Here is a 144,179-nt window from a genome sequence, read left to right on the forward strand (position 1 = left end):
CAGTACCCTACACTGCTAGACCTGGGGTCATCTCATACTTTAGTATGCTTCTACCTGCAAGTGAAGATTTTCTCTTATTAAAGACAATCCATGAAGTCTGGAAGAGAAGACAACTTCTTCAAATGTAGAGACACCTACACAAAGCTACAGAGGTCATGGAGAAGCAGGGAAACATGGCATGATTCCACCAAAAGAACACAGCAAACCCCCAGAAACTGACCCAGAAGAAGTGGAGATAAAGGAATTGCTCAACAAAGAATTTTAAATAAGTCTCAAAGAGCTACAAAAGAACACATAAAACAATTTCAAAAAAATCAGGAAAACAATATAAAAAAAATGAGAAGTTCAACAAAAGAGAGAAAACATAGAAAAGAACCAAATTTTGCAGCTGAAGAATACACTGACTGCACTGAAGAATTCCTTATGGACCTTCAAAACCTGGCTGGAGCAAGCAGAAGAAAGAACAAACTCAAAGACAGAGAATTTGAAATTATCCAGTGAGAACAGCTAAAGAAAAAAGAATGAGAAAGAATGAAGAAAGCCTTCAGTACTTATGAGACATCATTACAAGAAACAATCTACACATCACTGAAGTCTCAGAAAGACAAGAGAAGAAAAGGCGGGGTAGAAAGCTTATTTAAAGAATAATGGCTAAGAACTCTCTAAATCTGGAGAGGGATTTGGGCGTCCAAGTTCATGATGTTAACAGGTTACTCCAAAATTTCAATCAAAAACAATCTTCTCCAAGGCACATTAAAATAAGACTTCCTAAAACAAAAAGAGGATTTTAAATGCAGCAATTTTTTTTAGTGTCCTTCATACAAGCAAACCTTCATAAGGCTATTAAGAGAAAAGACTGCCAACCAAGAATACTTTATCCAGCAAAGTTGTCCTCCATAAATGAAGGTGAGATAAAGAGTTTCCTATGTTGAAGAACAGTGATGAGAGTGGACATCCTTGTTGTGTTCCTGATCTCAAAGGGAAGGCTGTCAGCTATTCCCCATTTAGGATGATATTTGCTGTGGGTTTTTCATAGAGAGATTTCATGAAATTGAGGAATGTTCCCTCTATCCCTATACTTTGAATCGTTTTAATCAGGAACGGATGCTGTATCTTGTCAAAAGCTTTTTCTTCATCAATTGAGAGGATCATGTGGTTCTTCTCTCTTCTCTTATTGATTTGTTCTATCACATTGGTTGATTTGCAAATGTTGAACCACCTTGCATCCCATAGATAAATCCCACCTGGTCATGGTGTATAATCTTTTTTTTTTTTTAAGATTTTATTTATTTATTTGACAGACAGAGATCACAGGTAGGCAGAGAGGCAAGGCAGAGAGATGAAAGGAAGCAGGCTCCCTGCCGAGCAGAGAGCCCGATGTGGGGCTCGATCTCAGGACCCTGGGATCATGACCTGAGCTGAAGGCAGAGGCTTTAACCCACTGAGCCACCCAGGCACCCCGGTGGATAATCTTTTTAATGTACTGTTGGATCCTATTAGCTAGGATCTTGTTGAGAATCTTAGCATCCATATTCATCAGGGATATTGGTCTGAAATTCTCCTTTTTGATGGAATCTTTGCCTGGTTTGGGGATAAGGGTAATGCTGGCTTCCTGAAAAGAGTCTGGAAGTTTTCCTTCTGTTTCTATTTTTTGAAACAGCTTCAGGAGAATAGGTATTATTTCTTCTTTGATAGTACTAGAAGTCCTAGCAACAACAATCAGACAAAAAAATAAAAAATAGAAAGGTATACAAATTGGCAAAGAAGAAGTCAAACTCTCTCTCTTCACAGATGACATGAGACTTTATATGGAAAACCCAAAAGACTCCAACTCCAAACTACAAGAACTCATACAGCAATTCAGTAATGTGGCAGGGTACAAAATCAATATACAGAAATTAGTTGCTTTCTTATACACTAACAATAAAAATACAAAAAGAGAAATTAGAGAATCGATTCCATTTACTATAGCACCAAGAACCATAAGATACCTGGGAATAAACCTAACCAAAGAGGTAAAGGATCTGTACTCGAGGAACTACAGAAGACTCGTGAAAGAAATTGAGGAAGACACAAAAAGATGGAAGAGCATTCCATGCTCATGGATCACAAGAATAAACATTGTTAAAATATCTATAGTGCCTAGAGCCATCTATACTTTCAGTGCCATCCCAATCAAAATTCCACTGGCATTTTTCAAAGAGCTGGAACAAACAATCCTAAAATTTGTATGGAACCAGAAGAGACCCTGAATTGCTAAGGAAATGTTGAAAAAGAAAAACAAAACTGGGGGCATCATGTTGCCTTATTTCAAGCTTTACTACAAAGCTGAGACCACCAAGACAGCATGGTACTGGCATAAAAACGGACATATAGATCAATGGAACAGAGTAGAGAGCCCAGATATGGACCCTCAACTCTATGGTCAAATAATCTTTGACAAAGAAGGAAGAAAATAGTGGAAAAAAGACAGTCTCTTCAATAAATGGTGCTGGGAAAATTGGACAGCTACATGTAGAAGACTAAAACTTGACCATTCTCTTACACCGTACACAAAGATAGACTCAAAATGGATAAAAGACCTCAATGTGAGGCAGGAATCTATCAAAATCCTAGAGAAGAACATAGGCAGTAACCTCTTTGACATCGGCCACACCAGTTTCTTTCAAGACATGTCTCCAAAGGCAAAGGAAACAAAAGCGAAAATGAACTTTTGGGACTTTTTCAAGATCAAAAGCTTCTGCACAGCAAAGGAAACAGTCAACAAAACAAAGAGGCAACCCACAGAATAGGAGAAGATATTCACAATGACAGTACAGACAAAGGGCTGATATACAAGATCTATAAAGAACTCCTCAAACTCAACACACACAAAACAGATAATCATGTCAAAAAATAGGCAGAAGACATGAACAGACACCTCTCCAAAGAAGACATACAAATGGCTAACAGACACATGAAAAAAATGTTCATCAACATTAGCCATCAGGGAAATTCAAATCAAAACCACACTGAGATACCACCTTACACCAGTTAGAATGGCCAAAATTAACAAGACAGTAAGCAACAAGTGTTGGAGAGGATGTGGAGAAAAGGGAACCCTCTTACACTGTTGGTGGGGATGCAAGTTGGTGCAGCCACTTTGGAAACCAGTGTGGAGATTCCTTAAGAAATTAAAAATAGAGCTACCCTAAGACCCTGCAATTGCACTACTGGGTATTTACCCCAAAGATACAGATGTAGTGAAAAGAAGAGCCATCTGTACCCCAATGTTCATAACAGCAATGGCCACAGTTGCCAAACTTTGGAAAGAACCAAGATGCCCTTCAACAGACAAATGGATAAAGAAGATATGGTCCATATATACAATGGAGTATTATGCTTCCATCAGAAAGGATGAATACCCAACTTTTGCATCAACATGGACAGGATTGGAAGAGATTATGCTGAGTGAAATAATCAAGCAGAGAGAGTCAATTATCGTATGGTTTCACTTACTTGTAGAGCATAAGGAATAACGCGGACGACATTGGGAGATGGAGAGGAGAAGTGAGTTGGGGGAAATTGGAGGAGGAGACAAACCATGAGAGACTGTGGACCCTGAGAAACAAACTGAGGGTTTGGGAGGGGAGAGGGTTGGGTGTTGGGTGAGCCTGGTGGTGGATATTATGGAGGGCACGTATTGCATGGAGCACCGGGTGTGGTGCATAAACAAAGAATTTTGGAACGCTGAAAAAAAAGTAAATTAAATTAAAAAAAGAGTTTCCTAAAGAAGCAAAAATTGAATGAATTCCTCATCACTAAACAAAGAAAACAGTCCCATTTATAACGACTTTTAAAACAATAAAGTATATAGGAATTAACTTAACCAAGGAAATGAAAGATCTATCCACCGAAAATCTATACGATATTAAGGAAATAAATTGAAGCACATATAAATGGAAAGATATCCTGTAGTCAGGGATTGGAAAAATTTAATATTGTTAAAATGTCCATACTCCCCAAAGCCATCTACAGATTCAGTGAAATCCCTATCAAAATTCCAATGGAATGTTTTGTAGAAATAGAAAAACAATCCTAAAATACCCAAAGTAATCCAGAGAAAGAACAGAGCTGGAGGCATCACACTTCCCAATTTCAAGCTATACTAAAAAGCTGTATTTATCAAAACAGTATGGTATTGGAAGAAAAAGAGATACACAGCCCAATGAAACAAAATTAAGAGCTAAATATTTGACAAGAGAGCTAAGAATACTAATGGGGAAAGGATGGTCTCTTCAATAAATGGTGTTGGAAAAATTGGAAGAATAAAACTGACCTCCTATCTTACAACGCTCAAAAAAGTTAAGTCAAAATGAATGAGGGACTTAAAAGTAAGATCTGAAACCATGGAACTCCTAGAGGAAAACAGAGGAAAAGCTCCTTCACATCAGTGTGGGTAATGATTTTTTGCATATGACACCAAAAGTACAAGCAAAAAAAAAAGCAGAAAGCAATGAATGGGGCTGCATTAAACTTAAAAGCTTCTTCTGCAAAGCAAAAGAACAATCAACAAAGAGGAAAGGCAACGTATAGAATAGGAGAAAATATTTTCAAATTCTATATCTGAAAAGAGGTTCATATCCAAATTATGTAAGGAACTCCTACAACTCAATAGCAAAGAATTTAATTAGTTAATTAATTATAATCAGATTGAAAAATGGATGAAGAACCTACATAGACATTTTATTCCAAAAAACGGTGTATAAATAACCAGAAGGCATACAGAAAGGTGCTTAACATCACTAATCTTCAGGGAACTGCAAAACAAAACCACAATGAGATATCTCCTCACATCTGTTAGAAGGGCTATTATCAAAAAGAAGACAAGATGTAACAAATGTTGGGGGGATGTGGAGAAAAAGGAACCCTGTTGAACTGTTGGTGGGAATGTAAGTTGATACAGACACAGGGAAAATAGTATGGAGATTCTTTAAAAAATTAAAAATAGCACTACCATAGATCCAGCAAATCCACTCTTGTGACTACACACTCTTGTGTGTATCCAAAGAAGATGAAATCAGTATCAAGAATAGTTGTCTGCACTCTGTGTTCATTACAGCATTATACATGATAGTGAGGTCCCTGAAACAAACTAAATGTCTGTGGACAGATAAATGGGTGAAGAAAATGTGGTATACAAGTATCCCCAGCTTTCTGAAAGGTCTCATTATGCTCCCTTACTTTTATGAATGACCCAGATTAGCATGATAACAGATTTTCTTATAAAAGCAAAAATCCTCCTCAATTTGTTTTTTAGTTAGCGAAAATAGGCAGCAATGTAGGTCTTTCATAAAAGTGAAGTGGTATAATACAAATTTTCTGAAAGCTGGGAATGCTCTTCCCTTTATATCATTTCATCTTACTAAAGGAATGCTCCACTTTCAGATAACAAGGGAAATCTGTAGATGGATGACAGCGAGATAGATGATAGATAGATACAGATATACACATACACCTATATATGGGCTATGCATACATTAAATGGAATTATAGATATATATTTTAATGGAACATTACTCAGCCATGAAAAAGAAAGAAATTCCTATTTGCAGCAACAATGGGACAACCTTGAGAGCATTTTTACTAAGTGCAGTAAGTCAGAAAGGCAAAGATAAATATTGTATGATCTCACTCATATGTGGAATCTAAAATCAAGCTTATTGAAACAGAGAATAAAATGGTAGTTACCAAGGGCTGAGTTGTGGGGAAAATGGACAAAATGGAAAAATGTACAAACTTTCAGTCACAGAACGAACAAGTTCCTGGGTTCTGATGCACAGTATGTTAACTATATTAGTAACACTGTAATCGTATACTTGAAAGTTGCTATGAGAATAGAGCTTTAATGTTCTTGCCATACCAGGAGCAACAACAAAATGGTAATTATGTGATGCGAAGGGGATATTAACTAACTTTATTGTGATAAACATTTCACATGTATGTTTACCAAATCACCAAAGAACATCTTAAACTTACACAATGTTTTTTTGTTTTTTTTTTTAAGATTTTTATTTATTTATTTGACAGACAGATATCACAAGTAGGCAGAGAGGCAGGCAGAGAGAGAGAGAGGAGGAAGCAGGCTCCCTGCCAAGCAGAGAGCCCGACGTGGGGCTTGATCCCACGACCCTGGGATCATGACCTAGCCGAAAGTAGAGGCTTTAACCCACTGAGCCATGCAGGTGCCCCAAACTTACACTATGTTATATGTCAATTATATCTCACTATAGCTGAGGAAAATTACCTACACACCAGTCTGAACCAAGAGGTTTTCTATGACCAACTCAGTTTCTGCAATGGTTAATGAATTATTAATGTTTTTATTATTTTAATATAATTGCAGATGGGATAAGTCATATAAAGAAATCAAAAGAGAGGGGCGCCTGGGTGGCTCAGAGGGTTAAAGCCTCTACCTTCTGCTCAGGTCATGCTCTCAGGGTTCTGGGATCGAGCCCCGCATCAGGCTCTCTGCTCAGCAGAGAGCATGTTTCCCCTTCCCTCTCTCTCTGCCTGCCTCTCTGCCTACTTGTGATCTCTGTCTGTCAAGTAAATAAATAAAATCTTAAAAAAAAAAAAAAAAGAAACCCAAAAAGAGTAATAGGATGTTTATTTTTTGATAGACTATTCCAAAAACCCATCTCTGGAGTGTGATGTTTAGAAAGACAAGAATGTGCAAGCCCTTTTCAGAGAGAGGGGGTTATAAGACAAAGTTCTGAAGCCAAAAGAGCTTGGGGTGCAAGAGAAATCCAAGAGTTCACTACAGATAGGGAAGAGGGCCAGTGGTGGGAGAACTGGAAATGAAGGTGAGTAGAAAGGAAGATCGTGGAAGCTCTAGAAGCAATAAGAAGGTTAGTTCTTATTAAAAAGCCATGAAAAAGGATCTAAAGTCCTTATGTCTGCAAGTGACAAAGCCTAATTTCCCTTTTAAAACTTTCCCACTTCTCGGGGGTAGTAAGACTGTAGGAAGGCAAGAGTGAAAATATGAAGCCCAAGTGAAAGACACCTCTCTACTCTGAAGGGACATTGTCTACGATGCTGGGGAGAAGTGGGTATTTGCTGAAGAAAGTCTTGACAGAACTAACTTCAGGTACACTGGATGTGGGGGTGCACATTAAAAATACATGTTTATAATCTTCTAAAACCTCAGGCTATATGGAGATAAAGTGATGTACCATACCTAGACCTGACATAATTAGGGAGGAGAAAACTTGATTCCACATAGATAACCTAACAGGCTAAAAGATTATTTAGTATATTTTCTTAATTTATAGCTGAGAACTTTAGCTCAGGGGCTGGGCCTTGGAAGTTACTCATTTTACAAATTAGTGATGTCTAGAGATGCCTCGGCAGGATTCAAAATTCTCTTAGGTTCCCAGCTGTTGGGAGAGCCCACAGTGCGATCTGGCTCTTTCTTTTTTAAAATTCTCATTGGCGTAGAATCCGCACATCATCAGAGCAGGTACAACAACAGACTTGTATCCCATCTAGGTACCCTACCTAGGTTATTCTTCCCAGAGCTTCTGGGGAGGAAAAGATCATCTCAAAAAGTTGTCTAAAGGGACAAAGTGATTGCCCAACATAAAAACTTAGAAATAAGGCTACAGGTGAAAGCCATCATGAAACAGGTGATTTGGGGGGTAAGCATTTGGTGACCAAAGCTATCATTCCTGAAGCCTTCATATTGTACTTATTTCACTTATGACTTGTACTCACCATGGCAGCTCTATGAACTTGGTACAATTACCCCTGTTTACAACCAAAGAAACAGAAGCAGAGGAAAACTGAGTAGCCTACTTCAAGGCACACAGCTTGCAAGGGACATAAAAGAGGACCTGGACCCCGGTCTCCACAATGTCAAGGTCAATGTCATTAAAGGTCTCTGCCATGCCTCATATGCATCCTGTTTACAGTTCCACAATGAACAACAACAGGGCCATCAACCCATCAGAGAGCTCTCTCCACCCATTGCTGAATAAGAAACATATGTACTAATAAGATTGGTCTCCCAGCTTTTCTTGGGGCATAAAGACGAGACAGGGAGAGACCAAGTTTCCTGCTTTTAAATAGATATTTTTAAGAAAAACTTTTAATGAAGACGAGACACTTCCTACAGGTCTGTCTAGTTACCCGCCTCTCAACTTGCTAGGACTTAGTTCTAAGTTTTGCTTTAGTTTCTTGATTGGAAAAAAACATTCCCTTGGAATAAAGGTGGGTAGAGTTACAACAAGTTCAACAGGCACACACAGCCCCATGAAACACTGGGTCAAGATTTCTCTTTTGAGATTGTCTGTATCTGCTGAACTCTACTCCTCTATCCCACAGCAAATAGTTGCTAAATATCCCCCTTCTGCTGCAGCTCAAGAGAAGCCACAAACTATAGGCAGGTCTCTGTCCTCTCTGCCTGCTTACTCCTCTCACCAAATGTCCCCTGTAATCTAGGACTCTGCCCGTGAGCAATACTCCATGATTCAATATTTCTACTGTGTGTCTCTCTCTGACATGATTTTTTCCTGCCCACATAAAATGGAAGTAAATCATAATTAGCTTCAAATAAAACTATCAAAAAACAGGACACTGATTTTTACCTCCTACAGTAATAATCAGGTGGCCAGGGGCAGAATATGGCCTGCCACTTTCATTCTTCTACATACTATTATTAATCATCCACCTTGCAAAAGACACAATGGACCATAATGAGAAACTCCAGAAATCTTCGTGAACTCCACAGTTTTACCCAGATAGAAATAGCATTTAGCTCTAACAAGGTGCTGTTTATCAGTCCAATTCTGCTTCAAATTACAGTGCTTCTATCAGTATTTCAGTGAATATTTCAGAAGAAGGCTGCTCTTCTTCTGTTGGCTTCCCTTTGCCATGAGAAGAGGGGTTCAAATAAGAGATATCACACAGCCCACAACATTTGGCAACATTCTGAGATTTGATGCTATTCTTATTTTTAGAATGCTTAAAAAAATCAAATCCATTTGTTCCATATCAAGCTAGTGTCTATCATCACAATGATATCATTAGCAGAGTCCTAGATGAATGCTAAGAGTACTGAAAGTCCAACAGAGCTGTCTACTTATTACCTATGGATCTCAAGTAACACTAATATGATTAATAGGTACATTCAAGGAGTACAAAGAAAAAAGAGAAATTAAGAAATGTGGACTCGGGTTAAAACTCTCAGTGCCCAACATTCCTATGTATGCACGGACTTTAAAACATATAAACTCTTGGGGTGCCTGGGTGGCTCAGTCAGTTAAGTCTCTGCCTTCCATACAAGTCATCATCTCAGGGCCCTGGGATCAAACCCCATGTCAGGCTCCTTGCTCCTTGCTCTTCTTCCTTGCTCCAGGCTCCTTCTGCCCCTCCCCCTACTCATGGTCTCTCTCTTGCTTTCTCAAATAAATAAATTAAATCTTAAAAAATATGTACACTCTTCTCACAGTTGCATCCTGTGGCAAGGTTTTCTATTTTTCTATTTAGACTTTTTTTTTTTTTTTTTTTTTTTTTGCCCCTGCTAAAAGGAAAGGTATAATGGGTATTGTCAGGAGATCCGACTTCTAGACTCAGTTTTATCTAATACTAGTTGTTTCACTCTGGCCTTATAGGTTCATCTCTTGAACCCCCAGTTTCCCAAGAAATCTTAGGAGGTTATATGGCAGCAGTCATTCTCATACTATCATCAACAGAACTGTGCATATGGTGCTAGCCCTATCTCTCCAGGGTTGGCAAAAAGAAAGAAATAGGTCAAGGCAGAGCCTGAATAAGTGTGGGTTGAAAAATCCCTCATTGACCTTTTTTTTTTTTGGTCAAAAAACATTAGGCAAATATTTATTTTCTGGCCAAGGTCATGGCAGTGACAGTGTAATCCAAAAGCCTGAAGTTGTGATGATAGTTTTGTTTTGTTTTTTCAGTGCTCCAAAATTCATTGTTTATGCACCATACCCAGTATTCCGTGCAATACGTGCCCTCCTTAATACCCACCACCAGGCTCACCCAAACCCCCACCTCCCTCCCCTCCAAAGTTCGTTTCTCAGAGTCTTCAGTCTCTCATGGTTTGTCTCCCTCTCTGATTTCCCCCAAATCACTTCTCCTTTCCTTCTCCCAATGTCCTCTGTGTTATTCCTTATGCTCCACAAGTAAGTGAAACCATATGATAATTGACTCTCTCTGCTTGACTTATTTCACTCAGCATAATCTCTTCCAGTCTTTTATCAGCACTTATTTCAGGTTTCAGTGTCAGATTCCATTGGAAAATTGAATTCCAGCATTAAAAAATAATAATAATAATGTGTTATCATGACTTAGATGATAATTAAGGACAAAATCCCTATGGTCCCAGAATATGGGCACAAGTGGGTGTGTTCCTGTAGCTCCTATAAACACAATTATAGAAGATGAAACGCAGTCCTGTTCTTCAAGAACAAAGTCAATTAATCAAAAAGATCTGTGAAAAATAGGACCATGAGCATGAGGACCAAACAACAGAATTACCTTTTGGTGTTGATAGATCTTGACCTGAAATGGAAGAAACCAAGGAATAAACGATGTAAGATGGTGAAACTTTTTAAAGACTCTGGCTGTGAAGTAGGTGTTAAATATAATACCCTACAGGATATTTTTCCTTAGAATGACAATCATTACAGTATTCCAATGTTTTTATGAGGCTGTGTCCTTCTTCCCAATATCAGGATTCCTTTACAAGTCAAAATGGATTTCCCTACCCACTTCTCATTATGTCTAATGTTTCCCAAAAATGTCCTAAGGCCTACACTGAGGTTCTTAGAAAATCATTGGCTGTATCAGAGCTATGTAAATAGTCTAAGATAATAGCTCTATTTGAAAATAGTGTGGACTAACCATCTTATTTTGATCATACTTCTCAGTTGTTCCCAGTGAAATTTCAGTGATGTACTGGCTTCAACTCTGACTCTTCTTCAACTGACTGGTGTTAAAGTAACTCTGTTAACCGAGCTTCCCAACGTTAATACTTCTTGTTTATGTGTTTCAAGATTTTATTTAAATTCCAGTTAGTTAACCAACAGGGTAGTAATACTGGTTTTAGGAGTAGAATTTAGTGACTCATCACTTACATATAACAGCCAGTACTCATCACAAGTGCCCACCTTAATGTCTGTTACACAGTTAGCCCATCTACCCACCAATCTCTCCTTCAGCAATCCTGTTTGTTCTCTATAGTTGAGTCTCTTGTGGTTTGCTTCCCTCTCTTTTCCACCCCACCTTTTCTTTATGTTCATCTGTTTTGTTTCTTAAATTCCATGTATGAGTGAAATCATGTGGTATTTATCGTTCTCTGACTGACTTATTTTGCTTAACATAATACATTCTAGTCCATCCACATTATTGCCAATGGCATGATTTCAATCTTTTTGATGACTGAGTAATATTCCACTGAGTAAGTGGTGGACATTTGGGCTTTTTCCATAATTTGGCCATTGTTGATAATGCTGCTATAAACATCAGGGTGCATGTGCCCCTTAAAATCAGTATTTTTGTATCCTTTGTATAAATACCTAGTAGAGCAACTGCTCAGTTGTAGAGTAGTTCTACTTTTAACTTTTTAAAAAAGATTTTTATTTATTTATTTGACAGAGAGAGAGAACATAAGCAGGGGGAGTGGCAGGCAGAGGGAGAAGGAGAAGCAGACTTCCTGTTGGGCAGGGAGCCCAATGTGGGACTCAAACCCAAGATGATGGGATCATGACCTGAGCTGAAGGCAGACACTTAACTGACCGAGCCACCCAGGTGCCCCTATTTTTAACTTTTTGAGGAAGCTCCATGCTATTTTCCAGAATGGTTGCACCAGTTTGCATTCCCACCAAAAGTGTAAGAGGGTTCACCTTTCCTGACATCCTCACCTCACCAAATAACACCTGCTGTTTCCTAAATTGTTAATTGTAGTCATTCTTATAAGTGTGAAGTAGCATCTCATTGTGGTTTTGATTTGTATTTCTCTGATGATGATGCTGAACAACCTTTCACCAACATAAATACTTCCTAATAAAGGATTATTGAAAACTAATGAGAGTGTAGAACAAGAATTTAATATAGGGAGGAGTGTTATAGGAAATCTGTGTGGGCTAAGAGACCATCAGAAAGCTCAATTGGAATAAGAAGAAACTTTTCTAGAAAGGATAGGAAGACATAAAGAGAGAACAGAGTCCTAAAGGTAGTGGATAGTAAAGTGAATAAAGGTCTTCCTGACCAGAGAAAGAAAAGTGAGCTGCTAAAATGATTATGTCTTCGTTGGGAAAAGAGACTGGACAAGTTCCCACAACTATAAATGTAGAAACTATTCTTTGAGGACTGAGAATTGAGAACACTCAAGGGTATGCCTTTAGAACTGGCAGCAAGGGGCAGGGGCAGGGGAAAGTGGGGTTTGACCACAGTTCAGATGAAGAGTTTCCCCTCATCTCTGAGATTCAGTTTCATTTGAAGTCACATGAAAGCCTGGAAGACCTCATAGCTCTTGTCTCAGGTGGCCCCATGGCCAAAGGTGTGAAAATAATATCAGGTAAGGAAAAAGAGTTATGTAAACTGAGCTTGAAATTATTGATATAATTTTGCTATAAGAATGCATGCTCCATATTCCAGATATGCTTAGATTTGCTGGAAAAGAGAAATAATCCCCTCAATAATAGTCCATGAACATAATTACATAGTGGGATTTATGCAAGATTGCAAGGATTATGGTGCTACATGTAAATAAATATTTTAAATGCACAAGATGAACTCTTACTTATAAGAGGTCAGCAGTGAAGTGAATCCTGTTGTGCAATTGTTTGAAAATAATTGGGAGAATACATAATGATGTGGGAAATACTCAAAATATATTGTTACATGGGAAAAACAAATTCTGAAAAAGTATGTAGCATGACCCCAAATTTGCCAAAATGTAGGTTGTACACACACACACACACACACACATGCACAATTATATATAGTTACTGACATTTATTAGCTGTGGATTCATGATAGGATATCCTCACTCATGGTGGTTCTTTCTATATGGTGAGATTTTCTACCATGGACATGTACTATTATAATGTGACATTTATATTTTATGGATTCATTAGCTAGCTATCCTCAGAAAGAAGTGGTTTAAAAATAAAAACTCACTTCTTGGCAGATTTTTCTGGATATTTGAGGTTCATTTATTCAAATATTCCTTCAACCCTATCTTCCTTCCATATAGCACTGCAGATAGAAAAACAAAATAACCCACATAGACATTAAAAGCCCCCAAAACACACATCATCATTTATTAAGAGCTGTCTAAATAATATATATATATTATATATATATCAGAAATTGCCACAAAACTTACTTCCGAGTTTCCTAACAGCCACAACAAAGAAATGAGATGTGCCAGAAACTCTTGTGTCAAGAAACATACCGATTCAAAGAAACATGAACTGTTTCTTGTTTCTTGCCCTGACTTTATCATGGAACTGGTGGGGGTAGGGAGGTAAGACAGTGTGAAAATGTGAATTGAATATTTTCAATGAATGCAGGGTATAGAGAGGGAAGAAGATGTCAGGTGAACAGTTCTGGGAACATTATCTATTTGAATTGACCTCATGGCAATTCAACAATTTTCCTGATGATTCCCTGAATACATAGTTCTTTTTGCTAATCATCCACAATAAAAATTTACCTCTGTTTCCCTGACAGGGAGAGTATGGTATAGTGATTTAAGCATTTGTCTTTAGATCAGACTCCCTGGGTTTGAATCCCACCACCATGATTTACTCATTAGGTGACATTGGGTAAACTTATCCAATGTCTCCAACTTTTATGCCCTCGTTTATGAGATAGCAATAGTAATAGAATCAATCACAAGTGGTGGAGAGGATGAAACCTGTGATGGTTAATTTTATGTGTCAACTTGACTGACCATGGGGTGTCCAGATTAGACATTATTTTGGGGTATGTCTTAGAGAGCATTTTCAGATGAGATTAGCATTTGAATCAGTGGGCTCCAGAAGGTAGATTGCCCTCCCCGGTGTGGGTGGGCATCATCAAATCTATTGAGGGCTTGAATAGAACAAAAGGTAGAGGAAAGAGGGATTTGCCCCTTTTTGCTTCCTGCTGCATACTTGAGCTGGGACATCTCATCTCATCGTCTCTGACCCTTTGGACTTGTACTGAATTACACCACCAGCTGGGTCTTCAGTTTGCAGACGGTAAATCGTGGGACTCCTCAGCATCCATAATCACATGAGCCAATTCCTCATAATAAATCTCCTTTTATCTCCTACTGGTTCTGTTTCTCTAAAGAAGCCTGTCTAATACAAATAATAAAGGGCTCCAAACAGAACAAGCACTGTATAAATGCTATCGTCTTCACCACCACCATCATTACCACCATCACCAAGCAGACGTATGGAGAAACACCATAAGTAATATCAATATGTAAATTTGATTGCAAAATGATGACATTTCAGTGAAATCCATTTGTTTTTTGAACCATGGGGTCACCTAGCCTCCCAAAGCATCCCACACAGGCACAGAAGTTTTGGTCTTCCAATTGCTGTGGGACTACACAGGACTTGAACTCTATCCCAATTTCCCAGGTACTTTAACCATGACCACTACCTAAGATTAACCCTACACCAATTTAAGAAGTATGGTTAGCCCTTGAACACTGTGGGGGTTAGGTACATCAACCCCCTGGGCAGTTTCAAATTCATGTATAACTTTTGACTCCCCAGAGACTTAGCTGTTAGTAGCCAACCACTGATCCAAAGCCTTACAAATAACATCAATAGTTGATTGACACGTAGTTTGTATGTTATATGTATTTTTATGTTACAGTCTTACAAAAAAGTAAGCTAGAGGAAAGAAGCTGTTATTAAGGAAATCATAAGGAAGAGAAAATAGATGACAATACTGTGCTGTATTTATTGAAAAAGAAATCTGCATATCGGTGGACCCAGGGTGTTCAAACCTGTGTTGTTCAAGGGTCAAATTCATTTTAAAAAGCTCTATCAAACTATCCTACATCTCCTGCCATTATGTGTCACCTGCTTGCTGTCTCCTTTCTCAAGTGCCCAATATCCTTGCTAACCAGGCTCCTCTCCCAAAATACACTCACATTCTCTTGCATTTGCATGGACATGCATACACATCCATGCACACCACACACTCACATACACACACTGCCTGATTCTCTGGACAGATTCAACTATCTTGAGAATTCTCCAAGGACAGTCTTGTGTTACTACAATTTAGGAGTTGAGAGGGGAAATAGAGACTTTAATTTTTTCCCAAGTGTAGATTGACCCTTATGCCCCCAACTCTGGTCCCATTCAATGAATTTGGTAGAAGGATTTCTCTGAGAAAGAATCCATATGTGTGAGTTTGTGTGTGTGTGTGTGTGTTCATGAAGAGATGGCGGTCCTCACTGTCCCATAACTTTGCAAAGGTATGTACTCTAGGATAATCATTGCCATGGTTAACCTACATTCCCACTTTGTATTCCCTATCAGTGGATGAAAGACACAACCATTATCATAAATGATCTCACATCTGTTCTCTTGTTTTCTCCCCATGAATTCAATGATCTGTTAAAATTTTAAAGTCTTGTTTTTGATGCTAAGAAATAGAAGACAGTGTGCTCCTCTCCATTTTAGAGATGGTAAAAACCAAGTCTCAGAGGCAAACTTCCTTTGCTCACTGTAAGCCCTGTAATTGTGCAGCCACAGAAGCTGTCTCCAGCATGCTGTTGTGGGAACCAACCCAGTCTAGGAATCCAGACTTGGATCCTGGCCACTGATTTGATATCAAGTACCCATGAGAACTTGGGACCTCATTTTATCTTTCTGGATTTTAGCTTCCTACACTGTCAAAATTCTGGAGAAGATGCAATAGCATCACCCAGGTTTAGAACTTAAAATTTCTATGATTTCTTTTTTTTTTTTTTACTCTGGGAAATTCTACATTTTTTTATTTGTTCTCTGATATAGCATTTTGACCTCACTCTTAATTTTCATAAATGCTCATTTATATTAATACATGAACATTCTTTCTATTAATTAATTTAATTCATTATTTGAAATAATGTGACTAGGAGAAACATTTCATTTAGGCTAAAAATATCATGTTAATAAAAAATTAACATAGTCCAATATGCCACTGTCTAAAAGTGTCCACACAATTACATGAACCTATTTTTAAAGAAAAATGTATTAAGGGGAATTTGTGTTAAAAAAATGACTGGGTATTCAGCCAAGTTTAAAAGATAAAACCTGTTTTTTGTTTTCTGTTTTTTGTGTTTTTGCTGAGTGATCCTACACGGGAGGCCTGCAGATGCCATATTTCAAATCATAGGAAATTACAGCTTAGCCAGCACTCTCTCCCCATGGGCTCAAATAAAATTTCCTAAAGACTCTAGATTCACCACAGGCGGGAAAGGAATTATAAGTGCTCTGAAAAAGAGACCCCTCTGTTATACTAGGATGGTATCCATGATCCTTTCCTCCTCCCCAAATCTCCATTTTCATAATTGAGACTCTGGCCATGAAATTTACGCGGTCTGTCCAGTAGCCATGAATCCCATCTGCTTGAGAGCTAAGCAGAGTACCTACCCTCAGACTTCCAAACAAGCAAACTCCAACTTCACCAGTCCCTTCTGAACTCCCCCTTTCTATAGTAAATAAAGGATAGAGGGAAGGAACATTTCTAGTGGGAGGAAATAAAGCTCCTGCTTTCCTGAAATATTTTCAGTGTTCAACTTTTTGATATTTATCCACTGCCCTTCTTCTAGTTCAACTATTTTGGTCATTTTTTTTTTCCTCTTTTCCTGGGCCAAGTGGCTATCCAGGACTTTGTTTAATTTATTATTATCTTTTTAAGTTTTTCATACCTGTTCTGAAATTTCTTTTTAAGTATGATAATGCACACACAGAAAACTCCCTATTCAAACTCAAAGATCATGACCATATTTCATATTTAATGTAAAATAAAGCCATCTTTTTACTTCTGTCAAATATGATTTAGGCTCAATAAGCGCTCAGAATCTGTGTTGCCAATTAAACAACGGTACACTTTAAAATGCGAAAAAAAAATCACAGGGACAGATAGACACAACATAGAAAAGAATCTGGGAAATGAAAGAAACATAATTGATGCACCCTTCAGTCTTCAGCATTGATTTCTATTTATTATTACAAACTCTTCACAACACAAAGATTGGATGTCAACATGTTATCCTGGAAACGTACCATTGAAGGAAAAATTACCTGCATGACTTACTTCACAAAATTTGTTTACCAGAATTGGAGTTCCTCGTTCATTTCAAAGGACTTTGAAGTAAGAGGGATAAAGATGATTTAAGCTTTTTTTTTTTTTTCCCCTTAACATTTTACTTTTGAGATTTACCAGACTTCAGTTCCATAGATGCCTACTTGACAACCAGGAATCTCAGTAATATGAGTGAAGTGGTAAAATGGAGTTTGCCTAAACTTCCCTGTAGGGAGAGTGAAGCTCTGAGCCTTACTTTTATCAAGCACAGCCAGCTGACTTTGAAAATTCCTCCTGAGGAACAATGATCAGCGGACCCTTCTTACATTCATCTAATTTCCAAGCCTTGATGTGACATATGAAATAAGAAGAAAGTGACAACAAAAATCAATGTGTCTAAATAGTCTTGCTTCGAAACATACCTGTCACTGGCTTAACTCAGAAATTGGGTGGGATATTAGATCTGATATCTTTTTTTTTTTTTTTTTTAACTTCAGAATTTCTTTTAGTACCTGCAGGGAGAAGAAGGCAGAAAATCTCTCCTCAGCTTCCACAGAAAGGCATGTGCCTTATTAAAAAAAGAATTCAAAATTGCAAACATGTAAAAGGAGAGGTTCCTGTCCATTTTGCATTGGGTTTTTATTCTCTTTTATATCAACATGCTTCTGATTAAAATGAGCCAGACCACATTCTAGTGGGATTGTGGACTTTTAGAAATCTTAACTAAAAATAAATCTCTAGAAAGTTAACTTACACAATTAAAGTTAGAAAAGTATAACATTGGAGATTGTGTCTCTGTAACTCTGAGAGTTTTACCACTGGAATTTAGAAATTGGAGGAAACTAACATTAGACTAAATTTTGAACACATTTATCTTCTAGTAGATTCCTCACAGAGACATGGTATAAAATCACACATTTCTGTAAGCTGGCTATTGATTATGCCTCTATTTTGTATAAGATTTCTCTTGTCATTAAGTTTCTAGATAGAAAGACATTATGTAATGCAGTATTTCCTAGTCCTCAGAAAAGAAAATACCTTGCTTCAGACTGAAGAAAGAATTCAGGCTTAATGAGTGTATTATAGAGTTTAAACACTACTTAAATCCTTATCTGACTAAAAGATATCCTTTTAATAAAACAGCCACCACATCAAGAAAAATTAGGAATCTGAAATATAAACTTATCATGATCTTTTATGAGTCTTTTTTGAAAAACATACAACTCGCCAAAAAATTACAAAGATGATTGTCTACTTTTAAACAAAGCAGTGAGAGCCATTCAACCTCCCATTCACACATAAATGCATTTTCTTTTCAAAGGATATTTACCCTTTAAGGAGACATTTTTAACCTTGTGACACCATAAAATTCCGTGCATGCAAAGTTATTTGTTTTTATTTTTCTGACATTCATTCTTGATCAGATATTTTCCATGGGCTTTGTCATGTTATTCAACTTAAAGGCATAGTTTTAATAGTGCATTTTAGTACCTTGATGAATAGAAGACAATCTGTTTAAAAATATTAGTGTTGGCGCTTTGTAATGAATTACAGAAGCTGAGCAGACATGCTCTTTTGTGCCTTTTTGAATTTGCTTTCAAAACATCTTGAAATGCCCAGTATTTGTTCAAATCTACCAAGTTTTAACATTAAGCTAGGCAATAAATGAACTTTCAAATCTGAGAAGGGTGTTCGCTTACAATGTGGCGATATGGGAAAGAAGAGTTCAGGTCGAGAGCAGAGAATTTCAGCCCCCTTGATTATAGGTGCTGGTGAGCGAGAGCCAAAAGCCCGCTGTCGGGGAGGCACGGGGCACGGCTAGTGCTCCTAACCGTCTCCAACCAGCTGATTTTAAAAGACCAAAGCCTAGCCTCTTTCTCAAGTGGCAATAGTTACAGATTCGCTATCTAACAGTGGCATGAGCCCAATAAAGGAGCACTATTCTGACAACTGATGGTGAAATTTTCCGGTTATACCAGACCTGGAGGAGGACAACAGAATTGGCTGTTGAAGAGTTTTCCTCCAAAACTAATAACATAAATGGCTGACCTGTAAGAGAAAACGTTCCCTTGGAAGAGAAAAATAAACAAACCTACAAATACGCCATTTTCTAAAATACTCGGTGAACTTTTTTTTTTTTTTAATTTTCCAAGATGTTCAAAATTCACACAAACAAAATTCTAGAAGAACAAGATTAAGAGGGGAGGTTGATAGGAGATGCATAGGATTTGTGTTATCATTCCTTGCAAACAGCTTAAACCAGCTAGTCTCAGGGACCAGAGATAAAGAAGAAAAGGTGGGTAGATTGGGGGATGGGGAAGACGCAGACCCTAAAACAAGAACATATCAAGGGCCCCCCGAATCTTGAAAGAATACATTTCAACAACCATCAGCAATCAAGCAACAATTAATATTGGTGAAATATCGTCTTGAAAACAATTTCGCTCGCTGTTTATTCTGCGAGGCTGACGAGTACCATTCTAAATCATGCTCTAAGCGGTGCTTTAAAACACACTGGGACGCGGCCCTGTTTTTGACACATCGAGGGTCAATTGCGTGAAGAACCAAGGCAACAAGCCCATCGCACAGCAGTAAATGGAGGTCTTTGTCTTGAAGTTAGGAAGAACGCGGATGTATTTGATCCTGACGGCCAGAAGCCCTGCAGATTTCGGAGTATAAGACAGATGGCAGTGCAAGCAAGCTAGAATCCAGACCTTCCCTCTTTCCCTCTGGGTCTAACTCCTATTATCCACTTGTAAATTAACCTGTCAATTTATCAATCAACACCATCTTGATTCTCCCCTGTTCCGCAGCCCGGCCTTGCAGTGAATTTGCCTCGTAAATAACTGGGAGCCCCGTGTTTGTTAGTATTGTGAATGAGTTTATTATCACTTTGATGGCTGCTATGAATCACAAATGCTGCTGAAAGGCTGATAAGAAAAAAGTACATGCACACATTAACAGGGTTGAAACTATTTTAGAGATAAAAGATGGACTAAGTGTGATAGCAAATCATTTAAATGGAAAAAAATGACTAAAAATTGTATTCGTGTGTGTGCGCGCGCGCGCATGTGTGTGTTGGACACCCTCCGCACCCCCCCACCCCCAGCTTAAAGTAAAAATAAAAGAGAGAAATGAATCGACTTCCATTTGGACTGTTCAAAAAAGTATCTGCAAGAGGACACTGGGGGACAGGGTGTCCCTCAGGTCGTAGAAGACAACGGTTTTATTTTGTGGTCTAGGTGCAAAGTTCAGAAAATACCAGGCTCTATTCTCAATGACTAGTTGACCAGGTGTTTTCTTTTCTTTTTTTTTTTTTTTAATAGATACTGCATGGAAACTTTTAAAAGAAGACAAAAATCTAAAGTATGTGGGTGTGTGTTTATTTGTATTAGATTAAATTTTCTTTGAGCGCTCTACAAAACTACCTAGTAAGTAAAGGGGCCAGTTTGGAAAATTTAACATATTAATAAACAATTAACATCGAAGTGCTAATTATTTTGCTTTCCTGTGTTGCCACAGAAGTAGTTACTTACTTGATATGTAAAATTACCTTTAAGTCATTTTAACTTAGAAATTCTCCAACAAATGCTACACATATTAAAATATAAGTTTAATTACAAAATTGTATGTTGCCTACAATTTCTAACAGTTTTTCTAAACATGATTATTCTGTGTTGTAAAATATCCTATGACTATAAATCAATGTTTTTATAGACTATGCAGTATTGTATTTTGACAAGTAGGACCTATATTATTATGTTGACTCAGCTTGTACTTTGAAAGACTACACCAAATAACTAAACTATAAGTTTAATCATGTACATAACTTTTCTTTACAGCAATTTTCAGAGTTTGTAGCACATAAGTATGAACATAAGACTAAACTTGTTAAGTTCGTGCACATATGTGCTTTCTCTAAAAACTGCATTTGATATCTTAAGTGCATCTTTCATTTTAAAACCCAATTAGAATATTTCTTGTAATATTTCCAATTTGGTGCATGGCTTTTGTTGAAAAAGTTTCTATACATGAATCCTAAATACAAACAACAATGACATTATTTAAAAAAAATAAAGTTACATGCGATATAATTACTATGTTTTCCTCCTGCAGTATTTATATCATTTGCAGGTGATTTTAAAACAGAAAGATTTCCTGATAATGTTGTTGAAGCAGGGCATCGTGAAAAACAATGCGAGGCATGACATATGGTTCAAGTCCTCAAACTTGTAAGTCAGAAACAAACTATTAGTTGTCACATGGGGAATACTTTGGCCCAATTAAGGCACTGCATAAAAACGGAATATTCCCTGAACGTTATTATACCCAATATGTCATCGGTAGAAATGTGATAAAAAATGAAACTATTTGTTCGAATGCAATTTAGAGAACCTGATAAGTTGTCCATTTTATTCAGTTTATAATTAAGATAGTGTTTAAATCTGAAATGAATTCTATATATGCATGTTCAATAGGCTATAGCACAACAATAAGAATGGAATCACATCTCATTTTATCGTAAATTGTGTAATAAGCGATAAGGTAAAAACTAGGGCTAAAATCCTTCCAGCAAAAAATGAAACAGAGCGACCTCAATTGCCCTAATTCATTCTGCTTTTTTCCTTTTTTTTTTTTTAAGTCTCTTCATTTTCCCTCTGTTCACATTATTAGCTTACACATGAGTGCATTATTAGAAAATAACAAAGCGAAACAGGGAGACTTCGAAGGAGAGGGAGATAGTTTCCTTCGACAGCTGAAAGGTATTCTCATTTCATTTGTTAGGAGTTGCAAAAATAGTTTTATAGCCAGGGAGGGACAATGACCTCTCTTTTTCAACAAGCTTGGTGGTTGGTCTTTTGATGGAAAAACTCGGGGATACAACATCTGGTAATTTGTGTTACTGAGCTTAGCTGAGGTCTTAACGATGTAAGCAGATTATTCTTGAAGAAGAACAAAAAAAATTCCGGAAGACCCAATGGACTATTTAAAGTTATTAGGCATTGCATTCTAGCACTTCAGAGCTCTTTTCTGATTCATTTTCCTTTTAAAGCTATGTCTTTGGAGCAATTTTTTTTTTTTTTTTTTAAGGTCTACCTCCTTCCAATTCCAGTTGACTTTTTTGGTGGTCCACAGCTGCTTTGTCATTCACCCTGGCCTCCTTTTTTTCCATCACAGCAGAAATGATTACTTTGCTGATTAAATTTTCTCCTTCAGAACTTTAGGAAGCTCTCCTCTACCCTTGGGAGTCCTTTGCGGACCAGAAGTATCGAACAACACCGAAGAGCAACAGCCAAGCTTCAGCAATTTTAAAGAAAGGAAAAATGTGAACAAGAGCAATGCATGAAGAAAACAGCCCATTCCATCCAGGATCCCAGGCTAAAAATAAATTTAAAAAATTAAAAAAATAAGAGATGGTACTAAGTAGTCACTGTGCGAGCTTATTCCCACATGCATCATATCGAAATCACATCCAAAGCTGTGATTCTTACTTTGATAACAATGCTTTGGGGTCCATGTAATACCTCATGTAGAAAAAAAAAGAAAGAAAGAAAGAAAAATACAGATGAGATTAATTGGGTCAGGCTTGGAAAGATTCTGAGCTCTCTTTAGAAAAAGAAATATTGTATATCGAAGTAAGTCAGTGGAGAAACCCTCATGAGAAAATCTAGATGATCAGATTTAACTCGGGCTGTAAAAATACTACTGTGACCTGCACCGTTTTCTCATACCATTACCAAATCAAGGTACAGAGAGCACAAAAGATGGACTCACAGGCTGTTACCCACCTGGAAAGCAAGGGGATCTGGGACCCATCAAGACCACAACCCCGACAGGGAGCTCATGTGTGCATACAGACTTGCTCAATTAACACATGGCTTTGCAGTTATGAACAGAAAAAAAGCAATAACATTACACACCAATTTCAATCTCTCTTCAGTCCACAATCCTTCTGGATGGCAGGACCTTGTCTTCTGTCACTATACTTCAAGTTGAAGGATTTCATGCAGTATCTTAAAAAAAAAAAAAAAAAGAAGAAGAAGAAGAAGAAGAAAAGAAAATCACAAATATTCAGATTAAGAGTTTGTATTACACAATTTTTAACCTTAGAATATCTACTCAATAAAAACCAGTCAACATGATTTTTCTTACCACGTAGGGAAATTGATGTGTATTGATTCATTCCATATTTAATACGAGGTATACTTGCCCACATTATCATATTTTTCTACGTGTTGTCTGGACTTTTCAGAATTGAGAGGAATAGGAGAGGTCCATGATACATTGAATGGGATTTCAGCTCAGATAGCTTTTGAAAAACGGAACACAGTAGATGTACTTTTTATATTGCATTACCTTCTGTTTTGCTTTTCTATATTCTAATTGTATCATATATGAACCATTCCTAATTAAGGATCCCATTAGGTAAGAGAGCAATCATTATCTTTCCGACATGCTTTTAGAGGTTTTCTGTTTTAATAAGATGGACACTGAGATAAATATTTTTCAAATTGAGCTAAAAGCTACATTGGTCATTTCAATTTTTTTCAATTTTTGCCCAACATTGGGTTTGAACTGACACTGTTGGTGGTAACAGAAAGGGTTGGCCACTTTATATTCTCTATTTACTGCTATATTCATTAGATTTTTACTTTTTAAAAGATTTTATTTATTTATTTGACAGAGAGAGAGAGAGATCACAAGTGGGCAGAGAGGCAGGCAGAGGGGGAGGGGGAAGCAGGCTTCCTGCTGAGCAGAGTCAGGACCTGGGGCTCAATCCCAGGACCATAAGATCATGACCTGAGCCAAAGGCAGAGGCTTAACCCACTGAGCCACCCAGGCCCCCCAGATTTTTTAAATTAATACCAATTGATTTACTTCTATGTTCAATAGATTTTTTTAAATTAATGGTAACTTACACTGCAAGTGAGCACATACACCTGAATGTTAACACTGTCTGTTAATTATACTCAAAAAATTTTTAATTAGTAGTAATTTACTGAAGTTTACCATTTTTTTCATTCCATTACTAAGCTTATAATGCTTTAAATTAACCATGTCAGATGTATCTTGGGCATTTATTGCTTGTTTTATCCATCAGATCTTCCAGTTTCAAATTCAAAACAGTATTTGTGAAGTTCCACAGCAGGGGGAAAAAAAAAAGTATCCATTTGTGGTTATAAGGGCAACTGTATAATCAGGGTATTGGCAGATAAGCAATTGCAAAGAGCCCATTAAAACAGAAACTGATGAGATCACACACACACAAAACCAGTTTCTCCTTCAGACTCATCGAGCTAAGCCCTTCACAACAAAGTTATGTTCACTTACCACACCAAAATGTTCTCTCCATTTGGGCTTATTTTTTCGTGTGTGTTTTGGTGTTACCAGTTGAAGCCTCACCCCATCTTCCTAGCAGAGACATTTGTGAATCAGCCCATCTCCTCCTCCGTTATCGATGCACACAGTGGAGCATCCTGGAATTGGTTTGCGATCTGGTGAATCGTGCAGCTTGAGCATAGATTCCATCACAGGACTGTAATTCTTTTTTTTTTTTTTTTCCCTTGAACCGTTCACATAGTATGTGTCAGTGCCTTCAAGCAGTCCAGGGAGGGTGGCCTAAGAAAGACCTGACTACTCAGGAACACGTCACCTTTGATTGATTTCTCTCCTCGGCTCTATCAATATCCAGTGATCCATTTCTCACATCCCATTTCCATTCAACCTCTCTACTTCCATCCTTAGAACACAGCCCCTAAACTGTACTGTCTTCTTCATGACCCTGCATCTCTAACAGACACAAAGTATCACTTTGATTCTTTTTACTGCTGTGCTCAGAGTCTTCAGCGGGTCACTGAAAAAACATCTGAATCCTTGGGCAGATGTTCAAGGCTATTTACAATCTAGGTACTACCCACCATCCCAAGCTTCTCTCCCAATGTTTCTAGTGGGAAGATCATGCAGTGAAAAAAACACCAGACTTAGATTCAGGATACCAGATTTGAATCCAAGCTTGATACGGCCACAGTGTTTCATTAAACTCTCTGAATTTCCATTTCCGCACACCGAAAGCTGACAAGAGTGCTCTGTGGGCCACATTTGAACCCAGATATGTCTTTTGCTCTAGACAATGAACTTCACTCTTTTGCATTATCCATGTGGCTCTGTGGTCAACTGCATGTGTCCCCATACAGCATCTGCACAAGAGAGCTCATGATACCCATATCACACCATATTGCTGGCAGGTTAAATTAGGTAACATATGTGAAAGACCCAGGCTAGTGTTTGTTAGGAAAATATTCTCAATAAAACTTATTTAAATCCGATGGGGTGACTGGGTGGCTCAGTTGGTTAAGCATCTGCCTTCAGCTCCAGTCATGATCAGGGTCCTGGGATTAAGCCCTGCATTGGGCCCTCTGCTCAGTGGGGAGCCTGCCTCTCCCCCTCCTCCCTGCTTGTGCTCTCTCACTATCTCTGTCTATCTCAAATACATAAATAAAATCTTTAAAAAAAAGTACTTAAATCTGAGACTGAATTATTGGACCAATCTTCCAAGTCTAGTTCCATAGAAAATCCATAAAATCCTGTCACAGTCCACCTCTGGACTTTTGTTCCACATTTTCTAAGACCACCCCCCTTCCTTCTCTGCTCAGGGAAATCTCACTCATCCTTCAAGACCAGGCCAAAATGTATCCATTCTATACAAATCATTCCCTGAGTGCTTGAAAAGTCAAACCTCCACTATTGGTCAGAATGCCAGCAATGACCCTACTGAGCTTGGAATCCTCAGGTCCAACAGCAATCTTGAGATCGGAGAAACCAAAATTCTCACATTCCAGGTGAGGAAGCCAAATGCCAGAAAGTTATTAAGACTAACCCAAGCCTAGAAAATGAGTAAGAGTTTGGGACTTAAACTTGACTCTCTGATCTCTCCCATGAGAGAGATCCCTTTTTTTTTTCCCTGCTTCTCTGCTTATTATATAAGGTGGTGTTTGTTTGTTTGTTTGTTTTTTCCAATTTCACTGTTTTATATACATATCTTATCTTTATTCATTTGCAAGACACTGAAACCCAGGCATGGAAACTTTTACATAATGTGCTTATATCACTCATAGAACCTAGCCCACTGCTTTGAAACATTCAATAAATATTTTGAATAAATAGAGAAAGAAAGGCAAATTTTCATGATTCAAGTTCCCACAAGCAGGTGTCCAAGGGCTCAAGGCATAATGATTTCATCCTGTTCTTGCAAAGTTTTCAATGTTTCCAATGCACAAAAATGAAGTATTGCTTTTTCTCCACTATGACCAGGTGATGTCTGTGTGCTTTAAATGGACCTTTGTATTCAAACTTCAGAGTGCTTTGAGGGAGTGACCTTTATTGTCAACCTCATTTTAAAATTGGGAAAATAAAGCTGAGGGTGTTTAAGTAAAGGAAGTTGTCATAAGCCTCCCAGCCAGAGGGGATTGGGGCCCAAACAAGATCTGTCACAACCCACAGTCCTGCAGCTTTACCAGCAGTGTGAACCAATCTCTGAAGCCACCTTTTTTGCCCTGCTCAGATTCATAAAGTTCCACATCACACTTGTGCCTGTTGTCATCTTCCAGGATAGGAATATACATTAAACAGCATAAATCATCTTGTCCCACCAACGTTCTCAAGTCAAAATTTCGAATTTGGCATTTGAAGCCTGTTTGGTATTGACTAGGTCACATTAGGCATTTTGGCCTGCCCACAGATACTCATCCCCAGCGTGGATTTCATGAGGTCATACAACACACAGCTTTTTCTGTAACATCTCCGAAACTTGCTTTTACAATTCTCTTCAGCTAATTCAGCACAGTTACTCCTTCTTTGCTCATCCTTCTTACCCCGGACGTCATTTTATTTTTGTGTCTTCCATTCATTTAACCAGCTAACCTCATTAAGTCAACCAAATGTTATCCACGAATGTGGTCTTGTCCTAAAGGGCAATTCAGGTAAAGGGAAGTAAGCATGGAAGCCAAGTGGTGCAGGTAATGGCTGGGTGAGGTGTGAGAGACATTTCTGCTGAGCACAGAATGGGCGCACAAAGTGGGCAGTGGTCCCTTCAACTGCCTATGGAAGGGAGCGTCAGGGGAAACCTCTTGGAAAATGAGTCACTTGAGCTGAGTGTTGAAAGGGAAGCAGGACTCTCCCACCTTGACAATGAAACAATCATAAAAATGATCTCCCTAAGAAACTTTCTTTATCAAAGTTGATCCCCTCTGCCATGCCACTACCACATCACCCCCAATGGCTTTATTCTCTGAACCTTGCGGAGTTTTAGTTCCTTAGAAGTGAATCTCTGCAGGATGAGTCCAGAAAGCAGAACATTCTCTGGAATAAAACACAAATGCCTAGAATTCCAGCGACAGGGCAACCTGTTTACTCTTCTGTTTACTTTGTATGTATCCGGACCTTTATTTTTTTGGATAAATTAAAATATTGAATAACATACAAAGGTACAATGCAATGGATATCTCTCATTGAACTGAACAAATGATCTCTCATTTATACAAATCAGGGAATTGGGGCTTGAAAAAAAGATATTTACATCTGGAAGAAATCTTGGAGAGAAGCAGGTTAAGCATCGATGAGACAAATGAATTCTGGGGCAGCATGGACTCAGGGGAGGTGCCTGACTCAGGATCCCCGATCCCTATCAGAGAATCAGCTAGAACACTGAAATTCAATACTTTGCCACGATAATGGGTAGTTCTAATTATACTTTGGATTTCTACAGCCCAGTATGTCTTATATATAGGACACATTTTTTTTTTCCACACATATATTTTCTCCCGTGATTGCCTTGATAACTCTATCTCCAGTGTTGGTATCTTCTGGTACTCCTATTTTATAGGCACGGTGCACACACACCCACACAAAGGAAAAGAAAAAAGATGAAGCTGAAGATAGATTAAATAATTTACTCAAGATCACATCACCAATAAACAGCAAAGACAGAACCTGAACAATGGTTGCCAGAGTACTATTTCTACTTTTCTCTCCACTCGGACAGGCAGTTTCTCATGTCTAATTGCTGGACAGGATTCAGTTCAGCAAAGCCTTATTGAAATGTTCTGAGGCAGATAACTGTGCTCCATCATGACGAAGGAGAGAAGGCCAGGAAAGAGGGCTTGCTTCCTGCCTTCCTGAAGCTTACTGTCTTTCAGGAAGCTTTGCAGAACAAAGAGATAAGTTTCCCCAGGAGAATCTGCAAAGCTACAGTGGTCTGTCAATGATAATAACAAGTTTCCACATAAAACAAAGAAGTATTGCAAATCTAATTCAATTAGACCAAAAATTTAAAGCTGCAAGGCTACAATGGTCCTTCAGTGTTAAGACCAAGAGTTTTTACATGAAACAAAGAAGTATTACAAATCTAAATCAATTAGACCAAAAATTTCAGACCATTAGCTGCAAAACCTGAGGCTGTTGCACTCTCGAGAGAACAATTTGGCAGTGAGATACCACCCACCATGAACCAAGATAATTATCCATTCTCTGGACTGGGAAAAAAGTACCAGTGGGCACCAAAACTTATGAAGCAACTCTCATATAGCTTTTATCTGAGCTTTTGCATGTCTATATTCTACCCCAGGGATTTCTATTACAAACATCAAGGCATAGAAGAAATTCCCACTCCCTACACCAACTAGCAAAACCAAGAATTGAGGCCATGACTCTGTACAGGGCTGGATTCTTTCTTCCTTCTCTTTCTCCTGTCAACTCATTCATCTCAGGGCAACAGGTCAACATTCAGAGGCCAGGAAGGATCATGAAATTGGCCTCCAAAGGATGCTGTCCTGCAGTTATTTTGGAATCTTAATTCATTAGCAGACAGAGATCTCACATTTTCCAAAATTCAACAGAAATCAGGACTGTATAAATAGTAAATGATGACAATATGGTTCTGAAAATTTATACGTTTATCCCTTTTGTGTATTTTTAGAAAATTAAGATTAAGTTATAAAACCTAGCTTTTCTACATTGATTAGGTATAGTACCATACCTGAACAGTATAACTTATTAAATATTAAAAATAAATTAAAATTTAAAAAATTAAAAATAAATTAAAAATTAAAATAAAAAAAATATTGTACCAGTCTCTCTGATGTTAAAGATGGCAGAGCTGTCAGATTTGAAAACTTACTGATTGGTTTTCATTTGTCTTGAATCAAAATACCCTTCATCTAGTCTTTAAAAGGAAACTGCTAATTTAGGACAGGAACTGGATCATCTGTTCAGGGGATGGAAAGTATTTCTTAAATAATTCATGGCAAAAATTTACCCTACTTTTGTGATATGAAAATGCCTTGTTGCTTTTCTTGGCTTGTAAGTAGATTCATCTACTTGCCTGTTTTGGTTCCTTGATATTCAGAAGTAGGAAAACCTTCTGAAATTTGAATCATACTTCAGATCCCTCCTGAGTAGCTATGTGCACACCCACACACACAACTTTTCCCATAAACACCACATGCCTAAGCACACATTAAAATTAGATTTTTCCTACCAAGAGAGCGGGGGTGTAGAATATGCATCACCAGAAAGAAGCACTCCTTTCTGCAAGATGTAGTATAACATGGGGCTTCTTCAATAGGTGTTAGAAATATAACTCCAGCTCCCTTAACTGTAGAATTTGTCTTTCTTCATTAATAGCTCCTCATTCTTCATTCCTCGTGAAATCTAAATCTTCCATTTTAGCTGGAAAACGTGGATCCTAAATTTGAAGTTGATGTCTGAATTGAACACTTAACAAGGATTTGACCATTCTTTTCTTTTCTGTCCAGTCGTGGTTGGTTTTTATATTGGTTGATTTTTGTTCATCTTCTTTAATGCCTATGTGTGTGGTCTTGGGTTGGACTGGATATACTGCTGAGTTAGTGAGCTGAGTTTCTTTTCTTCCGCAATTATACAGTAAATAAGTCGCAGGGCTGAGAAGTACAGCATCAGGAGTATAGTCAATCATATCGTGTTAACTTTGTATGGTAACAGATGGCAAGGACACTTATCGTGGCCAGCACTGTGCAGTGTATAGAATTGTCAAATCACTGCATTGTACACTTGAAACTAATATAATACTAAGTCAACTATAGGTCAACTATACTTTAGTTATAGTAGGTCAACTATACTTTTTTTTTTTAATTTATTTATTTGACAGACAGAGATCATAAGTAGGCAGAGAGGCAGGCAGAGAGAGGAGGAAGCAGGCTCCCCGAGGAGCAGAGAGCCCGATGTGGGGCTCGATCCCAGGACCCTGGGATCATGACCTGAGCCGAAGGCAGAGGCTTTAACCCATTGAGCCACCCAGGCGCCCCAGGTCAACTATACTTAAAAAAAAAAAATCCCTTTCCTCTCTACAGTTCAGAAGAAATTCTAAAATTATCAAACATACAGTGTTCGTATTTCTTTAAATAAATGTCTGTAAATATTTAAATAGTCTTGCAATGAATACAGGTTCTCTTTTTGACATTCTCTATGTTGACTCCTAATGAGACCCAAAGTTGCACATCCTATAGCAATAATGGAGTAGGGGTTAATGCCATCGTCTTCAATAACCTTTCTGTTCTTTCCAACAGCAAGACAATCTAACTGGTTCTGCTAAGAGAGACGGTATGTGAAAGCCCATTATGAAATGATGAAACTGGGAGGGACTATTTCAAGGGTTTTCCCCGTGATAAAGATTAGTAGGGGAAACCCATATAAAGTTGCAGGGTAGAAAGTAGAACTTTCTATGGAATCTTCACTAGGCCCTAAGGCAGATGTTTCTCATCAGCTAATCACTTTACTGTTAGATTTGTGAGGCCTGTAAAGAATAGCTTTGGGAATTTCTATGTGAGAAGCCGACAGTACTCAAGTTGAAGTCCGTTCAGCTACGTCTGCCAAAGCCATTCTCTACACTTAATGCCAAATCCTGCCTGTGAAGAAGCAACCTTCCCAGCTGCGGAGCAGGGATGAGGCACAACTACTTTAACAAACAACAACAAAAGCAACTTGGTTTTGGTTTAAGTAATAAAAAAGGATATTTTGCTTCAAAGTCAGGCATTTGCCTTAAAATGGATTTAACTTAATGTTCTGTGAGTGATCATCTACTCAAGTCCTAGAAGAATGGGTCAGGGAGAGTAAGCAAGGACAAGGAGATTCGGATTAATGGCTTAATTGTTAACTTGCAAACAATTTTGGAAAATAATGGACCTGCAACCAAGAAGCTAGGATTACATCATCATCATCATCACCCACTTTGACATTTCTATGACATTTTATACTTTTCAAAGGATTTTGGCATATATCATCTCATTATGTGTTCCATGTTCCTACCTTTCATCTTCCACTAGCCAGTCGTGAGTATGCAATAAATGTAAGCTAAGGAATGAATGAAAGAGAGAGAGAAAGAAAGAAAAGAGAGAGAGAGGAACGGAGAGGGAGGGATAGAGAGAGGGAGGAAGGAAAGAAGGAAGGGGAAGGAGGTAGGAGGGAGGAAATAACAGGCCTACAGAAATTTTCTATCTGGTTCATGAAACCAAAATTAGCTCAATATGTTTTCCATACTACAGACCTTGAATATGAAGTTGTAACCATTCTTGATGGAAACTTTTGACTAAGAGCATGCTCATTCATTCAACAACAACTTATTAAGCACCAGCTGTATGCCAGGCCCCAGTCTGGGTGCTCAGCAGTGCGAGGCTGCTGTCTCGGAGAGGCCTGCTATCTAGCATGGGGAAGACACAAGAAGATCCATAGTGAAGAGGACCAGTGAAGAGGCTCCAGATTATAATGGGCCTTGTGTGTTGGGTTCAGAAGATCTTCAGGCAGTGGGAACCACTGAACAACTCTCAACAGCAGGCAATGGTGTCAGAATCATCTTTAGACAAATCACTTCACTTCCAGTGCAGATACTGGATTTCCAGATACCCAGGCTGGAGACAGGAGCCCTGTAGAAAGTGATGGCAGGCACTGAGCAGGGACGAACTGTGACTTAAGGTGTGGGCAATGGAGACAAGAGGGAGAGACAGATTCAAGAAGAAATAAAGAAGGCTTGATGGTATGATCGGCGATCTTTCAGAGATAGTGGGAGAGCTGGGACTGAGAGAGCCTCTGGCCTTCACACTGGGGCAGTTAGATGGAAGATGTCGATTATCGTCCTAATAAAATAAAGAAGTATGTTTGAGAAGAAGATGACATGTTCAAATCTGAGCATGAGTAGAGACGTCTCTTCATCTGCATAGATAATATGATTGTCCTTAGCAGAACATTCTAGGCAATGACATGGATGAAATGTCATCAATATACTTTAAGGCTGAAGCCAGGGGTGTGGATGAGCTCATTCAGGGATCCTATATAGCATACACTCTGGGTGTAGCGATGAAGGATCTAGTTTCAGTATCACATACCCAAGAGTTTATGTTTACATGTCTCCTCTGATGCTGATCTGCTGTAAAACTGTAAGCGATCATTTGAAATTCCTGACCCTCAGTTTCCCTCTCAGGTAGGAAGTATAATAATATCGTATACTCACAGGGTTCCCAGTGAAGTAAATAAACTTATCCATATAACATATCAGAGCATAGTGAGTGGTTGATCTATTGTAACCAATCATTATTATCATCCTTGTTGTTACTGTTATTATTATAATGAAGTGATCAGAGAACAAAGAGTAAAGTCTATGTGACATCAATATTTTGTAATGACCACATGTTGAAGCTTAATACCAACCCAGATTTTATTAAATGCACAGTAGATAGAATATATAATCAATCCTACCAGGACAATCATTAATACTAAATTAAGTAATATACATACCTGAATATTAAATTAAATATTAACATGTAGAGTGCAGAACATTCAAAATTATTAGGTCTTCTTCTTTGCAATAGCTGAAATCCGAGCATTGACCAAAACCATAGTGTGTGTGTGAAAGCACGTTGTAATCTAGCCATATGTGGGCAACTTTCTCTGGGCTACAGATAGAGGAGCAAACAATGTTCAGCAGATGGAAACTTCTTTGGTTTAAAATTTCCCAGAGGTATGAACTCCTTTCTGCCAAGGGGAGTTAATTCAGCCACTCTCTTTCTGCCAATAAACAGTTGTTCTTTCTCGAAAAGGAAAACTTCTCTATTGTCTCTTTCTGGAAATGGCCAGAGTAGCCCCCAAATAATGCAAGATTACAAATCTGGCACCAGGAGGTATTGGCAAGACTTGATTAAATATGCCACTATTTGTCTCGACAAATGTTACCAGGTAAGTGGCAAAGGAGTTTGGCACACCTGTGCCAAGGGATCACAGAAAAAGCAGCTGTCTTATTGAATATGTTGACTACGAGGAAGCAGGGCTCTATCAAGGGAAATAGATTGTTTGCGGAATAATAAAAAGGTGTTTTTGTTGTGAAAGCAATTATAGAAAACCTAGTCCTTAAGAGAAATCATCAACTTTCTTTTCAAAAAGTGCCAGAAAGTTGGAGTAAGTGGAATAAAATGAAGACAACGGGAAGAAGAAAATGCATTTCAAAAGCAAGCAATTGTTCACTCAGAAATCAAAATCCCTCTGCGATGTCCAGAATAGAGTGATCTAATGGGCACACCTCAAAAATAACTACCAGTGAATTGTTTCATTGCTTCATGATCTGCATTTCCAAAGAGCTGGGCCTAGAGGTTTTAGGAGATTTTTTTTTTTAATCACAAAGAATATTCATTCAAAAAAATGCCCACATGACCGACATATATTGAGTGGCAAGTGTTTGACAGACATGGTCACAGGTTACAAAGAAGAGGATGTGCTTGTCTTCACGGATCGTCATCTACCAGGAGAGACAGACATGCAAACAGTCCTTAATTAAATAAAATTTCATTAAACATGCATCATCCATGCTTATGTGATTTATCTCAGTGCTTTCCTCCCAGCCCATAAAGATCAGACTCCCAACAAAAGTGTATCTGATTAAGTCTTCAGCAAATGTTTCATGTCCTCCTGTGTGGAATGTATTATAAGAGGTCTCAGCAGTTCCTTTTCTTTATTGTAAGGGTTAGCAAACATTTTCTGCAAAAAGGCCAGAGAGTGCGTATTTTGGGATTTGGGGGCCAGATGGTTTCTGTTGCCATTGTTCAACTCCGAAGTAAATGCAGCCAGAGACAATATATATAAACTTAGGGGTGTGGCTATATTCCCATGGTATTTTATTTACAAAAATAAATAGCAGCCCAGATTTGGCACATAGACCTTGGTCTGCTGATCTTGCTATGCTTAGGTATTGTCCTGAGGCTTCCTGGACTAAGAAGTATCTTATCCAGATTCCCTTATTTATGGGCTTTGGTTGCAGAGGGGAAAAATGTTGCTTTCCTCTCTTTCACTACTTTGGTGCATACAATGTTCATACTGGCATTAACAACATCACAGGTTCTAATGTACATACATCCTACAACATAAGAAGATCTGCTAGATGGTTAAGAGAATAAATTGATCTGTTGGAAACTTTTCTGCAGAATAACCCGGTAGGAGATTGAGAAAAGAAGCAAACCAAACAAGTAAACACAAACAAAACAAAAACAAAAAAGGAAGCCAAAAGGAAGAGCAGAAAGAAAGAAAACTAAAGAAATACCTCGGGTGAAAATCATTCTTGCTGTTTATAGGTTATATCTATGACCCCTGATAAGACACAATAGTGGGGGAATCTTTCTTGGAAAAGGAGGTCTAGGAGCTCTGGGATGAGCTTTCCAACTTAAAGATCCTTAGATACGCTTCCATATCTTGGCTCTTGTAAATAATCCTGCAGTGAGCATAGGGATGCATGTATCTTTTTGAATTGGTGTTTTCATTTTCCTTAGGTAAATACCCAGAAGTGGAATTTCTGGATCATATGATATTTCTACTTTTAATATTTTGAGGAACCACCATACGGTTTTCCACAGAGGCTGCACCCATTTGCATTCCCACCAACAGGGCACAAGGGTTCCTTTTTTCGTCATGTCCTCACCAACACTTGTTACTTCTTGTCTTTTTGATTCTAGCCATTCTGACAGGTATAAAGTAATATCTCATTGTGGTTTTGATTTGTATTTTCCTGATGATGAATGATGTTAAACGTCCTTTCATGTGTCTGTTAGGTGTCCGTATGTCTTCTTTGGAAAAATGTCTATGCAAGTCCTCTACCCATTTTCAATCAGATTATTTGTTGAAACAATCCAAGTGTCCATCCGTAGATGAATGCATCAAAATGTGGTATTTAAACACAATGGAATATTACTCTGCCATAAAAAGAATGAGATCTTGCCATTGCAGTAACATTGAAGGACCTAGAAAGTATTGTGCTAAGTGAGATAAATCAGAGAAAGACAAATACCATATGATTTCATTCATATGTGGAATTTAAGAAATAAAACAAACAAATAAAGAGAGAGACAACCCAAAAAATGGACTTAAAGAAAGACAGCAGGGGCACCTGGGTGGCTCAGTGGGTTAAATCCTCTGCCTTCAGCTCAGGTCATGATCCCAGAGTCCTGGGATCGGACCCCACATCGGGCTCTCTGCTCTGCGGGGGGCCTGCTTCTCTCTCTCTCCGCCTGCCTCTCTGCCTACTTGTGATCTCTGTCTGTGAAATAAATAAATAAAATCTTAAAAAAAAAAAAAAAAAAGGAAAGAAAGACAGCAAATTGATGGTTGCCAGAAGGGAGGAGGGCAGACGGGTGAGCGACATAGATGAAGGGGATTAAGAGTACATCTACCATGATGAGCACTGAGTAATACCGAGAATTGCTGAATCACTCTATTGTATATCTGAAACTAAAAGGACACTGTAAATTCATTAAATAATTTACAATTAATTTTTAAAATTCCTTGGATATAGAGAGACTAGCAAGGATGCATCCCCTACTTCAAAACTGTATCTTTCATTCCTCTGGGCCCTACACCCCTGCAAGTCTGAAGCAGGGCATGATTACTACATATTGTAGACCATGGCCTACATAATTAAAGGCCCATCATGGCAGGAAGGGGGAAAGACTGGTGATTTAGCCACAAAAGTCACAATAGCAAGCTTAGACTGATATTTTGACAAGAAGTGGCAGATATGAGTCATAGGGCAATCCCAACACGTACATCAGGACCAATAAAGACAACAGAAAAATTGTGCTATCCAGGGAAAGTTCATTCAGTAGAATGAAGTTCATTCAATGAAAGGAAGTTTGTATGTGGTAAGAAAGACAACACATCCTTCGGCACAGTCAGGGTAGTTGTTTGGCTCAAAATAGAAACACAAATTTACACAATTTTTTTGTTTTTTTTTTTAGAATTAAGTCATACTTCCTCCTCCTCTGTAACTTCACTCTCCCTTTGGCTCTTTACAGGGAGGAAAGTGCTGAACCCTACAAGGAAATGAAGATCAAAAGTATCAGATTAAATGGCTCCCTTTTGGAAGCAAAGGAACACAATTGCATTTAAAACACACACACACACACACACACACACACACACACACACACACACACACCCATCCTAGATACCAGAAGACAGGCTTCCATGTTATTCAAACTCCTCCAGAATCTGGTCCCTGGTTTTCAAAGTGTCAGGAGAACCATGGGGTCAAGGAACCCAGAATGTCTACTAAAAAGCACATACCTTGAACTGTCCTGATAAATTGACCCCCTGCCTCCCCCATCAGCCCTGTTGGCTATCTGCCTCCATCATATTTTATTAAGATGTCTCCCCCACATGGACAGCTCTACTCCCCTCACAGTGAGAAATATTGACAGCAAGAAATGTATTTCTCCAAAAACATTTCATTCATGTCTCAGATGCTTCCCAGGTGTGGTTCTTCATCAAATTGATTGCTAATTATGGTAAAGACTTGGGGAAGGGGCTGCAGAGAGGCCTCCAAAAGAACTAAGTCATTGGAAAATCAATTTCCACAACTGCAACTTGGAAAAAGCTCTCCAGTGAATAAACATTCAGCTCCATTGTATTCAAGGTGAGCATTCTTTTCTCATGGAATATCTTAATGTGAGTTTCTTTGGACTTCAAGGATAGAGCCTCTTAACTTCGAGAATTTGTACACACTTTAATCTTTCCAGCCTAATGAAAAACCAAAACTGAAGGGCGACTCCATCTTGCTAGGTGCGTAATTCTAGATGTTTCTCATCCCATTCCGTCCCCCCACCTCCCAACCCAATTCCCAGCGCTACAAAATGAATGAGTGAAGATCCTTTTCTTGGGTACGCCTGGTACCTCTTTATTTTTATCTTATTTTGAAAAAGAATGCAAGGAAAATTGCGTCTTTCATTTTCAAATAATGCTAGAAGGTTTCTGTGCATACCTCCAACGGGAGCCAATCACGGCCTGTTAACAACAAGAAAACCAGTGATCTGGGGATATTTAATGCCGCATGGGCCCTGGAAGGAGGACTTTTTCATTTCGCATACTTTGTCTCCGCCATGGAGCTGGCCGACATAATGGACTTTTACAAGGAGCTCTGAAGCAATTGGCAATTAAGTGGTTTGAAGGGGTGCTTCTGGGCTGCCATGAAAGGCTTCAGGTGTGAAACGCTTGTTTTCAAGAGCACTGAACAAAATGTATGGTTGCTTTCAGCGCCCCCCTTGTCCTTCCCGGGTAAGGGGGGTAGCCGGGGGAAGCAAGGACACTCAAGAGCAATTTGCTATTCAGGATCTGAATGCTAGACGCTTTCTTCCCCCCACAATCCTTGTGCGGCTGGTGAGGGGGGCGGATTGAGATGGCACAAACAGCTCTCGGCACAATGGTGGATCAAGAGAGAGGCAGGGAAAATGAGGCCGGGGAGAATGGCTGCCTGAATGAAGGGAAGACGGCTTGATTGTTAATTGTGGGTAAATGTGTTGCAAGAGTGAAAAGGGTTCATGGGCTACTTTAAAGCTATACCCAAGCAGTAAGTACAGAGAGTGGGGAAATAAGGAGATGGTCTTGACCCTTTTAAGGACTATAGTAGTACATCTGGCCCACTTGAAAAAGTAAATTGAGAACTGTTGAAAACGGTAGGCAAATGCATATGTGTGTTCGAATCCCATTCCCTACAAGGAAAAAAAAAAAATCTGGCAACTCCAATTCACATGCAACGGACACTTTCAAGTATATCCTATTCTTTTTGAGTATTAGTCAATAGGACAAAGATAATATGCAATAAGGATGCTGTCAAATAGATAAATATTTAAAATATGACTTTTCCTCAAGAATACAGCCTTCTGTTCTAGGATAAAATATATTTGCACTGGAGCTAACACAAGAGTAAAAGAAACTTCAAACAGTCTTCATGAAGGATATTGTTCCCTTAGTTCTGTTTCATGTCACTTTTCCTAGTCTGACCTTTACTTCCAACATATTGATTTTTTCCTAACCCAGCCTTGCTTTGCAGAAAAAAGGGGTATTGAGTCTTTGAGCTGCTTACATATCACTATTGTACATGCATCCTTAAAGGTGAAGGAGCCCCTTTCAGCAGATGACTGGCTGACTGACAACGTGATTAGGATTGTCTGAGTACTTTTCATTTTAAATGTAGGAGGCCACATGTATCAATCTGGGAAAAGAGACCAGAGCAGACTGAAATCAAGTCGTCTTTTAAATGTTTCTCAAAGAGTTCTGGTTTTTCTCTAAGCAGCAGCTTCTCAGAGAAAGTATATAGTGTATAAAACTTTGTCCATCCAGACTGGAGCTCTCTAATTTTTTAATGGTTTCTTTCCTACACATATACATTTTATCCAAAACCAAATTGATATCAAAGTTCTCTGGGCTAGACCCTATTTTTTTTTTCCAATGTTCTGGTTTCCAGTGGGGACATTTGTAAAATATAATAATCTAACCACATGCTATACTAATGGGGCTGAATTTTTGACTTATCCCATTATACCATATAATAAAAAATACAAAAGGATATAAGCAATTAAATATTGCTTTTCTCCCCTCACCTCATCCCAAATCATTTGAGATGTTCCAGAATTTTGAAAATTACTCTGCAGCTGCAACCCAGTCCTCTCTGTGGCCAGAAAAGAGCTATAAGAAGAAGGAAATGACTCATCTTTCCTCTGTCCTATTCCATTCCAGAATGGTGTTCTGACCATGTCAGGACCAGGGCCACCTTGTACATTGAATGGATTATAAATGGTGCCCATAGGGTCAGGCAATAAACATTTTTATCTGGGAGGCCTTCAAAAAACCCAAGTCAAAGATTCAACACAGCATCACTTCATCCCATATAGCATCCTTAGTAAATTAAATGAACTGCATGTTTGTATCTAAATTGTCAAACACATCCTGCAGTCTATTTCTGCTATTGTGGTATGGTCTGGTCTAGTGTCAGAGAAGAAGAAAAAGCTAAACCCTTTGCACAATTCCAGACTCCTACAAAGAAGATGGCTCTTTTGAACCAAAAGTCTGTTAGCTCCACCTACACTGCCGGTCCAATCACTTGTGAGATTGTGAAGGTCTTATTTATCTCCAATGTCCTCACCTCCAAATCCACAATGAGGACTAACACAGACTTGACTCTGATGATCTTTTCCCAGTAGAGAATGAGGCAGACTTCTTCATTTTCTCTGAAACACCTACAGTATCAATGTATCAATGTTCTGATTAGCCAGATGTTTCCTGGGACCTCCTTTCTTCACTTCTTCAAATGCTCCACAAAATCTCTAGAAACAGCATGTCTTCAACCTCAATCCTATGACCAATTTCTTCACCCATGACTTGGTCTCATAGCAACCAAGTTCACATTAGATTTCCTCAAGGCCATAAAGTGCATGCTATATACTGAGGTTAGAGTAGCATCCTTCCATAATCAAAGATCTCCATGGTCACTGAGCTAAACACAAAATCACCATTCTCAGAACTCCCGTCTACTCCAAAGCAAGAGTTAGAAGAGTAGGTTCAGTTGTGGCTCTCTCAACCATTGGTCTTGAGCAAGCATTTCTATTCTTAAAGCTTCAGTATTCTCCTCTATAAAACAGAGACAGTGGAACCTGACCCATAAAAACAATAAAGATAAAATGAGATAATCAACTTGCACAACAGTGTCGCACACGTACTAAAAGCGCAAGAAATGATACCTATCAACAGTATTATTATTACATTAGCTACTAATATCTGTGTGGCAGCCTCTCCCTAAATGTCATCAGAAACAAAGAGTGGAAACTCATCAACTCACCTCTCCTACTCAGGCAGCACGAACTCTCTTGATGCCTTGAATCAACAGAGAGCCCACCCTTATGTAATTCCTGGCCAAGTTCAAAAGGCAGTGATGTCTTCCATCGTTCACAGAGCTGATAGATCAGGCTCTATTGCTCTGGCAATATATCAGATTTCCTAGGCAATATATCAGATTTCCCAAGGGGCATCATCACTGTAGCTTGTTCACAATGGTTAGGACTTTGTGCCTTTTTTCAGTCTTTTTGGTCACAGAAATGCTTAAAAAAATTCAGAAACATCTTCACATTCCAAGGTCATCCACTATAGGGACATTTTATAATTACAAAAATGCTCTGTCATTTCGTATGCGATGTACTTTATATTTAAGTCCTGCTATGCCTTTTCTATAAACACCTAGTGTGGAAGATGAATAACTATATTATTTAACCCCTCTACTCTAGCAGGAAAATGTTGTCAACTTTCCCACACACACCACATATCGTTGTTTGGTCTGCTTCCCAGATGGATGATTTCTCAATTCATCATTTTGTTGTTATTGTTGTTGTCGAAATTAATTCTTAATTTTCTCTTCCCTAGGACATCTCAAAATGTGTTTCTGAAAGTGTGTTGAGCAAGACTGGTCTCAATAGCTGATGCAAGGGATAAAAATGTATTCCTTTATCTGATAAATATGGAAAATGGGGCTTAAACAACATTAGTAAATTTCTCTCCCTAAATGACTCTCAGAGTCTCCAATTTGTATTCTGAAATGTGTTCTACAAGTATATAATATATATACTAACTTCCCAAAGTTATTTTAGTGTGGAGCACTTTGTTTTCCTCACTGTCTCAGGGTCTAGGGTTTCTTAAAGATGATTTGGAAAATTCTGTTTTAGTATCATCCAATACATGGCATGTGCCTCATTCAGGCTTTCTCCTCCTTTTTGTTTCTTCTGAGAAATGTCCACTTCTTCTCCATCCCAAGCACACCTCCCCATTACTCTTTAAACCCTCCATGCAGTTCTCTTTCTGATCTATGACAACATGACTTCTTAATAAGAATGTATAAACATCTTCAACAAAACACCTGTCTCACCAATGCTTCCTTTAATCAAACAATACAATTTATTTTGATGACTTTTTTGAAAAATCATTGATCATTTTATCAAAATCCTTTAATTGATCAAAATGTTGCAGATTTCCTCTGGTAGAGAGTATTTCTAATTATACTAAAACATTTTTCCTATCACCTAGAGAGCTGCTTTCTCAACATTTGGGAATCAATTTGAAATCTGGAAAAAAATGTGAAAGTGTAAAAATTTTGAATATCCCAGGCAATACTGGGTATTAAAGAACTTCTAATCAGGTTTCCTGTGAATGTATTTGAACTCCATGAGTTCCTGCAATTGTGTGCAAAATCATGAGTGTGTGTGCGTGTGTGTGTGTGTGTGCACGCGTGTACGCACGTGTGTTTACCTTGTTCTTTTTCCTGGTAATGGGTCCACATCTTTCAATAGATTCCTAAAAACATCCATGATTCCAAGAGTTAAATCACCTAACTCAAAGCTCTTATTTAACAGAAGAAGATAATTATGTCCCCAAATAGCTTATTTGAGGACATAGCAAGTGAGTTTTAGAAGTAGAATCTAAATTTATATTCTTTCTTTTAATTCATCACTATAGTAAGTCAATGAATTCACAGAACACAGAAAGAGCAATAATGTTCAGGGCACACAGAACCTACCTTGCTCCAGATAGGAAGGTCCAACCCACAAAAACTTCAACTCCAGATGGAACCAAGAAGTCTCAAAGCTGACATTTGTCTTTTCTTCCTTTTAATTTGCCTTCTTCTTTCTTCTTCTCCTCCTCCTCCCCCTCCCCTCTCTCCTCCTCCTCCTCCTCCTCCTTCTTCTTCTTCTCTCTCTTTTTTTTTTTTTTTATTCTGCCCAAAGCTTTGGGCGGGTAAGTTTGAACCTACTTATGGTAAAGGATAGGACTTGTAGAGCATCCTTAATGGTGCCCACTTGTCAACAAGCTATTGAAAGCACTTGTTTCCCCTCATGGGATCTAAAAGATAGGCATTGTTGAGTGTTGTAAAGAGGAACAGGACATGGAGTTTGCCTGAAGCAAACCCAAGCCAGTGAAGATATTATGAGAGACATGTGCTGACTTCATGAGGGAACCAATCAAGCCCATTTTGGTCATGAGTATGTTCCCAGTGCTCAGCATGGGGTTTGGCGCATAAGTAGCTATTCTACAGATAGTTGATGATGATCATTTGCACTGACAATTTCTGTCTATTGGTGCTTTCTGAATCCAATCTCCTCCCCACATGTTCCAGTGAGGAGTCCTCTATGGTAACACCTTCCCCAAGAATAGGAAAGTTGTGCCTGAGGTAGTTTAAATACAAATCCTAAGTGAATTTGCTTTGTGACTTGTGGATGATTATTGAACACCAGTAAAAAGAATGCAAGAACTAAAAGCATTAGCTTCAACGAGCTTTCACTCATTCACTCCATTAGTCTGGACACCCCCCCCCATTTTAAACAAGATTTAAGGGAGCTTGCTGATGTGATTTGAAACCTTATTAGCCTGCACTTGAAATGTGTAGCTGGAGAGCTCTGAAGAAGAAAAGAAACTTACAGGGAAAGCAAATAGAAGAGAATTTCATCCAGGATGTTTTAGAACAAGGCCACAGAGCAGTTTGGGAAATCTGCATGCCAACATGTCTTCAGGTGGAACAAATGACACCTTCCTTTTCGGTCCTACTTTAGCCCCATTTAAAAAAAAAAAAAATCATTTATTTATTTGAGAGAGAGAGTGTGTGAGTGGGGTAAGGGACAGAGGAAGAGGGAGAAAATCTCAAGCAGACTCCCTACTGAGTGTGGAGCCCAGCGCAGTGCTCAATCTTATGACCCTGAGATCATGACCTGAGCCAAAACCAAGAGTCTGACACTTACAGGTACCCCCTTTAGCCCCATTTATCTATCTCCACCTCCTCACACTGTTTTCCTCTCCTTCACTCCATCTCCAGCACTTTGCACATTATAAGGTCTCAGTAAAAGATGGCAGACAGAAAGGTTGGAGCAGAAATGATAGAACCCCAATGAGATGGAAGTCCCTGCATTTTGAGGGGTTTCTGTCAACCCAAAATAGAGGCTCAAATATCAAGATTATATAGGTATAAATCTAACCAGTGCTTCACAGATGTTCCAGATTCAGCCTTTTTTGAGTCACAATTAAAGAGGAAAAAATGAAGACTTTGTCTTTTTTTTCCCTTTCTTTTTCATGTGCCACCTTCCTCTCTAGCCCCTCATACCCTCCAACTCACCTTAGGGAAAACAAAAAACTGTAAATCCATTCTGGAAATTCTATTTGTTTAGGAAAATTGTTCAAAACATGAGGGCTAAAATATTGCCCTGAGTTGAAGCAGAATCTCTGTGTAGAGAATTCCTCCAAGGATGTTAAAGCACTTTCCAGATAGTTTCCTTATTTCAATGGCACACCTGTATTTCTATCATAATATAGCTCATATGTCTTTTACTTGTCTTTGTGTAGGTAATTACTAGAGTTTACAAATACGCCGTAAAATATAATTACTGTAGATTTGCCAAGGAAGTTCCGTAAGCTCTATGCAATAGTTTTTAAATTGTGTTTTATACATGGAACTGTGTTAGTTTTAAATAATTATTACTTGCTCCCTGTGGGACTCTGTCATAAAACTGGAAATGTTAGAAATTATATATATATATATATATATATATATATATATATACTCTTCCGAATTTACAGTGTCTTTCCACTTCCAAACCTCAGCCCAGAAGTTTTTATTAGGTTTCCTCATAGAAGTCTGGAACCAACCATGACCCAATTAGATAACAGAAATGCAACTTAGATATTGCTACCTAGCTGATGGGTTTTGGTAGCCATGTCAAGTTGCCACTTATCCATCCCATCAGTGACATCTCGTTTCTCTCATTATTATCTTTGGAAGTTCTATGTCAACGCCTACCTAACAAATCAAAGTAGACTGTTATTTATTACTGTTTTAGCACAGGGAGTACAACCCTTAATGTTTCTATGAGGCAGTTTCCTCGCATGTTAAATGGGCGTTATAAGAATATCTGCTACCTAGGGTTCCTAGGGGAGTGCAGGAGATAATTCAAATAAAGTGTTTAGCACAAAAGTAGATATTCAATACCTGTAAGCAAGTTATATTATTAAAGTCCCATCACAGCTTACAATTTCAACACTTCCTCCACAGCATTCAGAATTCAGCAAAAGCAAATTTCCCATTTTAATATTCATGTAAATAGAGTTTTCCATTTCCATTCTGAATAAGAGATTATGAAATGGAAAATCCATTCCAGAAGAGTGCATTACCAGAACCAACATTTTTAAGCACCAACTCAACTATCAAAGCACTTTCACACTCGAGTTTCAGTAAAAAGGAGGAAGATGCCACCACTCCCCCAGGCCTTTGAGCTCCCGCATTATGACTTTGAAGCCCAGTACAAAGGCTTGGCAGAGGGTGACCGCATATACCTTCACACATGCGGCCACACAGGAACAGACACTTTACATATCACTTACTCCTGCATATTCTTATCCCTCAAGGCAGTTAAATGTGTCAGGGAATTCTTTTTTATTATCCTTTTATTTAAATGCATAATCAGAATAGTTACCAGGGAAGAGCGGGTGAGAGAGAAAAAAATAGTTCTAGAGAGTGGAGTCTTCTATTGATCTAAGAGCTGCTTCTTAAGCTCTGAAAGTTTTATCCTCAGTGCAAAAGTGCCTGAGTCTATTATTTGCAAATTAATAAGCTGTAAAAAGCAAGACGATACTGAAAAAAATAAAGTACAGTTTCAAATCTGATGTCCAATACTGAGAATTTAATTCAAGAAACTTAAGAGGTATAAAACCATTTCCAAAACTTTCTTCATGTGACCCCTGCCCTTTCTCTGTACCCTACTCTCTGATCTGCACTCTTATGTCTCCCATTTCTATTCTTTCAATCTCAACCATTCCCCTAAACTCCCCCAAGATTCATATGTCCAATTGACTCACATGTGGAGGACCTTGAAATGCATCAACATATTCTTCCATTTACATTTCCTTACATGACCAAATGCACCCAATCCCCAATGCTGAAAACTATCTTTGTCTTAAAGGTGTCCATTTTTCTTCCCTATGCATTCTACACTGACCCAACCAACACTCACTCTCCCTAGCAACCTTTCAGAAGTGTGTCAGAGGACACCATTTTTTGATTCTTAGGAAAGCCTTTGCATTCTATCTACGGGCTTCTCTTCTTCTTTTCTCCTGTTAGAATGAAGATGTAATGGTTGGAGTTGCAGCAACAAACTTGTGTTCATGAGTCAATAAGCAGGAAAAGAAAGCCAATATCACTGCAGTTATGGTCTTGATATCATTTAGTCACTGAAACAGCAACAAGGCTTCCATCTGTCTCTGGTCTTTTTATGGGACAGGTTGACTTCTATTTATTTAAGTTTCCCATAACCTACATTTACATTGTTAGAGGTAATCTCAATTCTCCAACAAAACAAAACAAAACAAAACAAAAAAAGGGTTTTGTTTTGTTTTGTTTTGTTTTGCTGAATTAATTTAGAAGTGTTCTAACAGTTTTCCTTCAGTTTTCTCCCTTCTGCTTCTATAGTCTTTCCAAAGTTCATCCTACTTCACCCTACTAACTAAATGTTACGATGTCTCCTCCTGCCTTCATAAACTCTTTGGGGCAACTCCATAGGAAAATGACCATAAGATATAAGCAGAAAAATGTAGAAAAAGCTGGCTTATAATGTATATGTCCAAAAATATTCAACCTCATTAGTAATCAGGAATTGCAATATGAAACAGGGAAATATCATATTTCTGCCTACCAGGTGGCCAGAAATGTTAATGGTCCATAATATTCACTGTTTCTAGTGAGATAGGGAAGTAGACACTTGCACACATAAGAGATGTCTCAAGAGCCTAAAATTGGGCATTCACACTTCATAGGCCATTGTTCCTGTGCCAATACAACACTCCAGTCCTGGACTTCTATATGGACTTCCTCTCTTTTTATCCAATGATTATCCAACCACCAACAGAGAGGGGACAATGAAGACCCATTGGATGGATAGCGGATGAAAGGAAGGAGAATGAGAGCTACTATAAAGGATATAGCTAGTGGATTCTGGCCATAACTTTGGGAAAATACCTTGGAGTCTCCTGCTCTGTAAAACATGACTCCTTTAGTTATACATCATGGGAGGTTTTTGTGGTCCTGATAGAGTACCAGCATGGCAGAGGAAAGAGAGATAACTTACTCAGGAAGTAGGTATACTGAACCAAAAAATAAAATATAGCCCAGTATTTTAACAACTGGCACAGGTATAGTGGTGTCTAATAGTTAAATACGGTCCTGGTTTCCTCCCCTTTTTGGGATCCTTTATGTTCCTGCTCTTCTTCAGAAAATATAGAGTGAATAGAGAATAAAAGAATCAAGAAAGCTAGTCAAGAGATAATGAAGTCAAAATTGTGGAAAACAAGGAAAACTATATATTGATATCAATTTTCGATCCTTGCCTCAGCACCTAGAGTATTCTTAGAGAATTACCCTATGAACTTCCCTGTTTTCCCACAGGGTCCTTGTGCCCAACTGACCTAAGAGGATACAATCCCTAGGCCAAGTTGAACAAATCACATTTGCTTCATCAAGAATTGAAGCTAAGAGGGGCACCTTGGTGGCTCCTTTGGTTGAGGGTCAGACTCTTGATTTCAGTTCGTTTCATGATCTCAGGGTCATGGGATCGAGTCCCACATTGAGATCCTTTCTTGGTGGGAAGTCTGCTCGGGATTTTCTCTTTCTATCTCTCTCTCTTTCCTGCTGCCCCTCCCACCACTGGTGCTCTGTCTCAAATAAATAAATAAAATCCTTAAAAAAAAAAAAAAGAATTGAAGCTAAGAGACAGAGACTACATGAGTTGAATAAAAGGGAGCACTTGCCACCAACAGCCCACCTTTCTACATGTCAGGTCTTTATAAGGAATCATGTCATTTGAACCTAGTAATTAGGTACTTTTACCATCTCCCATTTACAAGTAAGCAAAGTGAGTCCTATACAAGTTAAGAAACTTTGCTCATGATCACATAGTTGCTAAGTGACAGAAGCAAGATGAGCACAGGCAGGTTGCCTCTAGAGCCTATGCTTTTAACCACTAAACCAGACTGGACGGAAGAGGTGTTTGAGTTGGGAAAACAGACATGGCTGGTCAAAGCCCTGTGCAGACCACTGTTAGAAGGAACAGCAGAGTCTGTCCATAAAGAGAAGCAAGAAGAGTGGAGCAGACACTGGGGAACACATGCGCAAAAGGTGTGGCAGCCTTGCAGGAGAAATGGGAGAGGAGCCCAGTGCACCACATTCTGATCTTCCTGGGACCAACATGGAATTATCATCTCTTCAAGGATTGTTTAAAGAAACTTTGCAATCAAATTCCCTCTGCTGAAGCCAGCATGATTGGTCTCCTTTTCAAAGATGACACTAGATCCGGGAGAGACCAATTCAGAAAATGAACTTGAACCTGGATCTGCAGAGCACTGCCTCTGATGGATTTCGACAAAAGCCCCATTGTATCTCCAACTCTTCCCAGGAAATCTGAAGGATCTTCAGATGCTCTCCGAATGCCATTAGAGCACACTTTTCCCAGATGGCTTGAAACAAAATGAGAGAAGAGAAGAGAAAGGCAGGAGGAAGGGAGGGAGAAATGCAAGAGGAAGAAAGGGAAGGAAGAAGGAAAGCAGGCAGGCATCAGAAGTGCTTGCTTTACCCTGAATGCCAAATGTGAGATGAAAGCAAAACCATCACAACAGAAGCACGATTCCAGTTCCTGGAGCTTTCTGCTGTTAGTTCCCAGGGAGGCTGAGAGATGCTGCTTTACAGCAGTGCCCCATGCTTAATTAGCATTTTTGGATCCACTGCAATTCAGCTGGATGGGCATTCCCTCACAATTGATTGTCGCCTGGAAATGGCTTTCACAGCTGGGACACAGATCCCTCACCCAGGGAGCCTGGAATCGGGCTGCTCAGCCGCCTTGTTCAGCCATAATTAATATTTCTGGAACTGCTGCTTGGAGGCCCCTGAAACTGTGTCACACCAGCAGTGAGCCAGTTGGAAGAGGTTTTATTGTTGGAAAATGAGTGACCCAGCTGTGAAGACCCATTGGATGGATAGCATGGGTGACAAGAGACTTCAGAGGCACAAATCCTCTACCTCCTGTAATGTGAGAGTGATGGAGAAGGAGAAGGCACAGAGAGGAGAGGAAGATGCCATCTTGCCTTCAGCTCCTGGCTCTGACCATCACTGCCTAAGGCCACTGAGTGTACGAAGGTAAGATGGCGGCTGGTGTTTCTGGCAGAGCTTATGCCTTTCTTCCCATGACATGTGCACATGCTGAGCACCAGCTTTTTCTCTTGTAAGCTGGAGCTACCATCAAGACAACATGGAATGGTATACAATTAAAAGGAACTAGCAACATATTTTGTGTAACAACTCTGACATAGAGGGACAGAGCAAGGCGGGGAGATGCTAAATGTCTGGAACTTAGGCTAGTGGGTGGTTGGTCACTCAGACAGACTGGAAGGAGGAAGATCTCTTAAACTTTAGTCCCCACATCTTCTTCCACCACTATGAGTTAGGAGTCGGAGAGGAGATGGATGTATGTTACAGCTTTGGAGGGACATGGGCTGGGGTTGGAGTCCCTTCTGTACCATGTAGGGGTTGTGAAATCTTTGGGGGAGGAGAACTAACTCTCTGGCCATCAGTTTTCTTAAGGAGAAGCATACACACACACACACACACACATAATTGGGAGTTGTCATGATTATTTGCTGCTATTCTTATGTGCTCTGTATTGTTACTACCTCCAATGCTCACGAGCTGTGTGAACTTGGCTAAATTATGACATCTCTCTGGGCTTCAGTCTCACAACCCTAAAACAAACACAAGAGAGTCACTGTCCTCCAGCTAGAACAGTGCCTGACACAGAGTAAGCTCTTGGTAAATGTCAACTACTTTGTTATCCTTGTTAATATCACTTCTAAAGCAAAGTTGTCTATCATTCCAACCTTTTTATTTGCATATTTAAAAAGCTTTAAAGGCCTCTTACCTTCAGACTCAAGCCTGAGTGCCTTAAGTGGACATCTGTGGTTCTTCATGACTCAGCTTTCATGCCTATTGGCAGTCTAGTATTTTGGCAATCTTTTGGAGGACTCTCATTACCCACTTACCTCCTGCTCCCTAGCCCAACTGAGTTTCACCCCAGTGCCCTCACGTATAGGTCCCTCTGTCCAAAATTCCTTTCCTCTCTTTCTTTCCTCAATGAACACCTCTTTACCTATTAAGACTCCCCTTGCTCATCACCAGCTTCCAACCTCTAGATGACTTCACTCCCTTCCTAGGCTGTGCCCCCAAGATATGGCTCTGTCACAACACTTACAAACCAATGAGAACCCTGGCTTACCTGCCAGCCACCTGCCTAAGCTATGACACTTTTGGGACTGGAGTGTGACATTTATCTTTGTTTCCCCAGTCCCTAGCACAGTTTAGTGTTCAGTAAACATCTATAAACTGAATAATACAAATCTAATAATAGAAATAAGAATATAACATATGTATTGAACACAAAGCTTTGAACATTTAAGGACTTGACAAACATGTTAAATGAATGAATAAATGAGTGAGTAATGAGAGAACATCTAGTCTCTATAACAAGGAAACATTTTCATCTTCTATAAGCCAGCATTTCAAATTGGAAAACAAAACAAAACAAAACAAAACAAAACAACTTCCTGACTGCAAAATTGGAGAAGTGGTCCATAAATAAAAATCTTCAACTCTTAGCTCAACAATGTCATAGAGGAAATCTTGGTGAATCCCAAGTTAATGAAACAGTGATTGAATTAATTTCGTTTAAAGGGGGAAAAGCAAATGATGTGGTGTCCTATAAAAGGGAAACCATATGGAACTTTTACTTTTGTTGGCAATGGTATTCAATTTAAGGGAAAGCAGGAAGTTGATTAATCCAATGTGTGGCAAAGACTTACTAGAAAGTTCTTTTCTCCTTCCCCAGGCAAAAGGTTGAACTGTATTTCCCGGACTCCCCGGGGTTAGGTAGAGTCCATGTGACAGAGTTCTGGCCAATGAAAAGAGAGCAGAAGTGATGTTCATCAATCCCAGACCTGATGTCATTCCACCTGAGATCCTCCATGATGAATTTTCCTCTTCCATGGGGTTCTTGAAAGCCATTGAGTTAACAATGGCAGAATTACAAGATGGAAGGAGATTTGGGTTTCTCAAGAACTACAAAGGGAAGATTCCCTGCCCCACCCCACCCACCAAACACACTGGACTCTGATATGAAAAAGCAATCATCATTTACTATATATTGGTCTATAGAGCTTTCAAAACAATTTTTTTTTGGTATGGCCACACTAGTACAGATGATGGTACTTTGAACTCCAGAACTGCCAGATAAAAAAAAAAGAATTTTATTTCATTTGTTTAGCAGGTAAGTTGGTGGTAAAAGGGATATAATTGGCTAGATGTCTAGAAATCCATGTTAGATGGTAGCAAACATTTTGTGGAAACTTAAGTGCTGTAACTTGGAAGACAGACCCTATGTACACTGAGCTTATGACACTAATGGAAGAAGCTGGAAAATAGAATGCTAACATTCTTTGTTATTTGTTATGGCTGCATTTGGCAAGGTATTTGATGGAAGAAGCAGACTCTAGAAAGTTTTGGCTGCTTTTCAGGCATAAGTGAAAAGGAATAGAATCCAAATTTAAGGTGATTTGCAGGGTCAGAAAGGCCATTTGTTCCTAGACCCCACAGAGTAAATTCAGGGATTAAGAAAGGCTTACAGACTAGGGTTCCAGTGAGATTTCGCAGGTGACAGTGTCTCAGCTGTAAAGGACATAGCTGATGAAGAGTGTGGTATCTGCAGTCAGGACAGCTACCAGGAAATTAAGAAGGACATTTGAAAGCTACTGCAAAGAAAGGAAATATACATGAGGCACAGTCTAGAGGGAACATCCAATGTAGTTGCTGATGCACAGAACTGATGAGGAACAAATACATCAGCACCTACCAAGTTGCTACAGGAAATGTCTTCAGAAACCACAAGTCTGGCTTGGAAACACGAGAGTTGTCTGACAGAGCTTTAAAACAACACTTGGGCTGGAAGTGGGCTAATAAAAAGCTGTATTGCTCCTAAGGAGGCCAATTTTTCTCAATACCCATTTCAAATATGGCTTAGAACAGACCAGGAGAAAATTCTTGCAGGGTGGATCACAGAGGTCAATACATAAGGGAGCTCCTCACAGACAGAAGAGTCAGGCCCAGGCAAGGAAGCTTCTTGCCCCAGGGTAGGGGGAGGTTCTCACAATGTCTGTCCAGTGGGATTTCAGGATGATGTAAGCTAGTGATTGCTTACTATCCTTTCTCTGCTCTGTATTTTATAATGGGTGTATGGGGGAAGGGAGTAGGTCACCTTTCTTTTTAATTCATACATGGCTAAACCGCGGGAGTCCTTTTCAGATTGGATGGAGAGGGCTGGACATCACAGGGACATCTTAGACTTGGAGCAGGATGCAGAACTGGTTGAGATTTGGGGTTGTCTCTCTTGGCATGAGGGTGAGTATGATCTCTGTAGGGAAGGGAGAGAAAATTTGGTGAACAGAGGGTGAATTGTGATAGAGATGGGTTAGATGCTTACCAGAAACTGGGGAAGGGGGAGAGAGAGTGATATTTCAAGAACCTTCATCAAACAATGTCCCCTACCCTTCCCCCCTCATGCCCTGCTTTTCCTTTAAGCAAACACCACCCTCCAGACAAACTGGGCTCCTTAGTAACCCTGAGAAATGCTTAACTCCCTCTGAGTAATGATTGCCGCTCGTCCCAAGGGCCTCACTACCTGGCACCTAGCTTCCCCTCTGAATTCTATTCATTTTTCAAAACCAAATCACTGGCAGTTGTAACTCAGAAGGATTCCCACTGGTCCCCACTCTTCTTGGCCTTAGTCAAGGCTTCATCGCAAGAATAGTCTTTCTGGGGCACCTGGGTGGCTCAATGGGTTAAAGCCTCTGTCTTTGGCTCAGGTCATCATCTCAGGGTCCTGGGATCAAGCCCCGCATTGCATCGGGCTCTCTGCTCAGCAGGGAGCCTGCTTCCCTTCCTTTCTCTCTGCCTGCCTTTCTGCCTACTTGTAATCTCTGTCTGTCAAATAAATAAATAAAATCTTAAAAAAAAAGCTCAGCTCTGAATCCATTTTTATTTAGCCTCCGGGGAACATGTTTTGAAAAAAGCCTATCTCAGGGTCACAAACTTTCAGGAGTCAAATGGCTTATTAAATGGGTAAGCAGATGCCTTAGTGTGTCCAAATGATGCCTGAGACTGAGAATTCCATGCACTGGATGAAGAATCCCCATTTCTAATGAACACGAAACTACCTTCGGGGGGAACATGCAGCCTCCTCCCTCATCACCCAAATCTTGCTCTTCAGCCATAAAGCAATCAGTGCTTAAAGGAGAGAATGAAAGGTGAGCATGGGGTGCTTAGAGAGAAGGAAAGGTGAACACCATCTTGCTCTACCCATTAAGGTTTAAAGAGTTACTAAGTGATGCACGCAAGGAACCCGCTCGAGGAAGAGGTCCAAAAGGCTGAAAAATGACTTGTTGCTTGGTGGAAAGGTCCTATAATTCATGAGCACATTTCAGCACCTAATGCAGTTTGTGAAACTCTATAATCCTTATACATTCCAGAGCCGTGGCTCTCCGAAGGTTAGACCTAAGGGATACACTTCAGAAAAGTTACATAAACAACAGTGAACCTTAGGCAGGGAAAATGTACACTTTGAACACGTTGAAACTCTCCATATGAAGTCAGTTTAGCACTTTGATTAAAGAGTTTAATCAATCACCATCCTAAGCTGTATATTAATCACTTTATCAAGCAGTTGATGCATTGCCGGTTTTAATAGAATCCATTTATTTTGATTTCTACCTACTTCATCTTTCCAAAGGGCCTTGCGAATCAGCTGTGATAAAAAGGAGAGGGAGAGGGAAAAGGAGAGAAAAAGAGAGTGGGAGAGGGTGGTTGCATTGAAAACCTGGCAAGAAATCTCTAACGGCACCTAAACATACTTTATTATCAACGCCCTACGACGACTTGGTCAATTTATTATGGGCAAAAAAAACACTCTGGGAAGTGAATGTTTGGGTGAGCCACACGGTTTAGCTCAGATAAACACAGGCCATTCGTTTGCTTTCACACCTGACACCCTCATGATATACGATCCTAATAAGATTAATCTCTACCCCCCCTACTCCCCACCCCCAACCCCTCTTTGTTCCAACCTATTTGAGATCTTCCACTTTTCTTCCTGGACATTTTCCCCACCTTGGGTTACAATTTGTGGTTCGAGCTAAAGCCCTTGTTTCCTCACTACAAGGAAAACAAGATTTGTGGGAAGAAAACATTTGTTATGTGGCTTAAATTTTACTCGGAGGCTTTTCCGTTCCTTATGCCTTTAACATGAAAGGAACGAGTCTTGGAAGACATCCATACAGCTAGACAGATTAGGGCTGAGCCCGGGATCCTCCCCACGGTACAGGCCTTACAGCATGAAGAACGTCATTCCTGTTTGCAAAGAGCTTTTCTTCCCCACCAACACCAGGAATTTAGGGGGGATAATGGTTATCAGCCTTGTTTTTTACTCTATTCTTATTAAGTTCATTTGTAGAGATGACAAATATCATACAAACATTTTAACTATATATTTTTTCTCCCCAGTTTAAAAATTCTTCAAATGGCTTCCACCTCCATAATTCTTCATCAAGAGGAAAACAATGCCATGGCAGAACATTGTCTTTTAATACTCATGGAATAGGCAAGGAGAAATAAGTGAATGCTTAGTGCCTGTGTTTAAGATTTTGATACACTATTCCACATCATTTTGAGAACAGCCCTAAGCATTATAATACCTGTGCTTTGGTAGCCACTAAACACAGGTGGTTGTTGAGCCCTTGAAATTGAGCAGATTCAAACTGAGATATGATGGGACAGAGGATAAGAAATGTTGATTGGGATTAAAATCCTATGAGTGACTTTGATCATAGAGACACTTTTTGCTGAGGGGACCACATAGATTGTGTAAATATTTTTATATCATTGTCATTGAAAACTATGGGAACATCATTTCTCCTGACATTTACTGAGCAGCTATTAAGTGGCAGGGGTGCAGAAATAGACAGAACGGTTGCTATTCTCAAGGGGGTTACATCCCAGCTGAAGAGAAAGACCTCAAGAGGAAGAAGGTGAGGGAAAGGAAGTGCCATGTGGTGCATTAAATGGTAAAGCAATGCACAAAGGCGTTATGGGGCCAGAGAGTAGGAAACCAAAACTTCTAGATGTGGAGAATGAGAAGGAGAGACACCCCGGGCAGAGGCACATCTCAGGCAGAGACACGCAGGTTGGAAGGCAGCATGGTGTGGGCAGAGATTGGGAGTACTTCAGCGTGAACTAATGGGAATGACAGAAAACAGAGCTGGGGAATCAGCAAGGCCTTCCTCTTGGGAAGTTCTGAGTCTGAGTGCCATGTATAGGATTTCTCATTTTATCTCGTCATCCAGGAGAAACCACTGACAGATTATAAATAAAGAGATGTGATCCGACTTGCATTTAAGACCATCACTCTGATGGGGATAAATGGGGGATGAATTTGAGGTGGGCAGACTGGAGAGAAACCCATAAAGCCTCTGGCAGCAGTCCATGGGAGGAACGATAAGGGATAAATTCTTTATATATTGTAAATTCAAGGCATAGCTGCAAAATGAGACCAGCAGAAGCCAACCATTGACTGGGTGTGGGGATATGCCCAAGAACAGCTGTCTTGGACTCTCAACATTGCGACCAGCTAAGGGGAAGGAGGCTGAGGGAAAGAATGTGAGCTCAATTCATGTACACTGAGTGTGAAATCATCTGTGGACAACCAGATTGGTTGAGTCAATTTGTGGATGGATATTTCAGTCTCCAGATAGAGGGGCCAGTCTTGGGCTGGAAATGGACATACAGGAGTCATTCATACATTGGAGGTTTCTGAGGATCTGAGATGTGCGGGATTATTGCCCCACATGAGAAGGTGCCAACAGCCACATCCTGGAGGAGTCTGGTTAACCCCTGTCCAGAGCAGCACAGTTCTGGCCAGATGACAGCCAAGGTGGGTCTGCTGGCTTTGGCAGGAAGGAGGCCACTGGGTATTAGGAGGCAAGCCAGAATATTGGGGTGGGGGCATGTAATGAAGAGCTTGAAGGAAGTTCATTTGTGAAGGGGAGAAAAGAATTTGACAGCAGCTGGAAAGGGGTCTAGAGAGATCTTTTAAAATGTGCTTATTTTTCATGAGGCTGAGACTTAAGAAAGTCTTTAGGAAAAAGAATAGGAGCCAGGAAGTTTTTTCTCGCAGATGTAATCCTGGAAGAGAGACATGAGGTCGAGGTCAAGGCACAGGTTGGAGGCTGGGCTTTAAACAGACCAGGTCCCTATTCCTGCCCCTGAGATAGAACAAAGGCAGGCAGAGCTAGATGTAGGTATAGGTGCGTTTGTAGGCAAGGCAGGTGTTCAAAGACCATTGACATAGGAGATATGATTGTCCTCAGTGAAGTCTGGGGACTTGATGATATTGGGAGATGTTTATACTAATCAATATGGGGAAGGGGTAGCAGTTGACCTAAAACAGGTTTAAGAATTAGTGGGAAGTGTTGAGAGACAGGCTGAATGGTTGTTCACAAAGCTTAAGCACGTGGATATGGGTGCAGTGAGGGCAGAACTTAACATGACCTCAGGTTGGGAGTTGGTTTGAAGGTCAGTGTTGCTGGAAACTAAAAGGGACTGGTGAATGAGTTATTTAGACAACTATCATGGAGTCCTAGCTGGGCTGGGAAGGAAGAGAAGCCAAGCAGTGGCTAATGGACTGAAAAAATTAGAAGGTTCGAAGGCCAGAGCATTTCAATAATTTTAAAGAAAAAGTACTGCTGATTTATTCCATTTTAAATTATCATGTTTGGTTATTCCTATTCTAGTTTTCTGAAGGAGAAACTGAGACACAAAGAGCTACCTCTAAAAGAGAGTGGCATTACGTTGTGACCATCTTGAGTTTAGGGATCAAGGCATTTGTATTTTTGTATACCTAGTGAAACAAATAAGCATTAAATAAATATGAATAAGACAAAAGCTAGACTTGCGTCTTTGGCAGCCTAGTCTGTGGGTTCACACAGGTCACAATATTACAGACAGAAGTGAGGAAAGATCTACACAGAAATATGAAAACGTTATGATAATTAATTTTATTACTTAAATGTCATGTGAATCAATTATTTTGTACTAATACCTTAGATTTTACCTCTGTTACTTCTAGGACTTGGCAAGGCAATTTACCCCTGTGAGCCTTTCTAGAACTCTCAGAAGGAAGAGGGGCAATTTGTTTTTGTTACAGCGTATGGCGATGGTTACCACAGACCCCATTGGCTTGGTACGATGATTAGTGTAGAGAGCGGTGAGTGGCTCTTACTGATTTTTGTACACCAGTAGCTACCTCTGGCTCCTGTGCACAGAGATGTTCAATAAATCTTTATCAAACAAATGAATCAAGAAGTGTGAAATGAAATAAGTAAGGTGATTTTTGAGAGCTATTCTAGCTCAGGTGTCTAGCTCTGGTGGAATATGATGGAATCCTCAAATGGCTTTGTAATGGACTACAAAGATCATATTGGTTCTCTTCAATCTGACCTGTGGATCATCAAGAAAACCCAAACACTCTTAGGGATGTCCCAGAACAATGCATCAGGCTGTCTAAAGCTTAGAGCATGATGTTAGAACCAAAGGCCTAGGCTTGAATCCAAGCTCTGTCACTTCAAAGCCCCATGACCTTGACATGGACTTGGACAAGTAAGCTAGATGAACTTTGATTTTCTCATTTTTAATTGTAGATAGTAAGAACATCTACTTCATGGAGTTGTTGTGATGGTTCAATGATTTAAATCATATAAATCTCTCAGAATCGTGCTTACTAGTAAATAATCAATAATGCCAACAATGATTCTCATCACTAGTTCCAGGGCAAGTCTTCTAGAATTAGAAGTGCACTTAAACAAACTTAAAATTGCAGGCATTTTTAAAGTTTGTCTGGAGAGAGGAGATACAGGAAGTAGGCAAATCTGTTGGGAGACTATCTCAGGAGCCTCAAAGACATATGGAAAGGACTGCTCTTTCAGGGTCCCCCGGAACTGGCAGGGGAGAGACAGATGGGAAAGAAGTTGGAGAAAGAGGCAACAAAGGACAAGATGAGTCAAAGATGACTCCTAAGTTGGTGTTACTATGTTTTATATTTTGGGATATGGTAAGCCATAAGGAAAAGCTGCTGGGTATGTTAAACTTCCCATTCCACAGGACATTTAAGCAGAATTATTTCCAGTCTCTGTAGAGAGACTATGACTTGACATACAAATATGGGGACCACCCACCTATTTAGAGCTAGTGTTCCAAAACCTGAGGCGGAGAGATTAGAGAGCTGAGGAGAAACCCTTGGGGAATGCCCAAACTTAGGATGTGGGAAGAGGTGAAATGGAGAATCAACAGTCAGATAGTCCATAGAAGATTGAAGGACAGGGATGTTTTGAACCTGAGGATCAAAGAGCAAAAGTCAAATGTCAAAGTCAGTTTTAAGAAGGGTTATTCACTGCTCCTTGTTCATTCATTGTGTTATAAATAAATATTAACCAAAACCTACATCTAGTCTAATTGGTGATTTGATTCCTTTATGGTACTGCCAAATTCAAGCTCCATACCTAGCACCATAGTGCTAAGACACAAGAAGATTTTTCCTTTTATAAATCAAAAATGTGGTCAAATGAAAAAGAATATGAAACTGTCTGCCACAATGTGCTAGCTAGCATCGGAAGTGCTGTCAGAATTCAACAACAAATTCACTGAGTGATTCATTCATTCATAAATGTGAAGTAATTACTTGTCAAGTGCTTGCTCTCTTCCAGGCCCTGTGGGATGCTGTGGGAATACAGCAGTGAGGAGCGACATGGTCTCTGCATTCAGGGAACTTAGAGTGGGGCAAGGGAGACAGACAGTACACACATTATCTGATTAATAACATCCAGTGGGTTCCATGAAGAAGGAATGCTGGACACTATGAGTATATAAGACAAGGGTCCAACTCTTCCTTGAGGATCCAGGACATTTTCCTGAGGAAGAGATGTTCAGTCTGAGATTTTAAAAATGCAGTGGAACAATGCTGTAGGAAGAAGAAATCAAGGGACAAAAGCCTTGATACAAGAAGGAAATTTTCTCCTTTAAAAGTTAGAAATAAGGTCAATGTGGCTGCTGCACAAAAAGGTAGAGAAGACAGACATAGCTGAAGAGACAGGCAAGGGCCACAGCAGGCAGAGTTCTGGGCCCCCATTAGAATGTAAGCTTCAGTTAACAACAGTGAGGAACCACTGATGGATTCTAATCATACATGATTTTTTACTGCAGGATGAATAGTGAATGAAAAGTTTGTCACAGTTAGGTTATTATAATGTCCCTGGCAAGAGATGATAGTTTCTGGGAATACCCAAATGTGAGAGATATTTAGAAAGTCAAATCAACAGGAATTGTGACAAGGCACAGGAGACAAGAAAGTGGAGACAACAAAGCTAACACTCAACATTGTTTAAAGTGAAGTTTCTCCTCTCCCCCTCTTCCCTTTTTAAACGGCTTCTATTGTGCTTATAATAAAATCTAGAATCTCCAACAATGGCCTTCCATGTCTTCTATTTCCTGGCTCCTGACTGCCTCTTCAACTTAATTTCCTACCCTTCTCCTTCACTCTACATATCCACCACTGTGGCTTCCTTGCTGTCCCTGAAGCACAAGAAATAAGTTCCCATCTCTGATTCTTTGCCCCATTCCTGATGGGTTTCCTTCCAATGATATTTTCCTCCTTCCATTGGAGCCTAGAACAAAAATCCAATCATGTCGTTTTCTGAATAAGCTCTAGAGATCTGCGGTATAGCATGGTACCTACAGTCAACACTAATGCATTGGACACTCAGAAACTTTTAAGAGAGTAGAACTTGGGAAGCCTGGATGGCTCAGTCTGTTAAGTGTCTGCCTTCAGCTCAGGTCATGATCCTGGGGTCCTGGGATTGAGAACAGCATTGGGCTCCTTGTTCATTGGGGAGCCTGCCTCTCCCTCTGCCTGCTGCTCCCCCAACTTGTGCACTCTCTCTCTCTCTCTCTGACAAATAAATAAATTAAATACTTGGGAAAAAAAAAAGAGGGGAGAACTCATGTCATATTCTTAACATAATAAAACAAAATTTCTAAAAAAAGAATGAAAAGAAGTATAGTAACCATTTGCCAAAAACTAACATAGAAACATAGATAAAAATAAAAATATTAAAATTCCTTTTAGAAATCTATCATTGGTACCAAATGTATATAGAATAAAGACCAAGCCCCAATTAGGATTTCTCAAAGGTACCAACTAATAAAACCTGCTAGTAAACAGGATTAAATTAGTGTCTTTAGAGGTTCTGGGGACACACAGAGAAATGCTTCATACAAATTTCTTCATATTTTCAAATTTTGTGCTCTAAATTGAAGCCAAGCTGTCATTTTATCACATAATGTGACCATGTTTATTTAAATATGGGAGCATGTAAAAAATTTTTAAATCATGGTAAAATATACATAACATAAAATTTACCCATCTTAACCATTTTTACACGTACAGTTCAATAGTGTTGAATACCTTTACATGGGCATCCATCTCTGGAACTCTTTTCATCCTGTGAAACTGAAACTCTGCCCCCATTAAGCAACTCTTCTTTCCTCCCCTACAACCTCTGGTGACCACCCTTCCATTTTCTGTCTCTATGAATTTGACAACTCTAGGTACCTCACATAAGTGGAACCATACACACAGGATTTGTCTTTCTCTAACTATCTTATTTTACTTAGCATAATGTCTTCAAGGTTCATCCACACTGTAGCATGTGTTTGATTTCCCTTCTTTTTTAAACCTGAGTAGTACCTTATGATATGTATAAACTACCTTTGGATTTTCCATTCAACCATCCATGGACACTTGGATTGCTTCTGCCTGTTGGCTATGTTACTATGGCTGCTCTGAGCGTGCATGTATAAATGTCTGTTTGAGTCACTGGTTTCAAAACTTTTGGATGTATATCTAGAAGTGAAATTACTGGTATATTTATGGTAATGCTATTTTTAATTTTTTTTTTAAATCTACACTATTGTTTTTCATAGTGGCTGTACCATTTTACTTTCCTACCAAAAGTGCTCAAGAATTCCTGTTTCTCCACATCCTAATCAGTACTTGTTATTTTTTGTGGGTTTTGTTTCTTTTTTATAGTAGTCATCTTAATGAATATGAGGTGATATCTCATTGTGTGTTTGATTTTCATTTCCCTAATGCTTAGTGATGGTGAGCATTTGTTCAGGTATGGGGATAGGTTTATATTGCCTGCTGAAGTAATGCTCTAAATTACCAACACCATTCCATTTTCCATGAGATTGGGAAATATGATCCTGCGCAGTCACTCAAAGCTCTCCAATGTTGAGGGCTAACCTAAGTTTTCTGCTCCCTCATAGGTACCATGTTCTCTGGGATATCTGATAAAGTTCTTTTTTTTTTTTAAGTTTTTTGTTTTTTTTTTTTTTTTTTTTTGACAGAGAGAGAGATCACAAGTAGGCAGAGAGTCAGTCAGAGACAGAGGGGGAAGCAGGCTCCCTGCTGACCAGAGAGCCCGATGTGGGGCTCGATCCCAGGACCCTGAGACCATGACCCGAGCCGAAGGCAGAGGCTTAACTCACTGAGCCACCCAGGTGCCCCTGATAAAGTTCTTTATGCATGCCCAACACTCCCTTACCTCTTGTACTTTGTACATCGTTTTCTGGGACTGGAATGCATTTCTCCTTCTTTTCTACTTGTCAGAACCTTATTCTATCTGCAGGGCTAATCATGAATCCTCCCCACCCCTACGTTGGTCCTGATCCAACTTCTTTAAAGAGACAAATCACTCCAATTTTCCATAGCATTTATCCTAAGTGGGTGATATCTGTGTTGAGTCATTTTCCCATGAGACTGTGAGCTCTTTGAAGACTGGCTTCATCACCCCTGCAGCCTCAGCAGCGGGCATGGGGCCTGACGCATGTTTGGAGGACCGAGAAGTGTCTACCTTGTGAATAGAGGGAGACAGCTTTGCAGACAAGAAGGGCATGAGGCAAGGCAGGGGGTCAGGAGAAAGACTCAGTGTCAGAAAGTAGAATTCATATTTTCTCAGAAATAATGGGGCTTTGCGAAAGTTTAAGAAACTGCACATAGCTGGACTTTTGAATTCTTCAGAGGCTAGAAATCTCACCAATGGGACCAGGCTTCACATAAGAAATTTTCAATAGCTCGATCAAAGCCGAGGAGTGAAGAGCACAGGGACCAGTGGCTTACAGAAAGAGCTTACAGCTTGCCTAGCAGTGTCTTAGAAGAGTCGATAAAACTTTAAAATCAATATGCTGATGAAGTGCCCAGTAGAAAACATCACGGAATAGGCTGATGTTGTCATAGGGATCCAAGAATAACCACAGAGCGCTGTCCCTGTCCTGTCGCTCATCGCTGTCCCTAGGTATCTGTCTAGTATAAAATCTTTGGAAACTCAGCAGTTCTTTATGGAAAAGACAACAAAAATCCTATTTGTACAGATTTTATTTAACAATGAAGGATAATTAAGGGGAAAATTTAGAAAAGAGGAAAAAGGCTTTAAAATATCAGAAACCATCTAGAAGTGACCACAATTAACAGTTAAGTGCAATCTAATTATTTTCTGTGCATATATTCTGGCATAACTGAGACAATTGTCAATATATATTCTGGGATATTTATTTATTAAGGAAACCATAGTATTGCCATGATGGAAACTTTCTGCAAACATCATTTTTATAACTGCATAAGTTCCCTTCTAATTTATTAGACATTCTCCTGTTGTTGGACATTGGAATTATTTCCAATATTGAACTGAACATCTGTGTACCTGAAACTTCTAGAAATGTGTTATGTTATTTCCTTAAATATTGTGAAATGAAGATAATTTTTGCCCACCTAACAGCATGGTTTTTTGTTTGTTTTTAATTTTTAAAGATTTTATTTATTTATTTGACAGACAGAGATCACAAGTAGGCAGAGAGTCAGGCAGAGAGAGGGGGAGAAGCAGGCTCCCTGCCGAGCAGAGAGCCCAATGTGGGGCTCAGTTGAGGTGCCCCAACAGCACGGTTTTGAGGATTTTAAGATAGTATTTACAAAAAGTCCTTACTATGCAAATCTGAAGATAAACAACATTCTTGTTTTAATATTGACATAATAAGCCATAATATTGACATAATAAGAGGAAAGTCAATAACAACAGGGTTGAAATCAGGGGAACAAAGTTCACTCTCCTAGGTGTACATGACTAAATTATCAACTACTGTTTCAGTGAAGTATGTTCTTCACCAAAACCCTCTTTTATGTCCTTTTCTTTCTGTAAGGATATTATAATTTTAATTATATGGAGGCGCCTGGGTGGCTCAGTGGGTTAAAGCCTCTGCCTTCAGCTCAGGTCATGATCCTAGAGTCCTGGGATCGAGCCCCGCATCGGGCTCTTTGCTCGGTGGGGAGCCTGCTTCCTCCTCTCTCTCTCTGCTTGCCTCTCTGCCTACTTGTGATCTCTGTCAAATAAATAAGTAAAAATCTTTAAAAAAATTATATGAATTATATGCACATATGTAAATGCACACACGGGTATTGTTGATTATGCAACTGTCAAGGGACACCTGGGTGGCACAGTCAGTTAAGTGTCTGCCTTTGACTCAGGTCAGGATCCTGGAATCCTAGGATGGAGCCACACGTCAGGATCTCCCTCTCCCTCTGACTCCCACTCGTTCTTGTTTCCTCTCTCTAGTGCTCTCTCTCCCTCAAATAAATAAATAAAATCTTAAAAAGAAAAAAAAAACCTATGCTGTCAGTATTTCAATTTAAATATTTCTAAACCATTCTATATGCTGCAAAATAATAATGTAGCATATCATTAATAATCGGAAAAAACAAATCCAAATGACAATCAGCTAGTTTATGCAAACACAGAAATCACCTAATAATTCAAGTATGGTCCTTTGGCTAAATTCAAAATGAGTTATCAAAAATGTTCTGATAAGTCAGATTTAATAGATTTAGTAAATAGTCCTTAAATCATTTTTTATAAATAATTGTATTTTATAAAATCACCTTATTCAAACCTCTTCCTGAATTTGGATGTGTCTTCCTGCCAGTGTCTGCAAATGGAGGGTTTTTTAAAGATATTTTGACCCTTTTATTCATGGTTTGGAAAACCTACATTTTTAACTTTCTCTGTTCTTGTTTCTATCAATCCATCAATATTTTCTTGTACACAATGGATGCAGCACGGAAATCATCTATTAGGCAGCTAGTGCACCAGTGATAGAAAATGTCTGGGAGAAAAGAATATTGTCTGTCTAATTGAAATTTAACAGCAACTAAAAGCACAAGTTGCAAGTGGACCCTAACCAATTCACTGCTGATCTCCAATGCTCAGAGATGAGGAGCTGTTCTGAAAATAGTCATTCAGAAATTGTTTAGCCAAAGAAAGTGCCTTAAGAGGCTTCTGCTTTTAGGTTGAGGTTATCAGAATGGGAATTACCTTTACTGGAAATAAATCACATTGCTTTCTTCACAGGTGGCTCAATTTAGCTGTTTAATCTGAGAGAAATGACAGATTTAAGAGTAGAGGGGGAAAAAAAAACTCTTGGTTCATCAGGTTTGGAAGAGTTTGAAAGATATTTTATCTCTGTTTCAGTTTTCCATCTGATAATCAGTTGTGCAGACTATAATTTCAAAGTAATTTCAAGCATAAAAAATAGAAAGTCTTACAAATAGGTATGTCTTGGATTGGCATATAGATGGTAGTGGGCTAAGGTATTTGCTTAGAAATAATGTTTTGTTTGTTTGTTTTTTACTGTCAGGTTTAATAACTTGCCCAAAATATAAGTGTACATATTTTCTTAGACAGTTTTCCAAAGGAAAAGGTCATGCAATTTCGATGACTGGCCACATAACGTACTGTATTTGGTCAAGACAGGAAACTAGCAGAGGTAGGAAAATAAATAGTTTAGAAAAACATGCATGCTTTCAACTAAGAATATCTGAAAGTAATAAAAATATAAATCTTTATTTTGCTGAACTCTATTATAGTTCTATAAACTGCAAATGTAAATGGGACATACACAATTCAAAAAAAATGTAAGAACTGAAATATATTGAATTTAATACAGAAATAACTATAATGTTTATCAGGGAACATGCTTATGCTTAAAAAATCTAATATATTTTAAAACCACACAATGTAAAAAAATTATCATCACCTTCCATAGCAATATGTCTTGTGTGCAATATTGTGATTTGAATTAGCAAAGTACCAAAAAGTGTATTATTTTAACTGATGTCTCTAATTCTGTGCCATAAAGTCTAGGAGTTGACATATAGAAAAAGACTAATGGGGGGAAATCCACAGTTTGAAAAGCCAGGAACTATCTTCAGAAAATACTACAGTCAAGAAATAAATTTTTAGGGGCACCTGGCTGGCTCAGTCAGTAGAACATGTGACTCTTGACCTCAGGGTCATGAGTTCAAGGCCTACATTGGGTGCAGAGCCTACTTAATTGAAAGGAACAAAGAAATAAAGTAAAGAAGGAAGGAAGGAAGGAAGGAGGAAAGGGAGGAAGGAAGGAAAGGAAAGGAAAGAGGAAAGAAAGAGAAAAAATTTTTTAAATCAAAGACAAGGAAAGCTAAAAAAAAAAAAACCTATTAACAATGATTTTAATCCATGACATTAAGGTAAATCAGTATTGGATGGATAATGAATTAGAACTTCAGGTCAAATGTGCTCAGTAGCTGTTTTACCTTTACATTCCAATTCCATTTCATCAGATTTAATGAAAGCTAAGGGAAATGATGGCTACCTCTGGACCCCAGTCCATTCCCTGTACCTGTAGACCAGTTTCCACACTCCTTGAAAGAGGAGACTATGCTCACTTGCGTATATCTGCTTTTCCTCCACAAAGCTCCACAGCCTTTGTATAAAATAGGCATTCAACAGGACTTCATGCAAGATGTCATTGTTTTTCTTTATTTTTTTTTTAAAGATTCTTTTATTTGTTTGAAAGAGAAGGAGATCAGGGTGATGAGGCCGGGGGTAGAAGGAGAGAAAGAATCTCAAACAAACTCCCTGCTGAGCATGGAGCCTGACGTGGGGCACGATCTCACAAACCTGAGATCATGACCTGAGCCAAAAATCAAGAGTCGGAGACTCAACTGACTAAACCACCCAGGCACCCTGGTGCCGCTTGTTTTTAATGGAGGTAATGCTGGAAAGCTACTGACATCTTTCTGCAGGATCTGGGGCAAATTGGGAAATGTCTAATTCTTTCTATGCTACCTGAGATAGGTATAAGGGAGACTGAATGAGATGGTAAGGATAGAGCTGCCAAGGAATGCCAGGGAAAGAGAAAGTACCAACTATGCACCACTTCACATTTCTCGTTTATGTGTCAACATTTTTGCTGTGTTGACTCCAGCACTGTTCTAAATGTATGGGGATGCATCATAAAACAAAACTTACAGAAAAAAAGAGAGGGGTGTGGCTCGTGTAGTCCATTGGAGGGACAATAAGCCAGTTATTTAATTAACTAATTAATTAATAGATTAAGCATATTTTGAAAGAGGATAAGTACTTTGAACATAAGAGGAATGGGGAGACATTGGTTAGTGGTGATTGAGATAATAAGTATTAAAAGGGCTAGGACACCAAGTCTAAAAATCCTTGAAGCAAGATTTGAGTCTGATGTGTTCAAGAAATAGTAGATTGACTTTTCCCTTTAATTACTAGGGTTAAAAGAAAGAAAGAGTATAGTCCTTTGTAGATTTCTATTTTTTTTTCTTATACAAAGCAAGCTCTATTATTGTATTTGTTAAGACATATCTGAGTTATTCCACTGGATGAGAATCCAGAAGTGCTCACATCAGGTAGGCTAAAATAAGTAAGAAATCAACTCCTGTAAGGCCGAAGGTGCAACAGCCCTATCTATGAGAATTTTCCATGGAAAAGATTGTAAGTCTGAACAAAACAGAAAGCGTTAACTCCAAGATGGAAGGCTTGCAGAATTGCCCTAAAAGAATGGGGAAGGCAGAGCAAATAGAAATATTTACATGCAAGATGTAGAAACTGAAGTTCATATACATCAGAGAATTTTACATTTTGTAAAGGTAAATGACATGGTAAGGATTTTGTGGATAACCTCCCTGTTCTGAATATACCTTATTATTTTTTGGAATTATTCCATTTAATGGAAAAATGGAACCAAGGAAAGGCTTGCAGAATTGAATGAACTGCTGCTGTACAGCAGTTCCCATCCAGTTCTTGCATGGATCACTTTCCACCTCTTCCTTCAAATAGAGATGCAGTTTCCCTTCAACAGTATTGGGAATGTAGTGAAAGTGACAAAAATCCAGAGAAGGGTGAGATAATCTTAGAATGGTTCTCTGAGAAACATCTCTGCCAGCCACCATCTTGATAAGGAAACTATGGGCTCATTGGAACTCTTAAGAGATGATGACCTTGCTGGCTTGCCCACTGCATGGCATAAAAGCAAGTGAAAATTTTTCTCCAAGTTCATGGATATTAATAGATTCACATGGGTTAGGGTGGAATAGCAATGTCCATGCAGAAAACAAAAATTTACAGAAACAATTGAACAAAAAGAAGACAGACTCCTTGGCAAAAATATAGTTCTGGATTGTCAATAGAATGTTTTGGGAATTAAAAATAACTTTTTAATCCATGCCCTTTATACATGGGTGCACATTTATGTAAATATATCCTATTAAGTAGGAAGAGTTCATGTTGAGTATGATCCTCTTCATTCTTCTTCTACGGTCGTGCGTAAAATTAGATCTTGAAAAGAAAGATATTAGCACTCATCTGAATTATGGATACAGAAATGTAGAAAATGTACATGACCAGGGGTTTTGTGAACCTTAAAACACTGCAGGATTGAGTTGCAGTGATAGGATGATGGCACTGCCTTGGAAGCCCTGCCCCTTCACCCACAAGAAAGGTGATTCAAAAAGCTTCTGCATTTTTTTGAGTCGGGGGATAAGCTCAGGGATTCCTGTAAGACTCTCTGTCCCGGATCCCTCAGAAAAATCAGGAGGCCCCCTGAGACCCCAAGGCAATGGACCAGACACTATGTATCAAAAAATATTAATATAATTTTCTGGACACCAGTTAAATCTAGATGAACTCTAATTAAGCATGATTTTGTCTTAGGAAGAAGTGAACTATAGTGATGATGAGAATTCAAAGAGTCATATTAATTTAATAATACTACTGTGTTACTTGTATATAGCATTTTACCTACATTATATTCTTTTAATCATCATAATATTGCTGTAAGGTAAGTTAATAAAGATTTGCTCACCAGAATAGAATTATTGACAGTGATTTGGACTTCATTTTTATTTTCTCTCCTCCCTCCTTCCTTCCCTTCCTTGCTTGCTTCCTCCCTCCCTTCCTTCCTTTCCTCATTTTTTTTTTTTTTTTTTTTTGGTCTCTCACTATCCCAACACATATGAAGCCAGTTTAAATCAGCCTTGTTGAAATAATGGGGTATGGTTTCTCTTTTGCCGACAACATGCTGACTAACCCAGTACTTGGGACTCTCAGAGGATGTATTCTAGGATTGATTTGGTCATGAATTTGGCTGGGAGCACAGCCCCGAGATAACTGCCGATCCAAAATGGAATCTGGTAAGCCATGTTATGCTGTAGCAGCATCAAGATAATTAAATTATCAGCTTTAGTTGCTTGGAATGAAGTACTTTTCAAAGTGGGTACTTTGTAGAACTAAGTAGCTGGTGCACCTACTGTTACTAATGTAATAATGACCACAAGATTCTGTATTGACTTGGATGTTTTCAAATGCTCGGAACTATTTAAGGAAAGAAACCTAGAGCTCTGTGCTATAATCTACCAACTCAGGTAAGATACAATCAGCAAGGTTATTATAGTAAAAATAACCAAAAGAAAGCCCTTGTACCATCAGAATGGTATAGCAAGAAGTCTGACAACCAAGGAAACTTCAGGAATCAGTATTATTACCAAAGATTTGGGAAATGCAGGCAAATTCCTGCCACATCTCTACCTAACTCCACCACTGGGCTGATCCAAAAGATGATGGATCTTGGAGAATGACTATAGATTTTCATAAACTTGTAAGGTAATGCAATTACAGAGACTGATCTAGATATAAATCATTTAATGGAGCAATCAACATGTCTCCTAGCACCTGACACACAGCGATTTATCTAGCACTCTTCTTTCCCTTCTAGACTGATTTGCAAGGACCACTAGATGCTGTTTGTTTTCACCTGTCAGGAACAACAGCATACCCTCCCTGTCTTGTCCCAAGACTGTATCAGGTCCCATGCTCTCTGACAGAACCCAGTTCACAGAGGTCTTGATTGAAAGTACAGCCCACAAGATGTCACACTGCTCATCTTTCTGATGGCCATATTGCTGATTGAACCTAAAGAGTGGGTGGAAGTATTCTAAATAACTTATTAAGACATGTATATGCCATGGAATCAGAGAAAGAGAGTCTCATGAAAATTTGCAAGCCTGCCACCCTGATGAAGTTTCTGGATACCCAGTGATTTCAAGTATGGTGGAATGCCCCCTCTACATGAAAAATAGTTGCTATACTCTTGTCAAAGTGCAAGTCTCTGGACCGTAGAGGCAAGATCAGTCACCGTAAGTGTGCTAATACACCACATTTATTAAGTAACCTATAAATTGACCCATTTTTTCGAGAAAACCCTTTGAAGTGTCCAGTAGTCAATGAAGGTTAGAGTAACCTACAAAGTAGCTGGTTTTTAAGGAAAAGGTAAGCATGTCATCACCTATTGTAGAATCTCTGTTAGTTCATCCTTGTGACTTAAATGAGTCTCCAGTAATCTATATATTTGGGGCAAATAGACATGCTATATGGAACTTCTTATTGACCGCAATAGAGGAATCCCAATGCACACCCATAAAGGTTTGTTTAAAACAAAAAAGAAAAGAAAGAAAAATCACGTCTTCTTGGGCAGATAACTTTATGTTTTGGGAAGTCCCACAGGTTGTTCCTAGTTCTGATAGTGCCTGAAAGCCTAATCAGGGTACCTCGGTGACTATAGCTAAGCTTTCTGTCAAAAGTGGATGTTATGGGGTCCACTAAACCACTGGTTAGATGTTCACAACAGTTACTCCACCATCAGATGAGAAGGGTATAGGATCGATCATCTTTAAGTGTGTCTTGCAGTCACATGGAAGTATCTGAGACTCACAGATCACCTATACCTGTTTCATTGTCACCTCTTGCTCAAACTGTACCTGTGACCTCAGTGGACATTCATCATTACTGTGGAGGAAGACAGATTTTGACCTTGATTATAAACGTTCCTGCACCATACATTGGCACCAATTCCACGTATTTTTATTACTGTGATCCACCCCACCCCATCCACAGGGACTAATTTCCAAGACCCCCAGTGGATATCTAAAATTGCAGATAATATGGAATCCTGTATGTCCTGTCTTTTCCCATACATACATAGGGATGACAAAGTTTAATTCATAAATTTGGCATAAGAAAACATTATTAACAATAACTAATTGTAAAATAGAACTTAAACAAAAGCTATATGTATATGGTCTATGTCTCTTTCCCTAGCTCTCCCTCTCAAAATATAATGTAGAACTATAGCCACTTCTTGTGTTGATGTGAGATGGTAAAGTGCCCACGTGATGAGGGGAAGTGAGATGACCTTCTGACGTGTTGTCAGAAGGAAGATAGATATCTGCTCTGGACCATGGTGGACCACAGGGCATTGAAAAATGGAAAGCAAAACCACAGATAACGTGGGGTGGGGGGGCGCTACATTACAGGCACAAATAGGAAGGCCCCTGAAAAGTAGTTGTGAAGGAAAATCTTCATGGTACAGAGAATTTTAGTTTTATTTATTTATTTTCAAAGATTTTATTTGTTTATTTAACAGACAGAGATCACAGAGAAGCAGGCTCCCTGCTGAGCAGAGGACCCGATGTGGGGCTCGATCCCAGGACCCTGGGACCATGACCTGAGCCGAAGGCAGAGGCTTTAACACACTGAGCGACCCAGATGCCCCATGGTACAGAGAATTTTAACAATGCTTTTAGTGGTCCATTTTTAACTGAACTGAAAAATGGCCAAGGATATTGGTATACATTGACTCATGAGCATCGGCGTAACTAAAAGGGCAAAGACTTGGGAGGATTGGTGATAAGGAGGTCCAGGAAGAAGTTTAGGGATGAAACTCTCCAAATCAACACAGAGGCTGGTGATCTTTTTATCTCGCGTAGATGTTCAGCACATAACATCCATTGTACTCTCTCACCCACACACTGCAAAGACTACAAATTCTGCAGATGAAGGCCAACTCTTTACACCAGGAATGCCTTATTAACTATCACAGCATCTCACCCAGCATTGCTTCTGAGCAAGAAACTTCTTTGTCAACAACAAATATAGTTATAGTGGACTTCTGGGATTATAATTAATTTTCCTATGTACCCCATCACTCAGGAGAAGCTGGCCTGATAAAATGGTGGTATAACCTCCTGAAATTTCAGTTTACATTGTCAGTTGGGAGACAATACCCTGCAAGCTTGGGGATCTCGTTTATAAGATGTTTTTGAACAATAACCAAGATAAGATGTGGTTTCTCCAAAAGCCTGAAAACCTAAGTTGCAAACTCACAAAGTGGAAATGGAAATAATTTCTCTATTAGCCCTAAATAATCCACTCACAGAGATTTTTGTTTTGAACTCTGCTGGATTAGAGGTATGCATTCCCCAAAGAAGTAGTCTGCTTCCACTAAGAGATGTATCTATCGTTCCACTGAATTGGAATTTGAGACTGCCTCCTGGCCAGTGTGGATTTCTCACGTCACTGCATCAATAGGCAACAAAGAATGTGATTCTACTGCCTTCAGGTGCTGAGCATCAAGGAGAAATCACGCTGTTGCAATGCAACAGAATGGGGAAGGGAAGTTACTGTCTGGACCCCAGGAAATTCTGTGGTGTGTCTCTTACTATGTTTGTGTCCAGGAATAAGTCCACTGGTAATGACAGCAACCAATCAAATTCGGAATACCAAAGATTCAGGGTTCACTGAAGAAAAACTGGACATGAAATGGGGAGTGGAAGAATGATACTACAAATGTCAACTATAGCTTTGTGACCAATTATAGCAGAAAAGACTGTAGCAGGCTGTTCCTTGCATGGTTTTGCATATATGTAAAATATATATTATCTAAATATTAATAGTGTTATAGAATATTAACATGGATCAACTAATCTCCCCTTCCTCCTCTCCTCTTCTAATTTTATATGACTTTTGTCTCCACATTTGTATTTAATCTACAAATTATTATTACACTTTTTTTTTCCTGGAACATAATTTTTTTTTAAGATTTTATTTATTTATTTATTTGACAGACAGAGATCACAAGTAGGCAGAGAAGCAGGCAGAGAGATAGGAGGAAGCAGGCTCCCTGCCGAGCAGGGAGGCCGATGCGGGGCTCGATCCCAGGACCCTGGGATCATGACCTGAGCTGAAGGCAGATGCTTTAACCCACTGAGCCACCCAAGCACCCCACCTGGAACATAATTTTTAATTAAAAGAAATGCTGCAAGATAAAATAAAGATACTTAGTTTTAGCTTATTTGGTAGAAAATGTCTCAAAAATGGACTGAGTAAATTTATTCCTTCAAGAAAACTATTGACCATGATGTTAACAAAGACAAACTTGAGCTCTCAAGCAAATATAAGTCCTGGAAAACTTGTAGCCGCCTCTGTAAGTGTAGCTTCCCAAAACATGATGGCATTTCTGTTATCAGTGGTAATGTTGATGAGCATGTAGGGTCTTTTTTTTATATTGTACAATAAATTATGTCAACATAATTTATTTATTTATATGTCAACATACTTATTAGTATTTACTAATACTAATAGGATAGGAGAAGGGAGTTGAGGGAAATTAGAAGGGGAGGTGAACCATGAGAGACTATGGACTCTGAAAAAAAACCCGAGGGTTTTGAAGGGGCGGGGGGTGGGAGGTTGGGGTAACCAGGTGGTGGGTATTAGGGAGGGCACGTATTGCATGGAGCACTGGGTGTGGTGCAAAAACAATGAATACTGTTATGCTGAAAAGAATAAAAAAAAAGATTCTACTTTCAATTAATCTTTTAAAAGATTTAAAAGATGAACTACCATTTGCCGAGTTTTGGTGTAATATCAAAGAAGAATATCCATGATTATCTAGAAGGGTTGTTAAAACACCTTTTCCTCTTTCAACTAAAGGTCAATATAGAAGCTAGCTGTTCTTCGCATACTGCAACTGAAGGAACATCACAACAGATAGATTTCAAAAACACGTATGAAATCCACTTGCCTTTTATGAAGCCAGATATTAAAATGATTTGCAAAAAAATGGAAATCACTGCTATCCTGTTTGTTATTTTTTGTTTTCCCATTAAAAATTTTATGTATGGGGTCACCTGGGTGGCTCAGTGGGTTAAAGCCTCTGCCTTCGGCTCAGTTCTTGATCCCAGGGTCCTGGGATCTAGCCCCTCGTCGGGCTCTCTGCTCAGTGGGGATCCTGCTTCCTCCTCTCTCTCTGCCTGTCTCTCTGCCTACTTGTGATCTCTGTCTGTCAAATAAATAAATAAAACTTTAAAAAAATTTATGTATGTTAGCATGTAATGGGTTTGTGATAGAAATTTTTAAAAAATATATAATAAACATTTTAAAATAATAATGAGTTTTTATTTCTAATATGGTAGATAGGAGTAGACACACTCCTCACAGACAAAAGCCCTCTAGAAGCCTCAATAAATTTCAAGCATGCAGAGCGCCTGGGTGGCTCAGTTGGTTAAGCATCTGCCTTTGGTTTAGGCCGTGATCCCAGGGTTATGATCTGAGTCCAGCATCAGGCTCCCTGCTCAGTGGGGAGTCTGCTTCTCTCTCTCTCTCTCTCTCTCTCTCTCAAATAAATAAATCTTTAAAAATTAAGAGTAAAAAGGACAGGGAGCCCCGAAGTTTGAGAACTACCAAGATATGTCATTGTTTCTCCATGAAAATGTAAATATAGTACTTATTTAAATTGGGCAGTAGTACTCCTAATCAGTAGGAATCATTTTTCATTTCTCTCTGTGCCAAGTTTAAAAGTCCATATTTGACTTGCAGGTGGAGTGATATATAGGACTCAAGCTAAGTTTATGAATTGGGAGAATCTGGAAATTTTGTGATGCAATAATATGCATTTTTAAGTGCGTGTGGTTTTCTTTCAGAGATTCTTCTTGGAGGTTTGTGTTTTATTATGCTCTTCTTTGGCTCACATATGCCCATGCTTTCCTCTGTACATCGCTGCCACAAATGAGTTCATACACAGCAGAGCTCTACACTCCTTGATTTGCCTTTTGAGTTATTTAAAAATCAGGCGGATTGCATTATAGACATATTACAATCCACTGTTTAAAAGAAAGATATTCGAGGAAAAATGTCCTTCCTAGGATCATGAAGTCATCTACAGCCAAGAGTTCAAAGAAGTACTCCATCTATCTTTAAAGAAATTGGACTAATTATTGCAATCCAACCAAACTGTGAATTTACCTCTAAAAATAGCCTTTTGGGTGGCTGTATTAGTTAAGATAAAACAATCCTTGCACATGTATATGTTCAAGGCTAACGAGAAGTACCATCTGTAGAGCTGGAATATTTTCACACTCCTCTCTATTATACAAAACAATAAACCCTCTCCAGCTGATTTCTCTCATTGTGAAATGCAAATTGCCTACAAAAGTCCTGAGGGTGTGAGAAGACACTTATCAAACAGACATTACACATGCATTCATAGGAACTAGGCAGCCTCAGACTCTATTTTAGATGCATAAGGACCAAAAAATGTAGGTGCGAACCTGTTCTGTGTAGCTATAATAATTACAGCCTGAAATAGTTATATTGGTTAGGATATGCAGATTACCCTACCGCTCCCACTAACTTTTGATCTACTACACACCTGCTTCCTACCAAGAGAAGGAAAATCTTCAGAAGAAAAAAAAAAAAAAAACATTATATGGTGTGAGGTTTAAAAGACTACTCTAAATTATTAACCTGGTCTTTACCAGTCAGCTACATTTTATGCGCCACAAACTCAATATTATACACTCTGCGTCTCCTTGCTGGAGATGTGCACATTCGCCTGTGTGACAAATTAACCGTTGGTAACAAGTAATGTGAGTTCCGTGGGGTCAATGAACTTGAAGAGTCCATATAAACTTTCATCCTGAAATTCATTCTTGCCCATGGCATATGAGTACCTGAACAGGTAACAAAACAAAGCAAAAAACAAAACAAAACAAACAAACAAACAAAAAACAACCATGTTTCACGAAAAGGTGTTCAGGTCTCAATTTGTATAAAAAGAGAAAAAAGACTGCAAAGGCATTAAATAAAATTTAAATTGAAAACACAAGGAAAAATATTAAAGTTTTGAAATAAAATGAACTGAGGATATTCTAAATACAGAAAAATCTTAGAGACCAACAACTTAACATGTGACTTTTTTATTTCGCATGATGCTTAGGTCTTAGATAATATACATAATAAAAATATATACTTTGTTATAGCTTTACTAAATAATGAAAGAACACCTTAAAATACATGAATGGTTATCTTTTAAAAGAAACAAAATAGATATCTCTTATAAGCTTAAAGAGGGGGAAAAAAGGTCTGGTTTAGATAAAACCTTGAAATTCTGCTTTCTGAGGGAAATACTATGCATAACTATATCTCATAATAAGATTTCATTTGTTTTCAAAGGACCATTTTTAAAATTTGAATTTGCATACCAGTGAGCTAAATTTTACAAACCTTACACTGAAATTTAAGTCCCTTGTTCTACCAGAGAAGCAATTAAGGACCAATCATTTTTAATGCATCATAAATAATCTTCACACTTGCTGTTAAGTTAATTAATATAATCAGTAAAGCCAAATGCATCAAAATGAAGCTTATTTTGCAAACATGCAAAACGTTCTGCCTCATTGCCCCACCACCAAGATTAAATGACATTTTACTAACAACTTTTTCTAAGTTGAGTCCAAATTTCATCTTCTAAGAAAGATCACCAGAAGCAACACAATGTGCATTCTGAATGATTGGCCATTGGAAGTGGTGGTGATGTGTCTAGCTATCTAGCTAATACTCAAATGCACTGGTACTAACCCAAAGTTAGAAGATTTGATTCCTAAAAATATACTATAAACAATATTGTAAACAATAACACCATTAAGACATTATAATGCATGTTCATTTATAACTCACTTCTACCAGTAAGGATTTGAGGCTGTTTACAAACACTCGTCTAGCAAATATTTATACACACACATAGGTATTTAAAGTTGGATATATATCTATAACTTTATAGTTAAAAATATATATACTAGAACTTTATATATAGAAAAAATATTTTATATAGTTTTTATAGAACTTTATTTATAGAAGAAAAAATATGTGTATATATATATATGTATGTGTGTGTGTGTGTGTGTGTATATATATATATATATATATATATATATATATATATATATATATACATATATAAAGTTAGAAAATCAGAAGTTGGAAAAAGTCCCACCACAGCCAGCCTTCTTAAACATCTACAGACCAACTGACACATTAGAATTTGGGGCTCCAATACGATGTGTCCCAACCTAGTAGCAATTGGACCAATCACATCCCTATAGTTGTGTCCTTGGGCTCATTCACTTTTTAGTGCTAGCCAAACTACTAATACTTACAGAGGGAGATGAACAACCTGAAACATTTTGGTCTCATAAAGCATTCATCCCAACCTATCCTCTAAAGTGCCCATCCCCTCATCATTCAAGTCTCTCCTTTCTGATGTCCCAGACCTGCATCCTGGCCCCGATATGTGTCAATCTCAGGCCTATTTGTTGTAAGTCATGATGAGTTCTTGGGTGTTGAGTCTTTTCCCAGGGTATATCCTATTCACAGAATTTGACCAGAAAAGCAATATATTACCCCAGAACCACTGGGCTAGTCTATACTTCATTCTTCAGCTTTACCCATCCATTTGTGTGGTATCTGCAAATGAGTAACCAAGGAACCATTTTACAGTAATCACAAGTGCTTCCATTGTCTCCAACTTTGAGGCATGTTGAAACATGCCCTCCAACAAGATCAATTTTCTTTCCATTGAGTAAATGCAGAGACAGAATTTCCGAGAATAAACAGCAATATGAAAAGGGATGACTACAGTTTTTTTTTCCTCTTAATGTTTAAATAATAATAATAATAATAAAGGTAAGTATTATTATTATTACCAAAAGTAACCAAACCAGGAAAGGAGCATATATGGATATCAAAATCTCAAAAGGTGAAGGGATGAGAAGAAGCAGAAGTTTCTAGTGCAATCTGGGAAAGATGGGAGTGGTGTCAACCTCCAACCTGTCTCTCAGAAGTGCTACTAACATATAGTATTTTTGACTTTTGTAATTTTGGACTTAAGCGAAATCGAAGAGACAATGGACTATGGGCACATCTTTCCCTATCCATTCTATTTGCCTGCAAAGAGGAAATAGTTCCTTGGGAGGGATAAGTCAACTGGAGGAAGTGAACACTTGCTCTACTGTCCTGGGGGAAGGACCAGGGTCTTGATTGTAGCTCAGCCCACTTCCCTGACACCGGAAGAGCAAGAAAATTCAGAGAGGAGTGCAGAACATCTTTCCAAAAATAAAGCCAGGACTCAGCTTTAGTTAAGGGATGTAGCTTCCCCATCTCCCTGAGCCCATCTTCCATTAATCTCAGGAAAATTTAACTCAGAAAAAATAAACATGACTCAGAGAAGGTTAGGTGTGAATCAGGGAGAATTCACCCACACAGTATTAGAGCAAGCAGAAATCCAGACAGAGACTCATCCAAGGATGTCATAAAAAGAAATCTCATGGAAAATGTGCAAGCTTTCTATCTACATAAAAGAAAAGAAAAATTATACCTAACAGATAAGTGAAGAACTTACTCTATAAAAAATGTTGGCAGAAGGCATCATGGACAATTCTCCATTCCTGCTTCATGCAACAGGGAATGACAATAATAAAAACTCAATCAAATTAGAGCTCAGATCTTAAATAAGAAAAGAAACTTTAGTAATAAAAAATAGTATACTAACCAAAAGTAACTGAAGTTAACTGAAGACTAAAATCACGCCATTAATGAACTACTAAGTACATGTTAGAAACAAGGGCAGAGAACAGACAATGTTGAATGAAGGGCATAACGGAATGGTTATGCCTGGGTGGCTCAGTTGGTCAAGCGTCTGCCTTCAGCTCAAGTTGTGATCCCAGGGTCCTGGGATCAAGCTCTGTGTCGGACTGCCTGCTCAGTAGGAAGTCTGCTTCTCCTTCTCCCTCTATCCTCCCTCTGACTTGTTCTTTCTCTCTCATTCTCTCTCTCCCTCTCCCACTCACTCTCAGATAAATAAAGAAAAAAATATTTAATTGAAAAAAGACACAAAGAAAGAAGACAATCATTATGGAAGATGCAAAAAATGTGGTCAAACCTAGGTTGATCATGGTCCTCAGCCTAGGAGAAGAATAACAATAAAATGGAACACAAAAATTATATAAAGTCATAAGCCAAGAATCACAAACTTGGAAGATGTATTTTTTTGACCTGTGCATTCTCTCTTTTTAAAAATTGTATCTAGATGTTTCAATACAGGTCATCCATGATCTGGTTCCCCATAGGAACCATCAATCCCTCTTGCAGTAATTCTGTCCACTTTATGTATTCCTGCTATCCACCAGCCCTTTGTAAGCCTGTAAGGGTATGACTCCTGACATAAAATAGGAGTTCTGTGAACCTTAGGAAAAAAAATTAGTTGCCTGTTTGAGTGGTACAAAATTATTAGCTCAGAGACAGAGCCTGATTAAATATTGAAGTTGAAGGATTAAGAAAGAAATATTCAAACACCCAGGCAAAGAAAGCAAATCACTTACAAAGGGAAAAGGAAAGATCAGAACAGCTCCATATATCTTATACACATACACACTCCAACATATGTATCCATATATGTTAATTTACATACATATATGATACATGTACACATACAAGTACATATGTATATACGTATGCATTTATATTCAATGCCAGTCAATAATGGCACAATATCTACAAAGTCTTGAAAGAGGGAAAGTTTGGCCCTCAAATGTTATACCCAAGAACAAATTTAGCTTTCAAACATAAAATATAAGTAAAATTGTCTTTCAAAAGTAAAAATATCAGTCAGATGAACCAGCTACATAAATATCGCATCATTAAATCTTCTTTAAAAAATCACTTGACATTGAAAACCAAGGAATAAATGAAGAAGCATTGATAGTTGTGATCAAGGGCCTGATGCCATTCTCAGGCCCAGAGGTAGTGGACCAATGCCTAGAAGAATCCTGTTGGAAGGAAAATTACCTTTAAAAAACTTTTAAAAAGTATATCCAGCTAAATTGCCCTCTGAGCATAAGGACGTGTGCAATTATGTAAGAGCTCAAGTAAACAGCCCCTAGGAGATGTCAGTAACACCAAAACCAAACCTAAATGGAGATAAGACCCAGCTAAGCACAAAGCAAAACTGGTGATCGTAAGTGAGCTCGAACCCATTCATGTATAGAATTAAGATTAAAAAAACTGTGAATAGTATGGCTATAATACAGAATCTAAATGTTACACATCCTGAAAATAGAAGCACAATTCTTTAACTAGTAAAAGTGAGAGAGGAAGGATGAGAAATTTTTTTTAAAAAATGTTGTAGTATATTTTTTCCTTCTTTCAAAGCAGGGGGTCAATTGCTTTCATCTAAAATTGAAACGTGTTATCAAAAGATGGCTTCAACCGCTTTATGTTTCCTTTTCTTTTATGTTTTTCTTTTCATCTTTTATGTTTTCTTTTCTCTGTATGTTTCTTTTCTCTCCTTAGAATATAGGAAGTAATGAAAAAAATGAAATATGTACACACATATAAAGTCCAGCAATTTCTCTAGTTTTTTTCTTATTCCGTTAAATTTTAGAAAAAAATGAATTTTGTCATAATGTTGTACAAGTAGTGTAAACTCATTTTATAAAATGATTTTCATGTATACATTATTATATTTGAGTATTGACATCAAAATTAATTTATTAATAATAATCATCATCCTCAAATTATAGCAATCCCTAGAAGATGGGCTTCGGAGTAATTTTCTGACCTTTTCAACCTTTTTTTGGTACTTTGAAATATTATTTAAATCATTAAAATGAGCTTGGGGTGCTTTTAAAAAAAACAATGAAATAACTTAAAAAAAATAAAAGTCAAAGCAAAAGTTTGGTGCTTTTGCATTATGCCTTAATGCTGTTGGTATATAGAGTTTAAAAAACCAAACCAAACCAAACCATGAATTTCAGCTATAACATTCTAAATATCCGAAGCTTCCCCATCTTTTTATACAGACTCAAAATAAAAATATTTTGTAGAAATATTGTAGAAAACTTTCAGGCGGTGACCACGGTTTTCTCATGTCTGTGAAAGATAAGGACAGACTCTAGCTGTCAAAATAACCACTCAATTAGTTTCTCATGTTTTGATTCTTCCATGTATTACAATCCCCCCCACCTCTTTGTTTTCTGGCATCTTGATATTAGCTGGTGATCTCCATCTTCTCAACCCTTATTCTGTCATTTAACCCCCCTGGGTTCTCCCATGATTTCCACACCTGGTGATTCCTTACCTTCCCCTCTTCTTAGCTAGGGGTCTGAAAACAGTTAACCTCAACAGCTAAGTCCTGTTTTTTGTTCCAAGCATCGCTTCTTCCTCAGTGCTTTGGCTGTGACCATGAAGGTGTAAAGCATACCACTGTCGCCTGCAAGGCAATCCCCCCTTTATGGTTCTGGTTAAGTTAACTCATTAGCAGCAAGTTCTGAGCCTCTGGAAAGAAGATATACACAAAGTGAGCACACACTTCCCAGATACAAGCTTTTAACTTGGCAGTCATTGAGAATGTATATATATTCTAAGCAGAATTGTTTCTTGCGTTAAAAAAACCCACACACGCACAATGAGGAGCCATTATGGTATTACAGAGAAACATTTATTTGACTTCTAATTCTCCAAGTAATCTTCATAGGACAATAATTTGATGCTTAAATACTTGAAATGATAAAAACAAACAAAATGGGAGAGAGGTGTCACTTAGTAGAATACCAGATTTACCTGGAGTAGATTTTGGGCTCTGTCACTTCCTAACCTGGAATCTTGGGCAAATCATTTTCATGCTTCTGAGCCTCAGTTTTCCCATCTGTAAAATGAAGACTCCAAGGCCTTTCTGTGGGAAACATTACTAGGGTTTCCTGTATCTGATTCTTCTTTCATTCCCAAACTCATGGAGCCTGTGCTCCTCTTTTACTTTCTTATACTGAGATGGGCCATGTGACTGGCCTGACGGGCATATGCCACGCCTGTGCCAAGGTGGAGGAAACCCCCTTCTAAGTGTCCCTTTTTCGTGTAAAGAATTGAAAGTATTATTAATGGGGCAAGCCACAAGATAGAAGAAGCCAGTATTTCAGATTTACAACATGGATTTTTGCCTAATCTGTAATGGACTTTATGTGAGTGACACATACATTTCATTTTTAAGTCTCTGAGAGCTTGAGAATGTTTGTCACACTGTAGAAGCCTAGCCTGGCCTGGCAAATATAAGGTGAGGAAATTGTGTCAGATGCTGGAAAGTAAGGGGACGGGTGAGGAAAGCAATGTGAACTGATTATACATGTTAGGCAGTAGCAAAATACACGGTAAACCTATGGATACTGGGAAAGCAGGCCACTTGCCTAATGGGCCACTTGTTGCCCCGGTGAAGAGACTGGAAGACTGGCCTTAGTTGCTGGTGTTAGCAGTAAATAGCTACATTTGGCAAGGTATTACAAGAAAGAGATGAGCTTGGGAAGGAATTGGCAAGTTTGCAAACAGTAATAAGAGTAGAGAGATCCCATAAATTTTGGGATTTTCAATATTGCAAAGTCATTTATATTTAGACACCAAACAGTAAGAGAAAACATTTTAAAAGATTTTGAGGGACAAAGGCAGATTGAAAAGAAAAAAAACTGTTTTTACATGATGTCAGAATTTCTTGGTTGACTAAAATAACTCAGGATAGAGATAAGATTAAGGGGTTGTGGCTTTCCCATGGAAGCCTGATTGCCTCAAGGAGCTAGTCCCACATAACATGGAAGTGGGAGGTAATGGGATGTAGCCACCAAGGGATTTCATGATGGGACCAGTAATCCCTATGTCTAGGTAGTATAGAAGTATATTGTCAATACAGAATTTAAAAATAATCATAAAACCAACCAAAAATCAGCTAGCCTTTTTATCATCCCTATGTGTCCACAATTTGAAGGTACATCAATAATAGAATTTCCATCCCTCCTGAGACAGACCACTCATGTCTCCCCTTTTACATCATTAGTATGAAGTTGAGGGTAAGAGTAAGAAAGCAAATCATTAAGTCAAGTTAGAGAGCCGTGTCTGTAATCAAATAGAAAAGAGATACTAATCTTTTGAGTTGTGCTGGTTGAGAACCCATGAATATTTGAGACTCAACTTTCAGACAGGAATTTACCAATCAGGAACTCCACTTACAAAGGTTCTCAGTCCCCAAGGACATGTTTCCTAATAGCCACTTTGGAAGTTGCCAAGGAAAGTTCATAGAATGTGCCTGTAGAGTTGAAAATGATAGGATTATAGGTTTAGGGTTCCATAAGCTGTTGGATACAATGACTAGGCTTATATATAATATATATTAGATATTATATCATACATATATTAACACATAATAAATATGTAAATTGGCCACGTTTATTAATTATACTAGAGATATTCTATGGCTTTACTCATTTTTTTATCCACTTGTTCTATCAGATATTGAAGTGTGTAAAATTCTATTATTACCATGGATTTGTGTGTTTCTCATAATTGTCAATTTTGCTTTATGTATTTTAAAGCTATGTTATCCTATATACAATGTATCTCAAATTATTATTTTTTTAAAAGATTTTATTTATTTATTTGAGAGAGAGAGAGAGAGTATGAGCAGTGTGAGGGGCATAAGGAGAGGGAAAAGAAGAAGCAGGGAGCCTAACATGAGTCTCAATCCCAGGGCCCCAGGATCATGACCTGAGCTGAAGGCAGACACTTAACCAACTGAGCCACCCAGGAGCCCCTGAATTATTATATTTTCTTAACTCTGTTTTCATTATAAAAACTTCCTCTTTGTTTCTAGTAATACTTCCTGCTTTAGAATCTACTTGATCTGGTAGTAGCATAACTGTATATTTCAATTAATGTGAGTATGGCATATCTTTTTCTATTCCTTTGCTTTCAACTTTTCTGTGTTCTTATATTTAAAATGTTTTTTTTTTTAGAAGTTACATCAGTGTGGCCTTTGGTTTTTATGTCTTTTGATAGGAATATGTAGCCTATTTACATTTAATGTAATTACTGTTATATTTGGATATATTATTACTGTTATATTTGGATATATTATATCTATCAACTTACTACTTTTCTCTTTGGCCTGCTTCTTTTCTTTTCTCTCTCTTTTTTGGGGGAATTATTATTATTATTCCTTCCCTTCACCTCTCTTCACATATTAATTATACGTTATTTTATTCCTCTTTTAGTAGTTGCCCAAATCTTACTATATAAATCTTTGACTCATTTGAATCAAATAGAAATTATTCCTTGTATCACTTCTCTTATGATTCTAGAACCTTAGAACACTTTAACTGGGAACCAACAAATAAACTGGTAGACTAAGTGGGACTGGCTAAGGAGATTTGTTAGACAGAAGCTGACCATTCCAATCCAGCTAAAAAGGGATGACAAAGAAGAAACTGGTGTTTCCCTCTCCCAGGACAAGCTGATTGCATCCGTCTATAAAAAAGCAAAAATGACTTGTGAATGACTCCTCCCAGGCTACTGTTTTGCCTCAATCTCCACAGGATCCTCCAAGCACCACTATCTGGGTGGTGCACAACACTTAGCCCACCAAAGAACACAACAGGTGGGAAAAGTAATTGGGACCTATTAGCAGGAGCTAAGAACTTTGCAGTGTAAGCCCATTGTCTTCATGCATTAGTGTCTGTGTGACTACTGCAGTATTAAGCTTTCTCTGTGAAGGTTTATTGTTGCTTGAATGTATCAGGCACCAAAGAAGTTGCAAGCAGAAATAACAAATTAAAGTAAAAGTTTTCTAAATTGTGTTTTCAAAATTGTATTCTCAGTGAGAAATTATCTTTGGGAAAAACTGCATCAAAATGGATCAAATTTTCAGCATTTCCTACTTTGGTGCTTCTCAAGTAAAAACTGTTTAAAATATTTTAAAGGTCACAACTCAATTTCAAATAGATACCAAGGATATTTTTTAAAAATGGGGGAATTCAATGCCTTACAATGGTTTATCCTAATATGATCAGGCATCTTAGCCATTTTCCTGTTCAATCTACAATAACAATACTGACTAGAGAAAATATTTCCATCATCTGAACTACCTAACTTGTCACTAGCAAAAGCCTTTGAATAACTAAACAGCGTTTGTCAGTATGACCGGTAAAATTAGCACATGACTGTTTACTAAATTCTGAGGGCAGAACTGCAGCTTTCTATCGTAGAGCGATATAATACCATGAAAGACCTTAATATTTATCTGTCTACAACTCTGCAAACTTTTGATATAAAGAGCTAAATAATAACTATTTTGGCTTTGTAGTCTCTGTCACTATCACTAAACTCTGTTGTTCTCTATTTACATGGCCGCCATGTAAATAAATGGGTATGGCTATAATCCAATAAAACTTTATTAACAAAACCTTTATTATGGGCAACATATGGGAAGTGTTTTCTTGTTTGCCAATTCCTGATCTAATTCAGACTCCTTACTGAACATACAACAAAGCTGAGCCACAAAGGCATCATGATTTTTTTCAGAACACTCAAACACCAAGCTGCCCTGTTACCCATTCATCATTATAGAGAAACTTTCTCATCCTTAAAAAATACAAAATTAATTTCAAAAAAAAACCCTGTCTTCAATTTCTTCATTCAAAAATGAAAATAATGATAATAATAGAACATGCTTTGCCTTTCACACAATATTTGACCCAGGGGAAATTCTCAGAAATGTGCACCAAGTGCTCTTGGTAGAGGACTGATACGGCATTTATGTAGGGTTGCAGCAGGGAAAAAAATGACAAGGTCCTCATTCTTGGGCATGACATTCTTACACAATTCATATATAATTCTGGGTGAGGTCATTGTTATTAAGAAAAATAAAGTAAGGTAAGGAGACTGAGAGTGATAGGAGGGTCTTGGGAGCATGACCAGGAAGTTGTCTCCTTCAAGCAGAAGTCTGACTGAAGTAGGTGAGCAAGCTAGGGATAGTCCTGGAGAAGAGCTTTCCAGGTTGTGGGAAGAACATTTATGGAGACCCTAGGTTAGGAGAAGTTTGACATGTGTGAGGAACCACAGAAAGGGCAGGGATGCTTAAGACCGGGGAGAGCAAGTGAGGTTCAGAGGGTGCCCACACTGGGAGGCTGGAGTTGTCCTCTGTCTGAGATGCACTTGGGGTGTCCTCTCCAACTCCTGCAGCAGTTTTCCTTGCCAGAGTCTCTCCACATTGATTGTTGTCTCTGCTGGTGGCTCATCTGTTCAATAAAGTTTCCCCTCAAGGAATATAGCACGCCTTGGTTCTCACAGAACACCACTCTCACTTACCCTCAGAACTTCCTTCTCTGGATATTTGTCCATAGGGATATTTCCCCTCTCTCAGGAAGGGAGTTCTCATGGTTTGCTGGGTTGCCATAGCAAGTTCCACAGAGAGGGGTTAGAGTAAGGCATTTATTTCCTCCCAGAAACGGAAATCCAAGACGAAGGTGTCCACAGGGTTGGTTTCTCCTGAGGCGCCTTTCCTCAGCTTGCAGGTGGCCATTTTCTCACCATGTCCTCACATCATCTTTACACTGTGTGGGCATACCCATCCTTGGCATCTCTCCATGTGTCTGAATTTCTTCGTATAACACCGGTCAAGTGGAGTTAGGGCCCACCCTAACAGCCACGTTTTAACTTAATCACCTCTGTAAAGGCCTTATCTTCCAATAAAATCACATTCTGAGGCATGGAGGATTAGGAGTTCATCATATGAATTTTGAAGGGACTCAGGGGCTTAACTTTCTGGAGTAGAGCTTGTCTTCTGTTTTCTGATGATTGGGTATACCGTCGTTGTGTGGAAGAGGACCAGACCCCCTGATTTCCCACACATCTGGCATAGAGTCGCATCCGCAGCCCATGAACCAAGAGACAGCCGGCTCCCTTCCAAGGAAACTAAATTGACCTACACTTTTCCCAAAGGAGAGGACCGAGGAGATCTGCTGAACAGAGCCTTCTGCTGGACTCTGTACTTCAGGAGGGGCTCGGGTTCTCCAGGCTCCGTCCCCTGTACTGAGTGTATCTGCTGACTTCTAGCAGGTCCTCGATGCATCTGTGTCAAATGAAAGGAAGTGCTCTACTCTATTCAGAGAGGAAACTGGGCAAGCCACTGCTCCTGATTTATTTCAGCCCCTAGAAGAACATGTATTTCGTCCCATGTATATCAACTTGCATCCGTGGTTAAGGCTGGATCAGCGAACCTACTTTGACCTCTAATGTTACTTGACAAATTGTTTATGTTCTGAGACTCACTTGCCTCAATTGGACACAGGGTTTGTCAGATTGAAGAAGGAAGGTGGAGCAGATTCTGTTTTGGGGCGTAGTCTTTTTGAGTGTCAATTCCGAGATATATGGTTTGAACAGAAACTGTGGCATGCAGTCTTGATTAAAAAAAAAAAAAATCAGGGGCACCTGAGTGGCTCAGTAGTCTAAAGCCTCTGCCCTCGGCTCAGGTCATGATCCCAGGGTCCTGGGATCGAGCCCCACGTCGGGCTTTCTGCTCAGTGGGAGCCTGTTTCCTCCTCTCTCTCTCTCTGCCTGCCTCTCTGCCTACTTGTGATCTCTGTCAAATTAAAAAATAATAATAATAATAAAAATCAGACCACTGTTGACACTCTGATGGCACTCCTACTCCTCACGAGGAAAGCCAGTTATCTGAACAGAAAATAATTATCACAAAGGAAAAAAAAATTGATATTTTAGAGAGAATTTTTTAATGAAAGCATGGCGTCCATTTTACAGACTTTAATTCAAACAGCAGGCAATACATCTCCCCACTGGAACATTAGCTCTGTGTCCCAGCTGCCTTATCATTACGTCTTTATTATGCCTCATCCTAAAGTTGCTTCCACCACATCAGAAATAATTTACCCCTAGCCAGGTTTTAAATCAAGGATATCCATCAATGCACGCTGGTTTCCAGCGACGATGTTATTTTAAATACAGGGGACCGGAAATAAATGAGTTGAAAATGTTAAATTCAGTTCAAGTTCTTGTCACGCCACAAGGAAAACATATTCCAAACCAAATTAATTTAGGAAGTAAGACATTCCAAGACCTCCTCCAATCCACGGCAGCTTGACGTACTGTGATTGTCTCGATGAATAATGCAGCAGGGCCACCACTTCTCCAGCACATTCTCCAGTGAACGGGAGGAAGAGAAGATGATGTTTGAAGCCCGTAGCTCTTCAGACTTTACCAAAAGGGACACTTCTTGTGACAAGGTTCCAAAGGGACAGCGGGTCTGAGCCAAGCCAAGGGGCGGTGGTGGGGAGGGACACTTGTGAGTCGTTCCATGTGTAACAGTAGGTTCGACCCACTGATGCGGGCAGCCGGAGCCCAGCCCCTGACTGGAATTCTTCTGTACTCCAGCTCTCCTTTTGTTCCGATGGCACTTCTCCCAACAGTACTTGACAATGAGTGATGCTCTAAAACCCTGCTCTTTCACACCCTGTGGGTGACCTATAACTTTTCATGGGTCACCTCTGACCTGCGAACTGACAGTTTGATTTATTGTCCGGTGTTATGATTTATGAGTATCTTCTCAGAATAATTAACAGACAACAGGTGGCGGCATAATAATTTTGATTACCCAGCGGTTCGTGAAACCACCACAAAGGTGACTTCATTTTCTGAATAAGAGAGGGACAACAATTAGAAATTAAACAAAGAAATGCTTTTATGCCGCAGTTTTTCAGTCTTTTGTCCCCCACACAAGACTTATTTAGGGGGCCTGCATTCCTCTTAGACACCAGGAAAAAAAATAAGGAACTTCTACTGCGTGAATATAAGAAGACACTTTTCATTGCCATATGCGTAGAATTATTTTTCTTTCTTTCATGAAGTCTTGATTAATTGAGTTACGTCAAACCTGTCAGCCAGATCATCTTTTAACATCCCATTTTTGACAATGGCCGTAGCCCAGGGAAGAATCGGTGATCAAAGAAAGTTTGGGAACGCGTTTAACTTTTTGTAAGGCAGCCTAACCTAATTCCACCGGGCATGCATCTAACTACTTCCTCCCAAGTATGTAAGCCAAAACCAAGAGTCCTCCCCAGCACAAAGCTGATTTTTTCTTTCTTCTTTTTCTTTTTTTTTTTTCCTTTAAAAACATATAAATAGGAATCTATTTTTTTAAGTACTATTTTATTATGGTCTACCTTAGCTTTAACATCCTTCCCCTTGTTTCAGATTTTTTTTTTTTTTTTTTGGTGCTATTTTTCTCCAGCAGACATCACATCACTTTTATTCAAGTCAAGGGTAGCATTGTCATTGGACATTTTATATTAGAAGCACCGCACTCTCCTAGGGATTGACATTTATTTCCAAATGAATCTGCAGTGCATTTAGGTAAGCACCTACCTTTAAGAATGCCTAATGCCGTTTTTTTGTAATACCAAATAAAAATCAAGTCAGGTAAGATTTATCCCCCATAGCTCTCCATTTAATCTCTGCCGAAAATGGACCTAAGTGTTACTAATGTAATTGAAGTACACAGACCTCTGAATATGTAACAGTGGCTGCCTCCCACCCAAATGCTAGGTGGTTGAGGACCTCCCGTGCATATGAAATGCAGTTTTGTCCAGAGCCACAATAGTGATATTACAGGCTTATCATTTTAATTGACTTTTTGACATATAAAAATATTCCTACAATCCTGCTTTACATTATAGTTTAATAACAGCTTAACACACATCTATGAAATATTCATTCCCTTTACATTCAAATTTTAAAATATCTGATGGAGAGCCTGGTTAATAGATAAAGGAGAGTCCCTAGAATATTAAAGACACTTAGGTGTGTCAGGAAGTGTCCTCTGCTGAAAAGGAAAGCGCAATTACCAGGATGATCGCAGATTTTTATTTTTATTTGTAATTCATAAAGATTCCCCTGAACCAAAATACAGCCAAGCAAGGTAATGGAGTTTGACGGGTTTTGGGTTTGTTGGTTTGTTTGTTTTTACTTCTACTGTAGATACAAATCTCCATGTTTCTGTTCCATGAGCCTCACTGAACACAGCCCTGTTATGAAGAAAAATCTAGAAATACAAGATTGGTGTATCCTTGGGTAAAGGAATGGTAGGTTCAGCACCCACCTCAGCAAATGAAATGGCCCCCGACATGCCCATTCTGCTTGATACGCGTCTCAGACCCCCGCCCACCCCTCCGCCGGCAAGAGAAAGTTGGGGAAAGAGTTTACTTTGAAACCATGATACATGTGCGAATCATGAGGTAATTTTGGTAGTCTGTTCCCCATCAATTTTTAAATTAATTATCTGGAAGCAAGCAGCGGTTAATTTTGGCCATAGACTTTTTGATTAGAAGCTTTGACCCCTCTTGCCTTTTGGCATCTCCTATACAATCCCGATGACATGCAGGGTAACCCTTGACACCTGATTCAACACGAAGTCACACCCCAGCCGGCCGATCTTCCATATTCAGCAATCCTTTTGTTACAATGGGACATTTTCACCCAATTGCATCTTCTGAGGCGAAACGTGACCAACCCCTTAAGCCAGCCTGCCTCTGCATAAAACTTATTTCTCAGAGAAAAGAACTCCCCCGCACCCACAATACAAACACACACACACACACACACACACACACACACACACACGCGGGCGCGCGCGCGCGCACACACACACACACACACACACACACACACACACACGGTGCCATTACTTCTGTTTTACAAACTCTACACCACAGCATCATCCCATATGTTTGTGCAGCGTACAAGAAGGTTTCTTTAGAAAGCGCTGATGCTAATTATAAATTTAATTTGCATTTTAATTAGAATGGTAGCAAATTAAAAGCGTGGCAGCTGGAGAATTTTGAACGCTTTGCAGAGATTTGGTGTATCTCCCCGTTTTTGACTTTGCAGCCTTTCCCTTTTTCTCCCTCACTATCTTTCATTCACACAACCATATTGGCGATGTCTCTCCCCTCATTCCTCACATTTGTGTATTTGCCTGTGCCTCCATCCTCCCCCCACCGTTCCCGCAGCCCCCCACGGCCCCCGCCCCCGTGCGCCCCCTCCAAGGATCGAGTTGTGAATTATTTCTTCTCTGGGCGGATAAACGGTGCGCACTTGTCCAGTGCCAGCAAACGGTGCACAGTAATGACAGAGTGGCTATTTACGGGGTTTTTCGAAGCCCCTCATTGTATCGCTCGGTGTTGCTCCCTGCACCTGTCATACAGGTAAGAATCTAATATTCCCTCTCCTCGAAGAAAGGGGGCTGGTCGGGACTCTGATGGCCTCTGTTTACCACAAATTTAGGTCTGCATAGTGGCATCTTTAAATTACTCGAATTCGGGGAGCCTGGGTGGCTCAGTGGGTTAAGCCTCTACCTTCGGCTCAGGTCATGATCCCAGGGTCCTGGGATCGAGCCCCGCATCAGGCTCTCTGCTCAGCGAGGAGCCTGCTTCCCCCGCCCCACATCTGCATCTCTGCCTACTTGTGATCTCTGTCTTACAAATAAATAAATAAATCTAAAAAAATCACTCGAATTCTTAGCCACAGGTCCTTGGCACATTGATGAAAATTGATGAAATATTCAGCAGGCCTTCCTCCTCGCTCTTGCACGTCTAAGAAAAGGCATTGTTCCGGCTGTACCTTTGGGCAAAAGCCCTGGCTGTCAGCTCTTGAGCCTTTGGAGCAGGGGAGATGGCCGTCCTTGTGTTTCTCAGAGCTGTCTCTCACTTGGGATGTGAGCATGTCTGTGTTCAGCACTCACGTGAGCACGTTTAGTCAGTTCTGTCGTTTTCCCTATGTTGTGTCTCCATGGTCATTTTCCTTCCTTCTGTTCACTTCCCCCACAGTGTCCTTGCTCAATAATTTTCATTAATTGATTGACAGCTCTGATAGACCCAACTAACCTCTATCTCACTCTCGTGTCTGTTTTTAAATAAGTACTTGTGCGTCCAATGACCTTGTCGCCTCATCAGCGATCAGAAAATGAGCATGCAGATATGGAAGGAGCTGATTAGCAAAATAAGCAATAGATCTCATTTCTGGCTGAAGTCCACCGTGAGCAGTGACGACGAAACTTTGCCGTTTTACATTTCTGAGAGCATCTCAAAATAAAGAATAAGCATAAGCAGGCGATCCTGACTCTCCCGAGCCTCCATTCAAGCGTGTTAGAAATGAGCCCCTGCCTATAGTTGTGTCACCCTGAAGGAGGAACAGGAAGGGGTGGGGTGTGTCCCTCAGCAACTCGGGAGAGGAAGATGCTTCCCCATCACTGGCATCACTGGCCTCATTAAACCTCGAAAGCCAACGGTTAAGTTTGGGGAAATTATTTGTCCTAAGAAGACATGGGCAGCTTGTTTCTACTGAAATCTCTGTGTGTGTGTGTGTGTGTGTGTGTGTTTACCTTTTTTCCCCTTGTGCATTCTTCATTTTGAGGTTTGCTGGATGTATCAGCTTTTAAGACCAGTGCTATCTTGTAACCGGCTCTACCCTCATCCACATAATGAGCAGGAAAACACATTTCAACGTCATCTAAATCCAACATGTTCGTTATTGGAGTTAGTTAGTAATAACTAAAATAAAGGAAGGAAAGCAATCCATGTCTCCTATTAGTAAGATACACTTATTGGTCTGTTTTAAAGATGTTGATTTGTACCTAAACCAATAATCATAACCTATGAATGAGACTGAATTGGAAAGTTATCAATGAGTTGATAAGAAATCACATTTTACACACTGAAAAAAAAAAGGCATGCACAAATAATTAATTCATATGTTAATTCCAAATAATGTTCAGTTGATGTCACAACTTACTTCAGTTAACTTAACAAACATTGATTTTCCACCTTTCATTTGAAGGACTTTGATGATGATTTAAAAGGGACTCATTTCAGGGATGTTGGTAAAGGTAGAATTTCCTAAAGAAGAAAATATTATATAAATACAATCTATACTTATGCCAAGTTTTGGAAGCTGGAGAGAGCTACATCACTGAATAAACTATTTTATTCATTATTATAAGCTTGATGAAGATAAGTTCAGAGATCAGAAAGGGGTACCGCAAAACTAAACACTTTAAATTTGAATCCCGAGAGAGTTAGAAAAGAAGAAAATAGAATTAACACTTTCTTTAAGCAGAAGTGGGAATTGATAAGGTGTGCCAGAAGTAACATTTTAATGATGGTGAAGGTGTCTGAGATTTTCACAGTTTGGTTTTCTGATAATTTAAACCTCATTGTTAAGAATGTATTATATATCTCTAAGTCAAACAGCTTTGATTCAAAGTAAACATGCTTCTTTAATTTGTAATTCTCATGTGTCTGAGAATTCAATCTCCAACTTTAAAAAGCAGGAGTATCTGTGTGATACTGGCATTTAAAAAATGTTAATAAGCATATTGCCGTCAAAGAGTAATTGTCTAAAATAGTAGATAATGGTATGCAAAACGCTGGCCATGACTTACCCTAATTAAGTAACGTGATTACAAGGCAAAATAGTGAAGATAAAAGTTTGAATTTCCCTGCCACTGTAGCACCCGCCACTTGCCTTTACTGTAAGTCCAAATGTACCCACTGTGGCTTAAAACTGTCTATGTCAATCCCATGGCTCTCAAAGGAAACACACATTTTCGGTGGCATTTTGAAACGGACAATACACTTTTCCGAGATAAATCTTTTTCATTGCCACTTTGGAAAGGTTTAGTTTTTCTTCGTGTAATTTTTTGCAGCTGTACAAAACACTTTCATTAACCCAAGAATGGATTATTTGGAGTGCTAATTAATTGATTCTTCAAAATGCCAATTGACATACTCCCAGGGAAAACCTGATCTAAGCAACTATGTTAATCAAGCTATTGTACTTATGGTTCTGTCTGAATATCAGACCATCTGAAATGAGGGGAACTTTGCCATTACTCGCCTGGCCCTCTCGTGGGCAGCTAATTAATATGAGCTGAATATGACAGTTGTACTTCTCCGTTCACCGTACCGCCTGACAATGACTCTATAAAATTACATTTCAGCTAAAGAATGGAAACAGTGTTAAATACCATTATTTGCCTTCCTTTGATGTCTCAGAGTCATTATGAAAGCAATTACAGCAGTTTCTCTGTCTGTATGTCTACGGGGTATTTATTATCTGTATCTGTCTGAATCCTTTGCCAGGTGGAGAATATATGGCATATTAAAGACAAGGGAATTCAGCCACAATTATCAGGACGGGAACAGAGAAAGAAACAAAATCAGAGTTTTGCAGATGATCCTGCCAGAAAACAGTAATTTAATATTAAAGCCTGGTGGTCTGGGGAAAACTTGCAGGCTCTTTTTATTTATTTAAATTAAAAAAAAAAATCTCCAGGTTCACAAAGCTCGTGAATCTAGGGCAGAATTAATTAAAACCAATAGGGAAATGGAAAACAGAAAAACAAAAGGAAAGAAAAAAAAAAACTCAAGGCAGTAGCAGAAAACATATTTTGCTTCTTAATTATAAGTGGATATTCTCCCTTTCAACTAGCCCTTTCTTAACCAACCAGTACAATCCACAAGATAGATCCCCCCAACCCCTGATAAAATTACCTATGGTATTTTTCACACATAGGAGTGACAGACATGAAGGAAGCCTTAGTTTTCCAAGACTTTCCCCACACTGTTGGAATCTGATATGATTCAGACACATCCATGTGTTCTGGGAGTCCTAGCTCCTCCTTACCAAACCTCCTCCTCCTCCTCCTTCCTCTGGATTCAAAGGACAATTCTAATTGACAAGCAAGGTATGGAGGCTGACTGCCCCACGGAGGAGTTTTTTCTTGAAGGCAGTGACTGTGGACTGGCCTCTATATGATTCAATTCAAAGAATATTGGTTGTGTGCTCCCTATGTGATCAGAGTTCTGGGGATAGTGGGGAGAAGAGAGATGAAAAAGACATATGGGATGAGGTCTCTGCCTTGGGAGAGACAGTGGGAGGGAGAGAGAGCCCGTCCCTGGTCTTGAGCTCGGCATTGGGCATTATGATGTTTCATCTGTGTAGCAACCATACAAGATAGAATCTGTCATCTCCATTTGCACAAACCACAGTGCGGGGAGGTGAAACAATTTGTCCAAAGTCACAGTTCTGGGTCAGAGTGGGGCTTTAAACTCTGCTTCTGTCTGGCTCCAAGGTCTGTCTCCCTCCATGAGCTCATACTCTTCCAGATGCCCAAAATAACCTTGGGGGGGCTGCAGTGGTGCAGAAGGTACCACGTGCTGCCAGCTAGGAGGAGTGAAGGGATGATTTAGAAGGAGAAGCTGGAAAGAAGATTCTGGAAGGACTTTTGACTTGCACCAGGTCTTGCAGAAGCAAAAGCCACTTTAGTGAGGAAGCAGTGGGCATCCCACATTTCCTCTCCTCCAGGATTTTCAGTTAAGACACAGAAAACGTCTCTCATATGACAAAGATAGAAGACAGACTTTGTGATTTGGAAAATACCACACAGAGATACATTCTTATTAGTACTACTGATTTGCGCTAGAATGATGTGAGACAAGTGGGGATGGAATGAGGTAAGATGTATTGAGAGGACATTGAAAAGATTGGCTGCGTGGAAGGAAGTGTTGGTATGCTTGATGTGTGGTGCCTGTAAAGTTTTGGCCAGGGATGTCCTGGAAAGAGAAGGATACCTTTGGGTGGAGATGAGTCTGTGCAGGGTTCCTAGGCAAAGAGAGCCAAAATCATTCTATGTGCTACAACAAAGAGTTTCCTCACTCAGTTACAATGGACGAGTCTCTTTTTCTCCTTCTTCTCCCTCTGCTGTTTCTTTTCTGGTGATACATTGGAGAAGTTAAACCACTATTCAGAGGAGGCAGGATGCTCTAACCATACTGTTTCCAAGAGCACACTTCCAAGAGCACACATTCCAACTGCTATGTCTGCTTGCAAATATACCATTGTTTTGACTATTGCAAAAACAAAGTCAGTGGCTTCACTGGACAGGGAGCTGAATATAAAGTTGAGATGATATCACCGGGAGTCAGAGAAAATACAGATATTTATTTACAGAGAAGACCCTTGGAAACATTTCATTTAAAGACTCTGGATATGAATTGAACCAGGTTTCTCTTTTGTCTCTAGAACAACACCAAAAAAGTTTATATATTATTCAAGTATGTGAGTCATGGACTATTTTGTGTATGGGTATTAATATATAAACAATCAGTAGAAAATCATTTGCACGGAGGGAAAATGGCAAAGAGCAGAAGGGTGAGAACAAGCTGGAGTCAAAGTCAGAACTTTCGATCTCTGCACATCTCCATTTTCCTCCCTTAAATAGAAACATCATTTGCCTTCCATGGTTATTAGGCTGCCCTAAGTAAAAGAAAACAGATACCTTACGTAGCACTGTATCTGGCACATAGCAGGTCCTCAATGCATGTTATCACTCTTTTTCTTTCACTTTGTAATTGACAACAAATTTTATTTTGGGTAGACAATATTGGTATAAAAGCTGCTAGTGACAATAAAAGATGGGAACTGCTTCAACAATTTCAGCTTTTAAAGATGCCTTTTATGTTTCTTTCATTAAAAACGCAATTCCTCCTATAATCAATGACAACTTTTATTTTTATAAGGTTTATAGTCATCATTAAATCATTAGGAGAGGGGCGCCTGGGTGGCTCAGTGGGTTAAGCCTCTGCCTTCGGCTCAGGTCATGAGCTTGGGGTCCTGGGATCGAGCCCTGCATCTGTCTCTCTGCTCAGCAGGCAGCCTGCTTCCCCTTCTCTCTCTGCCTGCCTCTCTGCCTCCTTGTGATCTCTGTCTGTCAAATAAATAAATAAAAATCTTTAAAAAAATAAATAAATCATTAGGAGAAAAATCCTTCAACACAGACCAGTTAGGGTGGGCTAGGTTATGCTGCAGCAACAAACCACTATTTTTTTTACAAGATATTATTTATTTCTTTCTTTATTTATTTGAGAAAGAGAGCATGAGCGCACAAGCTGTGGGAGGGTCTGAGGGAGAGGGAGAAACAGGCTCCCTGCTGAGCTGGAAGCCTCACACAGGGCCCTATCCCAGGACTCTGGGATCATTACCCAAGCTGAAGGCAGATGCTAAACTGACTGAGCCACCCAGGCACCCCAGTAATAAGCCATTATTAACAACAATTACCCCAAAATCTCAGTGTCTCAAAGCAATACCAGTTGGTTTCTACTTTCTGTCTGCAGGTTCTGCTCCATGTTGTCTCCCATTGAAGACTCGAAGAGCTCCTTGTCCCTGTGGGAGAAGGGAAGGAAGCTGGAAGGTCACATCCAGATGACTAGATGTTCCAGCCTGGAGGTGATTCATGTCACCTTTTCCCATAACCAGTGGGTCAGTGGTCACATGGCGCCATCCAACCCCAAGACTCCAAGTTCAGTCCTACCGTATTCCCAGGAGGAGAAGACCTGGACATATGTGAATTACATTACTGGTTACTATAGTGGTCTTAGAGGACTTGTTTCCAATACATTCTAATAAATGTCTTTTGTTGTACTTAAAATTGAACAGGACAGACTGAAAAATCAAACCGCCCCCCTCCCCCTGGACTCCAAACATGTTTTATAATACTTTCCTTTAATTCACTCAATCCCAGGTGGTCCTGATTATCTGGCTGAGTTTTTCCTTTGAGACCAGGTTTGCCCCCGACCCCTTTGGCACTGATGCAAGCTCAGGTAAAAGTCCCTCTTCTGGCCACGGCTAGCACTCCCTTTTGCTCCCCTGATCAATAATTCTAGCTACAAAAAGCATCAAACATCTCAAAGACATCCCAAAGGCAAGGGTCGCCAAAGGGAATAAAAAGCAAACGCTGCTCAGATTAATGTTCTCCTTAGGCTGCCCAGACACCCTTGTAGGGCCTGAGGCCTACAAGAGGCCAGTGGTGATTGGGATGCTTAAAATTATAGAGCTTGAACATTTCTTTATGAAATAGCTTCTTGAGCCTCTAGAGAAAGGGATTCTAGTTCAAAGAGTGACACTTTTCTGTTTCACAACCTGCTTTTTCTCACCAAGTGAGAAAGGACAAAGGAAAAAAAAAAAGAAAAAAGAAAAAGAAAAACAAAGGAGAACACTACCAGGGATTCTGAAAAATATGTAATAATAACAACGATGTCTTGTTAAGATTGAAAATGATGCAAATACTTGGTGTTGAAAAAGGTGTGGAGGGGACCGGCACTCTTGTCCCTTGCTAGTGATAGCGTAAATTGGAAAAATCTTTCTTGAGGGCAATTTTGAAATATGTAGTAAAATCCTAAAAAAAAAAAGAAATAAAATAAAAGAAGAAAGAAAGAAAAAAAAAGTAAAAAGAAAAAAAAAAGAAAAGAAAATCTATGTCCTTTCAGCAATTTCACTTTTAAGATGCGATCTTAAGGAAATAATCAGAGATGTGTCTACAGGTATCTTTACATGGATTATCACTGTATTGTTACTTATAGCAGTGAAATTTACAGGGTATATAATAGGGATTCAGTTAAGTAAATTTGATACGTGAGCTATAACCATTGAAAGCTGAATCTATTTCTATATGAGCAGAGAGAACAGACTAGAGGGAAACCAAAAAATGTTAAAGATAACATGACATAAGACTAGATACAACATTAAGATATGACTAATTCACACTTTTTGCTAATTTTTCCTTGTTTCTCTTCTTTTTTGCACATGCACATTATTTGGAAAAAAAAAAGATATAAGCTAAACAAACAAAAGTAAACCTTCAGTGTGATCCCTTAGAGTCACTGAAGTATGCCCTAGGTATACATCCTTTCTCATCTGTTGTGTCCAAAAACATACATGTGGTGGATAAGGAGGTACAAATACTCTCATTTTCCAGAGATGAAGATTAGGTCCAGAGATTTTATACAATATCTTGAACTAGTTCTGTAACCATGGCTGGTCTGTAAAAACACCTGCAGTTAGAATCAGTGTCTAATGATATAATCTAGGTAAACAGATAGTCTGTAAATTAATGACAGTGTACATCTAAAAGTGAGCTGAAGCAGTAAGATACTTCAATTTCTTTTGTATTAGGTTATACATACTTTAATTTAAAAACATCAAATTTTAGTTAGCATAAGTCATATGAAGATGTGAAGTATGACTTTTTTTCTTTAAGGGTTAAGATGCTGCTAGACCCAGGAGATAGGAACAAATTGTTAATATATCACTTTTTTAGAAGAAACACATTCTGACATTTGTTAATTAAACTTTTGTTAAGGTTTAATGCATTGTCAAGATAGGACATATTTTCAGGAAAGCCTTGTGATCTTACCAAGCTTTAAAATAATCCAAAAGCCAGTTTTGACATTCTACCTCATGTAGATAAAAGAGTATTTTAAGCTCATGCAAATCTAAAGCAACAGGGAAAGTTGATTCATCCTATTAATTAGAAGGTAACAACGTAACAAGAGAGAAATCTTGCTTATTTTCTTCTAAAAAGATGATTAATGCAGGTTTAAAAGCCTTTTTGGTTTTGTTAATACTGTTTAATTATATGAGATTAATTTTATATACACCATATATTTTATTTGGTGGAGATGGGGTAAAAAAAATTGCAATCTTTCACGAAGATCACCTTTTGCACTTTTCCAATATTGAATAAACATGGCAATTATAAATTATAAATGCTGGCAATATTTAAGAGGTTCCTTGTGTCTTTTAATTTTATCTTAAGAATTTCTCCCTGGAGATCCCTTGTTTTCTTGGGGTCATCCCTCTGTTCGATGAAATGAACTGAGACCAAAGTAAGGATAAAACCCATGTACTGGACATGATCGGATTACAGTAAAGGTGTTATCAGAACAAAAGCTTCCTACAGTTTGTGTAAATGTAATTAATGTGAGTGGCTTGGTGGAGAAGTGGATAAAACACTATTTGCTCAGGCTTAGAAAGAATCTGGGAAGGCCCCGGCCGGTGGTCATTTTCCAAAAGCAGCATGGCAGGGTGGACAGAGTGAGCTGTGGCAAGCAGCATGGCTTCTAACCCTGCAGTCTTCAGCCAGCGTCTCAAACTCCCTGTCCCATGTTCGTCGTCTGTACAATAGGCCATAGCACAGGTGCAGCAGATCGTGGCAATGAGCAAAGGTGCTAATGCATGTGACAGGGATGGCACATTAAAGGCCTTTCGTAAATGTTACTTTCCTTCCCTCTTCCTGCCCCCTTAGCAAAATATTAGGCCATCAAGATTCTGGTATCAAACATAGTGGATATGGTCATCCGAAGATGAAGCACTTCTTAAAACTGGCTAAACTGGAAAGAAATATTGGTCTGAACTGATGATTATAAATGGATGGAGCAAATGCTATAAAATATCTAGACATTTTGTGTAATGATGGCTTTTTTACAGAAGAGAATGGAAATGGGGGGAAGGGGAGGGACAAACTAACAATGAATATCTATGTAAACCATTAATTAGAGGTCTGATTTGGGGGGTCGGTCCCTTCAAAAAGTTACAGAAATAAAACAGGGTTTGTTATTTCTCTGGATTCAAATCGGATTCTACAACAACGGAAAATGTGAAAAAGGGAGTACTGACCTCCAAATCCTAAATCAAATGAAAATACCCAGTTGAAATCTTTGTTTTGTGATTAGGGAAATACTGCACAGTGCTATCCACATTACTGGAGGAAGTGACTTCTAATTCTGGAGTCTCTCGTGGGACGTTGTCTTGTTGGCAGATTCAAGATGTCTACTCATTCAGCCACCCAAGTGGCTGGAGTTCTATAGCCCTGGAGATGAAATGACAGAGGAAATTTGAACCTCACCTTCAACTCCCTACATAAAATGTGGAATAGTATGGGCAACTGGGTGGCTCAGTCAGTTAAGCATCTGCCTTCAGCTCAGGTCATGATCCAGGGGTCCTGAGATCGAGTCCCAAATCAGGCTCCCTGCTCAGCGGGGAGTCTGCTTCTCTCTCTGTTCTTCTCCCTGCTCTTGCTCTTTCTTTCTCTCAAATAAACAAAATTTTTTTTTAAAAAATTAGCACAGTAGTTGCTCACACTTCCTTAACAGTGTCTAAAACACACCTGTATAGCAGTTATTAAGTGTCACAAATTCCCATTTTAAGAAATGTGGGACCAAGCCTCAAGGATCTAAGGCCATTGTTTAAGAACTACTTACTGATCAATGGAAACTCAAGGTGTAGGCAACTGATGATCATGGATTGGAATCTGGATCAAACCACAAAGCAAACATGTTGAGAAGAAATTGAGAACATGGAGAGTTTTTGCTGTCGATGGATTGTGAGTTCCAGAGGCAAGAGGGAAGGGTGCAGGCAGACAGTTGGGAATGGCTGGAGAATGGGCAGAGGAGGTGATCTGTGGGGATTCTTGATGATCAGACCATGAATAATGAGGAGTGGGGGACTTCTGGGGTGGGAGGGCAGCACTGAGGAAAAAGGGCGGAGTGAGAGAATCCCACATGGACTCAAGACAGGCAGGGTGGGTGGGTGGCAAACACAAAATAATGACATTATTGGGACATTTGGGGGCATGAGAACATGAACTACTAGTATACTTTACATAGAAAGAGAGCACATACAAATTAAGTAAAATGTTAATAATCCAGAAATCCAGCGAAGCATGTATTCATTGTTCTATTCTCGTAACCTTCATGTTTGCTTGAAATGTTTTTAAATTAAAAACTCAGGAGGAAAGAGAGAACTTTGTGGAACCAAGAAAGAGGTCCACTTGGCGTAAAGCAGAGCCTGTATTCAACACCAGAACTGACCAGCAGTAAACCTTTCTAAGCTCCTTTACCTCCCAAAGCTGTCCCTTTCTTTCACAGGATGCAATAAAAAAACAAAAACAAAAACAAACAAACAAACAAAACCATGGTCTTGCCTGCAGGCTGTGCTGCTCTGAATTCCAGCGCTCCCTCTGACCATCCCCTCCAGGAGAGACATCTGAGGGCTTGGTCCTCGGTCTGAGCCTCAAACAGTTCTCAATATTCTTGAACCTTACCCCTTTGACATCTGGTGAAAACCATGCCCCTTTCTCTGCATGCTCTTCCAAGTACCAACAAAATAATAATAATAAATGGGATTATAGAGGAAACTGACTATATTCAAATACAGTTTTATAAATATAATTCTGAAGTGTAGTAGAGCAAGTATGTGTTTCCTTATTGACACATCAAATAACAAGAGTTAGCCCAAGGATTTAATAACTACTGGTGACTTAATAATAACTGATTTGAAATAGTGATGAGCGTGAACTCTATGTGGAGAGATCTACAAGTATAAAGAGATATAAAAATGTCAGTGGTTCTTATTGATGACAAAGTATGGCTAATGCTAATACTATCATGGTTTATCACAATCATTCAGAATTGAAAGAAATGCTGTATTTCTGTTATTCATTAGTGCCTGTCTAAAAGGACAGACCAACCTCAGTCTAAGAATCCTGGTAAGGAGATACACATGTGCCCAGCTCTGTATTGGATTTGGTAGGACCTCCTACCATTATTTTCTGTGACTCTGGGAGTTTCACTAACTGTAAACCAATAATTAAGTGGATGTTATGGTCCCCTGGTGTCTTGCATCCACTGCTGAAGATCCTAAAATGATGTCATGGTGCATTTTCATGATCTTCTCCAAAAGCTTTAAGAGTGGGGCTATGTAATTATCCATCTTTGGAGCACCTATTATCTGGCCCTTAACATACATCATTTATAAGTTTTTGAAGATAAATGCTATATTTTTAGATCTTGTCTGTATTTCACATTCAAATTAAGAGCCCAATTAGTACCTGTTCTCCAAAACCTGTTTCAACTAAACCAACTAAGCAAATCAGGCTTAACATCGAAAACACTTTGATGATTTTTTCCAAAATATTATAAATTAATTTTTTAAAAAAGTCTTTCTAGTAAGATTTCTCATTTATACAAAGAATAGGTAAAATACAGAATACTCACCTAGTTTATTCAGTGGACCGTGAGAAGTTCAGGAATTCAGTTCTATCATGTGTTGAACAAGTTAAGCCTTGAGATTGAAGGTTATCCAAACCCTGTCCACTTGCGACAGATTCCACCTCATTTGGGTGATTTCCAATTAGAACATTTGGAATGACATAATTAGAAAATAAATAAATTAATTAAATGTGTGTAAGAAAAAGTAATCCAGGTAAGGAAACAAGCAGAAAAAAAAAAATTATAAGACATAGTTATTGCAGGAAAACCTCCAGGTTTTTAATCAATTGTGATTAACTTTAGAAGAAAAATTAAAACTTCCAGTTTACACAGGAAGTCAGGTTTTTCTAAGAGGTGAATGACAAAATAGTTGCCCCATGGACCCTTAGAAAGGAGCGCTGAATGGTGACAAGGACAATATTTTCAGGAACATTCTCATAGGAGAAAATGGAAATGGGGTAAATACAGCTGATCTTGTCATATCCCAATGACTTGGCTGAGATCAGAGTGTGAGTTCTTACGGACTCTTTTGACCACATGTGAATTTCGAATCAATCCCTTTGGGCACTAGGGCTGGTTGGCCCTTAGTTTTTAATGATCCCATCTAATGGTACGCATGCCCTTGTGTGATCTTGGCCCCTTGAGTGTGGACAGGATCTGCGACTTGTTTCTAACCAATAGAATACAGTGCACGTGTTGAGATGTTAACTTCATGATAATGCTACATAGGACTGTAACTTCCATCCTGCTTACAGACTATGGACTCTCTCCCTTGCTGGTTTTTATGCAGTAAGTCTTCTTATGGAGAGGTCCATTGGGTGAGAAACTGAGGGCAGCCAACAGCACTGAGCAAGGAACTGAATCCTTCCCATGTCACAGGAGCTTGGAGGTGGATCTTTTTATAGGAGAACCTCCAAAGGTATCCCAGCTCCAGCCAACACCTTCCCTGGTAGCCATGCCCATGGCCAACACTGTTACTATAACCATATGAGACCTTGAGCCATGCCTGCATTTCAGACCACAGAGACTGTGCGATAATAAGATACACATTGTCTTCATCTGGTAAGATTATAGCAACTTCTATATGGGACAATAGATAGGGAGTCTACGATACACAGTAAATGGAACACAACTTCAAGATCTGTAAAGCAGGGTGTGTGATTACGCTAGGCTGAATGCACCCCTCTGCCATGCTTCAGAATATCAGGTAGCGTTGGGTTTTGGGTTGTGGTCACCTTTCCAGCTGTGGATTTTGACACCTCAGGCTCTCTTTAGTACAGATGTCAAATCACAGGTCCCCGGTTTATATATGAATAACTTCTCCAATGACTCGCAATTAGAGATGAAATATGTGTGTGTTCAGGTAATGAGAAAGTCATGAAAACAGAAAAATGAAAGGGAAACGTGTGTACTGTTGGGCTTATGACAGGTGGCATGGGAAAATTCCACTAGCTTCTTTGAGCCTCTCCATGCAGTTTGTCACACAATCCAAGAAGAACCAGTGTTTTATTTTTATTTTTTCTTAAGATTTTATTTATCTGATGGAGAGAGACACACCAAAAGAGGGAACACAGGCAGGGGGAGTGGGAGAGGGAAAAGCAGGCTTCCCGCTGAGCAGGGACCCCAGTGCAGGGCTCAATCCCAGGACTCTGGGATCATGACTTGAGCCAAAGGCTTAATGACTGAGCCACCCAGGTGCCCCAGAATCAGTGTGTTTTAAAAGAAATATGCATCCATACTCACAGGGGAGCTGGGGTTCCAGGTGGGGGCATTCAGTAGAAAGAATGATGTGTTTTAGATTAACAACAGCTTTAGAGCCCAGAAGTGGGGAGAAATAAGTTCTTCATTTGGTTATTCATTCAACAAATAACTTCTGGGTTGCCTTCCAAAAACCAGGCCCTTCTAGATGGTGGAAGTAAAGGATGGAGGAACCTAGCCTTACCACCAAACTCACAGTCTAGCATGGATAAGAGCTCTGATGCTGTCTTGTAGGAATAGATCCTAGCATACGCTTTACAAACATTGGCTTATTTGATTCAGAAAACAAAAGTCTGATTGAAGTTACGGAGTCATAGGGCAAGCAAAGCGCAAACTGGGATTTGATCCTGAGTCTTCTGAATTTAGAAATTGCTTTTGGCCCTGTTACTGTCTTCTCCCTTAATAAGAGTCTCTAACTTTACACAAGTTATCATGTTACTATAAAACATTCAGAAAATACAAGCAGATCAGTGAACAAAAGCGTTCACGTGATCTCACTGCATTTCTATACAGCTGTCTTTCTGGAAGGTTATGTTTTTGTGGACAGACGGACAGGTAATTATCTAGGTGAGCCTTGTTGGACAAGCAAGTTGTGTTTGATTTTCCAGGCTCTTTTGAGGTTTCTTGCTTTGAGGGATTTTTGTAGACAGCTACTTAAAATCAGCAGCTCTTCTCTCTTAAAAGCCTAACCTCATAGAAAAGATGATGTTTCCTTATCTCATAGAAAGAAAGAGAGGGGCTAACTGATCAAAAGGAGAAAGAAGCACTTTCTGGACAGTTAAGAGATTTAAAAAAAAAAAAAGTGATAGCCCTTACTTAGAGAGGTGAGGCATGGTGGTGGAGATGGGGAGCCCTCAGAGAAGGGAAGCCGTGGGTTTCACCAGTGAGGCTGGAGCCCAGGCACAGGGCCAGCCCCAAACATGGCACAAAAACCAACAGCACCCTCTGCATCTAAGGGACTACGGAGCCATATGCCTAGGGATATAGCATGGAAGAAAGAGTGTTTGCCTCATCTAATGACTGTCACAATGGCCTGAGAGGTCCTCCCAATAATTTGGGACCTTCAGACCCAGGGATTCCTCCACAACTCTGAAAAGGAGAAAACTCCAGTTATGGATGAGAGAAAACATTCTAAAAATATATATTCTGCACTCCAGCACCAGAGGTGTCGGGAGATGGATGGAAAGAAAACGTGGCACTTCTGTCACCCCTGACTTTATGAGCTAGCCACAAAACCCATGTTAGCCACAAAATCCATGCTTCCTTTGCCAGTTCTGCCAGCATTAATCTAGAGAGTATGGTCTAGCGGACACTTCTAAAGGCTACTAAGACCACCAAGGCAGGATCTCTTCACTTGTAGTCTATTGAGACTTTAATTTTGACATCTAGTGAAAACCATGCCCCTTTCTCTGCATGAAAGAGAAAGCACTTTAAGAATTATATATATCAAGTGTCCAGTGAATCCAGACGATGTCTTTCTCGATTTTACAAGTAAGAGTCAATCAGTCAGTCTTCTCCAGAGAAATAGAACCGGTAAGACAGACATATAGATGATAGATAGGTAGATAAATTGATTGATAGATATAGAGATGAAGAATTATTTCAGGGAATTGGCTGACATGATTATGGAATCTGGCAGGGCAAATCCTAAATTTAGGGCAAACCATCAAGCTGGAAACTCTGAGGCAGAAGTAGATGCTACAGACTTGAAGCGGAATTTTGTCTTCCTCTTGAAGACCTCAGTTTTACTCATAAGGCCACTCAGTTGAATAAGGTCACCCAGTTGATCAAAGATAATCTTTACTTAAAATCAACCAATGATAGCTATTAACATTTCTAAAATACCATCACAGAAATACATAGATTAGTGTTTAAGTGAAAAACTTCTGGTACCCAAAAAAACTGGGTACTGTAGCTTACCAAGCTAATACTTAAGACTAACCAAGTTGATACATAAGACTAACCAAGTTGATAGATAAAACTAACCAAGTTGATACATAAGACTAACCATTCTACACAGGAACTGGGAGACTAGGAGATCTGGCAGCTGACCTGGAGCTCACCAGGTGGAGGAGGAAGGGAGGGCAGGGTGCACATAGAAGCAGGAAAGCACAAGGTAGGCTTTGTGGAATGCTGAGCTGTCCTATGCAGCTGAAACCAAAGAGGAGGGGAGATGAGCTGAGAGCAAATTGGGACTTTCAGGCCAATGAGTTGGGCAATGGAAAGTCCCCACGGAGTTTTTTCTTTATAACTTGATCAAATTCAAGATCTAGAAAGGCTAGTCTGGGGTCACTGTGGGCAATGGTGGGGGGAGTAGGTTTGGAAGGTTTAGAGGAGATATGATGGTCTGAATTCTAGCACCAGCAGTGAGGACAGAGGAGGAAGACAGGAGTGGGAAGGTACAAAAGAGCGGACTCCATAGGCCTCGTGGACCTTGGTGCCAGTCACCCACCGTGTTATTTCCTTCTCTGCTTAGACGTGCTTTTTACCTCTTTGCCAACCCTGCTATGTTGAGCTATACCAAGACAGGGCAGCCCTGGCCATCTCCAGTAGTGGAGACAACATATGTAACAATAACATGGCTACACTTGTCTAGAGAGCCCTGAACCCAACATACGGATGTATACCAGCAAAAACCACACATGTGCACACGCACACACACCATCGTTCACTGCAGACTGTTTCCCCCACATTTTAGTCTCACCCAGGTACCTGTGCACTCGGGAGGCCCAGAAACAGTTTCAGAGTCTAGCTTTTAAAGCCGTAACTAGAAACCCAGCCTTTCTCTCTTCACAAAATGGCATAGCAGAACTTGAGGGTGTATGGCAAGTGGGTCGATAAATACCTTACATCCTCAGTTCTATTTCCACTACAATGCCTTGAGCCTTACCTCAGCAAAGCAAGAAATTCCTGTTGGATCAGAGTCTGATGGGATTTACCTTTCTCCAGGGTTTTTGCCACAGCTGCTACTCATGGTAAAGGCGATGGTCCCTGAATCTGAGACCCATGAAGTGCCCTCAAGATCGGCCGTGTGTGGAACTGAGTCCCACCACCCCCCACACACCAATAGGAAAATCGGGTGCTGAAGTCCTGACCTGAATGCATTCCCACCTGTCCCACTGTCTCCTCAATCCCTTCATTTTTCTTCCTGAGCACACCAGATGATACCAAGATTTCTTCCACCTCCCTTATCTTGGCCTTCAGAGAAGAAATTCGACATTTGTACACACCAGTTTGAAATACTTTTATTCAACATGGCGTGGGCTGAGCACACGTGCCAAATTCTGAGCTAAGCACCAGGGATCCAGAAATGCATGAGAAACAGTGTCTTGCCCTCCAAGAGCACAAGAGGAAGAGCCATCACGACACTGAAGAGAATGTAGCCTTAGCCTGGAATTGGGAAGCAAATAAATGTGAAATGGGGTTGGCCATGAGCACACATCATGGAGAAAACATGACAGGGCTAACATTGCACATCAACAGTCTGGGGACTAAAGGGCTCCCTTGGGACTAGCTCAAAAGTTGGGGAGGAGCCTAGACTGAAACCTCCCTCAGGGGGCCAAGTGATGGTGTCCCATCTGGATACTCCTGGTCATTCCCAATCGAAGGGGAAAGGAAATGGGACTGGTGTGCTACACTATTTGCCTCCTCCATGATGACCAATGGAGGGACTTTGGTGTGGGAGTACTATCAGGTCGGGAATTCCTGACCCTCAGGGACAGTAGTATGGGGGAAGCAAGGTGTTTCTCCTCAGTGTCACCTGAGTCAGTGGGCTATGCACTTGTGTGGAGTCAGATGGCTCCCTCCCCTTCGAGTCTTTTGGCTTCTTTGTTGACCTGAAGGTCAATCTTTGTCTGTGAACGAAAGAAAAAGAGGAGGCTAAGAAGCAGAAAAGTACTCAAAGACATCCAGATGTCAGAGGGGAAGAAAGTGAGTTAGTGGAACAATGATTTCTGAACTTTCTCACTTTGTGGCACACGTGGAAAAGATTAAGTGAAGAGCACATTGGGGTACAGGGATGTTTGGCCAAGGCCCACCCAGCTGCCCTGGGGACCACGTGCACAAGGATCCTCACACCCATGACCCATACTGATGGAAAAGCTGAGGAGACATGGCTTCCACCAAAAGAGACAAAACAACGAGAGAAATAATCAAAGATGGAAATAGAAACCTAAGTTGTGGAGATCACCTAGGACAAGGAGTGCCCAAGGCAAGATTCCAGAAGGCAGAGGCTGAAGAGAGGGAGCAGATCAGGCAGGGAGAGGCTGTCTCCCTCAGAAAGTCACCTCTGATTTTTAATTCCTAAGAGCAGCAGGAAAAGGGAAAAACAAGTGAGGCTGTTCCTCTGGCCCCTCTCTGTCCTGGCCCCACACTGTTCCTCTCATCATCTCAGGCAGCAGCCCTCCAGATTCAGTTAATGGAGAGGAGAGAAAGAAACGAAACTCAGGGTTGGCTTTTGGGAGGCTGACTCAGCTCTGCTACCTACCTTCCTTCCTCCATAGACAACACTGGGCCCAGGAGGCCTCGACAGCTCTCCCTGGAAGGCCTTCCAGCTGCAGGGACATGTCATGGCTTCTGGGAACTGTTGCTTGGAGGGTCTATGACGGGGGAGAAAACAGAGGCATCAGGACATCCCTACAATATAGGGAGCCTGCCTGGAGCCAGGGCTCTGTGGGCCAACCTCATGCCTGGGTACCCCTATCCTTACAAGAGGCTCCTGGCTAACCTGAGGAAGTAAGACCTCTGGGCTGGAATCCTGCCAGGCCCATTTAGGAAATCTGGGGTGTGTTTTCAGATGTTTTCTCTTGCCCTCCCAACCTGCTCAGGAACAGCATATTTTTCTGCCTTTACCACCCCCAGTATGGCTTTACCCCAGCTGCTGGTCTGAAGAGGGTGTTGACAACTTGCATTGAAGGACACAGAATGCTGGCCGCTTGGAGTGTGTCTTTCCCACAAAGGAATGGTGGTTCAATAGAAACCTGTTCTCCATCCCAGGAAGGACTCTAATGCTGGGGCATCACTTATCGGAGCTAGGACGGCATCTGGAAGGAGGGAGTACTTGGCAAAGGCAGGAGCTTTCCCAGGCCCCTGAAATCCCACCCAGAACAGCTCATGCAGCCTTCCTTCACTGATACCCAGGCTGCCCCCAAGAAGCCAGGGATCCAGCAAGTTTCAGATGCGGTTCCCTGAGCTCAGTGGGAGCAGAGCAGCCTAGGCAGAACAAAAGGTCTGCATTGAGCTATTTTAGAAGTCCCAGCTTCCAGAGAGTTCTGCGAAATCCAGGAGTTGCATGGGAGAAGTGGACGTTCAACTGGCCAACTGTCGCAGCACACTTAGAGCCCTGAGAGGCGGCCCTGGAAACCCCAACGGAAGCAACTGCCACTGGAGATGGGGGAGGGGCTGGCAGCCCCAGAGGCCACTGGTCTCCTCCACTGGCTCACTCACTCTCCTGCCCTCCTGAGGAAAGCAGAGGTTCTTGGACCTGAAGGGAGGACGCTCATGGTTCCCACCTCTCTTAGGGGAAAACCAGGGTTCAGAGAGACAACTGGGTAGCTTGGGAACCAGCACAGACACCCCTCCTCAATTAATAGGTCCTAAAAAAAAAAAAAAAAAAACCTGTTCCTTTATACAAATATATACAGTTACATACATAGAGATAGATTACTGGATGGCTGCCATCTACCAGAAGCAGGTTTGCTAGCACTAGGAGGTGAGTGAGGATGATGGTCCGGGCAGCTGACACTGAGCTCAGGCCTTAGGCATAGCAAAGGCAAAGGGAAGTGGGGACTGCTAGGGAAACAAGGCTGTCTGGGCTGGATCTGCTAAGTCTTGCTCCCCTGCTGACCCTAACCACCCCTGACCCACCTGAGCCCCAGTTATTGTGAAAGAGAGCCATCGAGAGATGACTATGCAGGAGGAAAGGAAAAAATCTCAAGGGCAAAGTGTCAGGGATGGGTTTGGCCAGGGAGGGGGAAAGAGACAGAGAAAGTTAGAGATAAAGCAGAAACTCTTGGCAAGATGGGGCAGTGACCCTAAAAGGGAGGGGAAATGGAGGGAAGTCAAAAGGAGCAGGGTGGGTGGGTGAGGGAGGAAAAGGGAGGCAGAAAGATGGGAGCTTAGGGAAGGCCAAGTCCAGGGGCAGCACAGGGGGGAATGAAGGGCAGAGGCCTCTCTGGCACCGGTCAGAGCACTGACCAGGGCTGGTGGGGGGTGGCTCTGGGACCTGCGAGGTGTCCTCTTCCTTCCCAAGTCATTGCTGAGAGGGAGGCACACAGAGGCAGGGAGTAAAGGGACCAGCCAGAGTACAGACAGAAGGGGACAGAAAGCCCAAAAGTGCCCTTCTATTGTCTATGTCCCCTCATCCCATCTTCCAACTCTCCCTCATGGAAGCTGAGCCCCAAAAACAAGGGAAAGGAGGAGAGAACCAGATGAGGTGGGGGTGGGAGGGTGGCAACTAGGGATCCTTTCCAGAAAGAAATTAACAGCTTAACAGTAATCAGTTCAGTGACCAGGAAACACCCCTCTAATGGTGGACAGTTAAGCATCCAGTATGGAACCCTGGGAGTGAGGGGTAGGGGTGGGCGAGGGGGCCTTCTGAACCCCTCACACCCCAGCCTGAGTCACCCCTCCAGGGCACACTAGGGGAAGTCAGGTATGAGAGAGACCCGGAAATAGCTCCTAAGCTGAGGAAGACATTGAGCTGACGCCTCTGGGAAGGCTGCCTGAGGAACTGTGGGGTTCAGGGAATAGATAAGAGAGAGGGATGCCGAGGCATGTTCCCTACTCTGAAAGCCCCTGCCAGGCTGCTCAGGGAAACCTTAGCAGGAGCCATTGACACTTTTTCTTCCCTCCACCCTGCTAGTGGGAGAGCTCCTTCTGGCCTCCTCCAGGGGTGCACCAGTCACCAGCCTGGAGACAGGCCACAAACAGGAATGGAAACTGGAATCAGAAGTCTGGGGAAAGGAAGTGGTCTCAAGGAAGCGAGTCTGTGGCTCTCCACATAGCTCAGTGAGCACCAGCCCAGCAGGAAGATTTGGAACCGGATTTCTCTTCAGGCAAGGGCTCAGGGGCACCTAACTCTGGTGTTGCTGGCATGTGCTTCCCAGCAGACATGGATGGAGGGCTTTGTGGGACAATCCCTTCAGAAGACTGTCCCAGTAAACCAGCTTTCCAATGGCCCAACTACCACGCATCTTGGCAGGGGATGGCATCCTTCCTGGGGTGTGTCTCACTTCCCTTTTGATTTTCCTTTTGCCAGTACCCTCTGGTATTTGTCCAGGGTTTCACCCATGCATACAGTCATTGCTTTATCAAATCTTTGTTTGAGTTTTACTAGGCAGTGGGGATACAAAGATGAATGAGACAAAGTTCCTGTATTCAGGTATCTTCGTCCGTAGTGAGAAAGGGCACACTGGCATGCTGGGAATGGAAACAGAAATGCAAGGCCCGGCCTGATGGCTTGGGTCTATACACCCTGTGGTCATGGCCTGCACACATATATGCATCCAGACAAAATGAACATTAGAGAAATGCCAGAGGGATCCTCTCAGTCAGGAAATATGAAGGATTCACTGTGACCAGTGAGGAAGTTGGAAGCTAGACTGTTCTTTGCCAACTCAGAAGTAGAGTCTAAAAAAAAACAAACAAAACCAAACACAAAAAACAAATAAACAAAAAAACAAACCTACACACTCACCCATGTTATTAGGGTCCTCATCTTAAGCAGCACTGATGTTGGGAAAAGGAAACCACTCAGGACTTTGAAAGTCTGTGGGAGTGGTGACTAAGGAAGCCATTGAACATGACTCCAAATGCTGGAGACCCAAAATGTGTAAAGAGTTCTGAGGGTGGCATGGACTTGTCACGGACAAGGGTCAGATGTTTTCTAGACCGGTGCAGGACTAAGGAAGGGAAATCCCCCAAATCTAGGCTTTGTGGATGTGAGTGCTCACAGGGGCTGGGATTGTGTCTGGAAGCTGCCTCTTTGGTATCGTCAGCCAAAGGGCAGAAGCCATGGACTGGCTCCAGGAAAGTGATAATAACCCAGGTGATGGCCAATAGGGAGTCTTGGAAATTCACAGAAGGAACCAGGGAAAGGTGGGGTGACATTGGAGCATCACCAAGATGGCACTTTCTTGCCATCAGAAACAGGGTCTGGCAGGAAAGGAAGTTGTCCCTCCCTCAGCAGGGAGGATAGGAGGACAGACTAGACCCAGCTGGGCCTGCTCCCTCCCTGTCACTCCTGCCTTCATCCATCCCTTCTGAGAAAGAGGTCCAAACAGAGGGCTGTTTGACCAGTCTCAAACCCTGGAGAACCTGGGACTGTGGAACAGGGTGGGGCAAGAAAAGGAGCTAGAATTGCTGAGGCCTTAATCTGCAGAAAGAAATTAAGGGAGAAAGTGCAGAGCTGGGAGATGGACCAAAGAGAAAAGAATCATCCTTGAAATGTCATTATATACAAAAAAGAAGATGAGAGAGAGTGTTGCTTTGGGGGATCAGAGTCAGACGGAAATGAGGGCAAGGACAGAGGTGACCCAAGGAACCAACTGGCTGGACCTTGCCCAGGGAAGGGAGCTGTAGGAGAGTGGAGTCTTCGAGATGGGTGTAGAGGCTGGGAGGAGGCTAGAATAGCCAAGTGGACCAGACACTGAGTTGGCAAGAAAAACTTTCCTACCAGGAGCAGAGATGTAGCCATGGTCCATGCTATCTGTGCAGACATGTGCTTCATCTTTGTGACCCCTGCTCCAAACTCAAGACTAACCTCTCCTGGAATAAACACTGATGAAAAAAAAAAAAAAAAAAAAAACAGAGAAGGCTGAAGTGAGCAGTCCATGAGCTGAAGGTAGCATTGTGCAGGTGTTCCTTGGAGAGAAGCTCATCTCCAGCCTACAAGTGACCACTCTGGAACCTGCTGGGACCCCCTACTCTGGGCCAGCCCCAAAGAAAGCAGCAAGTGTCTTTCCAGAGCCTGCCTCCCTCCCAACCCTGTCCAGGTGCCCTCAATGGGGACAGCTGAGTTTTCCATCCCATAGTCAGAGGCCCCACAGCCTCTTAGCCCAAGGGGTGTCCTCCAGCTCTGAAAAGAAGAGGACTGGCAGCCCTCATGCTTTTCTATTTCAACCCAGAAAGATCTCACCTTGACGACAGCCTGTTTCCCACTGATGGGAATATAAGTGGATAATCCAAGGGAAGAGGCACATTTGGGACTGGCCAAAGTGGGGACATTGGGCCATTTCCACAGAAGCAAGGTCTTGGATCCCTCCATCCTTCTGGAAGTTTCCCTCTCTCCTCCCCTTAAGCCCAGGAAGCCCTGAGAATCCAAGGCCTAAGGAGATTCAAATGGAGGTTGGCACACAGCCTGGGGCCAGCAATTGGAGAGAAAAGCTATCTTCCACAGGGGGAAGTGTTGGAGGTTGTGTGTCCAGGAACTACATGGAATAAGCAGTTTCAGTGTATGCAATTGAGGCTGGGCCCTGGGAGCCCTAGGAGCCCCTGCTCAGAGTCATTGTCCTGTCTGGCCCTGTCTGCCTTCCAGCCCACTTGCCCTGAGAGGAGAGCTGCTGTGGGCTCAGGAACCCCTTCATGTGGGACGAGGTTCCCCTGCTCCTCATGCCACAGAGCTTGCTGACTCCAGGGCACTCAGTAGAGACCAAAATTAACAGAAGACCCAAGATGCCCCATGGCATGGTAGCTGGGAAGGGTGGGGCCCTCGAAGATGGTGAAATCCCAATTCAGTTCAAGAAGCGAAGCAGCAGCCTGGGTCGGGGTTTAGGTTGATGAATTCTTGTCAACCAGCTTCCCCAGGTGACTTTCTCTGGATCAGCTGCTTTGACTATTCGACCTGCCATGGGGTCTCCATGATTTCTACCTCCTTGGCATGGAAGCCATAGATACCTTGCCCTTGGCTTGGACTCCCAAGGGAGGGTCACCCAGAATGTCCCCACATGACCCTACTGAGTAGGTGGTGATGAAACAAGCCCTCTTATCTGCTCTCTTTTCTGTTATTCCATCACACCTCTCTGTTATTTCCTCATGGGTTTGTCACCAAACAGCTCTGAACTTGAACTTGGTTTGGGACATGACAATGATTGGGCCACATGGTCCCTGCTCTCAAGTTGCTCACCACAACCCAGGGAAAGCTGTGGTTCTAAACATCAGGGGGAGAGGACGATGGTCACAAATGTTCACCATGGCCTTCGTTAGACTTCTGATGTCAATGCTCATAGTCTTTCTCTTACCTCACACCTCACTGAGGGCTAAAGCCACTTTAGATGGTGAAGACAGTGAAAATGTCATCAGGAAATCACTTTTACTTTGGGAGTGACAAGCATTGAGCTAGGTCTGTGCTCATCAAGATCTCGTCAACTTGCTGCTTTGGGTGTCCAAATTCCTATAATGTCCCTTTATGCTCTACTAACATTTTAGGGACAAGGAAAAAATCTTAGAAGCTACATGTCCAATGTGGGCAAGCTTTAAAATACTAGAGACTTCAGGTTTGTGAGGGGTTCTGGAGGGTCAGGTGCTTCCTGAGACCAGAACAGGACTGGAGAAGGGAGAGCAGGGAGCCCCAAGATCCAGACCCTGGGGTGCTCACAAGGGCTGGGATTGTGTCTGAAAGTTGCCTTCTTGGTATCCCCAGTCGAAGGGCAGATGACCAGGGATTGGACCCAAGAAGAAGGTGACAACACAGATGATGTTCAGTGAGGAAGTCTGGGGGGCTCACGGAGTGGGTCAATAAGAGGTGGGACCATGTTAGAATATCACCAACTCAGTGCTTCCTCAGAATCAGAAACAGAGCCTGGGAAATGGTTTAATGGAACAACTTATGTACACTTTAACATAATTTAAAAAAAAAAAGAAAGAAAAACAGGGCATTGAGAGGAAAAAAGAAAGTTGGCCCCCCTCCAGCTTGGAGAATGGACAGGAGTGAGGTGTAGGGCTCATGCTTCTCCTGCAGCCTCTGACTTTACTGGCGTCCAGCCTGGTCATGACTGAGGAGGAGAGCAAAAGGAAGTGGACTGGATCCATCTCAAAAGCCTAGAGGACACAGGACCCTGATGAGGCACTAAGAAATTCTGTGGTTGCATCTGCAGACAGGGAGAAAGAAACGGAAGGAACATGGGCAGGGTGGGAGGTTCACAGATAAGAGTCAAGAGAGTGCAAGTGTGAACACGGCCCTCCATGTGCCAGAGCACCCCAGCTCCAGGGGAAGAAAAGGAAGGGACCTGCACAGAGAAAGGAAACAGCTGGCCATACTCTGCCCCAGGATGAGAAGAACCATATTCTTTTGGATTTCATGGTTCAAAAAGATACCAAATAAGAATTCAGAAATTTTCCGAGGCAGAGAAAATTGCTGGGTGGGGAAAACATTCCCAAAATGTGATGGTCAAGATACTGTGTGACTCAGAAGGCACTTGCTGTCGACGTCGTGACTCATCTCCTCAGCTGTGGATTTGCCCGCCTGCTTTCTGGGGATGGAGGGCCCACATGAATTGAGAAGGGTCAAAGAGGAGAGGGGAACAATGCAGGACTGGATGCCTGGCTGGACAGGAAGGTGCCGCTTCCCTTTCTGAATTGAGCGATGCCTCAGTCTCAAGACCAGCTGACCCTGTACCCACATGCAGGGATCCTTTGCATGGCAAGTGTGCAGAGGGAAGCAGCACACACAGTCCATGAGACATGCCCTTGGCCTGAGGAGGCCAGGCCCTGGCTGCTGCCCTCAGAAACTGGATGTGCCTGCTGCCACCTCCAGGTCCTGCCCATATCTATTGCCCAGGCTATCCTAAGCCATTTGGAAAATTTCTCTCCTCCTTTCCCTTCAGTCCTTCCTTATGGGCTCTCCTTTCCAAAAAGCCCAAAGGAAGTATGTTTGCTTTCTTCCTTCATCCACAGACTCCTATCAGTATTCCTGCACAAATAATGATAAGCATTCTCTTTCTCAGAAGAAGAAAAATGGTAACACTTGGCTAGGTGTGTTTGCCAGAGAAAGTTTGTTAGCTTAACACAAAGTGGGAGAGTACAGGGTCAAGGACCAGTTACCTTTCAGTAAGTGTCTGGCCACTGCAAAAGTATCAGGGGCTCTTCTGGCTTCTGTGAAAGCCCAAACCAGGAACTTTATTTTACTCCCTCTTGAAACCCAGGCATCCCTGAGAAGCCAAGAGCCAACAGAGCCTTCAAAGTGTGCCTGGCACAGCTCTCCCAAGAGGGAAGCTGTGGAGTTCAAGAAATGACCAAATTACAGTTGAATTACATGAGATATCTGGACCTGCGGTCTTAGGCCATGGATTGTTCCTTGGGCTGATTCTAATGGGTTTTTTCTTAATCTGTGTCCTTTGAATACTGCTAACTTCTAGACATGTTCTTCTAGAATATTCTATCAACCCCATCAATATATCTGCTGAAAGTGAGAAAAGGATCCAAATACCTTACAAGAGTTTCCTGCCTTCAATCAGTTCACAGTCTGAGTGGGGGAGGGAGACAGACAGCCAAGTGTATAATCTTATGTCCATATTTAAGTGCAAAATAGTGTTCCGAGTGCCCTAACATAACACTCAGAGAAGCCCAGAATCATTCAGTCAACCAGAGTAAAATATTGCATGACCTGGCAAATCCTGCAATGGAAATGCTTTTGGAGGTCATTGGTCTAACTTTAGACTAGCACAGGGACTATAAGACAGATAGGCTCTCAGTTCATGGAGTGGATGGTGGGAGGTGGGGGAGGGTGTTTCCTAGGGTCCAGGCTTAGGGGATTGAAGTACAATGTTTAGAACAGTAACTCTTTGCTCTTTCCAGTTGAAGCGGGAAATGGAGTGGGATGGGTAAGGGGCTTGTCCCTTATGGACTATTGCTCTCCAGACAGTGGACACTTAAAGCAGCCAAGAAAGAGGTAAAGGGGAAATGGAAACCACTGGGCTCCAAATTTCTCAACACTCAAGAAGGAGACCAGGAAAGGAAGATGGTTTTGTCCTTCCCAGAGGGTCCATGGCCCTTCCATGCCTCATTGTCCTTATTTTGTCTCCCCAGAGACCATCGTCATCGTTGTCTTTTTTTTTTTTAAGGAGACCCAATACAGATACATAATATAGACTCCAAAACAAGACACAGTACAAAAAGAAATAGCAAAGAAGAGCAACAGAAAGGGTGGAGACATAAATCCTCAGAGTCAAGGAATAGAGCAGAGCCCTGGAGAGAGAACCAAGGATGTTGTAGAGATGGAGGCTCTGAGGGAAGGTGACCAACTGGAGAAGGCAGAGCTGACTGGGTACTAGGACAATGGGGAGCCAAAGTGCTTCTTACAACAAATACATACCATGTTCCCATCATGCTCTGGAAAGAACTCTGACAGAAATGAAAGGCAGAGATGACTGGGTACGCAGGAAAAATTGCTATCTGACTTGCCCATTCCTCGTCATGACTCTCAGCATAAATTTCTGAGGAAGAGGAATAAATCCATGTAGCATGAGCCTTGTAAGTTTTCCAGAGAGGGGGAAAAGTAGAAACAAGGAATTTCACCAAAAGATGGGGCTGGGGCTAGCTCCTGTCTGGCCCTTACCCTGCCCACGCTGGGGAGTTTATGTAGGTTGGAAGGGAGGGTGTGGGGCAGAGAGGGAGGACTGTGGTCAGGGAGAAGTTAATGGAGAACTTCAAGTTCTTGTGAATCCCCCTGCTAGGCATCCTTCCTCTGGGCTTGTCCCCTTGCGTCCTTCATCCTACTTGGGGGTTCTCAGCCAGGCCATAATTCAGACGGGGTATTAAAGAGCACTAAATTGACTGAGACCATAGATTCTTCCTTCAAAATAGGCATTTCCAAAACAAAGGACTTGGGCCTGAGGGGACTATCACCCCCAGGAAGAACTATAGTAACTAGGGTCAGCCTTGATTTCCCTTTACCTCCTGGAAGGGACATATATCCAGCCAGGAACTAGAGTGAGCTGCCTGTTCCAGGTAGGACCAAAAATGGTTTTCCAACCATAGTTTGGGCATACTCTTAATTCACACGCCATAGATGTGTATGCCTCCTTTACGGAAGACAAGGCAAAGGTGGGTTATTGAGAAGAATGCATTGTTCCGATCCTTCTTTCAACTCATCCTTCTCTTTGCTTGCAGTTGCTTTCCCCCCATCCTTGGCTTCAGCCACCTCTGGCTGACTCCTTTGGACTGGCTCTTCTGGCAGGCCTTTGCTCCCATTGAACCTTGGGGCACCATCCCACTGCTCTGTGGGCCTCTGGGAATCTTGCATCTTTGACAGATGTGACCTTGTGCTATGAAGAAGAGAGGATCTCTATTTTGAAGGGAGCATTTGTGGACTCTGTTCTTTTCCCACAATTATTTGTTAAGCCTCTAAATGTAATGCTTATTTATTTATTTATTTATTTATTTATTTATTTATTTTTAGCCAAGTGCTGAAGGGGATTGTCCTGATCTGTAGTTTTGGTTACAGCTGCTTGGGAAGGCAAGATCTTCTGGGAACTCCTGGCATCCCTAAGTCACTGACTGACTGCAGGTTGCCTGGGATCTGTTAGGATTCTTCAGTAGCAAATACTGTGACACAGAGAAGCTACACCTTACCTGACAATCCTTTCTAAAAGTCATGGACTCATGTTCCTGGCTTCTCCTCCTAGCTCCTTTGCCATTTTTGCCTCCTAAACTGCTGCGTATTTCCTTATCTCGGGTATACCTAAAATCAGCCTTGGGAATTAGATGTTAATATTCTGATGTCACTCAAAATACATCATGAAAATTCAAGTATTAGTCAGATACTCTTAACAAGTCCTTCCTGGGGATACAACAATGGATGAGAAACAGTGTCTTTTCCTCTAAAAGCACTTAATCTTGTGAAATAACCTTTAGTACCTTCCAGGACACTAACAGGGATGTTGAGTTTTTAAGTTAACATAGAAACTCAGTCTCTTGGGTGGCAAATGGAAGAGACCCATGAAAACCCTAGTCTATGAATGGCTGGGCTGGGTATAAGGAGCCCCTGGCCAGTAGCTTGTTGACGTAGTAGAGAATCTCCAGACTCACAGGATTCACAGACGTCTCAAAGGATTTAGCCTTTCTGGATGTGGGACCTTTAGTGGAAGCAAGTAGCTGTCTTATCAGAGTTCCTAGCTGGAAGGCAGAGAGCCAGGTGGGCAGAAGGTGAGATATGGTTTTGTGAAGATGTCATTTCACCAAATGATGGCTGTTGGGAGAAAGAAGAATGGTTAAAGAAAAGGCAAGCCCAGAAGGGGATGAGGGCGATGGAAAATGACCTGAAGGCAGCAAGTTGTTCCCCACTCCTCTAGTTCTAAGCTGGTTTGCTGGAGCATACCCCAGGAATAGTCAGGTGATTTCTCACTCCACTTCTGCCACCTCTGTGCCCTGCCTTCTTGTGAGAAAAATATATATGCATATTTATACATATATATTTTTATACATATATATACATATATATATATATAAATGAATAAACTAGAATGTCTCAGTCAGAGAAGGAGAATCTTGTAGAAAGAGAGAGCTATATAGGTACATAGAGATGCAGAAAAATAACAAAATGAAGAGAGAAAAACAACAGAATCATAGCAGAAGAAATATAGCAAAAGAATTGGAAGCATCTCCTGGAAGAAAATCCAGGGTGAACAGTGGGGTGTTGATAGATAGATAGATAGATAGATAGACAGACAGACAGACATAGATAACTGATAAAGAATGTCAGCAGAAGACAGAAGCAAAGGTATCTCTCTATAACCAAGCCCGGGCAAGATTCAGGGAGGGCAAAAGAGCAGAAGCTGAGTTCTCATCTACAATACCCCGTCGCACTGGAGCCGGTACCCCTAGCACCCCGAGTTCTCCCACACACTCGAAACTTCAACACAATTGTGTAGGAGCAGAGAAAAGTCCTGAGAAGGAGAAGGAAGAGGGAATGGAAATAAAGGACAGATGCGGGAAGTGTTTGAAGCAATGGGGGAGGGAAAAAAGATTCTGGCCATTGGTGCTGGGCACAAAATACCTGAGAGGCTGGAAATGTACCCCACAATCATCAGACTCACCCACCCCCAAGTAAACCCCTGGTACAAATGGAAGAAAAGGGGAAAATGTGGTGGGATGTGGGTCAGAGAGTTTGGGGCTATGAAAATCTCCCCAGCTCATTTAATCTCCTCTCCTTCTGAAATAAATTATTCAAACACAGGGACAGTGATATATCAGATGTATTTAGATGCTACCCAAGATCCAGGCTCTCTTTACCCTAAGCGAGGGCAAGAGAAAGTGTCCAGTGATGGGCTTTTGGGTGGGTAGTCAGAAAACTTGTACCCCCGACTTTGGTGTAATGAGGGAAGACTGTGCTATCATTTGCCATCTCTGGAATTGGGCCTCACGCGGGATCCCAGTGCTGTGTTCTAGTTGACACTGACAACCAGACCTCTGAGCTCACTCCCATCGGATCAGCCTCTAATGGCAGGAGGGAGAGGGGGGAGTCAGCTGAAGTTGGTAGACGATTTTGAATTGCAATCAAGTCCTCGAAACAAGAGTACTGAAGTATGGAGGACCATTTCTTCTCTAGGTTTTAGCTTTGATGCGATGGCCACGTTAAGCTTTCTCAAGGTAGAGGCTAGTTGTGTTTATGTTGTCATCATCCACAGTAAGACCTGGAATATAATCTTCTACCCATTTCAACAAACATCTGTTGAGTACTTAATAAATCACACGGAGGATGTCTGCTTTCTCGAGAATTTTATCAAGACATCATTTGAAGCTAAATCAAATTCCAGAGACCTTCAACAGCAGCCTGACCCAGATTTCTCTGTGTCAAGGAATGGGCAAGAGGAGGAGGAGGCACGGGCGGTCTTACTCGGCTTGAAAAATGGTCCCACTGTATTTTGATCAATAATCAAAAGCACAACCTAAAAGCTGAGACCAGAGTTTCCATCAGCTGGGATTTGGGATCAGTCTTGCTCCTTTACTAAAGGAGATCTGCACTCTTGTGGGGTTCCTCACAGTGCAGGCATAGAACTCTCAAGAACCCACAGCAGTCTCAGACTGTTCAGAGAAACTGCTCAGTTTTAGGGTTTTGGCCTTAAAAATACAGCACACAATCCATCCACCTTTTTTTTTTTTCTCTTTCCCTTAAAATCTTCTCACCCTGCCTTCATACTTTAGTTGGCTTTTCCCTCTGACTTAATAGATACATTAAAACATTTTGGAAGTTCTCATCTACTATCACTGATGAATATCACTCTCGTTTTAACATTTACTGAGCTTGGCCAGGCTGCTAGTGGTGTTGGGAATTCAAAGTCAGTTGAGAGTTGGTTTTTCCCATTGAGAAAGTCACTATTGAGAAGGGACTGGAGGAACTTCAGGGAAAGGGAGGATGGGCCAGGTGGGTAGGGTATCCTTTGAAGAGTTATCCTATGGGAATTTATAAAAAGCACTGGGGTTCAAGGGAAAGACAGTGGGTAATTTCTTGTTATTCTCACTTGGAGAATAAAGAGCCAAATGGTGAAGATGATGATCAAGGAGCTTGATCTCTTCAGATGTTATTTTTCTCATAGTTAATAATTGCAGGGGAGTGGGGAGAGAAAGGCCAGGCAGGTAAGAGAGAATGTGGAAATGGGATATCCAGATAGTTTTCCAAGGCAGGATAATCTGGTTGAACGTACTGTTCCTTGGGTAGTAGCGTAGCGATCTGATCCTTCCATATCCTTATTGTCTTTGTGGCCAGTTCAGGCTCCTGCCATCCCTGCTTGTCCCAGGAAATATTAGATAAGCAAGATAAAAGATGAACGCTCCCATCCTGATGCTGGCAGAATAGAAAGAAAGAAGTGGAGAAACAAATAATTTTATAAAAGTTTTCACGAGAAAGAGAAAGGCAGGGATAAAATGACAAAAACAGAGAGACCTGAAGGGGGACCACTAAATAGGGAGCAGGGGAAAGAAATGCATTACAAGGGAATCTGATTAGATGGGGATACGGAAAAAGGGAGAATCCTAGGCAGATGGAAGAGGAAGGACAGAGGGCAGAGGCAGAAAGGGCTCTCAATCGTAACAGAGCTCTCTCTTGCCCCTCCAGGGCTGTGGCCTGAGCAGCTTTGTTTATTGGTGCCTGAAATTAGGGTGAAAGAGGTGTGGTTTCAGGGAAGAGGCACAACTGGAGACCACACAGGAGCACCTGAGGAAGCTGTGTCAAGAACATGGCAGAGTCTCAGGGCCCCCAAAATGCCCGTTCCTCCCTAATTACTCTATTCAACACATACTCACCCCACCCATGGGTCGAGTGTCTGATCCCATTTAGCCTAAGGGTATAAAGAGAATAAAGAAATTGGGTAGAGTGGAGCAATCCCGGCTTTGGGCATTCAGTGCAGCCGTCTCCACCTCCCTGTCTTATCTGACTCTAAATTCGGTTAACACTTCCCCTTGTTCTTGGGCAGTCTTTGAAGAATATGACAACTGGAAACCACCCACCCTTTTTTCTTAAAGGTGGTTGCTGTGCAGGACTGTGGAGTGGGGAGAAGCAGATGGTATCAAGGATATGCCTTTTGGATGTCAGGATTCATGTCCTTGGTGCCACATTTGGGGCTTTTAAGCAAATTTAAGGATCCCTCCCTTACCAAAATAAAGCACAAACCCATTATATAACAAGGTGTTAAAACAGGGCTCTTGCTTTGTTTTCATTGAGATTCTAAAAGGCCTAGAAAAAAAACAAAAGAAACGAAAAAGTGGGAGAACTGTGGCTTTTTTTTTTTTTAAATGAGGAGCTAAGAGTGACAAATAAGGTGGTCACAAATCACTTTCAAGCCCGAGTCCCACATGAATGGTATAAAATGTGTGACGCCAGGGAAAGAGAAGGACCCCCTTTATGGAGAGATCTTGAAGTAATGAGGCATTTTACTTCCCCATCACTAAGGAAAGAAAACTGAAGGGACCACATAGGGCCATTGACATGCATTCCTTGGATTTTGCAAACCACGATACATTGGTGCTGACCCACAGATGAGTGCTCTTAGGAAAGGGGCTGAGGCAACAGGTTGGAGGATCAGCTTTACTGAGAAATGGCTGCATTGCTAAGGATAGGAAGTAGAGCCAAGATGGTTCACTGTGCTGTGTTGACTAGATGTGTTGCTCCAGGAGAAAAAGCTGTCCAGGAACCAAAATTAAATCATGTCCAGGATGGTTGCTAGGGAGGGAGATGGTAGTGGTGGGAGGAACATTTGACTGAAAGAAGTAGAGGTCATTGCTGACTTGCTTTTTTGCCCATGGCTGGGAAGTAGTTAAATGCACTCAGTGCGGAAATCTAGGGAACACTCAGTAGTACTGCACAGAAGAGTCAGCCATGAGCACGCACCAAGTCCAGAGCACACACAACCCAGGTCCCATGGAAACCAACTCACTACCCCATTCCTGAATGTTGGGATGGAAATCAAGGCCAGGATGGGAGAGCAGAAGTAAAGCTCAAGGCTGGGAATCAGAGGGAAGGTAACCACACCCATTACTGAAAAAGGGAAAAAGCTTGAAATAAAGTTCTCTGTTTTGACTATTACACCTGTGTAATAAAATACACCTGGGTATTTTAGTTACTGAAATGGATCTGCCTTATGACTAAAACTGACTGAAGGGCTGGTTATTTCTGGAATAATTTCTGGAAAAGTTTCTGGAAAATTATGAGAGTTTCTGGAAAAATTATGGAACCAGGCCGAGTTTCACAGACCAGATTTTCAATCAGCAGTTGTTCTTGAATTGTGGGGGCACTTGGGTGTTGTAAGTTGTTCGAGGAACTTTCCTCACTCCTTCCCCTGCCCCGTGGTTCCAGAAGCTTCCCTCCAGCCATGTCCCACCCAGCAGGACATGTTCCACCAGAGTGAAGCACTTTTGAGTTTTGGGAAAATAATTCTTTTTTCTCTAGTTCCTTGACCCTGCTGCATGTTCTTGACGCAGCTGGAACGCACTCTTCCTGCCGTCCCTCTTACTGCGTGATTCTGTGGGTGCCCCTCAGACTTGGCTTCTTTCTGAAAAACTCTGGAATTTCTCCCAGTGAGTAGAGAGCCTCCCACCCACAACGCTCACCCCCACCCAAGACTCCACTAGCACCGCCACCTCCTGCTCATCTCTCTGGCTCAGAAGTCTGTGTCCTCATTGCCAATTCATAGGTCCTGGGTCTCTCCCAAAACACTGTAAATTCCTTGAGGGCAGAGATTCCATCTTATGGATTCATTTATTTCCCAGGTTGGAGAACTTCTTGGCACATTGTAGATGCTCAGTTAATGTTTGTTGAATCAATGCATGAACACACTCCGCTCTCCTACACACACTTTTTTTCCTGATGCATTGTGTGTATGCATACCTACTTCTGTTTACTTTCTGGGCAACCACAAACATTTCTCTTTTAGTATATATGACTTGAAAGTCACTTATCTTGAGGGAAAAAGACACAGAAAATTTAAGATGGAGGAAAGGAATACAGAGAAGAAATAGATGTGTTTCTTAGGCTTCGGTAAAGATAAAGCAGAGGGAAATTAGAAACCAAAGAGTTGTGGCATGGAGGCAACACAAAGGACAGGTGACTCAGCTGTGGCTCAGAAGGCAGCTGATATACTGTGCCATGGAATGTTTGGGGTAGGGCGACTAAACAAGGCTCATGTAAAAAATAAAAACAAAGCAAAAAAAAAAAAAAAAAAAAAAGGAATTGTCTTAGCATATTTTTCCAATGCATTCTCCAGAATGGGTGGCAATGCTAAGTACCTAAAGGTCCACTGGGGTTTAGGTGAAGCAGGTTATTTGTGAAAGGGAAGGGTGATAGTAAGGTGCTAGAGCAGAAGTAAGCTTGTATTGTCTTCTCCAAGTTTGGAAAGAATTAATAATATAAAATGTCAGGGTCATAGTCTATCACTCTTAACAGTGCCCCAGAGTCATAGTGAACCTCAGAGGGTAGCTTCAGGATGTACCTTAAGGAAGAGTCTCCAAGAGGCTCAAGCTTCTATACCTGTCGAAGCTGTTAGAATTTGAATCTGCTTACACTGTGACCCAAAGATGGAAGTGCTTTAAGAATGGTCCCTGGAACATTTGCATGGGGGTGGAGGGAAGGAAAAAGAAGGATCCTGAAAATAAGTTGTGAAAAAATGTTCATTAAGTTAAAGAGATGGGAACTTGGAGGCAGTTTTCATTAAAACAAGAAAAAAGAAATAAATAAGGTAGCATTACTTGAAACAAAATAATTGTATAGAGTCCAAAATTATAACCCCTGAAACCATACCTGTAATACCTTTAAGTAGTAATTGCACCAGGGATTTTAGAAACAGTCGTAGAAAATGCCTAGTTCACTCTGCTGAGGAGATTAAATGCAAATCAAAGCTCTGTCCAATTCAGGGATCTTGAGAATCCTCTGTGATTCGTTATGGAGTTGTAACCATGGGGGAATAGTGAGTAGAAGGAAATCAAATCAGAGATGGAACCATATAGGCTATGAATTTGGATGGGGGACTTGACACAGAATAAAAAGATGGCTTTTGCAGGTGCATTACCCTCCCCCCCAAATGCAGTCATTAGCAAGCATCTCCTTGAAGCTAGAATGTAGGAGGCTCAGAAAAATTTCAAGTAAGCCAAATACGGCTCATGGATGACCTATGAAGGAAATAATAGTAATTATGGTCACTATTAGACTTCCAAAGAGTGACACACTAGCTGAACTCAACACAAGCCAAAATCCCCCAGGGCAGTAGTAGAAAGAGAAGGGCTCCATAGTGCCTTCCAAAAGATTGCAAAGCCAAGAGGGTAGTCCCATGTATGCAAGGACTGTAATAGAGGTGGTGATAACATATTCAAGGGGAAATGGGCCAGAAGTGTTGGACAGTGTTAAGAATATTCTGTTCATCTGCTTTGGAATGGCTTTTCAAAGCTGTATCCCAGCCAGTTGTGTGGCTGCATTTGATCATAAGTAATTATACCCTTTCGATGAAATATTTTAGCTCTTTTTCATTTCATTACAGTTTCCAGGGTGTTCCTACCATGAACCTATGAACCCAGAAGACAAGCCAGGAGAAGGCTGCACAAAGCATTCTTTCTCACTGTCTGATGGCCACCATCAAAACTGTCAGATTTCCACAGTAAACCACTCAGTCATGTTCAAATTTTCATTTGTAAAATTTTAATTTGAAGATGCTCTTCAATGATGAACTCAGGAAAAGCTATACATCAAAATAGACATTTAACAGATGGTCAAAACAGTAGTAAACTTAAATTTGATAAAAATGCAGAGATGATTTTTACACTACATTGCTTAAATGCAAAAGAGAACCAAATTAAAATCCAACATTTGTATATTTCAAATTCTCATTACCGTCCTTAAAACTGTTTGAAATCATCAATTCTGTAAAGTTTCAGAAATGTTTAAGCCAATTTTTATTCTATACAAAACCTTAAAAATATTTTTCAAAATACAATAGGAAATAAATTGATACCAGTTGTGGTTTATGTCAATGGTTCAAAATTTTATATATATATATCACAAATAATACAATAAAAAATATACTGATACTAAGTGCAGCCAAAGGGAATGTTTAACTGGTCTTCTAAAAAATTTAAACAAGAGAAAGACTAAGAGTCTAAAATTCCAAGGGAATGATTGAATTTTGAATTTGTCAGATTCTTTGTAATTCTCCAGAACCTTGTTTAAATTTTGCTTCCCATTTTTCTCAGGAACATCTGGACAACAAAATGTAGATGATGCATCCTTCAATTAATGAGAAAGGCTGTCTTAAATAGTACATGGTAGATGAACTTCACAGGCGTCAGTTTCCTATTCAAACTAGTCTGTTTCTCTATCCTAAGTGAACACAGAAGTTTTTTGTTTTTTTTTTTTCCCTAGAAATGCTCAAACCCTTGCTCCACACGTTGCAAGAAAACTCCTCAAGTGCAGATTTGTGTCTGATGAATATCTCTCTCCAGCACCCAGCAAAGGGCCAGGAACATAGTCAATAGCCAGAATTGGCTTCTCTTGCCAAGTCCAGAGGGTCTAAATGTGGGTCAATGCTGTTAGTTTCTTATTGCTTTAGCTGTTAAACGTGTATCATGATCAGTAGTCAAGACCTTGTGTCTCTTGTACTTCTGATTTTTGGAAACATGTTTGGGCAAGGTAAAAAACTAAAATATCCTTTGCTCATCTTAATGTTTGCACAGACCTTAATTAACACTGTACTGGACCACACAGAAGATAGTTGGTAGGCACTATGTTAGGCTTCTAGAGACAGCACGGGCTCAGGCTGTCCCCAGGGACAGGGAAAGCCTGGAGATACTCTGGTCAGAAGTTTCACTGGGATGCTAACCTTGAGACGAGAAATACAGCAAGACAGGTAGGAAATCCAGTGGTCCACTGCAGAATACTAAAATGTGCTTCTGGATTGACACTGTAATAGTTTGAAGAGAAGAAATGGTGATGTCCAATTTTGATGCCTTTCCTAAGAGCACAGTAAGTGTGATGTTTAGGTTATATCAAGATGAAAATAACTTTTAAAGAGAGTAGGATTAAACTCTAATTTTAATCACAACCTTTGTGTCTCCAGAGAACTCTGGATAACATAGAAGTCTTTAACTTTTTTTTTTCCTCATTATCTGTTATGTGTCTAGCTTCCTTGCTAGGCAGTGATTATCTTAAGAGTAAGCACTATGTCTTATCTTTGCCATTTTTGTATCACCTCCCAAGTTTAGTTTTTAGGATGGAGCCACACAGCAGGAACTTAAGTAGATTTGTAATGAATTAGCATATAGTCCAATCTGAGCTTGCCATAATGTCAGATATTGACTCGTTATTTGCATATCCAATACTCTTCTGCCGGCATTCTCATTGACAGCAATATGTCCATTGCACAGCAGATCAATGAGGACCTAGGTCAACCACAGATGTCTGTATAAATGTGTGAAATGGCAAAAGTTGCTGCTAATAAAGTTTGAATTAGTGTTGTGGTGGAAAAGTTGGCCAGACTATTTTTAAAAAGAAAACTTCCAGTTTTTTAATTGGATGGGCTACTTAAAGAACATTAAATTTGAAAAGATACAAAGGAAATACAGGTAGCTATTTGACCTCAGCTTGGTGAAGTCCCATGCACAAAGCAATTGAGGACATCATAAAGAAAAATCTTGACAAACTGTTTACACAAAACTACTAGTATTAAAAAGAGCTAAGTTAATATTAAAAAAATTTCTATCACCAACATTGTTCTATTGAGGGAATGGAACAATGAGATTTTGAAAGGTTTTTAAGCAACTTCTAAGAGCAAAAAATCTTAAATTGATTAGGAATGGATTTGAGAGAGAAATTTATCTCCATGTTACAATTTTAGAATGAGCATGTAAATGACCTCTTGAATGCACGTTTCTTAATGATGAATCTCACTGAAGTTTCAGAGAGTGAAATAACGTTTTAGACAATGTTTAATCAAAACTAGCATTTATTGCTCTGGTGCATTTAAGAAAGACTATTGCTAGATTTTTTTTTAATGTATATTTGTATTTTGTAGCCAACTTAAAATATCTATAGATAACCGGCTTTCTTACCAAAGATGAAGATGAGCCTTTACATGAATAGAAATTTCTTCAGGGCTTCACTTTAGAAAATTTGAATAAGTAACTTCTGCTGTAACTCTGCGATCATTTCTACATATAAAATTTATTATCTCACATGTAATTATAGCCCCCAGGCTCTTTTGTATGGTGAGGGTAATAAACTTCCCAAGTAAATACTAGCTCTGCCTAAAATGCCCACTGGGAGACGGTGGTTGCGCTTCAGAGGGGAGTTCTGTTTCACGGAGTGGGGTATTCACTCACTGGACCATGAGCTTTCTTTTCTCCTAAAGATGCAAACCTGCACACTTTGAAAATCATCCCTGCAACATGTTTGGTTCATACATGAGCCTTCTCCAGAAGCAAAAGTTTCTTGGTGGGAACACTTCATTATTAAAAAAAAAACAAAAACAAAAACAAAAACAAAGTAGTCATTTCTACTAGTTTCATCTTTGCTTCCTCCTTGGCTATCTAGGCTTATCAGGTGTAGCAGAAAGGACCCAGACTGTTCTTCAAGAATAGTCAGGATGGGAAAGGTCTTGGAGATCACCAAATGTAAGACCTTTATTCTGCAAACAGGTAAAGCTGAGGCTCAGAGTAATTGACCTGATACAGAAAAACTGATGAAAGCTTTAGTTCTTTTACTTACTTGCCATGAGGCTATTTTTGAAATAGGCATCATGTCTTATTTAAATCACTCTGAATTTCAGATGTAACCATTCCATGATAAACCCATCTGTGTCTTGGTGGTGGCGGGGGGTGGCGTGAGGTGGGGAGAACTCAAACAACACAGGTGTTCCTATTAGGCTAGTCAAGACGAAGACTGTGAATGCTAACCGATGCTCACTGCATGCCTTCTGTCTAACACTGAATCAGCATGGTACAGGAAAAGAAAATACAAGTTTTGAAGCTAGACATAGGAGAATTTAAAGCTTAGTTCTATAGCTTACTAGTCTATACTTCTATCTTGGGTGTTCTTGAACTTCTCTGGACCTCAATTTTCTCATCTGTAAAACATAATAGGAACAGTGTTCCCAAAATTAGAAGAATAATATGAGACAGCTGTGAAAAAGTGGAGTAGTGGACACTCAGTAGACATTAGCTGTCGTGTGTGGCTAAGGGGTTAACAAAATCCTTGCTCTTCTTTACAAGCACATTTGTCATTAGATTAACTTTCTATTTCTGGTCTGTGGGCATATCTGATAAAAGGGGGAAGTGAGTTGTGTTTCTAGGCAACCCTGCTTATAGTTCAAGTGTACCCCTAACTGGGGAGTTGCAAAACGGAGTAGGTGTTAGGACTCTTCTCTCGGGGCGTCGCCCTTGCAGGGACCCTACCCGCTAACCTAGTGACTAATCCAGAAGATACTGGTTCCTACTTGGAGCATGGGGCTTCTAGGCCAGGACAACTTCTGTACTTCCCTGAGCTAAGTGTCCTTGCCTCATTCAGGAGCTCTCACTTGAGGGACCAAAAAGAATATGTCTTGGACAGATGTATGGACTTCTGTAAGGACTGTTCTTACTGAAGAGAAATGCCTGATGCTGCTCTGTGGACCCTCTCTGTCCTTCCTACATCCTTCTGAGAGCCATGTCTAGTCTGTCATAATCACACATGTCTGTTCCTATGGGACCAAAAGTATATTAGGTTGAATCTTACATCTTCCCATAGGCATGCTAAGAGATAGGAAGGACAATAAGAATATGCCTGAGTGTTTATTACCTAAGGGAGAAGTGATGATATGCACACAGTTAACTCTATGAGAAACCAGAAAGTGTCATTAGAACGCTAAAACACCCCCCCCCAAAAAGTGTTATAGGAACACAAAAAGAGAAATGGCATCATCTTAAGAGGTAAGATGTCTATCATAGAGCAGCATTTCAGCCAGGTACCAGGGCCACACTTAGGGGAGGACAAAGCATTCCAAACATAGGTGACATGGAACATAGGCAAGACCAATGAACTGGAGCTGTAGGGGTGAAGTGAGTGAGTCGGAGAGAAGATAGATGTAGCGTAGCAGAGCCCAGGGGAGCAGGGTTCTGCAGCTACTCTCAGGGATTGTACGTTATAAATAAAGCTGTGTTCTCCAAAGAGGCATGCAAATTCTCAGGGAGAAAGAAAGCCCCAACAAATCATGAGATAGTGGAAAAGTAGTGGGATCTATCTTCATGAAGTAAGAGGAAGGCCCCTGCTAGGTGTAAGAGGGCCAGATATGATTTGAAGAAAGCAAAGCATATTGGGACCAGCTCTTATAGGTACTGAGATGATCAATAGCTATGAAAAAAAAAAAAAGTTGTCAAGTGAGGAGAATGACATCCTGAAGGTACTGTGGGACCCTCTGTGATCTCAATCACAAGAGCTTGCTACGGCAGTTACTTTTTAATGTATTTCTCAACCCCGAAATGCATAACTACATTTTATTTACTTTTTACATGATTTTTACTTGAAGTATAGTCTGTATACAGTAGTATAATCACTTCAGGTATACAACTTTAAGTGATTCAGAGTGACAAAATGCTCATCACGCTAAATGTTGTCACCATCTGTCGCCATACAAAGTTATTACAGTATTATTGACTATATTTCCTATGCTGTGCTTCTCACCCCTGTGTCTTATTTATTTTATCATTGGAAGTTTGTACCCCAATCCCCTTCACCCATGTCACCTGTCTCCCCCTCCTCCACTGGTAACCACCAGTTTGTTCTCTGTATTTATGAGTCTACTCCTAGTTTTTTTTTGTTTGTTCATTTGTTTTGTTTTTTGGTTCCAGATATAAGTGAAGTCCTATGGCATTTGTCTTCTTCTGTTTCACCTCACTTAGCATAATGCCCTCAAGGTCCAAGCATGCTGGGACAAATGGCAAGATTTAATTCTTTGTTATGGCTGAGTAATATTCCACTGGGCATGTACACCACATCTTCTTTATCCATTTATCTATTGATGGACACTTGGGTTGCTTCCATATCTTTTTGGCTATTGTAAATAATGCTGCAATAAACAAAAGGGTGCATATTTCAAATTAGCATTCTTTTTTTCTTTGGGTAAGTGTCTAGGTCATAAGGATCATATGATATTTCTATTTTAAAATTTCTGAAGAACTTCCATACTGTTTCCCACAGTAGCTGCCCCATTTACATTCCCACCACCAAGAGAAGGATGGTTCCCTTTTCTCCACACCCTTGTCACCTTGTTATTTCTTGTCTCTTTGATAGTAACCTGTTCTGACTGGTGTGAGGTGATCTTTCATTCTACATCACCACCCAGCCATACACATTTCCCAAATGTAGGACAAAATTGTTGCATATAATGAAAATTCCCTAAAAGAACATTCAGCCCTACTATTAGATGCAAGGTTACCCATGTTCACTGATATTTTTAATGTATTTCCCAAGAGAGTAAATTGACAACCAGTGTCTTGAAATGCAATCTGTAAATCACCATTCTGCAACCATGTTTACCAGTTGCAAATGGAGAAAGCAGAAGTCGGGCTTATTTACAAATGAAGATGAGCAGGGTCAGAAAGTCCCACAAAGAAGAAACTTGGACGTGCCAGCAAGAATGTAATTGAGGCTCCTGACTGCAGGCATATAAAAAAGAAATGGGACTATGAATTAAGAGGGTGTGAGGCACTAAAACACTGATAAAAGATTTGTATTTGACGTTATAGAAACTGGATTCAAATCCCAGCTCCATTCATGTCTGAAGTGCAGAGGGTAGGGTTGCTGCGATGGTGCCATAGATAAGTTTGCAAAGAGCGCAGACCAGTCTCTGGCATATAGGAAGCACTGATGAATTAAATGCTAGCTGCTGTTAACCAGTGGTTTAAAAAAAGTGTGGACTCTGCTGGTGGAAGACGATAGGAAAAGTGACATATGAAAGTATGGTCAGGAAGGGAAAAGAAAGCCCTACATTTCAGACCTAGAAGCTGGAAAAATTCTTGGCAGCTTAAAAGCTTGTTCCAACCAGGTATGGATGCAATGGAGGGCAGTTGCAGGTCATTAGAGCTGAGGACACTAAGACTCTAAGATGAAGTGGGGACAAATAGCATGGATGTGGGATAACCAAGAAGGGGAGGCACCATGTGGAGGAAGGACTGGGAGCCAATATTAAGTAACTGAAGGAAAATAAAGAATGTCTTAGAGGTCAATAATGAGAACGACCTTAGGAGGAGAATGGATATAGAGCGGTCCTGTAAAAAATACTCTTGATAAACAACGTTATGGGGGATAAAAATTTGGCCTCCAAATGAGCTTCAGCAAATTACTTGATCCAAACCACATTTTCTTCAAGCCAGTGCATGCACCAGGATAAACTATTCTGACACACAACTACATGCATATAACTTGTATATATATAACTTTATGACACAGGGACACAATATATCGTCGTGTCCACAAACATCCACATCCTTAGTGCTGGGCATTCAAAAACGTTTGTTGAATAAATGAAAACTCCTGGCTTTGCCACTTAGCCACAAACTAAAGGAGCCTCGGTAATGTCATTAATAAAATAGATATGGTCAGACCCACTTCATGAGATAATGTGTATGAAGTACGGGGCACATACAAGGCACTCAATACATGATAACTATTATTTTTAGTGTGTGTCAAGCACAGATTTTTACTTATTTTATTATTATTTTTAGAAAACACTTTGGCATGATCTAATAAAGTTGATATATACTTCATACACTTCTCCATAACTTCTGCAACCTATCAATTTTATACATACACTTTATAATATTTTATAAATCCTGAGAAGCACTGTTTTTTAAATGTTTTATAAGCATTGGTCTGAAACTATATCACATAAAATATTCTCTATTTCATGTGGAAATATGTTTCATTTTTGAAAGAGGAAAATAAGATCTGTTAAGTATCTAAATTATAAGTCATTTTGAGTGCATATTAATTAATATGTAATTAAGACACTAGTTATCCCCAAGACTAATGCAAGTGACTGTGATTTCTGGCATCAAGTATGCACAAACATATGGGTCTTGGGTCATGTCAGAAATATAGGAAAGATATAAGATTCTGACCCTATTTTTTCTCTAAGAGTGAAAAAAGTATGAATCAAGAGATAAGCAAGAAATATAGTTTTCTTTTTGGTAACCTACCAAAAAATTGCAACCCTGTCAGTCATTTTGTGTGATTTTAAACTGTTCAGAGGTCTCATAGAGAGAATTTGCAACGTATGAGATTGTGGACTTCTCAGACTGTGGAGTCAGGAGTCAAACCTTAGAGCCTTGTCCCACTGTCCCAGAAGGGCACTTCTGGAGACCGTGGCACCTTGATGACCTCCCAGCCTTCAGGACCCAACAGACCACTCTCTCCAAGCTTTGTGTTCTTTTCTATCAAAGGGGAAAACTAGGGTGCCCTGCATGAAGTGGAGCCTAAAAGTATGTATTTTATTCTTCTAAACTGGAACTTTCAGGACATTGGACTCTTTTCCTTCCTTTCTCCATTTTTTTTTTTTTTCCCCAGGATGGAAGAGTGACACAACCAGGGCTTTAGAAATCAGAACTAGGGCAAATCTCAACTCTGTCTTTTGGTGACTGTAAGATATTGACATTTGTTGACTTTGGGACTTTCATTTTATCATTCATAAAATAGGACAAGTGCTACCTTTCTGATTAAAATTAAATAATATAAATACATCTGAGATGATTAGGGATGCTCCACTGATATTAATTCCTATTCTATTTCCTCTTTGTTCTTCTCTGGCTTCTTTGAAGGAAAGGGGAAGAAATAGAATGTGTTTTCAGCTAGGTGCACAGCAGAGAAAACTGATGTAAATTTTGCATGCCTGGAGAACTTAAAATACTCACAATCTGGTGAAGATGCAAAATTCCATCTTTACAGGGGTAAATCTTGCTAAGATATTTAAGGAAAATGTACTCAGAGAGGCATGAGTAGTCTAATCTCACAAAACTCCGGAAGAATTTGACATTTTCAAATTGTTCTATCTTAAAACTCATTATAATCATAATTACGCTGACTCTTGATGACCTCACTTGGAATGCTCAGGTGAGAAGATCACATGTCGAGAGTGCAAAAATGGTGGTCCTGAAGACCCCTAGAATGGTCCTGACCTGGGGACCCTGGGGATTGCGTCATACTATGTAGTATGATTATATTTACCATAGAATTGGATTAGCACTAAATTGCAAGGTCAGGTTGTGCCTTTGCTAATCAAAAACACAACACTTCCATTCCTGTTTTCATGGTTTGTGCATTGCTTAATACAGGGTCAGGTTTACATATGTTGGTGCCAAACAAGGTGAAAACATTAACATCAAAATAGAAAATTCTAATAAAGCCCATAAAGCATAAGGAAACCAATCATCTTTAACAAAATAATAAACAATTTTGTAGAAACCTCCTGTTATTCCTTAAGTATAGGAACATGCAAGCTAATTATGAGATTTATTTCCCCCTCATAATTTTACCGTGGGGGACACTGAATTGATATGCTTAACTCTTTATTATGTGTAGATAGTAGATCTAAAGTTAAGAAACTGTATAAAAATTTCATTTTCATGTAGTAACTATAATTTTATTCCATTAATTGAAATACCAACAGTTACAGTTCCCTATTTTCGTAAAAAACAAAAACAAAAACAAAAAAAACACTTAAAGACAAGGAACCCTTAAATTAGGAACTTTAGAGGCATCTCCCATTTGAGAATCTTAATCTGAATCAATGAGAATTTGTTTTCTCTTCATAGTCAAGAATTGTGCTTGTTTCATCTGTGTTGAGAATTAGAAGATAGATTTTCATTTGCCAGATCTTTATAGGCTATGTATCTTTTGGTTAAGAAGGAGGCCCGAGGACATTAAAAAAAAAAAAAAAAGATAAATCTATAACTGAGATGGCTTTTATCCACATAGGCATGCTTGTCCCTTCTAAAGAAAATAAAAGTTGGCAATTACACAGTCATACCACTTGCTAAGAATATTCATTGCCTGTTTTTTTCTTGTGACAAATAAAACTACTTGTCCTCATTTCCTTATTTTCTGCATAGAATGAGCCAAAGACTCTTGAGTTTCCAACCTCATATGGAAAAGGTTTAAGTCCAGAAAGGAAGGAAGAATAATAATGATTAGGTCCTCTACCTTGGTATTTGGAGGATTAGTAACTTTTCATGAGGGCTCATAAGCACCCTCCAACCCAATCAAACACCGTTTGTGAATATTCTGTCTTAGATACTGAATATACACCTTCCATACCTCCTTTATTATTATTGAGGAAAAGGTATATTGCATGCTTGTAAAATCATAAAAATGGCATTTTCATATATATTTTGTTCTATTTCCTACTTTTTCATGCAATTACATTTTTGAAATCTATCCATGTTGCTACATGTCAATATCTTTCCTTCTGCAGTATACTAGTGCCTCATATGCACATCCCATATTTTATTTATCTTTTATTAATGAACGCTGGGATTACTACCAACTCTTCCCCTCCTAAAAATAAGTACTAGGAGGAAATCCCCATACACTTTGCCCTGTGCACACTTGAGACTTTTCCAAGAGTATAGAACCAAAATGAGAACAGTGAATCATAAAATATATCCTCAGTCCATTTCACTAAATACTGTTGATTGCCCTCTCAAATGACTACATCAAATGTACACTCCCACCAGAAGCATTATTGAGCCACCCTCCACCAGGAGTCAAGAATATCCAACTTTTTAACAGTATCCACTTTTAACAAGTAGTAAGTATTTCAAAGTGGCCTTGAGTCCATTTTTCTGCTTTTACCGAGTTTAGGTATGTCCCTCACACACTCGTTAGTTGGATTTCCGTTTCTGTGAACTGTCCATAACGTTAACTCCTGTTCCCTTCATGAGTTACAGTATGTACGCTTACATGTAATAGATAGTAATCTCCTGACAAATGTAGACATAGAATATTATTTCTATTCATTCATCTGTTATTTTTGTCCGTGATGGCCTTCATTGAATAAGTCTTTGTGATACAGTGAAATTCACTACTTTGGTTTATACTTTGCTTGAATCTTATTTAAAGGCTGAAATAATAGGGGCTCCTGGGTGGCTCAGTCAGTTAAGCATCCAACTCTTGATTTCAGCAGAAGTCATGATCTCAGGGTAGTGAGATCGAGCCTGGCATCGGGCTTGTGACGCACTTGCACTGCGCATGGAACCTGCTTAAGAATATCTCTGTTCCTCTTCTTCTCTCCCGTCCCTCTCTAAAAAAAAAAAAAAAAAAAAAAAAAGTTAAAATAAAAGCTGGAGTAATAAAATATGACCCTACACTTCTATCAGTCATATAGTCTTAATTTCACTTTTTGGGTCTTTAATCCATCTGGATTCATTTCTGTATATGGTGCACAGTAGTTACCTATAATAAAGGGATCTTCCCAGCATCATTTATAAAGCGCTCCATTTCCTCACTGAGAGTCCACTGATCTGTGACATGTGACAACTCGATCCTACACCAAATTCCCATGCACTTGGATTTTTTTTTTCCTCCTTTAAACTGTTCCACTAATTTTGTATACCTGCATCCTTTTCACATTTTCTTAATTGCTACAGCTTATCCCGGTCTGAAATATCCAGTATGCCAACTCCACCCTGCATGCCAACCCTGGCAACCTTGTTTTTCTTTCTCTAAATTTGTTTTATATTTTCATAATTTTTTTATTTTGTATAAATCATATATAAATGATCAACTTTTTCTAAAAATTCCTTTCTGGACTATATTGAATTTATAAGTTAATTCTGGAAAAGTTAACACCTTCATAACATTGTTCTCTCTCCCCGGACAAAATAATATCTCCATTTATATGGTGTTTCTTCCAAAGTCGTCTGATACAATCTTAAAATTTTTCTCTGTGGAACTTCTGTGCATGACTAAATCATTTCTGAGGGTGTGCGTGGGTTTTTTTGCCATTTAAAATAGTATCTTGTTCACTATTACTTATCCTAATCTATTATTTCTAGGAAATTGGGCCAATGTGGAGTATTGTATACAGATCTCGAATCAAGCTATCTAGTTAAATGCCAGTTCATTGCAACACTCTTGTCAGTTGATTCTTTTGGATTTTATATGCAATGAACACTGCAAAAATAAAATTTTTGTTCCTTATGCAGCTTCATTTCTGTTCTTATTTCCCTATCTAGAACCTCTAGTGCTAAGGTGAAAAATAGTGATGAGAGTGGGAACCTAGGGAGTATTTCTAAAGTTTCTAAAATACAATGATTTCTATAGGTATTTGTGAAATAGATCTCGGTACAGACTTTTTCTGCATTTTTGAGCTAATCATATGCTTTTTCTTCTTTAGGCTATTGATGAATTACATTGCAAGAATATCTTATGTTCAACTACCCTCAAGTTTCTGGGATAAACCCTACTGTTGAAGTACATGGAGATAGAACCCCACTGATCCTGGAATTTCCTTTTTCTAGTACTGAACTTCTCCAGCTCTAGTTCCACCAGCTCCACAATAATGAGCTAGACAGATTGTTCGCTTTTTCTCTTCTTTCAGGACATGTATTAAATAAGGATATCCATTTCCTGGAAATTTCTAAACCTAGTTTATGTGGTCTTTTATTCTTATGTTACTTAGCCTTAAGATATTAAAACCCATGCTTGCCTGGTTGGTTCAGTTAAGTGACCTGGATTTCAGCTTAGGTCATGATCTCAAGGTCATGAGATCGGGCTCCCTGTTGGGCTCAGCACTGAATGTAGAACCTGCTTAAGATTTCCTCTTTCCCTTTCCCTCTGCCCCTCCCTCATGAAAAAAAAGAAGAAGAAGAAGAAGAAAAAGCAGTACTCACACTGACATTTCTCTCCCTTATCATTTTTAAAAATCTTATCAATATGTTTTCCTCCATTAACTTGAAAAGAAGAAGAAGAAAAAGGCTTTTCTATTTTCATCTTTCTCCAATCCCTCCACTCAACCCTCATCTCCCAGACTGGTAATTTTCGGAGATTTAGTTCCATATTGTGAAGAATAAATTGTTTCATTTGTTGTTTAGACAATAGTATAATTCATTACATCCCTTACTCTAGTTCTGGGTGGGGTGGGTGTCAATACTTCTTTCAAAACTGTGTCTTCTCACAGAAGGCATCCCTGAGAATTCTTAAAAAGAAAGTTGTGTGACAAACTTCACAAAACCTTTTATTTCTTAAAATATGTTCATTTCATCCTCTCATGTAAATATCACAAACGAATATAAAAACTGAATTTTGAATTTGGAGTTTCAACCTTTTGATATCGTTTTCTTTTGCTCTTGCCCCCAAAATGGCCCTTGAGGTGTCCCATAGCAACCTGTTCTTCATTCCTTTATTCCACTTTTCTCTCTTTGGGTGATTTAACAATTTTTTCTATCTTTGAAATAATTCAATTTTAATATCTGTAAATCTAACCATGTTTAGTCTGATATCTCTGTCTCTCATTAAATCTTGTTCATTATTTCTAACTACATCTATCCTCATTCTCTCTAAATATTTCCTTTTTCTTTCTTTTTTTTTTAAGATTTTATTTATTTATTTGACAGACAGAGATCACAAGTAGGCAGAGAGGCAGGCAGAGAGAGAGAGGAAGGGAAGCAGGCTCCCTGCTGAGTAGAGAGCCCGATGCGGGGCTCGATCCCAGGACCCTGGGATCATGACCGGAGCCGAAGGCATCGGCTTTAACCCACTGAGCCACCCAGGCGCCCCAATATTTCCTTTTTCTTAACACCTAATTCTGTCCGGTGCATTTGAAGAGAGGTCCTTGACTAACCCATTCAGATCTTGACTTGATTTTTGACTGTGTCTATTTTGTTAACTCAAACACTTAACAAAATTATTTTTTATAACTAATATTCCCAACTGGTTCTTCCATGTTGTCATCTTTCAGAGATAGCACTTCTAAAAAGACTCCCTTATTCATCTTAGGGTATTTACTGTGGCCATGAGGGAAAAGCAGGAGGGTTTATAGTCCAGATTACAGTAACAGATTTTCTCTGCTGTCATGAAGCCCTTACTTACTCCAGTCCTGGTCACACATGGTCCTCAGGGTATTAAAATGAGTTTATAGGAAACACTTATGGGACCCAGGAAGAGTGAAAATCCCGAAAAACAAAGATAACAGATAAAGAGGCATTCTTTCTGCTGCCATAGCACTTGGGTAGCAATTGTGGATCAAAAATCCCCTGTCCACACAGGGGTGTTAGAGCCTCAAACCAAGGCAGAACTGCCTGTGTGATATGAACACATCCTGGTCAACCAGGTGGTACTGGTTGTTTTTTGTTTTTTATTAATAGAAGATTATTTTATATATTCTGGATATTAAAAAATATTTTGTCAAAGAATAAAATTATAACCCACATGGACATACATGTGTTTTTTTAATAATACTAGGATTTAAAATTTATTTTGTTTCAGACTTTAAAATAATCTTCCATCTTATCCCCACTCATTGCTACTTGTATCAAATGTATTCCCTTGCCAATAATTCTAATAGCATGTCCTAATTAACTCATTTTATCTTTTGGTATAAATCAATTACAATTAAAATAGAGTTTGTTGAATCTCAGTAGAGTATTGTTTCATGTTAAAAACATTTTTACTCAAGAGATCAAGTGTGATTAACTTCAGTTAGAGGCTAAAAGTTCAAGTTACTCTGAGTAGAGGGAAATAGTTACAGGGTCTTTCTTTATGGAATATTGTATTCTATTTCTAAATGTAGGATGATAAATCTCCATTAGTCTTATTAATTTTCTGAAAAGTAAATTTTAAGTGTTTTTTTTCTCAGATAACATGAATGAATATGAAGGTAAAACCAAGGGGGCTTCCTAGGGGGCTGTCAAACAGGACCCCCACGACACATTCTCCTGAAAGAGGTCTGAATGATGTACTCCTGCACCTGGCACTTTGCCTTCTCACTCTGGTATTTACTTATCACAATGTTTTTGAGATTGATCCATGCCATTTCATGGATCAGTCATCTCTTCCTCTCTGATAGCCAGATAATATCCCATCATATGTATTTCTATGCTACAATTACTTGCTCAGTAATAGGTATCTGGGCTCTTTCTAAGTTTGGTAACTATTAATAAATTTGCTGTAGTCATTCGAGTATAATTTGTTGTACGTACCTACACACACTTTCATATACTCTAGAGAAAATCCCATGAGTGGGATTGCTAATCATTATTTAACTTTCCACCATTCATTTTTAAACTTTAAATCATTATTTAATTTTCCACCATTATTTCTGGTAGAAAGCAAGGCTAGTGGAAATGCATTCTTTTATAAAGCTGCATTGCAAATATAACATACATGAAACACATATGAGAGTTTATTATTCATCTCCTTGTCAGCACTTGATGTTGTCAGGATTTTTGTTGTTGTTTTAATTTTAGTCACTATAATATATGTGCAGTGGTATCCCATCATGATTTTGCTTTTCAGTAACTAATGGTGTTGAGCAACTTTTCATATGCTTATATGCCATCCACATCTCTTCTTTGGTAAAGAAAAGACACTAGTGAAGTGTCCATTCAAATCTTTAATCCAATTTCCATTAGAGATTTTGTTCTTATTATGGAATTTTAAGAGGTTGTTTGTTTTTATTTTTAATAAAGTTTGGATGGAAGTTTTTTTTTATCAGATAGGTCACTTTCAAATACATTTCCCACCAGGTGATTTGTCTTTCCATTTTCATAACTGCGTATTTCAAAGAATAAAGGTTTAAAATTTAATAAAGTATAATTATTTTTTTCTTTTATTATTTCTGCTTTTAGTATAATATTTAAAGATCTACCTAATGGATTACAAAGATTTTATTCCATAGTTGTACATCAGGTTTCATAGCTTTTGATTTTACTTCTGAGGATGTAACCCATTTATAGCTAATCCTTGTATATGCAGGATATGAAGTACGAGTTAAAGTCCATATATTTACATATGGATGTCCAGTGTTCTAGCACCTTTCTTGAAAGATCTGTATTTTCTCTTTTAAATTATCTTGGCATGTTGGCTGACCAAAGCTGCAGTTCTATTACTGGAATCTTCATTCTGTTCCATGAATGATTACATCAATGCCTTCATCTACCGACAGTGTCTTGACTGTTGTAGTTTCATAGTAAATCTTGAAACTGGGCAGTGGGAATTTTCCAACTTTAATCTCCTCTTCCAAAAATATTTTGACAATCTAGGTTTGCCTTTGCTTTTCCATGAATTTTTAGAATCAGTTTGTCGATTTCTACAAAAATGGTTGCTGAGGTTTTTGATGAAGATAGCTTCATCAGATTGAGGAAGCTCCCTTTCTAATAGCAGTTTGCTATGAGTTTTTATAATGAAAGAAGCCGAATTTTGTCAAATGGGTTTTTTGCCTGTTTTAAAATTATATAGTTCTCTTTCAGTCTATTGGTAAAGTGAATTACATTGGTCTATTATTGAACGCCAAATAGACCATGCATTGCTGGTATAGGTCTAGTTTTGTTGTGATGCATTATACTTTTTATATGTTGCTGGATTCAGTATGGCTAATAATGACAACATTTCCTCTACTTTTTAGTTTCTTAAGATAAAAGCTTAAATTGTTGATTTGAACTCTTGCTTTCTAATATAATCATTCAATTTTAAAAAATTGAACCTGTAAGATTTATCTTATTGTATATCATATTTTTTTCAAGAATGAAACAAATTTTACTTAAAACCTAAAGTGTGGGATGCCTGGGTGGTTCAGTCAATTGGGCATCTGTCTTCAGCTCAGGTCGTGGTCCTAGGGTACTGGGCTCCTTGCTCATCGGAGAGCCTGCTTCTCCCTCTGCCTGCCGCTCTCCCAGCTTGTGCTTGTTCCCTCTCTCTCCCTCTCTCTCTCTGACAAATATATAAATTAAAAAAAAAAAAAAACCCTAAAATGTATAATTCCATAAAAAATGTCAAATGAAAAAAAATAGTTTAAAATACAAAAAAATATAAGGGGATGGGAAGGAAAATTCTAGTGGGGCAGCAGGTGATTCAGGAGCTGGTGCTGAGGCTGAGTCCAGAGATGGCTCTCACTGCAGAGGTGCTAGGTCCTGAGTTGGTTCCGGATCTCTTGTAGGAGCAGGAGCAGATACAGGTGCTGGCTGTCCCTGCAGGGATGTTGGGTCCTGTGGTGGCTTTAGGTCATCTGCGGGTGTGGGTGCATTTATGGGTACTGGAACAGGCTCTCCTTACAGTGGTGCTAAATTCCGAGCTGGCTCCTGGTCTCCCAGAGGAACAGGAGTAGGCGATGCTCTCCCTATAGTGATCCTGGATCCTGAGCTGGCTCCAGGTCTTTTGCAGGAACAGGTGCAGAAGCAGGAGCAGGTGCAGGAGCAGGAGCAGGAGGAGGTGCAGGGCTCTATTTGTAGAAGTGCTGGGTTCTGCACCATATCCTCGTCTCCTCTAGCTGTGGTTACAGGTGTGCTCTCCTGGCAGAAGTGCTGAGTCCTGAGCTGGCTTTGGATCTCCTGCAGGAGCAGGTACAGGAGCCAAGTTTCCATGAACAGATGCAGTATCCTGAGCTGGCTCCAGGACTTTTGGAGGAGAAAGTGCCAGGCTCTTCCTGCAGGGATGCCTTAGCTGGCTCTGGGACTACTAAAGAAGTATGAGTGGGTGGTGGGTCTCTCTGCAGGTGTGATAGGACCTGAGAAGTCCCCAGGTCTCTTGAAGGAGCAAGAGCAAACAACAGATCTCCCGGCCGCAGTGCTGAGTCCTGATCTACCTCCAAGATGGCAGGAGATACGGTACCTAGGGAATTCTATTCTTTTCTATTTTGGATAAGGATGAACCCTGGTAGATCCATTTGCCTTTTTTTCCAACACAAGTCCCTGCTGTGGCCCCACATATCATTACCTGTCTTTTGATACTGGGACCAATCAACGAGAGTCTGGCTGTGAAGTCAGAGGGGCCCACATTTTGCTCACTTTGCTTCTCATGAAACTTTCTGCCCTCAGGTTTCCAGGACCTCTAAGCCTGTGTGAATATGTCTTGCCCCAACCCCTCAGCCCATTCTCATGACCCATTCTCATGACCCACTCCACTCATGGTGACCAGAAGGGCAGGAGGTTTGAGGCAGACCCCTTGCGGCCCTGTGCCTGGGAATAGAAACCAAAGGCACCTGTGGTGGTCACATTTCCCAGGTGTTTCACCTGGAACTTGTGGGCAGTACCAGGGAAAGTAGGGCTGAGGAGTTCCTGTGAGACTTGGCTTCAGGGGAAATAGTAACTCAGTTTTGGAACAGGATGGCCCTGAACATCTCTGTGATCCCCACAGAAATCATGACTGGGGGGCCCTGTCCATCCCCCACTCCCAATTCCCAGACCCAGGAAAGGATCCCAGAGGACCCAGACACTGAGTCACAGCAGCTCCACATACCATACTTCCATAAATTAGTAGAAAATTTTTGAGCAATTTGGAGTTTACAGAAAAATGAAGAGAAGGAGAGTTTCCATACGCTCCCCTTAGTTTCCTCTACATTTAAAATCTTGGATTAGTGAGATTCATTTCTTATGATTGATGAGCCAATATCAATACATTATTATGAACAAAATTTCATAGCAAACATTAAGGTTCACTCTGTGTTGTAGATTCTATGGGCTTAGGCAAAAGTGTAGTGACATGTATCCATTATAGTGTCATACATAATAGTTTCACCACCCTAAAAATATGCTGTGCTCCCCCTATTCTTTCCTCCATCTCTCCCCCTG

The sequence above is a fragment of the Enhydra lutris genome, unplaced genomic scaffold, assembly GCF_002288905.1.
Source record: "Enhydra lutris kenyoni isolate GAN:26980312 unplaced genomic scaffold, ASM228890v2 scaffoldscaffold29, whole genome shotgun sequence".
NCBI lineage: Eukaryota > Metazoa > Chordata > Mammalia > Carnivora > Mustelidae > Enhydra > Enhydra lutris.